The following is a 143,122-nucleotide window of genomic DNA, read 5'->3' on the forward strand; positions in this document are numbered from 1 at the left end:
CTGATTTAAGGGTCAGGCTGAGCAGGAAATCAACATGACGTTGGAACAGAGTAGTATTCAAATATACTGGGTAGACGGGTATGGTGTGTCTGCGTTTGTGTGTCTGTCTCTGTGTGTTTTCCTGTATCCCTCTCCAAAAAAGAGGAGTGAACCGAGAACGACAACAACAAAGCCACTGTCCCAATTCGTTGCCCACATTTCATCTCCGAACAAAGCTGAGCGAATTCACTGTCTTGTTTCTTCGTAATTAATCTACCATATCATTTGAGCGCCACCAAAGTCCAACACAATAACCGATTCATTCCCTGCACTTCAACGATGAAACGCCAGTTTTGTGTGCTCTCGCATGTTTGTGAGTTTGTGGAACCGGGGAATATTCGTATGGGGTTTTTTTTTGCACGTGCGAATGTCAGAAACTGTTTACTGCAACGCTGCCACACAGGGCAGAGTTAGAGGGCGAAGACACGGATAAATGGGTCACATTCTCAACTGCTTCCCTTGTGGTCAATCTCATGGGTTCATTAAGTCCCCACGGTCATTGTTGCGACAGCCCTGTTACTAATTACCACCGCCAACCCGTAAACACCAGCGCAATGGAGGAATGCCAGCACGTCAAAACCACTGAGGCTGCAGAGTCGTGAGCCATGCAAAAAAATCTGTCAGACAGCTTCATGCACAAATCTGAAAACTGATCTCACGAATGCTCTGCAGCAGCACCAAACCGGTCTGCTTTTCAAGAATAAGAGCTGGGTAACATCTCATGCATACTTTTTCATGCAATTCAACTCAAAGGGCCATAATGGAGAATACAGAGCTCTCAATTTGAGTCTGAGATGTTTATGATACTTTCCCGCCCCCTCCTGTCAATCACATAACATGCTGAGTCGATACAATAACTGAATGCCAGCGAAGGCTAAGCCTTGGGTGGGAGAACAGTATGCAAATTTACACAGTCCAGCAGTGCAGCGGGGTTTTTTTTTTGTTTTTTTTAATCTAAACACATAGCTGCACCACAGTCATTTGGAAATAAAGGCAAGGGACAAGAGAAACATCACAGAATATGGGGAGACTAAAAACGATGCAAGCAAACAGTCGGAACTGCACGTCTGCACAAAACACCAAGGCTGCTCGTAACAACACATGTATGCATGTTGATTTTAAAAGACACACACACACACGTTCTCTTTGCCACATAATCAACTTTCACTTTCAGCAGCAGCAGCACTGTTATGTAATTCTAACTTGTGCAGAAGTCCCTGTTAACCCACACAGTTTACAACATGCATGTAACTCAGCGGGTAGGCTATAAACAAATACGTGAACTGGGTGGTGCAGGCGTACGTATATCATACTGTACAAACACACATCCGAAGGCTGCTCAACACAACACAATCCTCCCCTGCTGGCCGCTAAGCAGGCTCATTAGAGCGGCATGTTTGTGCCTTGCAAAACAGCACATGGAAATTGGTCATTGAGGCAACTACGCCACACCTTGTGGCTAAACGTCAACCGATCAAAGTTTCTTCACACGCCCATTTTTTTACACTACTCATGTCCAGGAGGAATGTGCCGAGTTACTTATTTTAATGCGGTGAGGCAATCACGTAAGCCAGCAGAGCTTAAAGGGGCTGGAGTTAAGAAACTAAAGCTCAAGAAAGCTTCATGTCAACACTCCAGACAGCTCCACCTCACCAGGTGTCTGGACAGCAGGAGAGAGGAATGAAATCTTGTTGGTTAGATTGGTTTCAGGTTTTTTTCACTATGTGAAATGTGAATGACTGTGACTGCTAAAATGTATTTGACTGCGATGTTATACACTTAGGTGAAATAGCCAGTGCAAAGGAAACTGGCCTGCGGTCGACACCCATGTGCAGTCGGATTAGTCTTTACAAGAGTTTGACGGTTCTGTTCCGACTAAACAAAAAGAAGAGAGGAAACTCCAACGCAAACAAGAATGCTTTTTCACGCCTGAGGGCAGATTGTCTGTTGAGTGCATTAAGTTTGCACCCAAGACAATTTAAACCCTGTAAAACCTCTCATAAGTGGACTTCTAAAGAACATGCCCTACCCTTTGTGCAGACTGAGCCCATTACCACCCCGCCACTAATGCGGGCCCTCCCTCTTTACATTTCACTGCCAGACAAAACTCAGGCATACTATCCCGAACTATTACACAATGCACACTGTAAAAACTAAAACTGGTTGTAAAATAACATATGAGTTGATAAAACACTTTAACGCAAAAAATATAAAGAAAATATCTTTGTCATATTTGTCAATATGCACGGATGCATGTGTTAATTGAAAACAGAGTGTCGTACTTTCATTGTTATGTTGTTAACACTGAAACCAATTAAAAAAATCAGCTAAAACTTAACATTTTAAAGTAAAACTGAAATGAGTAGACCCACCCTGGAAACAAACGGATATAAACTGAACTGAAAACAAAAATTAAAAACACGATTACAAATGCAAAACTGCAAAAAGTCTGACACACACACTCTCCCCTGCATGCACACTGGCTTTGCTCACTTGCATACACTGACTGCCTGTCTATAAAAAGCCCAGGCAAGTAAAACAGTAATCAGCTCTTGCCAGCAGAGCCAAGCAGACATTATTTTACCACTAGTAGACAAACAGCTTGTCACAGCAAGACGGCATCTGTCATTCTCTTTAACGGGGCCTGTGTCTTGGCATCTTTTGTTACATAAAACCAAAGCTGCTCTGTCAGGAAGACAAAAAGCAGCGCTTTGGATTTTTGGTATTTTTAGGGAAATGATAGCAAAAGCAGCTTGTAAAACCCAAAAGACCGAATAAGTTACAAGTTCTTGCAAAGGAAGAATCCAGAGACGACACTTTAAAGGGGCACAAATATTTGACTGTCAATAACACTGATGCAAGGTTTTCAGGCGAGAGGGCACAAAGAAGAAGACGGGAAGAGTTCTGGAAACTCATAATATCTGTACAACAACATAAGGATATATGTGCAGGTGTTTTAAACTTAGGTTATCTTTCCAAAATAGGCGATTGGCTTCGTCCTTTCCCGAAGAGTGCTGCAGAGATGACGCATTTTGGTAAGCTAACCCAGAAGTTAGCATCACCTTGCTTCCAGCTACAAAAAAGCCAATGGGATGTTATTTTAATTGGAGTTTAGATTATCGCAGAAATTACACTTTTTCCTCAGCGATACAATCTTCAAAAATGACTACCACTTCTGTGATTTTAGAAGTGCAAATGCAATAGACCGAGGTAAAGAGTTAGAATGAGCCAACAAAGGCATTAATCATGGTCGCTTGACTTTGACGGCGCCAACACTCCACTTGTTACCTTATTTCAGGCACCTGACCAGAAACCCATTCAAAAAACCCACCAAATAGAGACAAAGGGACAGGAAGTGCAAACGATGATTTTATTTCAGGGTTCTCTTCAGTGGTTATTGTGACAATTACATTTTCTAGGACTTTTACTTCAGTCTGTCCTTCAAACTTGACTGAACCGTTTTGGAGAGCCGCTTGAAAGGAGATCGATGGAAAGCTAATTACTCAACAACGTCAAGAAATTCAGTGCCAACCATATTGCGCCAGAAAAGGGCAAAAATGTCCACACGATTCCATGTTTCCATCGCTGCTGAGGGATAATTTGACCCGGGGTTGAATGCTGACTGTACCTTATCCTCCAGAAGACAAGAGTAGATACTTTGTCCAGTGCGAAATTAGTAACACCATCCTGTTTCGACACGGATCAGATTCAAGTTGACGGTTTTGGTCTTGTGAGCAGCTTCTGAGGTTTTCGTGTCTCCTCAGGCCTTCGGGTCTGAGATCTCTAAAAATGACCATAGTGGCATTTTTCCCCCCTGAGAGGCATATTCCCCACCACCACCGGTCTTTCAATGTGAGGGTGTTGTCATACAATCAAATGTGAACAGACTCTGAGTGCAGCACAATGATCGGAACTTTGAGAACAACATCTTGTGGTTATGTTTTAAAAAACAGAGCCACTATTTTCATCCCCTTCATTACAACATCCAGCAATTATAGTCTATCACTGAAATACACTTCAAATAAGTGACAGTTTTACAATAAGATCCAGTAAGTGTTGGAATCTGATTAACCAGCCTGCTGTAATTACACACACTCACACTCTTATGGTCACAAGGATGACATAATCTTATATGAGTAAGTAAACTGATTTCTTGCGCACACATAATGAAAATCAATATATAAATGGCTTTGAGGCCTTAAGATTAATCCTAACCACAGAAAATCAATTGCAAAACGTCAATAAATGCTTCCTCTTTCAGATGGAGCATTTCAATTGCCATTAAGAAACGCATTCCCCAGCTTCCATTGTTTTTTTTGTTTAGTTTTTTTTCCGTGAGATATAATTAGAAGAGGTAATCAACACTGATGAGGACGACGCTGTTAAAACAGCTGCTCCCGGGGAGTCGGCGTGGAGCCAGAACTACAGCTGACAGCAAACTCCAGCTATGAATCAGGGCTGATGACAGATTAGGCACAGCGCTGCAACACATCAGGACTCAGCACATTTTTTTTCTGTCGCAGTTACCCTGTTGTTTGCTAGTGAGAGAGCTGGAAATATAGTATAAATCATATGCACAACAATTACAACCACTAAAGCATCACTACAGCGTGAAATGGCGCCAATTAGCATGACAAGTCATCATTAATCAACTTAGACATTTCTGGATGGATTACTTACTTCACTATATTACCAAACAACAATTCAGAGGTAATAAATTAGACGTTTAAATGATCAGACTGATGTTGTTGCCGGCTGTAAAACACTGGATCACATTAATGATTTCCTTCACGGATCAATGGTTTTGATAGTGTCATAATCACCGCTGACTTTGTGTCCACGCCACATCTTGTTAATTACATCATCCTGTATTAGAAGAGAAAGAGTCTCTTATTCAAAGACAATGAGGACGGACAGATGGCCAAAAGGTGTTTCATCATTAATTGGAATGAAATGAAATTTGATGAGGCAGCTTTGTGTGAGTGACCCCGTCGTTTTAAATATGTACGAGCTGTCAAACAGACCTCTAATCTGTCAGCACCGCTGGACTTCAAATCATTTAATGTGTAAATACTAGTGAAAAAAACCCCAGCTGTTTCATGATCATGTGACATAATTTACTCGGGAGGGGATTTCTGGGCACCAAACGATTCCATTTGATTCAAAAGGCTTATTGATACATCCTGGTGTGTCATCATGTTTCATGATTTAGTTTTTTATGACTGCGTGACTGCTAGCTGATACTTTTAAAAACAGAGCACAGTTCTAAAGTCTTATGAATAAAATTAACAGATTCATTTTGTTCCACTGTCTTTGCTTCCACTGAAGCATCCTCGACAAAACCAGAAGAACATATGTTGACATGCACCGATATGAAAACCTTGTTTTGTTTTAGAGATACAGACAAAGACGCTCGAAAATGTGTGTATCAGCATCAGAAATCGATCAAGGCTCTAGAGTCAAGATGGCGGCTGTCTGACATGTATGCCATGACGTCTCCAAGAAATTAATCTCTAAACAGATTTATTGGGCACCCTTAACGTCCCGTGTACAGAAGCTTTGTCCTTGCTGCAGCGGCCCTGGGTTCAAGACCCGGCCTGGGGCCCTTTGCTGTGTGCCCCCCCCGCATCCTGTTTCCTGTCATCACTGAAGCTGTCTTATCAATAAAGCCACACAAAGGCTAAAAAAATAAACTACAGATTTGTTGTTGCTGCTGTCTTATATGACAAGTTTTATGCATTTCTAATTGATGCAACCTGTGGACTGTGGACACGCCTCATTGGACTGGACTCATATTTTTTTAGAAACAGGCTGTTTACGCTGATGCTAGCGAAGTAGCGTAGCATAGAACTTAATCACAACGGCTGCACATGTTAATTTTCATCATCCTGCTCTGAGGAAAATGCAGCCCGCACTTAAGAAATTGCTACAGGCTACATCATGATGATGATATTTTGGTTTTGGATGTCTGATTATTGACTTTTCTGCATCAATACATTGTCTTCCAAGAGATAATTGCAACTCATACAAGAATAGATTTATTTCCTGCTCCGTTAGCACATCCTTATACTGTCCCAGGACTCGTACCCTGAGGTAAGAAATCTCACTGTTGGAAACCTTTCATCGTATAGAAAGAGTTCGGCCCCTTTTCCATGCGTCACACCGTCTGTGGCAGGCCTGCACTTGCTGTGTGTGCATATGGTGTGTTCCCGTCAGCATTTCTGGATTCATTGGCCAAGCGTTCCTCAAAGACTCTGGCTCTTAAAAGTGCAGTTTCACCGCTTCTCCCCGCTCTGATTTAAAGGCCCCCCTCAAGTAGACAAATATATAATTTTACACGTGATTATCTGTACTTACGCCTCCTGACATGACTCCCACGGAGCATGCTGCTCAGTCAGTTAGTCTACAATTATCCCTATTATCATCATTATTATCAAGTCGATCCACTAGAGGTGGGTGGCTCCTTCAGCTACCAAGTTCTAGCCTCGGAAAACCCCTCCCACAAGTAATGTCTCTCCCTCATCTGAGCCTTGAAGAAACACAGGAAAAGCGAGTGGTGTGGTGTGCATGACATGAGGAGGCGGAAGCTGACCAAAGGGATGCCCCCACCGCGTGTCTCATACTATCATATGTCTCCAGACTTAATGGGCCTTTTCTGCTATCAGCACCATCACGGCTCAGCTTCCTGTCAGAGGGAGGCGCGCACAAACACAGCAGTCATTTGGGGCAGCAGTCAGGTCACCGCCTGCTCTGAGCAAGAGAGAGTGACCAAAGAGGAAACTTAGAAAATACAACTTCTATCTGAGTTTGAACGGTTCCACCACGGGGAGCGTCATTCATCAGAAGCGTTTTGGGAAGCAATGCGTCTCGCTATCATTATCGCTCAGTGGCCCACCAACAGCCAGGAGGGGTTAACAGATGTCATTAACCAGAGCCCAGAGGAAATCAGATGCAACTCAATCCGGATTCCCCCATGCCACTTAAGACTCCTGAGCGACAGAGGCCCCCACATCCACAGCTGTCCTCACACCTGTTACCATATGCTCGAAAGTAACCATCATGTCCGACAGCAGAATATTAAGTGTCCCGCTCACCAAAACTGAAAAAAAAACAGTGCCACGCTTCTTTTCCATTCCTCTTTTTTTTTCATGTGCCTATGAAGACACACGCATTTCCTGATTTGAAACTGCCACAAGCAAAAAAAAAAAAAAAAAGGCGAAGTGAAACCAGCAGACTGACACAGTGTCCGCAGTGTGCAGGATTTCCTTCGCACTCCCTCCTGATAGAGAGATGGAGAGAGGAACCACATATAGAATATCTAGGGAGTGGACAAAAGAACATTTAACGCCTGAGTGTCTGACAGTAACGAACACCTCTACATACATGGGATGTTTAAGTCTGTGTGACAGGTTTTCCAGCCTGCCACATGCCGCATTCTTCAGTTTCCATCTGCGAGCTTTGTTCCTCTTTGTCAGCGTGGTTTGTTTGTGTCGAGCTTTTGTTGTCATGATAATTTGGGCCATGTCCCTTCATATCCTATGTTATTTTGCAGTTTGTTTAACCAATGTACCCAAAATTTTAGGTCACATGTTGCGTCATGATAATGGATGGGAGGATAAAAAGATTTTATGGCGGATTTCAATGAAATAAAACACAACTACTGACTATAAGTTGATCGTGGTGAACTCTTATTATCGGGATAACTGAGATAGTCAAGAATATCCTCACATGAAAAGCTGTCTAGCTCACTGACGTTCAGTCCTCTCCTGGATTCCTGATTTATTTTGATTTTCCTCAGCCTGACAACATGGCTAAACACACGGCTCACACATTGTAGCACCCACAAAAAGCAAGTTAAAGGGTGCAATATGTACGATTTTTTGTTGAAAACATTCAAAAATTAACTTCAAATCAAATCAAGTTAGCATGCTAACCAGCTAGCCCCCAGCCCAGCCCTGTCCAAAGCTACTGTGCTAGCCCTGTGAACACCGACACTTCCCCGATGCTTGGAGCTCCCAGTCTGATGTGACTAGCTAACGGTAGCTATGGTTAGCACCAGTTAGCAGTTATTCTGGTGATGTGCTGCCCCACATTTGTTTGACGCCAATTCTTACATATTGCACCTTTACGGTATATTGGATGATGATGTGGTTGACTCCAGTGTTTGTTTGTTATGTATGCAGGATGATCTTATGATTTATGATTACTTATGAAAGATCCTTTGTTGGGTTGTGTTCATGCCTCATCATGATTCTTTAAAATGACAGATGTCATCAGTCCTGATTTGTAGCCTATAGATGTTTGAAGACCAGCTGACCTTTATTGCACATCTTTCCTCATTTCCTGTCAGCGCTCTACAGTCTACTATCATAATAAAGGCAAAAAGGAAACACATCCATGTAGCAATTGTCTAATCTATCGATTCCACCTCAGAGTCTTTTTGTATGAGGTGGTGATATGACTTTGTGTACCTACTATACAGTAAGTGTTGTGCAACATAACATTACATAACATCAAAACATGCCAGCAATCTATCAATATGTTATATTTAATCAAGGTTTTTTAGTCACAATAAAAATGACTTCATATCAAAAAACAACAGACGATTTCCTCACTAAAACTCGCAGCAGTTTGAGAAATCACTGCCAGAGAAAGCAAACGGAGTGTCTCTTGCATCATCACTTGCAGGCTGCTGTGCTGGTGAACACTTTGCAAACACGTATTCCGCGACACCGCGCTTTGCTACATCGCAGCAACTTCAAAAACCAGCCTCTCTGCTGGCTCATGGGTTCAGACTGTGACCCGAGACTCTCCCTCACGTCCCTCAGCAGCTGAGCTCAGCTCTGCACAGCACAGCACAGCAAGAATCCAGGATTTTGGAGTGTGGTGCATTCACAAAAACCTTGACAAAACCAGAAATGCTTTGGAGCGGAGTTTGAAATGATTAGATGATTACCTGCTCAACAAATACAATCGCTGATTTCAGTGTTTCAAGGGTGAAGATTTGATGCATTTCTCTGTTTTTTGTTGTGGCAAATTGTTGTCGGAAAATACATAATATAAGGGCTGCAGCTAACAATTATTGCCTGTGTCATCAATTATTTTCTTGATGAATCGCTTAGTTGTTAAACTTCAGGAATACAGTCAGAAGTATACACACGGATAAGAGTCCATCATCAATGTCTTGTTTTGTCCACAACCAAAAGATATCCAGTTTACTGTCATAGAGTAAGGAACCCGGAAAAGGTTTACATTTTAGAAGCTGGAATCAGTAATCAAGAAATCACTCAAACTCATAACTATCAAAACAGCTGGTGATTATTTTAATAGTTGACCACTCATTGTTTAATCGATGCATCTCTGCTGTATTCTGACATATAATAGACAGAAAACACGTCATCAGGAAAAATAACTAGCAGATCTTTCAATGATGAAGGGAATCCTTAGTTGCAGCCCTGCTTTAAACCTCTCTGCATCAGCTCATTCATTCAAAGTCCTTATATTATAACCCTCAATCTTATATTTTCATCCACGCTACAGTGTTTTGAATGAGCTGCACAAGCGACAATACAGATTTTAGCTTTACAGTGCTTCAAAGAGGCGATCAGAGAAGATCATAAACAACAGTGATTCTGGACCATAAAAAACAAATGTAAGGGTCAAAAAAATTTGCCTCCTCATCATCCACCATCCTGAGTGTGACCGGGCCTGATCTCCTCACCCGCTCTGCCCTTCCGTCCACTTCCAGAGTGAATGAACCCGAGCACAATGCAGCACCATCAGTACAAAATGTCCAGCACAGTGACTCACTTTGACCCGCTGTCCTTGTAGAGCGTCACAAGCCAACGTGCTGCTAATCATAGGAAGTATTTGTTTTAATGAGACTCACTACAGAGGGGGGGCTTTGTGCACAATGGACTTCCATGTACATACTTCCTCCACACCTGGAGAAGGAACCATGACCACATCCCTCTCTCATTTATAGCAAGTCTTATGGGCCGGTCAGAGCTTCACACAGCACAGGAAGCGATCATATTAGACACACTAGATATAGAATCAGCATCCTCATCCTTTCCTTTCAGGAAGTGACACTTCAGAAGACAGATTTTTTTTTTTTCAGCTTGGTGGATTCAAGATTGTTTCTCCACTTCAGAGTGTGAATGACAAAAGAAACCACCTGATTCATGACTGATCACATGGCTTAAAGGGAATTTTGTCCCTGTGAGGAAAAAGTTAAATAAAAGTTCTCTGTTTGCTCTCCTCCGGGCTGTGTTTTTCTCTTCTGTCTGAGTGAACTAACCTGCAGCATTAACATTCACAACATGTGGCTGCCTGCTCCGCTCAGGAATCCCTCCCCTGCTGTCAAGCCAGGGCTCCCTCCTCCACCTACCGAGGCACCAAGAGTTCACGATCACTCCCTCAACTAAACCTGATGCCAAAACAAATCCCCACAGCTTCATGCGGGACGGGTTTTTTTTCCGTCTTCTTCTTCTTTTTTGTTACCTGTTGATTTTCAGAGCGAAAGCCCGTCGGTCCGCGCTGCCCAGAGAGGCCATGTGTTCGGTCTGAAGTCCAGTTCGGCGGCGCTGGCTCCGGTGTGTGTTTCCCTGCGCGCTCTCTCGCCGCCTCGCTGTCACCGACGCACCGCTTCTCGCCCTCGCTACAGCTCGACTGTCATGTCAACACTCATCTTGCTCGTGGCGGCAGCGGCTTGACTGGGTGTAAACTTCCGCATTTGATTTGAGCCATCCCGTGGAGAGCGCGAGAGAGAGACTCAAACACACACATAGACGCACACACACACACTGGAGTCGCGAGGGTGGGAGGGGACGGCGATGGGACACGCTGGATGAGGCACGCGCGCTCCCTCGCTGCCGAGATACATGGTACAAAATAATTAGTTACTGAGGAGAGAGTAGGGAAAGATTCAGGAACGAATGGGAGGTGATATGTTAATGAATCATTACCTATCCATTAGTTAATTATTGTCAGTGAATCACACACTGACCACGTTCTTCATGAGATGTTCTTGACACACAACCAGAGGCATGAGCTGGTGATGACTCATTTACTTACTGTGAAACATAATACTGAGTAGTAGGGATGCATGATATATATCAGACTGATACATTCTCAACCCATCTAATATATCTAATATTTACATTATCGGCAGATGATGAAATTATAGCTGATAAAGAGAACCAGCCATACAAATCAAACTGCCGAAAAACACAGAGAAAAAGAACACCAATGATGCTGTGGTCTTGTTCATAATGTAGAGCTGCTGCAGGTGTTCGCTGCTGTGGGTGTTGTTTTTTCAGAAGTTCAGAAGAAGACAACACCTGTTGTTTTTTTATGAAAATCTTTTTATTGAGAAACAAAGAGTATAAACAATGACTTAACAAAGTTTAATATTTTTCATTTTCGTGTGTAAACACAGAACTTGTCAAAGCCTCTTATTGCAAACTAAATCTTCTCCAAATGCAAAAACAGCATTACACATTTCAGTCACTGTGCCGCAGTAGGTTGAATAAGACAATACAGTTGTAATTTGCAATATGTGTCCATCTTTGCCCTGTACATCTTAGCCTGTTTTACACTCAGGGGTACATAAACTACAGGGTATGAACTTATTTTTAAAATACAAAAAAATGTGAAATTACAATCGGCATCGACCGTGAGAAGCAGGTAATTATCTGTTAAAAATTGTGCATCCCTAGTGAGTAGTTACCAATAAAGACTCATTAGTTACTAATTACTTAACCATTAGTTACTCTTTTTGTGAACTTTCAAGTAAAGTGAGACATCACACTAGTCGCCCTATATAGTCATTATATAGCATCTGGTTGATATTATGTTGAGTCACAGATATTAATGAACTAATCATTACATAATGATTCATTAATATATTGAGGAATTACTTATTAACAATTCATTAACTATCAAGTCATTCCTGATTCATTCCTTACTTGCTGTTCAGTAATGACTCAGTTTTTTGTGTACCTTATTGTAAAGTGTGAGTACTGTACCTGAGAGTGAGACAGAAACCAAGTCCAGTTTCTAATGAGTAAGAAGATAGTAATAGTGATAGTAGGCAGGGACTTGACTCTGGGGACTTCCATAATCACCAACACCCCTCTGATTTCAGCCTCAAGGCCACCGATCATTTTAAAGGAAAAGTTCACCTAAATATGAAAATGCAGTCATTATTTACTAACTCTTGTTTCAATGGAAAGTCGGGTGAAGTTTCAAAGTCCATGAAACATTCTGTTGTTGTTGTTGTTGTTGTTATTTTAAGTTTTAAAACAAGTCACCATGCACTCTAGTTGTTAAGGAGAATACTGTAACTCTGTTTTTCTGTGAGGTACAAGCTTGACATCTCTGTTTCAACATGCTGAGATTAAACAGAGAACCTGCACCACAGGTGTACCTGTGGAGTGTCAGCAGAAGACGTAACAAGGCTGCAAAAAGCATCACACACTACACCTTTGTCACAACAATCATATGTGTCATCACTGAAAGGTGTCACTTGTAAATTCTATAAAATGTGATGCATTGCAAGTGAACGTGTTGTATGCTTTGTATAGTATTTTCGTCTAGAATGTTGGCATCACTTGATGGCTGAACATAAGTTAAAATAGTTCTGAGCAACAGCAGCAGTTTTTCTTCAGCTGTAACATTCATTCATTTATATTTGTCATATATTATGATTATTATCATAACGCTTTGCGCTTCATGGTTTATGTCGCCCTCTTGTGGTTGATGCTTGTCATTACACCAACACTGGCCACCTTCCTCATCAGGCTCAGGCCAGAAGCTTCAATGATGTCACACCACATTCACTGCTGAGGTAGGGACAATAAGATGTGTCAGGTGGTGTCACTGCACAAATTGTTCACTTTTGTGACATTTCTTTACAGCTGCGTTTGACTTTATCCTAGAGATCATCAGACAGCTCCATGGCAACAATCACTAGGACTCGTGACTCCATCAGCGGAGCAGGAGAAAAGGATGCAGTTCCCAGGACAGTGCATGACGTGACAACCCTTCCAGAGTCTCACATCACTCTGCACTGTAAAATCTACTAATCTGATTTAATAAATGTGTTTTTTAAAGATAAACCAAAACTAAACCACTGAGAAGATTTAGTTATTATTATTGTTTATTGTTGAATTGAACTGTTCTTAGGCTGCTGTTACACACAGATAGGCCATCCCTGTTTGCAGGACCAGTAAAGGAGTTCTGATTCTGATACTGAGTCAATCATGATCCCTGGGAGTTGCATGAGGAGGTCAGTGAGGTAATATTCTGACCAGCCATGAGTAAGAAAATTATTCTAATATTTTATCAGATTATGTATGTATTTGGACTGGCGCGTGGTTCTGACACAATTTAAAGGTTGTCCTTTTTCATATATACATAATTTATTAACTATATTGTTATTTACGATTTTCTCCCCTCGGGGTCTGTGAACGGAAGCGGAACCATTAGTCGCCGCTACGGACTCGTCCGGATTCCTTTCAGTGTGGCACGCTGTCAGAACGTAGAGCCACAGCAGCGAAGAGGAGCAAATATCTGATGAAAACTTTGAATATCTGCATCTAGACGTGGAATAGGCGGGTTATTCTGTTTATAATCTCTCTAAATCAAAGTAAGTCGGGTTGTTTTGTTGTCATGGCGCTTGAGCTGCTGATTGAAGGGGATACATGTTAATTATGCTAAATGTTGGCTATGCTCATTCAGTTGGATACACACTTCCACTAACTGCTTTAGACTTTAAAGGTCTGGTATGAAGTCAGTTAATATGTCTTACTTCATGAATATTTGTTGTACCTTTAGGACTGACATGATATAATTGTTTAAATCTGACTAAATAGCTACAGTTAGCAATGTTTAGTTTATAAAACAATAAATATGAGTGCTGTGGTTTTTGTTCAAAGTCAAGTCACACATTCAAAATCTTGTTTCTGTCCTGATTCATCAGATCAGATCCATCTTGTCACTTGTGCTGACCACCACTATTTCTGGTATGGATGACATGGTGATGGAGGAGGAAGATGACTGTCCAGAGTTGGTGCCCATCGACGCCCTGCCTGCTCCTCCTGCAGACCAGATACCTGTCACCATCATCACAGGCTACCTCGGTGAGAGACTGCCTGTGTTACTCAGAGCTTTAAGGAGCTTATAAAGGAGATTATTGTAGTGTAACATACATTTGTAAGTCCATCCTCACCCCCAATAAGTACACAGAGTGCGTTGTTCACTCACAGGAAAAATAAGAAAAGCAACCCTAATGTTCGATTGTGATTCTTATGTTTGTGTCCTCATAGGTGCTGGAAAGACTACGCTCCTGAACTACATTTTAACGGAGCAACACAACAAGAGGATTGCCGTCATACTCAATGAATTTGGAGAAGGTGAAGTAACAAAAGTCCTTTAGCAAATGCATGACGAATTGTAGTTTAAACTCTATTGAATCAGGCCAAACAAAGATGCTCCACACTGTGGATACTCTGAACTTAATGTCAGGATCATGATTGTTGTGGAAGTTCCTCAGCTTTCCACAAGAGAGCAGCAGAGGAACAGCTTTTGCCAAGAACTGAAAGAAGCCCATGCCTGTGTTTTTGCTCTGTATCCAGAGTTTTTAAGGGTACAAACTCTGGTACTGCATATGCAATATGTGTCATATTAGCATTAGATTTAATAATCTTTTCTGGAAGTTTCAGTACTTTATATTCTCATTGAAAGAGGCTGCGTTGGCCAATTTTGCCCTTTATTTGTTGAAATCTGTATTTATTTTGCAAAATATGCAGAAGTTATTGCACCTTTGGTTGAAATAGCTCACTCTCGATCATTTGATCCTTCTCTGATTGACCATCCTCTCTCATCCTCCACCTGCAGGCAGCGCCCTGGAGAAGTCCCTTGCAGTGAGCCATGCAGGAGAGCTGTATGAGGAGTGGCTGGAACTGAGAAACGGCTGCCTCTGCTGCTCTGTCAAGTACGTAAAGTAACAGTAGCCCAGTTTTTTAACTTGTTCAGCTTGTTAACACACGTGGTAATGAAGGTACAAATACAGTTCACTGTAATATGTTTTTATCTTTATTTGAATGAGGTATAAATATGTCTGGTGCTCTCTGGGAATATGAGACAACACATTTTTGCTTCATATTACAGTTTGTAAGATGTGACAAAAAGTTTTATATATGCCATTTGTAATTATTAGTGGCTGTCCCTTCATTTTTCAGGGACAACGGTCTTAAAGCCATCGAGAACCTGATGGAGAAAAAAGGAAAGTTCGACTACATCCTGTTAGAAACCACAGGACTCGCTGACCCAGGTATCTCACACTTTCTATAGTTGAATTAAGATCAGTCATCAGAGAAATCTCTAATCGATCAGTAATTAGATCATCATTTTTTACCACCTCTGGCCTTGGAAGTATTTGGACAGTTATTTGCCTCCTTTGAAACCTCGCTGCTGTGAATGATGCTTAAATTTGCAGATTTCTTTGCAAAGCTGACATCAGAAGTTAAATGCTGTGAACAACTTTTACATTTTGAGGAGCAGACTGTGACAGGAACATCCCCAGGAGCCTATTTCCATCAAAAAATAAAAGAAGAAAATAAACCATGCTGTCCGTTCATCTCTCTCAGCTTTGAATCAGGAAATCAATATTAGGCCATTACAGGGCGAGCGCTGTGACAACTGGGGTGTGTCTCTAAGTGACAGGTGTCAGGAGGTAACGGCATGGGCAGACACACACCACTTGGCCTCGCAGACAGAAGCAACAGAGCGCGCACAGACGGGGGCTGTCCTCACTCCTCTGCCATGTCATTGGCTGAGACAGGCTTTTTATCGACTAGGACAGGTCTGTCATTGGCCGTGGCAGCGCTGTCAGTCATAAAGGCTCCCGAGGGGATTCTCCTCTTCCCCTCGGAGAAGGGGTTGGATGAGTTATGTGAAACATGCCACTCAAAAACAGTGTTTTCATTACGCAGCCATCAAATATTTACAATGCTTTCTTATTCTCGCTTGGCAGTTTGACAAAAGTGCATTATGTGAACAAGCTGTGGCTGGCGCGGCTACACAGGGTCTTGTAATAACCGCGCGCACAGCAAAATCGAAACAAACCAAATGTACCAGCAGGAGATAAACAATTGAAAGCTTCTGATATTGGTTTTATCTGCTCCACAGAGCTCGGCCAGAAAACAATGCATGGAGGGTTTCAGAAAGTAGTGCATTTCTGACTTTAAACACGAAAACTTAGGATCTGGATGTCAGGAATAAAATTAATTAATTTAATGCCGAAACAATTTGTTTATCGACAGACAATCTCCAACAGTTGGTATCATGTATTAATTCTGTGTCTCTTATCAAGTAAAAATGCCCCAAAAAATGCTTTCAGTTATGAAATATAATAATATGGTACTTTTCTCCATTTAATATCATTAATGATGCAGAACAATGATACAAAACAATTATCATTAAGATGATTTTGGGGGGATTTTTGCAGTTTTGTTTTCTTTATTGAATATTGACAGTGAAGAAGCAGACAGGGAATGAGGGAGAAAGAGGGTCTTTTACATAGACTACATGATAAAGAAATCTGCAACTTAAAAATGAAATCAATACTTAAATGCATTACTAATTTCATTTAAATGCTTTTTAGTGATATGAAGTATGGTTTGGTATTGTACTTGAATTCAATAAAACATTGTTTAAAGTGCTCCTTTAACAGATTTTCATTAGATGTGATAGATTTTACATCATCAGACTTGTTTCCTGTATCAATCATCTCAGTTTACACTTGATTAACCGCAGTGATTCCTGTGCAACATGCCAGAGGACAACGTTTTTTTCATTTCTTTTCCTGTTATTTTGAAGGCCTTATGGTAGAGAAATGAAGAATAAGGCCTGTATTTTCTGGCTAAAACTTTGGATCTGTATGTATCTGTGGATTTCAGCCATTTACAGTCTAAAATACCAGTTCATGTCCTCTGGCAGGAGCGGTTGCCTCCATGTTCTGGGTTGACGCAGAGCTCGGCAGCGACATCTATTTAGATGGTAAGATTAGTAATGATGCAAGTACTTAATGCAATGAAAAAACAGTGGCGGGAATACTTGTTATCTGTTTGTCCGTGTGTCAGGAATAATTGAGCCTTCACTGGTCTAACTGCTCTAAAGAAGGAGAAGCTGGATTCAAAGATTAATGAGAGAAGTGTTGTGATTTAAAATGTCTAAATTTGAGGCAGTGACGGCTCAAACTACAGTCCAACTTTGAGGACACACTTTTTCTGACTTGCCCAAATGGCGCCTCTTTTGTTCAGAGAGATGATTTTCTTGTTTGTGTGTCTGTTTTACTGCTTTGTGTGTGTGTGTGTGTGTGTTTACATTAACGGTGTCTCGCTGCTCACACTAAATACCCAGCTGTCTGCTCTGTTGTAACAGGCCAGCAGACCAAAAGTCGGATAACTCAGAGAAAGTGGTTTAGACAAACGGACAAAACTAAACACCAAAAGGCCGCAATCCAGACAAAGACTGTGTACAAGTTGTGGCTTTATTGTTTCACTGACCACTGTTAACTCTGTTCATCCTTTAGGTATCGTCACTGTCATCGACGCCAAGTACGGACTGCAGGTACGTGCTAAGATGATATTCAAGAAACTTCTTCTTTCAGAAAAAAATGTTGTCATGTTTATCAACCAGATAAATCATCAGAAAGCTAGATGACAACATTTTTGAAAGCTGATTGATTATTGGAGACATTTTTCTCCAGTAAAAATTACATTTCATCATGCAGTGGTGGAGGAAGTGTCCTTTACTTGAGTTAAAGTACTAATGCTACACAGTGAAAATACTCTATTACAAGTAAAAGAAAACAATCAAAGTATTCGAAGTAGTCAATACAGAAAAATCCCCTGAGACTGTTTTACTCATATATATTGTAGAATTACTTTTGCATTATTGTTAAAATAGAATGCAACTCTTATCACTATTTAAATTATGGATTAATCTGCTGTTTAAAATCTTGACTCCCAGCACCCAAAGTGTCACTTTCACAAGGTTTGTTTTGTCTAATCATCAGGACAAAAATACAAACACATGAAAATCACAATAACATAACAAAATAATTGTATTTCATAAGATCCTCTTGTGTTTTCCATGTAAAAAACATGCCTAAACGTTTTAGATAAATGTAGTGAAGTTAAAAGTGCAATATATGAATATATCTGAACTTTAGTAGAGTATAAGTAGAAAGTCGCAAGAGAATAAAACATTCATGTAAATGTACTGTACAAAACAAGTGCTTAAAAGTTGTCACTTCATATTAAAACTGTATTATTAGTATTGAAAACGAAAATTGCAGTCTCCCTCCCTTTTGTTGCCGAACTTTAGAGCTTCAGCTGCGTTTGCATCTAAACAATAACTAAACAAAATCCTTTTCGAGACTTCGAATCCAGAATAAGCTGTTAAACTTGTGAGATTGTTCGTAAACCCCCCCAGCAACTCACACATCCTGCCCTCTCCGCGGTATTTAAAAAAGAACAGGACAAGTGACACCTAGATAATGGCCTCTAATATGAAGGTGTCGAGCTCGGCGAGGTGACGCATTTCATAGCCTGGGTGCCGCTCTGTCTTCTCATTGGATGAGGGAGATAATGACAGGACGAAGGGGAGGATAACTGATAGTGAAGGAGTAATTGATATCAGAGATGGGCACCATGTGTAATAGGACTGTCACATCCACTCACCTGCCTTTCGTCTCCTCTGTCCCGCAACGTATCCATCCGTGTGAGGGTTAACTTGAACTCTCGGCCCCTCTCACCGTCTGAAAGGCCTTTTGTCTCTGGCTTACAGAGGTTGTTGGATAAAAAGCGGCGAGTGGCCATTCTATTTATATACTTTTGTCAGTCATTCCTTCAGAATTGGAAGCGCTGGTGATGCACACAGTGACAGATTCATGTCAGATTGACACTCAGGGGTCAGGATCCAGATTAACACCTCCTGCTCCCTCTGTTATTACATATTAAACTGTTCTTTGAAAAGGGGCTGTGTCCCTGGTGCTGCCACACAAGACACAAACAGAATTATTACGAGGATGAGATACAGGCCTTTTCTTTGACTACGTTGTCACATTTTGTGTTAGCTGTTGCAAACATTGCAGATTTTATTATTATTTCCTTTTCCAAAGAATGTGCTTAAAGTTGGAAATCTACAGGGTCAACTTGAGCAATTTTGCACAATATTTTCTGCCTGCATGTGCACGTAATATCAACTGTCTCTGATTTGTGTAGCAACTAACAGAGGAAAAAGAAGAAGGCCTCATCAATGAAGCCTCCAGGTAAGTTTGCTGTGTTTTTGATTTTTTTCTTTTTTGAGAGAGATTCTGAAAGAAGGTTGTCATGAAACGTTTCAACCTTGATACAAAACTAGAGATAAAAGGTTGTTTTTTTTTCTTTAATTTATAACAGGACAGCCATGATATCAGATTTTCACCACATGATTATACTGACTAAACAATTTCGCGATGATGATAAAAAAAAAAATTCTATATACAACTTTGTTTGATTTGTGTTTTGTATTCTTTTGGGGGCAAATAAATGACTCAGAATAGGAGTGCAAGAGGTGATGAAAGAGTCTGTAACCATAACTGTAAAAAAAAAAAAAAAAGGAAAAAGAATAATAGAATCGATTGCTATCAGCTTCTCAATTACCTAATAAAAAGAAACCAAATGATCTTATAAACAAAAGATGTACGAGGTCGAACACCTTCACACAACTTTATTATGTGTATTATTAATAAAATATCAGTATTCCTTTTTTGTTACCATCAGTTATCATGAGTATCGTGATATCAGCACTCCCCTAATTTGTAATAATATTATTATCTGTGCAGCCTTGGATTGAAAATCTGATGTATTTTTGCTCCAGCTTCAGAACTCCCAATACTATTAAATGTTTAACAAATGGAGATGATCTTGTATTAAATACGTGGTATTAATAAAAGTATCTGAGTAGTGAAACTTCTGACAGCCTTATTGGGAAATATGACTGTTTACTTTGGTGCAGAGAGAAACCCTGCCACAGCTTTTACTCTTCTTTTGTTTATGGATTAAAGTGGCTCTCGGTTGTGCTGGAAGTCGGTCATTAATTTATGTCGGCAGATTACTTTTCTAAACTTACATTAGCTAATATTGCTCTCTGTTAGCTGGACAGAGAGAGGCACAGAAGAGGCGCTCGAGAACTTGCATCTTTGGACCGTTGCGAATCATCAGACCTGACTCCAACGCAAAGAAGTGCACAGTCCAGCAGCTTTAACAGAGAGAGACGGGGGAAAGCCTCATTTTCATTTTATTTCATTGATTCGTACATGTGAAATGCAGCAAATTGTTACCCAGATTGAATATGTTGTTACCTTTGGCTGAGCCAGTTTAGCTCCTCTCCGCCTCTATTTCCAGTCTCTGTGCTAAGGTAGGCTAAGTCACTGCTCTTTATTATCCCTGTACAGACATGAGGATGGCGTTGCATCAGCAAGAAAATCAAACTAGCGTGTCCCCTAAAATGCTGAACTGTTCCTTGACGACTGTGCAAACCTCTGTGTATCCGCCTCGCCGGGCCTCCCAACAAGCTGCTGAACACACTCTCTGCCACCCGCCTGTCCGTCTCCCTGGGCGTCTCTCTGTTTGTCTCTTCCAGCAGCTGTGTGTGTTTTTTGTTGTTGTTGAACAAATACACCGATCAAGACGGACCAGTTGCATGACCCTTTGCATTCTTGGTCTTTGTTTGTGTTTTCACCTCCAAGCTAAACAGCGCGCAGCTCCCATTTGAGTTTGGCACGCATCGCCTGCCGCCACCCACAAAAACTCACACACTTACAGAGAGATGTCTGTATTTTATGCAATAAAGATCATAAAGACACAGCACTACTTGTTAGAAGCATAAGTGAGGCTTTTGGTGCAAATCCCTCTCTGATGGTTTCATGCTAAATGTGTCTCTTGCCAGATAAACACGATGTTGCATTTGATGTCTTTTCAGACAGATTGCTGTCGCTGACCTGATCATAATCAATAAGACAGACCTGGTGAACGAGGAGGAACTCACTCAAACCCGAGACGCAGTCAGGTCAGCGCCACACCTTTATTTATTTCTTTTCTATTTTATGATAGGGACAGATTTGATATATAGACAAACTGAATCAGGGGTTACTCCTTATTTGGGCTGCAACTGACAGCTTTTCTATTACTTTTGTTATTGATTAATCTGCCGACTATTTTAACAACTAATTTGTTAAGATACATTTGATTTCACATTATTTACGATGTTGATTTACATTGAAGGAGCTGGAAAGAGCAGATGTTTCACATTTTTGCTTGAGAAATGACTTATTTTCTTTTGATCGACCTATTGATAAATCCACAAATTGTTGCAGCTCTACTCCTTATCATCTCCCTTTTTCTGGTAGTATTCTGCTTTTTAAAACTATAGTCTTATTACTGAGCACATTAAGCGTGTGTGTGTGTGTGTGTGTGTGTGTGTGTGTGTGTGTGTGTGTGGCCCTTCTTTATTCCAGGTTTGGAGGGGAAAGGTCAGCAGGAACAAAGTCCACTTCGTCCATCGTCTAAGTTTTAAGCATCCTTTTTTTTTTCTACATTTCATTTCAGGTCTATCAATGGTCTCGTCAAGATTTTAGAAACCCAGAAGTCAAGGTAAGTTACGTTTGTGTAACAGATGAACTCCACGTGCTGCTTCTGCTCAGATCTTTATATCAAAGATGAAGCCAGGCAGGCGTGACATTGTTCAAGGCAAAACCCCCAACACACACACACACACACGTACACAAACTGCTGCACCCTGAGTAAATACCCATCCCTCAATGGTGTCCAGTTACCCACAAGTCTTTGCTCTTTGACCCGGGGTCTTCAAGCCGACATGGTCTCATATATGTGAATGTGCGTGCGTGCAAAAATGTGTGTTTATTCACCCTCTGTGTTAGCACGTTATTGGACCCAGGTAGCATCTGGCTAACACAGGCAGTGTTTATCAAAGGTTTGGGCGCTCAGAGTTCAGGCCGGGGTGAACAGATGAAAGACGGCGTGTTGCGACGGGGTTAATCGGAAAAACAGCACCACGACTTTTTGTTTAAGCCAGTTCATTCGTTCAGGCTCAATGTTAGTTTAAGCCAACTCGTGACGAAAGCTGAGGTTGCCTGCTTGATTTACGAGCCGCTATGGAGAAGTTGTATTTTAAATTAAACTGTACAAAAAGTTTTTAAAAAATGGAATAATTGTCTTCCACAGGGTCGATCTCTCTGAGGTGCTGGATCTGCATTCCTTTGACAGTAAAGACGGAGTGAAGTGAGTCGCCATTTACATACAAATTTTATTGAATTTTTCTGCATTCATTCAGAAATGAAATACTGTATATAAATAAAATACTGTGTTCTTAACCCTGATGCCAATATTGATACTTGAATCTTTGAATTTAAAAACAATATATCAGCTGATATTTGTCACATAAACACCTTTGAGGATCCCCAAAGTTTGGTCATTACACAGACATTTTACAGGTAAAAAAATAAACTTTGCACAGTTTTCTGGCATTACAAGTTATGGACTTGATATACTGTTACAAATTACAACATATGTCTTTAAGAAAATGTGTGAAAATTACGCTTTTTTGAAGCAATTTTTTGTTGAATTATGTACTTGCATCATCCTTAATGTTCAAACCCAGAGAAGTCTTAATTTTCCTCACCAGTCGCTATAACTTTCAGTGAAACATCAGATGATGCGTCAGAGAGTGAGGGAGGAAGTCAGCAAACGTGACTAAACGCAGCCTGAGTAAAGTTCTAACACATCACCGTGTTGGAGAGTATTTCTACTTGTGTCACGTCAAAATGTTTTTCATTGGCACTGATGATTGTGTCACAGTCGAGACAACAACTCCCATGATCCCGTGCTCCTTCACGACGTCATCGAACTGCGTCTTTTGTTTCTTTGTTTTGACTGAGGGACCCCACGCGGCATGAATTACATACTGTAAATCTAAAGTTTCAATGAAGTATTTGACCAAAATTAATTAATGAATACGTTAAATAAGTGTAGTAAAAGACGTGAATGCCACATTGTTATCATGACTTATTGTCAGGAAACAAACTTTTGTTATTGAGTCAGAGCTGGATGATTGAGGCGGATATATTGTCGAGATTTCTGTTACACAAGGACAAGATGAAATTTGATTTTTTTTTTTTACTGTGCAGGACGTTTCATAGCTGAAAGAAACATGTCAGTACTCTCTGGTGGACACTGATTCAGATTACCTTGAACATAATTTCAGAAACACCGATACTAATGTGTCTGCTGTGATTATTCGCTGCCTCCAGTGTGTAGCAGCGACATTTACAGTGAAAGATTAAGACCTTATTTTAACTCCATTGATGGCCTTTGTTGCTGCTCCGTCTGAACTGTGCACCCAGCGGTCTTTGATACTGTTGCTCACCATGTTCCTCTCTAATTAACAGACTCTTTTATTGAGCGTCCCCCTGTTACACCGCGGGGTGGTCATCACATTGTGTCCCCTGTAGAATGTCATTCCGATGAATAGAGTCAGTGTTCATCCTTTCATGTGAATGAAACGGGCCGCGGTGTTAAAGCTCTCTTACATGCCCTCAGTCAGTGTCTCTGAGACCAGCTGCAGAGGATTAGAGCTGTGTGTGTCCACTGGCTCCCGAGGAGTCCCCCTTGTCCCAACAGATAGCTCCTTTCCCCCTGCCTTTGAGAGTGCGGGGCCCCTCCTCCCCTCGATCCCACGCTGGCTGTTTGAAGCGGCCCCCCGCCGCTCCGCCTGTGTGGTACTAACAGCACGTGAGGCTCAAGCTGCTGGACACAACATTTAGCCTCCTTGTGAGGTCAGGGAGAAGGGGGAGGATGAGGAGGTCTGGCCGTAGTTTGTTTGGGGGTGTTTTGTAGGGTTTAACTGCCATTTCTAAAGTTTTCACAAGTCCATTCAAAGTTGTGTAATTAGGCACTGATACAGCTTGTTATCCTGCGAGACCGAACACAGAGACAAAATCTAAATAGTCCCGTCTCCTCAAGCAGAAAAAGAGAAGGAACTTTTTTTTTTTTTAATCTAGTACATTTTTTGCTCATTTTACCCCACTAGGAAAAAATGTGTTTTTGTATATTTAGACTTTTATTTAATTGAGTTACAGTAATACAACAACATGATAGAAAATACAAAATCAGAACTCATGTCAAACATCATTATCCCAGAAATAACTTAGAGGTTTGTGGCTTTTGAGTCCTACAAATAAAACTAAATCTACTTGAGAAACCTCATCCTGGTCTGGTTGCGTACATGCTGTATGTCTACCATCTCGATAAAAATAAACTATATTTATTTATCTCCTGTGTTTCATGGGTACAGAAGAAGTAAAATTATGCAGCTTCCCACAAGACAAAAAGATAAAAGTGTCATCTGAAAAAAATGGTATTCAGTTATGTAGAAAAATGAGGAAAAACCTGCGGTTAAACAACCCAAACCCTCCCAAACAAACTCCCAAAACATAAAAGTATCATATCCTTAATGATAACTTAAATCAAGATTCTAAAAAACCCTAAAATGTAGCAAGAAAAAGAGGGAACACAGTTTATTCCGCATTACCTAAATTAAAAAGATAATGCTCATATTATGTCAACCTGTTTACTGATTCTGGGTGTTAATGCAGTAGTAGTTAAGGTAATGAACGCAGCTTTTGAGCCTTTTTAAGTGGACATGAGTCTGTTATGTTGAATGAAAACTGAAAAAGTATGATGTTTACTCTCTCCTCTGAAAGTCTTGCAGAGAAGCTCCAGCTCGTGAAATCTACAAGACCACATCTTGACAAGGTATTGTTTCGTGTGCTCCTTTGTAACTGTACTTGAATTTGCTCCTCGCCGATACCGACCCCGCGTGCATCTCTTATGGTTTTCCTTGTTTTGTTTGCTAATTTATTTCAACACATCATTTCCTCCAGGATGAAGGGACGCAGTCTCCTTGGGCTAACATTGTTATGCATTCCCCCAGGCTGTGACACCGAAGTGAAAACTCCCTCCCCGCTTTTGGGTTTTTTGTGTTGAGATCAGCTGAGAAGGCTTTTGATGTTTTCTTGTAACGTTGCAAATAGAGCCCGTCTCGGTCATATACAGCGGCATAAACATTCGGTAAATTTCGGGAGGACTTGGGGACGCTATGTCGGCTAAGCTGAGTCTTGATTTGTTGTTGTGGCTTTTCAGTTGTTTCACAAACTAATTAGCAACTGAGTATCAGATATGAATGGGGGACATCTAGTGTACCGTACTCTAAGAATATGTACAATGTTTTCCCAATATTCAAACATCAATTAAGTCCAGTTGTTCTCATTGAACTCCGGGATTAGTCTCATCCCATTTTCCCCTCATCAGACCAAATGACTCCTCGCAGCAATTAGCCTTCTAGTTTTCAGTTTATACCCGTGGGCTTTTATCACAGGATGAGCAGAGATGAGGGTTGTTTGCGTGGGTAAATAACGGCATTGTTGTCTGTTTTCTCCAGGTTCCCTTTCCCGCATGAAGCTCGGCCGTCCCTCAGACCCTCCCCCTAGCTCCCTCCCACCTCCTTCCCCGTGTTGCTCTTTTCATGTAAATGAGAATGCTGTTTTTCTGTTGTTATACCAAATGACAAGGAAGTGTGTAACCTTAACACTTCAACACAAAACCCCCTCAAATATCTACAAAGTGCCCTTTTAAAGCTGTAAGGAAGGATGGAGAGGAGGGAGAGTGTGTTTGTATGTGTGAGAGAGAGAGAGAAGAAGAGCGAAAGAAGGCGAGTGGTTGGGGGGCAGATGAAGAGGGGCGCCGTTACCGGGTTTCAGGTGCCGAGTGGAGTTGTGGTTTTCGACGCGGTCATTGACAAAGTCATCAGCCGGGGCGTAAAAACACTTCTTTTGTTTAACGTTCATAATGACTCTTCTGGTTTCAGTAAACCCAAAATACGTGTGAGAATGTGTCTGAATAAGTTTCAGTGAACTGTAAAATTAACAGCCTGAAAGTATTCATCTCAAAACATAAACACAGCGATTTAATGTAACTTAAGAAACCGTGAACAGATGCCGTAAGTGGAAAGAGGCCACTTTTTCCTTCCCAAGCTTTTCCAAGTGGTATTATTTGTTAGCACAAGGCTGCCAGCTGCTCCAGTCACGCTGGCAGCCTGGCACCATTTCTACCCTTACTTTTTTTTTTTTTTTTTTCCAGGAGATTTCATTCCTGGTTGCAGACGAAACAACCCAGTGAAAGCAAAGTTTAAAGGGATCCAAACTAAACGCTGATGTTGTCGTTATTCTAGAGCCATTACATCGTGCTGTCAGCAGTTAATATAATCTGAGAGGCATTTTACACAGTACTATATACTTCTACTTCACTGTATTACAGTGAATACAATCTGTACTACATAAAACATATGACCAGGTTATAAAATGTGCCTTGTTATAAACTACCCAACAGTATATAATGTTCTTAAAATGAGATTGAACCTAATGACAACGAAATGCAGCTCACATGTTAATGAATCGGGAATAACATAAGTCAAAGTCAAATCATCTGTGGTCAAATACACAGTGTACAATGAAATTATTCCTCTGACTTAAAGAAGAATATATCAAAATAAGAACAAGATAAAAAGTAAAGTATGCTAAATAATATAGAAATAAGTAACTAGTGATGGAGTATGTTTACATTTTGATATTGCTACTTTTATGTAATGAATTTAAATATATGATAACTTAGTTCATCATTGCATAAAAGCACTTTAATGTGTTTTCTTCACATCTTATTTCAGTAACATTTATCTGTATCCAGTGTTGCAAATGTAAAGACTTAATAATACCTTCAGAAATGTGAAAGACTTCTATACAAATAGAAGTAAAATTATCTGATTCTGAATATCCTGAAGTATCAAAGGTAAGAAGAAAAAGGGTTAAATATGTTGGAAAACACAAAAACCACAGATTGTTTGTATTTATTGATAACACTCCTGTATTCTATTCCCCGTCCTCCTCAGAGTATTTTAACGGTGACGTTTGAGGTGGCCGGAGATCTCCCTGAGGACGCCCTCAATGTTTTCATCCAGGTACGCTCACGCCGCATCATCAGACCCTCCACTTTGTTTTCCTGCGGCCATTACTAATTAGCTCCAGCACAATACAGCCCTTTGTAAAGTAAACACCCATTTTCCACCGTTTCAGGATCTGCTATGGGAAAAGATGTTCGCAAACAAAGAAGGGCATCCCATGACTGTCATCCGCTTAAAGGTACAGTAGAGCACAATAGTCACCCCAGCGGCAGCAGTGATCAATAAGTCCTGCTGTATTATCTGTATTAATCGGTTCCTCAAATGCTCCATTCAGCGCTGGTTAATGTGTCACCCGTGGCTTGTGACTTGTGTGTTGTCAGGGCATAGTGTCTCTCGTAGGTAAAGCCCACCAAGTGATGCTGCAGGGGGTCCACGAGCTGTATGATCTGAATGAGACTCCACAGCTTTGGGAGGAGAACCCACGGATCAACCGCCTGGTCTTTATAGGTGAAGACACACACACGTCTTTCCCACATTACTGTATACACTACGGTGAAGGAGACGATTCATTCAAATACATACAACTGATCCAAACTGTATTGGTATGCGTTGATGTTTGCTGAATAGAGCTAAAACTTCCTATTTACTTATATTCTTTTTAAAGCTTGAAATATGGAAATCACAATCTTTAGGTTTTTGGCACCCACTTTGGGGAGCAATCTATAATCTGATCGTAAACCTTGGAATATTGTACCACTTGAAGGTGTTAAAACTATGGAGAAATCCATTGTGTCCAGGGGGTTTATCTGATTTTCTGATAATTTACTGTTTTAACTCTGTGTTGCTATCAGTCTGGGCCAGGTCTCACTTTTAAAAGTGATTTCAAAGGGACTAACCTGGTTAAATAAAAGGCTAAATTAAAATAAAGTTAGTTAGTTAGTATATGCGTATATAAACTTTTATTGACAAGGTCATGGTAAGTTATGTACATTTCTGACTCAAGCATACATGGAACAAGGCCTTAATCGATGGAAATTATTTTGAAAAACGTACATGTTGTTCGTTCCAAGTATTTTACTCAGTGCATGGCGGAAGAGGAAAAAATGTAAAAACTTGTCAACATGCAAATAGAGAAATGAAACAAACTAATGAGGGGAAACTTTTCCAATAATAAAACACTTGCAAATGAATATTTCCTTTGGCCTCAGTTGAGCTTTTTTTTCAAGGGAGATTCTCTGGAAATCAGCAACTGAATGAAACTAAATTAACACTGAAATAACACTTTTTTATAACTTTGACACTATTATATATAATCTGTTCCAAATTATATTGTTCTTTTTAGCTAAATTCCCTGAAAGTGTTTAGAAATAGCTTGGATTGGATTAGATTAAATTAGATTAGATTAGATTAGATTAGATTAGATTCAACTTTTATTGTCATTGTATACAGTGCAAGCACAGAGACAACGAAATGCAGTCTAACCAGAAAGTGCAAAGGCAGTAAAAAGTGCAAAGTATATACAGTAAAAATAGTGCAGCAAAGACATATTTTACAGTATGTACAGTATATAAATATTACTGGCAGTACGATGGGGGGTACAGTTTGTACAGTATATAACTACTCACAACTCATTCCATATCTTTATCTGTCTATGTGTGGCCTTAGCATCTTCATGTTTGCTTCTCCTGTTTCTCCTCTTCTGCAGGCAGGAACCTGGACAAAGACCTTCTGCAGGAACATTTCATCTCTGCAGTGATGCAAGGAGCGCAGAGAGATTAGACCACAAGCGCTTCTCTCCTCTATTCAGAGATCAACAGTTGATTCCGGAGCAAAAGCTGTAGCTTTGGCCATCCACAGATCTGGGACTGTGTTTCAGGCGTTCACCCATCTCCTACGTGAACGTGAGGTACATCAGAGGATGGCTGAAGTTACATTAGTGATAGGTACAGCAGTTTCTATTTGTGATTATCCAACACTAGCTGCTTTAACAACATGCAGTATCTGTGTCTTACACTGGTCACTTATCTTTCTCACAACCTCTAAAATGTGTGACCACACCAAGATGCGACAGAGGGAGAGAGATTTTCCATCAATGATGATGTATTTCTTATAAAGACAGCTTCGTAAAATCTGTAGTTTTTGAAGGTTGGCATTGTTGGAAGTTGCAAATCCTGTATCAAGTGTGGTACACTGTAAATTATGTAGCTTTGCTTATGTTTCTGGCTTTTAACTTACAGTTTTCCTTTTTAAATTATTCAAAATAAAGTTGTTCTTTTTTCTGAACATCTATGACTGCTCTGGTTTACCTAAACAAAACAAATGTTTTCAACCGTTCCTGAGTACGGCTAGTTGTAGGTGACAACGACAGACTGTTAACATGACAACTGGGTCGGAGTGCCTTTGTGCTGAAGTGGTAAGTTCACTATGATACTCAACAGAGTGTGAAGGTCCTCCAGGAGCATTAACATCTTAGATTTTATTGTTATGAAACACAGAAACAAGCGTTTAACCTCTGCATCCAGTCAGCAGGCCGTGGATGTGAAGTGTGATTGTTTCGACGGTGTGACAACTTGAATGTGGTGCTACAACTAAAATTTCCTTTAAAATGTCAGAATCTGGTTTATTGTCATGGGGAGTTCCACATATTGACAAAAAACAGTTAAGTTTACGAAAAAGTCAAGAAGCATAATGAGAAACCAGATAACTGACAACACAACATTATGAGGACAAAATATATTAAATGATCTGAGCTGCACATCATTAAAGTGGCTCTAACTAAACTGATCCTATGTGTAAACTGTTTCATTATGTGCAGCAGTTTGCATGTTTTAATCACTTTTATTGGCAATATGTGAGCAGATTGTAACATTACATGAAAAGAGAGACCTTCTCCTGTGACTATACGAGTCTGTGGACGATTTGTTGAAGTTGTTGGATTTCTTTGAGAAGGATGTGGATTTTTTACGACCTTCATTTTCTCTTTAAATTGATTTTTTATTTAATCATCTCTTGTGGGCCCACTAAATGCTGATGTTCTGCAGCTGTGTGAGGTGTCGGTGCTCAGTTCAGTTTTTGTGATACCTGACAGGAGCCATTCCATATTCTAGCGGGCTGTTTTGTTCCTTCGGCCTCTGTTGGTGCGGTGGTGTGAGAACCATCTCGCACACACTCACTCAGTCAGGTGAAGAAATAGGTGGAGTTTTCCCAACGTGGTCATTTGCAATGGAGATGGTTTAGCAGCACGGTTTTGTCACATATCCGCTGCTGGACGGGTTTGCTTTGAGGATGGCTCTGCTTATTCATCCCGGTCGTAAAGCCGAGCTGAGCCCCGCAGCCCAGGGCGCACCGTGCAGCTGAGCCGTTTCCTACTCGATTCTGATGCTGATGGCCTCGTTAAGGCGACTATTACCTCTTTTCTCTGCTGGCTGCGGGGAGCCCGACCACGGCCATTTTCATGGTCACACCACCCGCAGGCATCCAGAGGTGGCAACCTAAACGAACCCGCGGGGGATCGAAGGGGGGAAACACTTGATTTGTTATCACGGGCTGGGCGTGGTGTTAAAGATCCCGAGAACACCTCACCCCCCACTGTGCCGCCGTGCGATGTGTCATATCACACGAGAAAAAACATCGAGATTAAACTTTAATCTTCTGCAGATTTATTTTGGTAGTACGCACGCACGTAAGACACGAGACCGTGTCAACACCAGCCTCACACACAGGGACATGTAGGGTTCACTGCACACTAAAGCGTGTGTGTGTTCAGTGCTGCAGGGGATTAAAAAAAAAAAGTGATCAGTAAAAATACCACATTAGTGTTTTTGATCATAAGAGTTCATCGGTGAGCGTCTTACTGCAGAGATATCAGCTTTGGACCACACTTTTCAGTTTATCTTCATTATTTTGAAGATTTTGTTTATTTTATGCAATTCTGCAAAACCGCCTGACAGCGCAAATGAAATGCATGCAATATTTCTAAACTATCAGCAAATTCTAAACCTAAATCTATAAGTCCGGCTGTATTTGCATGAATAGGCCGTGCGCACTTCAGGACTCCCCAAATCCCCCCCACCTGTGTGCTTGCCTTCTCTGGCTCCCCGCGGTGAGGGGCCACTCTGATAGGTCCAGAGGGTTAATGGGACTGGCCTTCAGGGTAGCAGCCTTCCAGCATATAAAGCCCCGGCTTTCATTTCAACAGAACGCAAGGTTTACGAACGATCAGCATTGGATGCGCTTTTACGCATGGGCCTTTGGGTTTTTACGCACGGCGCACCATTAATGTCTCTTTGGCACAGTTGAGTTTTTACGCGTTTTTGAACATCCTGCGTGTGACTATGACTCTCTCCGGTGAATTTGAAGCTTCGCAGCACGCTGCCCTGCCTCTAGACGAGCATGAGATTGACATAGTGGGCGAGGATGAGCCGACACACGGGCGTTTGTATCGAAATGAGTGCTCCTCGGACCACGGCTCCTCGGCAGAATCCGGCGCTGAGTTTGACTCTTCGGAGCCGGACTCCTCGGGGGAAAGTGAGAACAGCTTCTGCACAGACGCGACGCAATCCAGGAAAGTCCAGAGCAGCTCGGTGAAGCCCCCCTACTCCTACATCGCCCTCATCACCATGGCCATCCTGCAGAGCCCCCTGAAGAAGCTGACGCTGAGTGGCATCTGTGACTTCATCAGCAACAAGTTTCCCTACTACAGAGACAAGTTCCCCGCCTGGCAGAACTCCATCAGGCACAACCTCTCCCTCAACGACTGCTTCATTAAGATCCCGAGGGAGCCTGGGAACCCGGGCAAAGGTAACTACTGGTCCCTGGACCCTGCCTCCGAGGACATGTTCGACAACGGCAGCTTCCTCCGGCGGAGGAAGCGCTTCAAGAGAAACCACCCCGAGCTCGCCAAAGAAGGACTTATGTTTTATTCCAACTTGAACTGCTACCGGCCGTACGGGCAACCATACTGCGTCCAGGGCCAGGTGAGCCCCCCGCACGCTGCCCCTATCCGGTACATGCCCCTGCAGGAGGGCATCATGATGCCTCCCTCTTCCTATCACCTCCTGCCACAAACTCTGAGCAGTCACGGGAAGTGCAGTGGGCCTAAAGACTTCAGAGAGCACGCAGAGCCAAAGCCCGGTGCGCAGGCGAAGTGCTCCTTCAGCATTGACAGCATCATGAGCAAACCTTCTCCCGTCACTCCACAGAGCCCAAACCCGCAGCAGAGCCGCCACGGCGCCCTCGGGTACGGCCACCTCATGTCGGGCCCCGCTGCCTGTCTGGTTCCGACGCTCCTGCAGGGACCCAGGACTCCCTTCTGCCCCGCTGCCCTGCTGAGCACCGCTCCGTTAATAAACGAGCACCTGAGACTGTCTTACCCTCACTGAAGAAATTTACAGTGTCAGTAGGTCCGATGCGAAGACACACGCTGGTGTCGCCCGTTTCTTACAGAAATGTTTTAATTGCATGATATTTATGTGCGTTGAAATTCAGAGTTCTGTCTTAAAACAAGAAGAGTGTAAATAAGATGAGTGGAATAATATATATTTGTGGAGGTTTCTGCGGTGGAGACTCGTTGGTTGATGTGTGTTTGTGTTTTGTTTTTTTATTAACGTGCTAAAATAAATGTCTGAACAAATATCTGTGGCCTCTGTGGTTTGAATCTCTTCTTCTTTCTTTTAGAGCAGTTTCATCTTCTGAATGTTCGCCAGATTTTTGAACATCTTTTTCTATAATATCTGCTGAAAATATTCAAGACTCGTTCCTTATCTTGAGATGATGCACCTGCTGTGAAGTTTAAAACGGAAAGTTTCAAAAACAAATCAGAGTTGGAAAGTTTAATGTCTCACCTTTATAATCAAACTTCAGTTAATATAATCCAATATCCTCCTAGTGAAATATGGGCGTAGACTCGCATGTACTGTCATTAAAAACAACAGACTTTAATGTAGAAACAGCAGATGTATAGGATGATACCAACTCTAAACCAAAAGTAATATGATAAACGAGACTCCTTTACTATATAAAAAAAAAAATAAACTTGTGCCTTTTTAAACTTCCTTATCATATTATCATATTAATATCCTTAGCAATTGATTTAACAATTTACAACACAACATTTAAAATAAGAAGACATACAAATATATTTTCTGAAGCAACAAAGTTTTACTTTACATTTTAACACCTACAGCGGCACTTTTTTACTCCCTACACGTTTAAAACAGGCTCCTCACTTTGATTTGAATGCACTTAAGGGGAATCATCGATGATTTACGACGTTTCATCAACACAATCATGTCGATATTTGACGTCCTGAGAGCCAGATTCAACCATCTTTCTGGTGCGTTCACGAACAGCTCGGACAAATTCAACTCATTCTACCTTCAAGTTTGAATTGTATTGATGTGACGCGGCCAATATAAAATGTCCTTCAGAAGAATGCTTTTAACTTTCAGAGTCCACTTCAGAGCCTGTACTTTCACACCTTTACTGCCACCTCTGCTGTTCATTCAGATTATTTCAGGTTCGTTTTGTTGTGGGACTGACAATCACAGGCTTTTCTCGTCGGTGCAGAACACAGTTCAGTTCTGTCTCCTGGCCTCAAGGTCGCACTGTTTACCAGATATTGGAGCGGACCTTGATTCGGACAGATCCCGACGCTTATGTGAGGAACCTTCCTGACTCGGTTGCAAGATAAGAATTTCAGTGGCGCAGATTTAAAAGCTTAAGTTATGACTATGCTGGAAAAAACTGCTGATGAAAAGAAGACTCTGGCAGGGAAGATGGTACCAGTGTAACAGAACCAACTTCAGTGTGACTAAATGAAGTCCTGCTGTCACCCTCCTCTTATAGACCCTCTGAGAGGGACCACAGCCGCTGCTCATGCCTTCATACAGCACAGACACAGGCAGTGTCCGGTTGCAGGCCGGTCCCGACACAATTCCCCTCTGCCATCAGTCAAAGGTCTATTTTTGGCCGGAGGGCTCAGCTGATTGTGGGCCTTGAAGATCCTGGCCCTCCCTGATTTTTTTCTTCCCTTTTTTTCTCCTTAGTAGTAGTCAGTTGTTCGGGCTTATTAGGAAAAAGAGGGAGTTGTCTAGCAGCAGAGGAGAGTTGTGCTGAGTGAGGGATGCAGCTCTCCAGGCTGTCGGTGACATTTTAACTCCAGCTCACTGCAGTCAGCTGATCTGGGCGCGGGGCTGCTCTCCTCCTCCCTCAGCCCCACAAGCCAGACCCGCTCCATCTCTTCAGGGGCCCTGCTCTCACTCTGAGGACCACCACCACCACCACCACCACCAGGAGGAGGAAGAAAAAAACTCCACCTCAACTAACTTTTCTTTGAGCGGCAGTCCTCCGCGTTGGGTCCCGACGAGGAGGATGGAGACGAGCCCCATCCCGGTGGTGACGGTCCAAACCGCCCCCTTCGACGACCAGCGGCCCGGCACCAGCGGGCTGCGGAGGAAGACGGCGGTGTTCGAGGGGAAGAAGAACTACCTGCAGAACTACATCCAGAGCCTGCTGTCCTCCATCGACCTGCGGGACCGGCAGGGCTGCACCATGGTGGTGGGCAGCGACGGCCGCTACTTCAGCAGGGCCGCCACCGAGCTGATAGTGCAGATGGCAGCTGCCAACGGGGTAAGAAGGGGGGGGGGGGGCACCATAATGCTCCACTCAATAAACATCTAGGAGACTTCTTATTTAAGTTAATTGATCTAATATGGTAGGAATTGTTCAGGTTCAAGCAGCAGTTATCAATAGCAGGGATTTTAGATGTTTATCACTGCAGTAGAGACATTTAAACAAACCTGCCAAGAGTTTTACCTCCACAATTTTGGGCTCAAGATGTTAGTATGTCTGTTATATGTCAGGACCCCCCACAAGGGGTCGCAATATGAATCCAAAGGGTCACAAACTGATTACCAGTGGCGAAAAATAATAGTAAAATAAACTTTTGCCACTCAAAATTGTTTGTTTCACAAACATAATTTCAAATTTTTGCTTTATATTTTGTAAAAATAAGTGTAGCTTTAAAATTTGGCCTGTAAAAGTGATTAAAATAAAAGTCTGAGAAGTGCAAGAACAACTCGATAAGGTCTCACACGAAGACCTAAGTGAAGTAATTCTGGAGAAATGTAGTTGAACGTTAAGTCCTAGTCCCAGATTGTCCAAAGCCGGTGTTTTGGCTTAATGGTCCGGGCCATAAGAGAAAAACCCATTTTGGTATTTGAGGATCTGTGCACGAGCCTGGCGTACCCCGCCACTCGCCCCCATGTCAGCTTGGATTTACTTCACGACCCCTCAGAGCACGAGTGTGTTAACAGATGATCGATAGCTGAGGTGGAGGGACAGTCAACGATCATTTATCTTTCTGCAGAAACGTACATATTGTTGCTTTAATAAGTGGCAAGCCAGAAATAAATAAATAAATGGTGTTGAAGCATCGCTGAGCGAGAAACGTGAAGAAGTGACGTATTTACTGTCATCAGAGATTGATCCACTGACTTCTGACAAAACTTGGAACTTTGAGTTTTCTTCTGGCGAAATGTTAAATCAGAATTGTTAAAGTTGAATGACATATTTATATATTGTGTCAGCCATTTGTTAAGCATTGCAATCCTCCTTCAGTTCATGCAGTTCCTCTGTTAAACGTGGATGTTTCATCTTAGGTGAAAGTGCTAATCTGTGACATTAACACAGCCGAACCTGTCACCCATCCAAAGTGTGCCTTTAAGCGTCGGCAGCAGATAAATGAAAAAGAGGACGACGGGGGGTGAGAGAGAGACAGAGAGGAGTGAAAAATCCCCCCCAGCTCATTTTGAAACGCTTGCTCAGAGATCTCTGTGATTGGTTTGGATGGGTTCCAAAGGAAAATCTGAAGGGAATATAATTTGTTTTTGAGATCAGTCTGTTTTTTTATCTGCTGGCCCTGCCAAATGTCTCTTGATGTCGGCCTTATCAGCACTTCCATCCATCCTGCTCTGTTTTCCTGCCTACGTTTACACACACACACACACACACACACACACACACACACACACACACACACACACACACACACACACACACTCTCACTCTTCCACCTCTCCTGGGCCAAACCTCATGCACTGGGGATCCCCTGTCAAATGGCCCTGAACCAAAAGTCAGGATAGTGGCAGCACTTGGACACAAACAATGAATACAATCTGAACACAGAGGGAAGTAACAGCTTGCTTTATACACACACACACACACACACACACACACCGACTTAATGAATTTGTATTCTATGAGATTTCTTTCCTTGTCTGTCTTTTAATGCGACGTCTCCGGATGTTAGGAGGATACACTGACGTCAGGAGAAGAGATTCCTCTCCACTGAGCACACTTCTTATTTAGAATAGCTGATGTGCAGGGGAATTATGGGATGCTGGTGGCATTACCGCTTTAAAAGTAGTGTAGAAATTATAAATAGGGGCTGTGTGGCTCTGTTATTTAGGCTCCCTCTTGGGGCAGATCATTTGCCATTTTTTTAGCCGGCTGTCAATTAGTCACCTGAAGAATGATGAGGTGCTTTGGGCCAGTGCTGCTCTCAGGTCCACTTAGATTAATGGACTCTTGAACTTTTTGAAGTGTTTTTATTTACGATTTTGTGTCACATCGAGCTCAAGAAACACGCCTGATATTACTTGTTTTGCTGAACTTTTACCATAGAGGGTCACTTATTCACACAGCAACGCCTTATTTCATGTCTACACAGCATCAGGAAACATCCAAGGCAGACACAAAAAAAGAATGCAGCCTTGCAGTTTCATCTTATACGAAAGCTTTTATCCTCGATTCGTGCACAACTGACATTGCATCCGTGCTGTGCAGATTGGTCGTCTGGTAATCGGCCACAATGGCCTCCTGTCCACGCCTGCTGTTTCCTGCATCATCAGGAAGATCAAGGCCATAGGCGGGATCATCCTCACAGCCAGTCACAACCCCGGAGGCCCCAGTGGAGACTTTGGGATCAAGTTCAACGTGGCAAATGGAGGTGAGAGTTGAGAAAGATTGGGTTTTTTTCCAGCTGGCTCCTCCTGATGTGAATGTTTTGTCCAGAAGGGAAGTGTTTGAAACCTTCTGCTGACTTAGGGATGTTTTCAATGTGCGTCTTCGTTTATGTGGCAGGCCCGTCTCCGGACACAGTGATGGAGAGGATCCACCAGGTGAGCCGGACGCTCGAGGAGTACGCCATCTGCCCCGATCTCCGCATCGACCTGTCCAGGCTGGGAAGACACGAATTTGACCTGGAGAACAAGTTCAAACCTTTCAGAGGTACAATACTAAGCCACTTACTCATCTGTCACCAGTAAGTGCTCTGCATATTAAAGCAAGACTTGTAAAGTCTAAGTTGTAAATAATTTGAGTTGGGTTTGCACAAATGCAAACTAATCGTCATCGTATTTATGTACTAATTGTCCTCTGTCTGTGTCTCCAGTTGAGATCGTAGACTCAGTTGAGGTGTATCTACAGATGCTGCGAAACATCTTCGACTTCAGTGCCATTAAAAGTCTTCTCACAGGACCAGATCAGCTCAAGATACACATAGATGCCATGAATGGAGGTGAGATGATACATCATCGACCCTAAACAGCACCCTGAGCTGTTCTTTATATGTCATCGGAGAGAAAGCCGGTGTGTTTTTCTGCTTCTATCCTCTCCTGTACACACCTCCTCTCCTCGTGCTGTGTTGCAGTGATGGGCCTGTATGTGCGCCGGATCCTGTGCGATGAGTTGGGAGCTCCGGCTAACTCGGCCGTCAACTGCGTCCCCCTGGAGGACTTCGGAGGCCGACCTCCGGAGCCCAACCTGACCTACGCCACCTCTCTGGTAGATGCCATGAAGGGAGGTGACTTTGGCTTCGGAGCAGCGTTTGATGCGGATGGGGTAAGACGTGTGATGTGTAGAATGAATATTGAAAATTGACGTTTTTCTGTTATGTGACGTGGTTTGTTGATGAAGCGATTTTGTCGAAGGCCTCTCACTCACCACGGCCTGACACAAAACTTTAAAAGCTTTAGTGCTGCATATGTGGCTCCACCACTTGTTGTCTTGCAGTTAATTAATCTGACATAGAATATTGTAGTTTAAGCATTATTTGGTGAAAAATCAAGCGTATTCTGATACATACATACATTCGGAATTTGTTACATGTGGAGGCTGGAAACTCAGGAATTCATTCGTGAGATTCCACCCATAGATACCACAAACAGCCTCATTTATTTTTTATTTGTTTATGTTTGATCGTCGATAGCAGGAAGGAAGAGGAGATGGAGGGATGAATTAGACTGTGTCCACGATGATCCAACAAGCAGCTCACTTTTTCCAAGTTGCCATCCAATAGTCATTTCTACTGTATACACACACACACACACACACACACACACTCACACACACCCTTCGCAAAGTAAATTAGCTTCGCATCAGGAGAATTATGTCACATCTGCTCTGCTTCTCCCACCAGGATTGGTATCTTCACAGTCATTAGTAGCAGCAGTCTCACTGAGCGGACGTTTCTTTTTCTGTAGAAAACATGTGGAAAAATTATATGTGATGCAGCAGGATTTTTTAAATATTTTGTGTGAATTAATGCCAAAATAAATACTTAATAGAAGGTAAGTAGCCTTGTCCTTTATCCTTATCCTTTCGTCTGGCTCACATGAATGACCAAGCAACCACACATGCCATATATCGTTGGAATATTTTGATTTACTTTATGCAAACTACTTATAGAAAAGAAACACATCAGACAAGTGCAATCAGCACACAACCAAACAAAACGGAGAAACATGCGTTTACAAAGTCTTGACAACTCACAGTTGAAGCATCTTCATCTTCCAGTAGTGCATCAAACTTTGACAGACTGTCTCCTCTTGTTGCTGAACATCCAGAAGATCCATTTCAGTAAAATAAAGTCCAGTATTACATGCATAACTAGCGACAAATCGGTCCAAAATGTCTTCCATTATACTCCATAATGCCATTATGTAGAAACGCGCTTGATACTAAGATGGCCACGGACCTCTGACTGTTTGACTGTTCCCTCTCCTCTCTCCTGGGCCACTCACTATGTCAGTGTGTTCATACTTTTATAGATCAGTGCCAGAAGCACTGACAGAGCTTTTGACTGTCATATATAATCTTTCATTATATATGGGGAATGGTAAGGGGTTTAATCTACTAACAAGTTACATGAGCTGACTCATAATGTACTGTATGTTGTACTGTTTTCAGGATCGGTACATGATCCTCGGAGAAAACGGCTTCTTCGTGAGCCCGTCGGACTCAGTGGCCATCATGGCTGCCAACCTCTCAACCATCCCCTACTTCAGACAGCAGGGAGTGAGGGGCTTCGCCAGGAGTATGGCCACAAGCACCGCACTCGACAGGTACGGAACACACTTCTACACATATACAGTACACACTCCGTAGATCTAAGAGAAAGGGTTTTGCCTTCTATGTCACACAAACTCAACCTCTGTCCCACCAACCCCTCCTGCTGCAGCCCAATCTCTGGAGAGGGGCGCCACTCTCAGATGAAGACTCACCCACTATGAATAAGAGTGTGAGGTCACATACGCACAACCCCCACACACAAATTTACTCACCGCCTATAAATATTGTCCGTTATGTAAGACGAGAGGCGAGCAGAGGGCGCTGAGTGAGAGGATGTGATCACAGCTAAAGTCATCCCCATTAACATTGTTCCAGCAGGAGGGATCCCAGCGCTGCGCCCCACTGAGGCTCCGATGGAAACGTGTCATTCAATACAATGAGGGAACCAGAAAAGATCAACTAAAGTTAGTTCGGATTGTGTTTCAACAGGCGATTGTCTTCAGCAAATGAACGGATTCAGTGTTCATGCACTGGTTTTGTACATATGTGATCAGAGTTCATAAAACTGATAAAAAAAATATTAATTTGTCAAAATTAGACAAACCTTTCTCCCATTTGTCTGTCTACAGATGTATCTTTATGTAGGCACTTATATGTGACATGTGTGTGTGCAGGAATGTTTTGCATTATCCAGGTACATTTTGGAGGGGAGCTTGGTCCGTACAGAAGATCAGCTCAGATTATTTGGTAGTGTGATGCATACAGATCCAGCCTCTTTTGACCTGCTCACAAACTCATTGGGGCTGCCCCGATAACAAGCTTGATATCTAGGATTCAAAATCTAGATGATAACAACCAAGTGGGATCATGATAGACACTAAGAGAGACGTACCAGAGCAGGTGACAGTGCTGCCTTTGAGGCTAACGTTAGCCAGCGTATCACCGTTGTGATATTAAAACAGACCGTTAAAATCTCACCTCCGGTTCTCGCTGAAGAATAGACAACCCACGTTGACCGCGTCCCTCTAAACATTTTTCTCATCCACACTTGTCTTTTTTTCCACAATGTGAGTATTTACGTTACTGCAGCAAGTTGTTGCGCCACAGTCTCCATTTTGTTTACATCTGCTTCCCCATGAGATCACTGAGGCGGCACATCACACCCTCTGGCACGATAATCTGAGGATTTTAAGACTCCTGTAGTGCGATCCTGGCGTAAAACCACTATGTGTAGACAGTTTTATAGTATTTTGAATTATTCTGAAATTTTGGTCTTCATCCCTGGCATTATATGAGCAAGGCAGTGTGTGAATGTTCTTGTATTCCCTGTATTGACATTGAACACTGCCAGAAAACATACAATATATCATTAACCAAAATAGTTCCATATGAACAGGACTCTTAGGTCGATGTATATAGAAAAGTGCCTGTCTGTCTCTGTGTCCACATGTGTGAATGGGTGTGTGTGTGTGTGTGTGCGTGCGTGTGTGTGTGTGTGTGTGTGTGTGTGTGTGTGTGTGTGTGTGTGTGTGCATTAGTAGGTGTTAACGCTGGCAGACGTGAAGGAAGTGACCTCACTGACGACCCCGATCTCTCCAGGTTTCACAGTTACAAAGAAAAAGTGATGCTTAGATATATGAAGTGGGACGTTACATCACAGGATTATTAGTCTTCTTTTGTTAGTGCAGGGACTCCCACACACACACACACACACACACACACACTGATAGAAACGCACACATCATTGGGACACTGTTGTGTGCTGTTGCGCTGCTCTTCGCCCCGAGGCCGTGTCTTATGATGTTGAACCGTAATGATAACACTGAGAGAGCTGCTTGAAAGTTTTTACGCACACACACACTGACTGAGCCCTGAGACACAAACGTTCAGTGACCCACTGTAACCCTGAGCTATAGGCCTCTCACACAATCACTCAACCACACACACATATACACAGTTACTGTACATTAAAACGGCCTCCTCTTATTACTTACTACTAAAGATATCCTCCATCTCTCTTTGTCTATTTTCTCAGCGTTTGCCTTTTTTTTTGTATCGGTGATGATAGCTTAAATTTAATTTCCTGGAACTCGCTTGTGCAATCTGATGAGAAGTAGAATTACCTTACAGTATGATGTCTATTACAGATAATACCCAAACTACAGATAATATCGCGCTCTGGGCTTTCTGACAAGCTGAAATAAATTGCATTATAGATGATGTCCTTTTTCTTCCCCCTATTAAACTTAATTTCACCAGCGTACTCTAGGGTATGTGGTTTTATGCAAAGCACACCTCACCTCTGAGCGCTCACTGATCATTTACTGACCACATTCACATAACCTGGTTTTGCAGTTATTTCAAAAAAGGTAATATTAATACTAAGCTGATGACATGACTAATGAAAATGAATATTCCTCTGATTTAAATTTTTACACGCAGGCATACATATCAGTTAAAAAAACTCAGCCTTCATTTACGCAACCATCTTTTTGAAAAGTCCAACATCTCAGATATCTGATTGATAACTGAGTCTTTCCTAATGTTTTAAATTAGGCGTGCGTCTTCTTTTGACTACAAATGTAGGCTTTTCTCTCCCCCGACCTTTCAAACTGTTTGCTGGGCAAGAATGTTTCGAAACCCTGAATAGTATCGGTACATCCCACATGTCTTAATCAGAAAATGCTACTTTTGGAATAAGGCATAAGTCAGAATATTGGGATATTGTCATATTCTGAATGAAGCTGAAAACTAATATGCATATTAGTTTATATGACATGGACACAGGAACTAGGGCTGCGTCTCGACAAGCATCACAAGTGACCACTTGTGATCCGATCTCACCTCCATAGTCTATATGCAAAATACACTCACATCACGATGACAAATGGACAAGATTTAATTTTTTTTTGCACAAAGAGAGGATGACCTCAATTTGCCGAATTAAGAAGGCCCAAATAATGAAGAATTCATTATACACATCCTTTCAGAAAGTTTATAAAGTCCATCCTAACTCAACAACTCACAAAACTCACAAAAAATGTTATAATGGATTCTGGTGAATTTCTCTCCTTCCTCATCTTCTTGCTGATTTTGACTGTAGATGATGTCGGTGTTCAAATTCCCCATCTGCTGTAGTGCAAAACACTTTCACAAATTGTTGTCAAGATCTATAAGATATAAGTGTTCCTGACCATTAAAATGAATACAGATACATGAATGTCGCACACCATGACATAGACTGACCCCTCAGCGACTGACCGACTTCATGTAAACGTAGTCACGGACATGGCTGCAGGGCCGGGTCACTTTGTTCAACGCTCAGCTTCATAACGGCCACTTCAGTTCCTAACGTAGCACCGCTCCTCTGTGGACAAGTTACGTACATATCTGCATGTCTCTGGCAATCTCCGGGAAGTGTTGGAGCACTCGGCAGCGTGGTGTTGGACCCTGGAGCCGGCCCAAGTGGAGACCTTTTTAGGAGAGCGAGTGGTCCGTGTGTGTGTGTGAGTGTGTGTGTGACTGTACACCGAGTGTTTAGACTGAGCGACCCTCCCTGCCGCGTGTTTATGCGTAGTCAAGCAAACTGTGTTATAAAAGCCTTGATAAATGTGACGGTGTGTGTATACTGTGTGTGCATGTGTGCGTCCGGAGGGAATACGAGGGGGAAAAAAAAAAAAAAAACAACAGAGATGAAGAGAATGTTTTTGTGTTTGGATGAGCAGATGTTCTGTTGTGCAGGACGGACAGGAGGAGTTACAGGTGTTACATATTTTAATTCTTTATTCTTTTACCCTCACTGAGTTGTGTGCCTGCGTGTCTCAAATCAATGTTGTAGGGAGGGAGGGAAGGAGGGGTGGGAGGAAGAGAAGGAGGGAGGGAGACTTTGGTAAAGGAAACATCTGCCTCTCCTTTAACCGTTCCAAGGATGGGAGGATGTAGGGAGAACGAGGGGCTGAGTTGCTGCTGTGCCTGTTACCAGGATAAAGTCCAAGTTCTTGTACTGAATTGTTGATTAGCGCCGCGGAGCAGAGGGGGTCAAACGTTTAATGTTGTGCTGTGGCGGCAGAACTGTTGTGCCGGTTACTAGGATGACCGAGGCAATCAGAGGGACTGTATTGTGTCTCTCACAGCCGCCAGTGCTTGAGCCCTTTTAATAGATGATGTGCTACTACTACACACGGGGTGAAGGGATTTTTATGGATTCATTTCTCATCCTATTTGAGCATTGTGGTATTTGTGTCATGTTTGTCATGATGTTTGTTTCCAAGAGAGGAAAAATAAAAATAAACCATTAAACTACAAGCACAATGGACGTCGGGGGAGGTTTCAAGTCAGAAAAGAGGGTCAGTCTGGACTGGTTTGGCATGCAGGAGGCATCATGCTTGTACACAGCAGCAGTTGCCAACACTTTTTGTGTAATGTAACCCCACAGCCAATTGACGTTGTTTTTTTTCTCATCTTTATTCAGGTTTGGTCACTGTTTTCACCTTTCATTAATTAGTCATTTTTCACACTTCCACGGTGGCAGTAGCCATGGCCAGAGGCATTTGCTGTGTCTCAATTCAGGGTCTGCATCCTTCGGAGGAGCATTTGAAGGCCAATTACGTCACAACGCTACTTGAAGGCTGTCCCAATTTGAGCGCTCCTCCAAATGTGCCCCACAGATGTGGCCTTCTTTTCCCATTTTTTGGAGGATGCACTGCTAATATCCTTCATGGCCTCACATATGCTAATATTCTTTGCACGCCCGAAAAAGAAGAAAGAATGAGAGAAAATGGCGACATTGCTTGGCACTTTCGCATGCCTGGGTGGCAGAAATCGTGATGTAAGGGTAAAACATCTGGTGATGAAACCAAGAAATGCTCCAAAGGCTAGACCGTCCCATTTAACTCGCCTTCAAAGACCACAAAGGCCGGGTCCTTCGAAGGATGCAGACCCTGAATTGAGACACAGCAATGATGTTTTCAGGTAATGTGTCCATCCATTCATCCATCCCATTCTCGGTACCGTGAACAAAAAACCTGACATTTAAACTGAGTACTCAGCTACTCGAGTACACATGCCCATCTGTAATATAGTTTTTATACTTTCTATTTTCTTGGTCTGGAGTCAACACTACTGTGCCTGATCCCTACGCTGCCATACCAGACCAGTTTTGGCTGGACTTGTGTTCCCATGTAGAGTTATCGAGGTTTAGCTTTTGTAATGGTGGAAAAAAAAATGACAAAAATGCCTCGAAAAGCTGCTAAGAAACATTGCGAAATGCTGTCATCGGGCTCAAATCTTGTATTGCGTGCCAATATTTTGCTAGGAAGCGAGACACAGGACGTGGCCAAGTCAAACACTGGCATGACACGCACACTTTTCCCCCTGATATAATTTTATAAGACGGTAAATATGTTTTTTGACACAGCTTTGGAATAGGCTTTGAACTGCTGTCAGAAAAGGTATTTTGATACCGATTCAACAAAAAAAAAAAAAGTATGTAACAGCTCTGACCATTTACAGGAATTCATCTCAGCTTTGATCCAGTATTTTCAGCATTGGACACTATGCCAACCTCTTCAAGGTATTAAACTTCCGTGTTGTCCACCGAGGGGTCAAGAAGAACTCACATTTCAAACCAGAGTAAAGCCCCAACATGCTGTGCTTTTTGTCTAAATGCCAGTCCAAAGCTTTTAAGACCAGGCTGAGCTCTTTTCAGAAGGGGAGGCGAGGAAAGAGCACACTGGATGCTATGTTTGGGTAAAATATCAAGCCAAGGCCAATAGCTGGCAATATTTCACTCCCCTAGATGTAGAGGTGCCTCATCCTTCACAGTATCCACTGATGCAAGACGGAGACATACAAAGATACAGTGTGAAACAAAAGGATATGTTGCTTGATACGTGTGTTTTCATTCAGTCAGTTTAATGTGTGTGTGTGTGTCTGTTTGTATGCAAGTGTGTAATCCTGAGACCAAAATGTGTGAGGATGATGGAAGGAAGCTGAGTAACATAGCCGAGCCTGATTATGAAATTGCGGAGTGAAATGACGGAGCTCTTCCATGTCTGTCCAGTTTCACTTAATTTGACAGACCGGACAAAGAGTCATTTTTTTCAAAAGTATTCTTTTTAGTTGTTACTCTTTATTTTTGTGCATATAAATCAGATAAAACAAAAAAGAAAATGTGCAATAACATAATGCACAGTTAGGACAAAAACAGGTCCCGAGGGCTTGAAAAAGGAACCACCCAACACTTAAATTACAGCTGTATATTTCCCACAAATATTACAAAACTAATATTTAATATCATATTTACCCATCTAATATTTTTAATATATCTAAAAGAAGCCACTTCACCAGGATAAGTTAACCTTCTCTGCAAACCACAGATTTGTCCAAGTTGCCATTTGTAGCGAACGTGCCATATCACCTTTGCATTACATGCTTCTGTCACAACCCCGAAAGAAAGTTTGTGTCCCAAAGAAGTCTGACATAGTTACAGAAGTCAAGAGGTCCAAAATAGAAGAATTTTATTTCAACAGACAAACGTAACTAACCCCACAGCCTCCCCAGCTAACATCAAACCGATGGGCCGGCAAAAAAAAGAACAAAAAGAAGAGAAGCCACCTCAGTCCAACCCTTACAGGGCCGTCGAAACCGGGCTCTTCCCTCAACCCTAACCAAACATTCCCCCAACTAAACCCTACAACAGAAATAGTGCCACAAAACTGAACCACCAGATCCACCTGAAAAGGTAAAAGAACAAACAATCAAAGCTACATGTGGTGCTGTTGCTGTTTTCAGGCCAGGAACAGAAAAGAGATCAGGCTCCCCTCCCCCTCTTTATTGACTCCTCAATCAGCCTAAGCAGGCTCACCTGGAGAGAGGGAGAAAACAACAGACTGTGAGTCAGTGACATTAGAGCATCCCATGATCAGAGAGGGGGAGCATGTAACAGCTTATTAGCCACCTTTAGAATCGTGGACATGGGGCACATGGAGGTGGTGTTATTACGGGCCAACAAGGTGATTTCGGACCGTCTCCATCCGTGACTGTACCGACCAAATCCGTCATTTTAAGCCCAATCACAAAGTTAAAACATCACAAAATGGTTTTCATGTATAAACCTAACCAGAGCCAAAGCACAGAGTTTCTTACAAGGCGGAAATAGAAAATTTAACCTAAGCAAATATAAAGCTGCAACATAAAGAAGCATTCAATTTTAACTTATCTGTGGTTTTGCAGAATCGTACTTAGCTAATGTTGATCCTGGCAATAAGAAGAAGACGAAGAAGAAGAAGAATACCGAAACTCAACATAAAGTATTAATAAAAAAAAACTTCACATGTTGACTGGGGAGTGGAGTGCCAAACAAACCCCTGAATATTATCACTTTGCAAATCATATTCAGAATGAATATATTTGGCATTTTTATCATTTCAAAAAGACAATGAGGATATTTCTCAACTGCACACATATACAGTGTTGTTTTTTATGTAAATCCAACGATCAAACGAGCGACCAAAATCTGATCTGGCACTCTCCAGCTTCCATTCAGTCAGTCCTTGTCTCAAAAGCTTTAGTTCCAAAACTAAAATATATTTAAAAAGTCGATACTGCTGTTGAATTCTTTTTGCCTTAAACCTGAACTGTACATGATGAAGGCACTTGACCACATGTGCCCTCTTTACACAAATTCTGCCTGTTACTAGTGTGAGAAAACAGACGTTGATACGCTGCCTTACAGCGGAGAGGTCACACCTACACACGGGGGGATTACGGCTCTAAATAGAAACCTTCCAAGTTCATTCCTCGTGGCTCCACTACACACTCATCTGCCAATTTCTTTTTATTATTTATTTTCTGCTTTGGCAACGCCTGTGGAGAGAGAGAGAGAGAGAGGCCGCATCCACTGAGCCTGGCTGGTCTGAGACAGTGTGCTGTATCTGCTGAAATATGCATGTGTTAGTATCCGTGGATAGTGTTGATTGTGAACCAGATTTCTGAATGTGTTCGAGGAATGTCATGTCATCAGCGTAGAGAAAGCCACGCACAGTTTGTTTGTTGTTTGTTTGCTCGGAGTTTTTTATTCTTATTTTTATTTCCCCCTGGGTTTCAGTTCAGTTCAAGCTCAGCTGGTGCAATTACCGGACTTGAGAAAACACGATCCTCGCTATTCTCACACTGTTCGGTCCCCACATATTTGCAACATTGTTTGAAACTGAGCCCTGCTAGGGTCAGTTTCAGTGCTTATGTTGGCCGCGGACGTGCCGTTTGAAACGTCAAAGGCTCGTCAGAGGGCCGGAGTTTCTGTTTTCTTTGTGGAATGCCAGGCTTTCCGCTCCAGCTCTCGCTTCCCCGGGGGGGAATAAAGTTGGTTACTCTTATTTGGTAATTTATCCCATCCTCGTGTAAACAACTACACTGGGCACAGTGGAGTTTATTTATGTGCGTGATGATTGTGTGGATGTGAACCACCACTTAAACAGTCCCGAAGCCCACCCACGTCCGCATATATCACACTGTGGATCCCTGCAGCATCCCACTGCAAGACCATTCGAGCTTGACAGTTTCACATGTTTGTTTCTTCAGGAGCAACAACTGTTTTGTTGCCTTGAATATTTTGTCCATCAGCCGAGCAGAGTCCTGGGAATGTGTTTACATCTTGCGGCGGTTATTGAGGAGGTGTGGATGATGTGGTTGAGCAGTGATCCTCGGGGGAATGGGAAGGACACTGGGCAGTTGTCTTGTGTTGTAAACTAAATATCTCTGCATGCAGGCTTGGGATGGCAAGACAGAACAATATTGTTATATTTTGTCACCACAAACATGGCCGGGGATGTCCCGACTTCTCCTCAAAAATATCCGGTTCTTGTCATCACAAACATTTCCCCCGGCCAGTCCTTAAAAATATCCAGTGGTGTCGCACTTACAAATGTCGAAACGTACAGTCGCTGTGGTCAGTGGCTTGGCAGTAACTCCGCTACCACTCCCTCCACCTCCAGATGTGAACATCCATAAACATGTAATGTAATATTACACATTTTGGGGAAATGTCAACACGGTACCCAGCCTATGAAACAAATGTGAATGTATCAGTGGTTTGCAGAAATGTTAACCACCAAAATGTTATCCTGGTGATTGGACAGGTCAGAGATATAATTCATGTGCAAAGATACAAAATATGGTATTATTCCCATGGCAGTAAACAGCTGCAAACATTCAGAGTTATTTTGGCCCTCTGACTGATTAAGTTTACATATACACTCTCCTTTAAGCTTTGATTTGGTCTCCACCATGCAGTTATGGAAAAAAAATGTCTCTTTATAGCTGCCACATGTTGCGATATGTTCACCAGCTAATCGCTAACTTTGTTCATACAGTCTTTGGTGCTGGACAGGAAGTGTACAGAGGGTTCATCAGCTGCCTACTACTGCTGGAAATGATGCTCTGAGAGCCCTGAGAGTGAACCCAAACAGTTGCAGGACGTAAAACCAAACAATGAGCTGAAAGTTGATGAAATTTTGCTTACAGTTGGGTGAAAATCTCTGGGGGTTCAAGCAATCATTTGATCCAGTGTTTTTAATGAAAGTACAGATTATTGAGCTTTTTACATTGCTGGCTTGGGGTGGCTGTAGCTCAGCGGGTAGAGCAGGTCGACTAGTGATCGGAAGGTCACTGGTTCAAATCCCAGCTCCGGGCAGGGCTGAGCTGCATGTCGAAGTGTCCTTGAGCGAGATACTCAACCCCTGCGATGAACTGGCGACTTATCCAGGGAGTACCCTGCCCTCGCCCTGAGACAAGGCTGGGATTGGCTCCAGAAGCAACACCCCGCAACCCCATGGAAAGGGATAAGCGGTTCGGACAATGACATGACATTGCTGGCTCTAAAAAACTTTCATATATATACATTTTTACACCTCCATGTGTTTATTGAATCTGACAGCTTCCAGAAGCAAAAACGAGGACATGACCTTAGTGTCCTTAATGCTGGTCCACGAGGCTTTGACACCATGCCAGCGGCTGACTCATATGTTATCGCTGAATGTAAATCGTTATGCTTATGATAACCTGTTACAGGCAGAAAACTCCCTCTGAGTTGATGCAAGAGGAACAGGGACCAGCTAAAAGAGAAGTTGGGACTGTGATTATTTAAACTACAGCTCTGTTTGTGGTTCAACATTACTTTATTTTCATGCTTTACTCTCCTTTTTGTTTTAAAAAAAAAACACTCTGTAATTCCATCACATTCAGCCTCCAGCTACTTTTCTGTAAATTTGCACTGAAAAGTTTAATCAGGCTTCCACTTTTGCTCTTTTTTCCCTCTAGTCTGTTTCTTTGCACTCCCTCTCCTCCCACACATTGTACTGTCAGCACCTTTATCCCTCCCCGGGACCTCAACATAACACATATATTCACCGACAGTAGTGTACATACACACACATGCATACCCTCCTCTCCTCGTCTCCCTGTGCGAGTACATGGCTGAGGTTCAAAGCAAACATCAGCACAGAGGTTAACCTGCTTTGTTCTCGCTGCCTTTGCCTTATTAAGTTATTGGATGAGCTGCCGGCAGATTGCGCCTGTCGTACCGCGTTTGGTTTGCTTTATTTCAAAGGTCAGAGGGTTTTCTTTTCTTTTTTTTTTTTTATCAGACCTAGGAAATGCTGGCATCGGATATTAAGCGAGAGGTTTTGTGTTCATGAGTGTAAAGTAATCGCTCTGTTTTTGTGTCTGTCTTTCTCTGAATATGTTCGTAGGGTAGCCAAAGCCATGAAACTGGCGCTGTATGAGACTCCGACAGGCTGGAGGTACTTTGGGAACCTGATGGATTCCGGGCGTTGTTCCCTCTGTGGGGAGGAGAGCTTTGGAACAGGTACAGTCTATTGTGTTACAGCACACTCACTCAAAACTCCAAACATTTGTGGCTGCTGAATGTCACTTATTACAGATGAACACAGAAACAAGGCAGGTGCGAAAGAGAAGGTCACAAATTTGAATCCCTGGACCGACTCGGAAAATGTGAGTGGGTGTGAGAAATCCCCTCCCCTCAGCGGCAACTGTTGTTGAGGTGCTCGCAAACAAGGCCACCGCTAGAAGAAGGCGCTGACCAGCTGCTGTTAACTGTGAAAATGCACCAGGGAGCCGCTCAAATGCTCAACCAACGAGTCTGTCCTGTCAGACTGCCCTCACATTTGAAGGGACATTTCAGTTTATTACAAATTTGACCATATTTTTGGAAGCTCGGTGACCACTGATGTTGGTTACGATAACACTCACCAAAGTAGTTTCAGACGAATAGGAACATGTTAATGTCACTGCAAGGAAGTCCGATGTGGCAAGAAACTCAAGCGACAGGTTGTGAGCAGGTGTTCACATGGCTGAGTTTGTAGGTTTCTTCAAAGCTTTCAGTTTTTGGTTGATTCTGGCGCCCCCTGTGTACATACTGATACTAGCACCGATGCCTCCTGTTGCAAAGATCATGATCGACATTATTTTTGATACTATTATCTTATTTAAACACAGCGGTTTGCAGGATTATGATTGTGAGGAAATGTTTCTTCTTGTCTCTTCTTTCCTCAGATTGTGAAATATTACTGTAAGTAGTTTTAATTTTAGGATTTATCCAACCGGATGAGTCAGAATCTGAATAAGAATAACTATAAAAACTATATAGAAATAGAGAATTGTCTCACTGATCGTCTCATTGCTTGAGTCAGTCATACAGAGGTATCAGTAGTAAAGGATAACCTCACCAATTTAAACGTTAAAGTGTGTTTACAGGTCTTGGGGAGTGTTACTGTATATGTGAAAAAGTAGTATAAAGACTGACAGTGAGGTCAGTTGCTGTGTTGAATTATGGGTAATGTAGGCACCGGGTTCCGAGATGCGGCCCACTGGCCTTTTGCACTCCTATAAAACTGTTGGAGTCATTATGGACGATTCAGACACCAATGATAAAGATCAACACAGTAAAACCGGAGATGTCACTGTCTTTATTCCACACATTCTTTCCTTCTTTCTCAAAACCTGGTGCCTACGTTACCCACAATCCACTGAGTGTCATCACTGCAGGCAATCGATCAGGTTACATGCAGCTTCCTCTGGAGCCACAGAAGGCTTTAACTACTTTTTTTCAGTTGTAATCCCCAAGACGAAACACATACATACACTCAAAATTATTTTATATACTCTTTTGATTGAGACTGTTTTGTTACTAGTTACTCCATGTAGTACATTTAAGGTACTGTAAGACATTGAAATATGATCCTGAAAGCCCAGTTTGAAGAGTTGATTCACGAGTTGGAACGCTTACTGCATGTCAAAATACTGCACAGCGGCTTGAATGACGGGATTTTTACTACACTGGAAAGTCGTTAAGGTGGAAACAGTTTTGTCTTTGAGGAATGTGGCCAACAAAGTGCATTGCATTGCAGGAACAGTTGAGCCAGATTCAAGTTTTTTCTTGAAGACTCGGTGATAATTTACATCAGAAGCTCCACAATCTGTACAACATGTGACGCCCTCTGTCCTTATGAGCCCTTTAACCAGGAAGTCTTCCTATGAACTATGATGGATCTTTACAACAATTTGGTTATGTTAAAACTATTGTAATGTCAGTAACTACTTCCATTTTATTTCCAATATAAGCTTGATACATATAAGGTTTGTTTGAAACCTGTATTATTGTTTGAAGACTTGTGTTTCTTGCCCCGCTCGACTTCTAAATGAGTTTGCCAGATCTCACTAATTAAGATGCCCCGAGCAATGTTATCATTGCTAATAGAAAAAGTGACTCAAACTTACAAAAATAACATCCAAGTGTTTATGAAATCACCATTTCCATTTAAAGTTGAAACATTTTGCTTCAGTTTTCCCCCCCGGTCGCTTCTCTTCCACACGCTCGGCAGCTCGTTCCAGGTCTGGACTTGTGAGCAGAGCATCCTGACTGCCTGTAAGCTGCAGTCAGAGACGCGTAATGGATGTGAGGGCTGTGACCCTGACTGCATGTGTAAATAATCCTCATTCTTCTGCTATAAAAGGAGACAGGGGCTCCCTGAATCACTGCAACATGCAGACAGGGCCTCCAGTGGCGATGTTTTCTATGCATGCAAACGCACACGATCAGAACACATAAACAACCTGCATGAACAAATAATGCCTCCCTTTCTTCATTTGCCTCATCTCTTCATCTTTTGACAGCTCTGTCTCAATTCAATCTTAGTTTTATCTTGCTCTTTTTCTTTTGTTCTCCCCCTTTGTTGCAGTCTTTATTTTAATTGGAGACGATAGCCAGCTTTGAAAAACATGAAACACAGGAAACAGTGTTTGGAAAAAGGTCGACGTGAGGGGGGAAGAAAATGTTAGCAGGCGCGAGCAGAGGAGCGGAGGGAGTTCGGAGAGTTCCAAATGTGAGAAGTATTGACGAGGAGGAGAGAAATGGAAGGAGCGGGAGACTCAGAGAGCACAGAGGACTATGGGAGCTCACTCGTTGTCTACCCATGTAAGGCCAAAAGCTCAGACAGAGCCCTCAGCAGTAAATCACCAGGGCTGTGCGCCACTCCTGCTCTTAATACACTTACTTAGACAAACACAGCATGAACTATCGCAAGTGTTCATTTTGCCCTTTTCTGTCCAAACTTAAAGTGAGCACGTTATATTAAAGAAAAGTATTTTCTGCTTATTATCATGTGTAAAATGTGTATTTATGAGGCCATAACAGGTTAGGGTGGAAGAGATGAGCTCAAGTGAGACGCTGTGATTAGATCTCGGAGGTCTGATTACGCTTTGCTGGTTTAATAATTAGATTTGTGCGTTCTGCTAGGTGACCCCTCCGTCTCATTACATGTCAGAGAGCGAGACAGATGAAGACAGACGGACAGTGAGACAGGGATTAAATAATAACAACTGCCAGTTTCCTAACAGCTGTATGCAGCCAGAGCCACACACGGAGCTCGTGGAAGTTAATGTCTTGTTTCCAGTGTTTGCGTATTGCTATAAAATAGACATAATGACCCCATCATGGTTCTCTCATAAAAATAAATGTACGTGTAACTCGGAGTAGCCGAGTCCACTTTCTGCCCAAAGCTCCGCCGTGGAAACATTACGAACACGATCAATCTTGTTAAAATGTCAACCCCCCCTTAACAGATACCTTTGCCGTGCAGCTGTTTTCGAGAACAGACTGATCGCTCCCAAGCGAAGGAGTCCAATCATGTGTGTAAACTGCTCCGCTTGTTTGTGCGTATGTGTGTGTTGTTCCAGGGCGGGGAGCAGAAGACATTCGCTGTGTGGGGATGTTTGGTGTGTCTCCAACCCTGAGTACACTCCCTGACCTTCTGTTAGGCACAGCAGAGTCAAATACTGAACTTAATTGAACTGTATCTATTATTCATTTTTGGTAGAAGTTGTGTATACATACATCATTATGGGAACAAACAAAGCCTATTACTGGAGTCCTGCAGAAACTTTGTTGTTTCTTTCCCATTTATTGGAAAAACTACAAATACATTATTAGTTATCTTTCCATAAGTTACCTGGTTAGATTGAATATATACCATTTCTCCTTTGTCTTTGTTAAGAACAGAGCTTGAGCAGGGAAATGGTTAGCTTAGCGTAGCATAACGGCTGGAAACGGGGAAACAGTTTGCTAAATGTTTCTTTATGTTGCAAGTTGTTTAGGCTGAATATTCCTATTTCTCTCATGTAATAATGCTGTATTTATGCCCTGGTTAGGTTTAGGCACAAAAACCGCTTGGTAAGAATCATGTGTTGGCTTTGAAACATCTGACTGTTTGACACCACAAAAACAGCTGGAAATGTCGCTGGTCCCATCGAAAATATCCAGTGGTGTGACTCAAACTACAGTTGACAGGTTTTGATGGAAATAAAAACACTGGTCGCGCTGAATGGAACTGCAGTCGAGCCAAGTCAGCACATGTGGATGAAGAACATCTAACAGTAGAGTGACTCTGTGGTTATACGTTCTCTCTCATCACTACAGATCAGTTCTACGACGTCCGCTGAGATTGTGCGAGTTGAACTTGTGTTTTTCTTTCTCCTCCAGGATCAGACCACATTCGTGAGAAAGATGGCCTGTGGTCCGTGTTGGTGTGGCTGTCCATCATGGCCGCCAGGAAACAGGGCGTGGAGCAGATCGCCAGGGAACACTGGGCCAAGTTCGGACGGAACTACTTCTGCAGGTAAAAGGCCTGAATAACCTCTGGAGCTGTGCGTTCACGACGGGTTTGCCTGTTTTTGCGCTCATTTATCTCTATATTGGTTTATTCTTGTTTCAGTCATGGAGCCATTTTTCCTCCACTGGATCACTGTATCTTGAATTTATTTAAATCCACATGCCCCGGGACTGACATCACGATTCTCTTTTCCCAAAAGTCTCGATCCCTTGTGTTGCTACCGAAGCCAAATTTGTCTCCCAGGCCTTCACCTTCGTCCATCTCCCCTTCAGTCATCCTCGCTGGTTGTCACTTGTTCTTATTTTAACCTCTCCCCCGTGAGAGGCGCAGATAGTTGCTGCAGTCAATGTTCCCACTGACAGTTGCTGCAGCTTTTCATGTTCCCACAGAGAGGTTTCCTAATAGGATGCAGATTTCCCACAAACATGGAAGATGGAGAGGACTTACAGCACAGGGCCAAAGACCAGAACCCAAAAAAAGTTTTGAAGACATAAACATCTGTCATCGTTTTGAGGAAATTCAACCAATCATCCTGACAAACCTCTTGTTTCGCAGTGTAGGACCATTTTAATATCCTAAACTGGCTCAGGTTTTTTGCCACAAAGCAATACATTCCAATGTAGGTTTATCTCAGCCGTGGTCTCTGTACCTTCCTGTGTGTGTGAGTATGGATGGATGTGTACGTTTCTTACTCAGCAGTTATGTGTTTGTGTGTTGGTGCCTCACAGGTTTGACTACGAAGGCCTGGACCCGCGCGCAGCCTTCTACCTGATGAGGGATCTGGAGGCGGTTATCTCAGACAAAGCCTTCACCAGCCAGAAGTTCGCCGTAGGGGACCACATATACAGCGTGGAGAGGACCGACAACTTTGAGTACATCGACCCCGTGGATGGAACGGTGGCTCGAAACCAGGTAAGTCTTGTACAGAAATGTACTTTCATGTATAAGTATGAACTCAGCAGGATTGGCCCTAAAGAAATGAGACCTGACATACCTCTTTCAAAGCTATCAGTTAGTTATACACTACAGATGTAGTGGTTAACGAGACGGGCATTCGCTTGTCCAAGCTCATTTGTTATGTGGTGTGGAACGGGCTTATTGCTGCCCCTTGTGGCTGCAGGGGGAATAAACATCCACTGTAACTACAGCTCACACGAGCCAACAAGTATCCTTATTTGTGTTTGTGATCATCTCGATTAACTTGCAGCGGGTCAGGCAAGGTCCTCTGGTTTTCATGAGGTCGCTTCAGCCCCACATACACACAAACTCACACCAACACTTTCTACACGTGCACTCGCTCATCTGCCTCCGGTGAGCAGGACCACCCACCGAGCATCAACGTTGTCTCCTTCAAGAGGTTCCATGTTTGGCCATGACATGTCTATCCTCCATCTTAGCACCGTAAACATATGCAGACGCACATGTTACATGCAGCGCACATATCTGGACACACCCACACACACACACACACACACACACACACACACACACACACACACACACACACTCAGATAACTCCCTCGGTCAGTATACCCTCCCTGTCCTCTGCCTCCCTCACTCCTTTACCTCCCCCTCAATCTCTGTGAAGTTTACCCAGCTGACTCCCTCTGTTCTGCCCAGAAATGTGTGTAAACTCGTCCCTGGCGTCGACGCTTCTCTGCCTCTGCCCCGCCTAACACCACACAAACACACACACACACACAATCACACACACACTGCATTTTTGTGTAAACTTTGTGTCAGTCCAGTTGTCCACGTGTGAACACATGCGTATCCTACCACGTGTTCGCACTTGTGTGTTCGCCCCGCCAAGGTTGTGCCCGCGACTTGTCCGTCAGCCCTCACCCGTACACACCTTAAGGTCTCGCCGTCCCGCCGTGAGTTACTCCGCCGTGTTGCCATGGTTACAGCAGCTCCCCAAGCTAGTTATTCAGTCACCCCAGAATGTGATTTAACCTCACTGGCAAATCCTCAGCATCCCGGTCCCCCCCGCCCCCCAGTGTGTGTTATTACAGCACACATTCCTCCCAGGACAGAATTATATCAGCTGTCGTCTCACTTGCGGTCTCTCCACTGCAAGTGTGTTTGAAGGGGGGAAAAGTTGGCACGTAAACACACACACACATACACACACACATACACACAAACACACACACACAAGACAGAGTATGGGGGATTTGCGCAGCAGCGGCATGTCAGCCCTTTGTAGTCGACTACTGAATTCATCCTGCGTTGTCTGCATATCTCAGACAGTGGATAGACGAAAAGATAGATCGGCCAATAGATAATCGCGATCGAGGCTACATACCTACAGTCCACAGCTTACACAAGTTAAATGTCCTGTATGTTTTTTTTTGCTAGGTGTCATGTTGACATACACATAAATAGAAAATATAGATTTAATTTAAATGGTAGCTTTCATGGTTACAAACATGACTAAGAAGAAGAATCAGAGGCTAAGTGGGATCTGCTAAGCTAGCTGCCCTTAGCGAGAGTTAAGCCATGTTTTTTTTTTCACTATCATGACTGAATAACTGCAGCTTCACTTAGTTATGCGGGATAACCAACTGAACTTAAAATAGATATTTCTTATTTAGAGACTACAGCAGCTTATGGAAAATCAAAAAGTAACTTAAATGTAGCGTAAGCTTTGGTTCAGGTTAGCGTTATGCAACCATGGAACAAGTGAAACAAGTGGAACCCATAGAGAGTGCGTGCAAGCTACTTTCGTTAGCCAAGCTGGCTAACTTCTGGTTTAGCTAGAGACTTTATAATGGGGATAAAATGACTTAATCAGGCAGCTTTTCTAGACTTTCCCAACGTTAAAGGACCACATTGATACAATTATGACAGCGAAGCAAGTCATTTTGCAGGAACTGCTACACAAAATATATCCACAGCTTTACAGGCGCGACTTTTACATTATAAGCTTATGGGAAGAAGTATATTTTTGGCCCCAGAGCATCATGTGAGCTCCTCCTGGGGGCTTCATATTGCAATGTTAGCTAGTTTTTTCCCTTAGTGTGAAAGTGCAGTATCAAAGCCAGGTTTCAGTTAGCCTATTGAGACGAGGCTTTTTACTCAATTTTTGTATTTTGCTACAAGTTTTAAGTGTGTTTCAAAGAAATTATACAAATATGCCATCCTAACTTTTATTGAGGAAAACAGTTAAGTCAGGTGTCGGCCTCATTCAGTTCAGACCGAAAACATCTTTGTGTTTCGCCTTGGTGTCACTCGGTAGATAGACAGTGACAGACAGATGCACCGTGGCTGGTATGCGCCCCACTTAAGGCCCGTAAGCTTTGCAGCCGACACTTGTTTTTTAACAGGCATTAGTCAGCCTCCTGATAACTGCTACTCTATTGTTAGAGATGAGCCGACACACTCGCAAAAAGACAGACGGACAGACAGAGAGGCGGACGGACATCTCTTATTATCGCTGTCTCTCCTCACCCGGAGACCCTCACCCTTTGACGCGTTGTGCTTCAGAGCCAAAGTCAGATTAGGAGGAAGGCGAGTGGACCAGAGTGACTTTGGTTATATTAGCACAGTCCATAAACGATGGTCCCAGTTTAACAGCTATTGGTCTGAGATGGGAGTTACTGGGCAGAGAACCCACTTGACTTTTTTACTCCTATGATAGTGATTTTGACAGCACTGCTTTGGATAATTACAGTAGAGTCAGTTGAGGTGATCACATGACATTTTTTTGTGAAAACCAGTGGGACTTTTTTTTTTCATATTCGTGCTCCTCTGTTTCTTTTCAAAACATATTGCTGTCTTCCCCCCTGAGCTTGACTTTTGCTCTAATGGGATAAGGGAAGAGGCGCTGTGGAATTTGGGAAAGATAAGAGTCATCACGCAGACATTAGTCAAAGAGTCTTATCTTCCTTACGTCAGCCAGCGAGAGTTGTAGTCGGCTACCCCGATGCACCAATATCCTGTTATTCCCGAACTTGCTGAGGTTAAGTTCAAAGAGTTTAAAGTCGAGGCTGTCAGGAGGGCTTTAAAAATGTGGTGTTTTTGGCTGTGGCTCTGGTTTAAAATTGTTTCCCAGAGTCAGAATCTCAAGGAGCTGTGGAAGTGCAAACCCTTCGAGCTACTGGACAAAATGGTCATCAAAAGTGTCATCCTCTTGGTTTATTCAGGTTCATAAAACTTCTTGGAGTATTACCTAAGTAATGGAGTAGTTAGGACCTTGTATAAGAGGACATATGGAGGATGTAAGCATGTAGTACACTGTAAAAGAATCCCAGCTTAACAAGGCATCAGCCAAACACACATTGATGGTGACACCTAGTGGAGGTTTGCAGTTACTGCACATTTCTGCAGATTCTTGTCTTTACTGTCTCCATAACCTTTCCTGTTTTATACCGCCCGGTACTGCCAATTTGCATGATTGGAAAAATAATGAATAATTGAGCTCTGTCTTTAAATTATAGGAGCAGATAAACTTTTTACAGCTAATAATCTGACCCTAAAAGATTCAATATTAAATGATGAAGCCCATCATGAGGTTTTTATGTTGTATGTAGAACTGAGTTGTAAATGTAATTTAGTATGCAGAGTGCTAATAAGATTATTCTAGCTGAAAATGTTCATTCCAACTTTTAGTCATTTTGATAATTCATCAGGCAGATGTGTGAAACTTTAGCTGGTTAAAGGCGGTAGAGGAGTTTTTCTTCATTGCAGATTATTATGAATATAATGTGTTTTTTAGGCTCTTTGTGACTAATTATCACATTTTTAAGAGGCTTTGTTTGTCTTTTGCAGTGGACATTTGTCAAAGAGAAAAAGTAAAATGTGTTTCAAGTTTATTTCATTAAAGTGCTTCACAAAAACAGACTTATGTATCTTCTTGAAGGCAAAAACACACGTACGCATCTGTATGGTGAGTCTTGAGGTGCATCAACAGACTCAGCCTGTCGAATGGCTTCTTTTGGGAAATAAAAACAAAGAACAAGCAGTCAAATTGATAATGAAAGCTTGGTTTGTCTGTCTTTAGGGTTTAAGGATCGTCTTCAACGATGCGGCCCGCCTGGTGTTTCGTATGAGCGGGAGCGGTGGAGGGATGGGCGCTACCATCCGGATTTATGCGGAGAGCTTCGAGAGAGACCCCGAGAGACACAGCAGAGAGACACAGGTAGAGAGGGAGCGTGGTGGTGTGCCTGTGTGCATATTATGTGTGTGTGTGTGTGTCACATGGGGTTCTGTAATTTTTACAGTGTTATGACCTGAAATATTGTTCGCTCATCCAAAGTGAACCTGATACGCAGCATTCAGCCAGTTTAGTCCCCAGATAAAAAACAGATGTTAAATCTTTATTGACTCAAAATAGATGACAGCAGCAGTAAGGATGTGACAGCGCTGTCTCCTCAGACTCGGTGGAATACATAGATTTAGATATAGTGATTCAGATTGTGGTTTGCATTAGACTGAAAAACAAGGAGCAGCCTCTACTGTGATGGTGAGCGGTAGATGTGATCTATGACCATGCGATAATGATGTGTAATGCAGCTTCATGTGGCTCTACTGAAATGGACTGACCTGTAGACTTTGGAGTGATTAGCAGCAGAAGCTTCTCATGTTGTTTTGGATGTTGGAATAGAGTACTTTAGCCACAGCCAGGGGCTGTAAAGCTGCAGTCATTATGGCTAGATAAGCCTCATTTGGGTTTGGCAACCTGACCATATGACTTCACCAAACAGTGTCTTCAGCTTGCAAGGTCAAAGAAGTGCTGACATGAGCATCAATAATTGGATGTGCGCATAACCAGTCAGTATGAGCCATGATATAAATGTATCCAGGTGCAAGAATCTAAACTTAATTGAACTAATTTATTATCTAAGTAATGAATGAATACCAAAGTGGTATTCTAAATCAAAATATTAGACCCCCAAAGTATCAAAATCTTAATTCTCAGCGTTTCTTTTGTACCTTGCTGTTGTTTTTCCTTCCTGTACACACAGTAGCATAACATGAAAACACCTGAGTCACCTTTAAAACATCAGCACCACCATGTCACGAAGTAACTCAGCATTTCCACATAGATCATTTCCTCATCATGAATCAGTCAGTAACAAGGAGCATGTCTTTTCAGGACTTAGTTGGCTTTAGTGAAACAAGGTAATCAGCTCTGGAATCGGCTCTCAGTTTACCTGCGTAGTGTTTTTAACTCGCACAGTATCTACCACATCTGCTCTGCCATGCACAACAAAACAAAGACGAGGTCAAGGTCTGCTCTAGAATGTGCTGATTAACAGCTGTAATTCAGTGTGAGACCGTCAGTGTTAAGGTGTCATTGGTGAGTAATTATTAAGCCGTGCTTTGGGTGCTTATAGTAGAAAAGAATGCATTTTTAAATATAATGTTGGAGTTTTTGCAAACACCTTTCACTAGAAAAGACATACATTGAATTAAATGTAAAGATGGACAAAGGTGCAAAATAATACAAACAACACGCAGAAGCAATTCAAAATAAAATGCACAGAGCAATAGAGACAATCCCAACAAGACAGCTAACCTCAACCAACTTCTTCCAAACTAACCGTCCATCCAGTCACAGATGAATGATTAACGCCACAACCTCAACTGATATGAGCTCACAGTGACGCTGCAGGTTTACAGGGTCACTAACTGTAAAGATTTATGAAATGTTATGTCCTACGAGAGGTTTGCTGTCTCAGCCTCCAAGGTACAACGTGTTGGGAGAATTGAATTAAGGGGCTGCGTATGACTGGAGTAACCGCTACCTGCTGCTAACTGTAGCTGCCATTAGCTAGCTTGCGCAGTAGGCACGCAGCTAGTGAGAGCTTAGTTTACATGCTTTTCTACAGGTAGATCAGTCAACAAGTCGTAAATTTAAAGTTCAAATAGTTTGTCCCTAAATTTGGCCTGTAAAGAAGGATACGCCCGTATACGTCAATGTACCTGACAACTTCTGACATCTCATTTAGCTACCTGTTAGCAGCTGCCATTTTTAAAGAGATGTGACTTAGCATTGACTTTAAGACGAGGGGGCTTTCTGGACATTCGGACTCATTGCTACACCACTCTATAGCCGCAAGAAGTACAAAGTTGGATTATAAGACAGGATGGGCCAAGGCTAGCTGGTTAGCATGCTAAAGTCTCATCCTGTTGATAGATTTTGTTACTTTTCGAATGATTTAGAAAAAAATTATGACATGTTGCACCTCTAAAGTAAAATACAGAAACCCCACCTTTGCTGTTGTACTCAAAAGCACCTTAAAAATACAAGTTTTCCCTCCTGCATGACTCCAAACATTTGCACTAATTTTTGAGTTTTCAGTGCTGAAAATGCTCCGTGATGCGTTCCTTGCTGCAGGTGGTGCTGGGCCCTCTCATCGCCATCGCTCTGAAGATCTCCAACATCCACGAGAGGACGGGGCGCCGCGGCCCCAACGTCATCACATGAGCAACCCGGGAAACGACATGCAGGCACACACATGCATCTACCTGCTCACATCGAGAAAAATACCTTTTTTCCTGTGCTTTTCTTTTTTCTTTTGTGTCTGTAGCCTCATTCCCATTTTTTTTTCCATTTGTCTCTAAATGACGACTAAACTGTGGGTGCTTTATTTCTTTAAAAAAGGAAAATGAATGTTGCACTCTGTTCTCGGAATTGTTTATCGACCACTGTTATCTGTCGGCTTTGGAAAACTTCAAATATTCAGCGTCTAAACCAGGAAGGCTATTTAATTATAACTATTGTAAACAGCAAAAACATGAATGTGCAGACCGACTGTTAATGTTTGTGCCTTGCTTTTATCCAGAAGCTTCGACTAAAGGAGCCTCAAGAGTCTTTTTTTTTTAATTCACCTGTGCCTGTTTTTGTGTAACAGTGCAGTCACTCCTCATATTGCTTGTACCTGCTCTCTTATATACGTCACAGTGTTTTTTCATTTCCAGCCGTTTCATGCAGAAGTAATCCAGCTCTTGTCTAAATGTAAAAATAAAACAGGCATCGCGTCGCAACCAATATATCAGTGAACTGAATTTCAATTAGTGTTCGTGCATATCTTGACTCCTGTTTACCCAAGAAATGTAAAATAACTGAATAGCAAGTCACAGGTAATGAGAAAGGAAATAAATATACTTTAGAGTTGTTATCTGATTGGGCTTTTCCTTTTGATTTGTCAGTTTAGGCCTTTTGGTGTACAACCACATTTGAATATATTATTTCATTTTCTTTTCTTTTTTTTTTTTTTTTAATCCAAATAAAGTTTTTTCTGTGTGTAGTGCTTGCCTTCTTTAATTGAATCGGACAGGTCTAATGGGGACAAATAAAAAAATACATCAGCGAGAGATATGTTGCCCTTAGGCATTTTTGGGGGGATTTTAATTAAACAGAATTCCTCCTAATTAAGAGCACCATGTTGTGCTGATGTTATATATCACGCGGTGATTGAACGTCCTCGAGGAGAAAAAAAAAAAAAAAAAGAAGAGGCTTTTGTTCGCCGAGCGCAGCACCTGCCTTTGAACCGAGCGCGAAAAATATGTGTCGGAGCTGTTGTGTTGAGATAAGAAATGAAGAGGGTTGATCTTTATACGGCCTGAATGAGACACGCGGAGCAGGAACTCGTAAACATGCTGATTGCCGTCATTATGAGTTGAGGATATGCCAGTGGATATCCGGGAGGATGTGTTCACTCAGTCAGCCAGACATTACCTGTCAGCTTCTACAGGTTATTGCCCCCCATCCAACTGTTTTATAATGTCAGGGGTTATTTCTGAGGGTTGGATGACGATCAATGCAGTTTATCACCTTTTGAGTGCGACGCTGAGAAGACGGTTTTTAGGGGGTTTTTTTTTTTTTTTGGCTGCAGTTGTTCATGTGTCAGGGAGAAGTATCTTATAGGTGGGGGCGTGATTAGATGAATACATTTCACGGTATCCACCCTGTCAAGGACAAGCTGCAGAAGTTGCAGAACATTGTTGCCCCAGCGGTGTCTTTATCGTGGTGAACTTTTCAACTGAACTGAGAGTGCTTGGGAGAGCGCTCATAATGTATTAAAACAGTTTGTTAGGACATGTCATGATGCCGTACACAGCGAGCATGACTGTGCAAACGCAGACTGTCAGGACTTGGAGGCTCACAGGTCAGAGACATTACCAGCCTTAGTAAGGACCATTGACTCCTGGAACAAAAATATTAATGCCACACTTCTGTTTTTGCGCCCGATATTTCACAAGTTGAAATCATTTTTTAAGCATTTCTCCTTTGCCAAGATCCACCTGACACGTTTTAACATATGTGATTATGATTAAGGTCAATCCAAAGTTTTATCGTGAAGAAAAGACATTTAGAAGGCACTGAACTATGGATTTCACATGACTGTGGCCACAGATATGCATCATTCGGATCAGCTGTCTGGGTTTGGGTGGCCTCAGAGTATCTTACAGGTGAAGCAGCTGCACGTGGAGGTCCTGGGGGTGATTGCAAGGCCGGTTACTGCCTCAAAACAACATCAGGGATGGCTTGTTTTTGTGAAATAAACATTCAGCTCACACCCAACAGGTCTGCTGAACATTCCTGCAGCCAGACACACACTCTCTCAGAACTTCACCTCATTTTAAAGTGGCCTTTTATTGCAACCAGCCACAGGCACACCTGTGCACTAATCATGTTCTTCAGCACCTTGATATGCCACACCTGTCATGTGGATGGATCATCTTGGCAAAGGCGAGAGGCAGCACTAATATGGATTGTTAAGACATTTAAGAGAAATAAGCCTCTATGTGCATAGAAAAAGTCAACAGTCTAGAATTTATGGTTATTTTTAGCATGTTTGTACGAAGTATTTTGTAAAGATGGATGGATCTGTGGACCCTGTTCAAGTCTAAGAGGGAACATTTGTTGCTTCCCTCTTTCATCTCAATTTAACTTCAGATTATTAGATTTTATGTAACGAAGTTTCATTATTGTTGCAGCATGATCGAGAGATCTTATTGTCATGAATATGGTCATTCAGTAGTTTGGAAAATACAATTTTGAGAGTTGGTTCAACCTGCTTTGAAGTCATATCAGGCTGTCTGGCGAGACAGCCTGACTCAATTATGAAAAGCACGGCCCTAAAATGTCTCAAAGAGTGCAGAAAAGACATCTTCATGATTTGTGGAGTAAAACAAGTCTGCTGATGGTTGGCTCTGTATTGAGGAATAAACCTTTTGAACAAAGGCACTACAGTACAGCCACACGATATCCTTTATTCCATGACACAAATCACACCAGGATGAAGGCAACATCAGTTCCTCCTATAAAAAACAGTTGTATTATTCCAGTAAACGTACAGTGAGCGTCTGGATAACAGGTTATAAGTGTGTTGTTTGTCAGTTCATCCATGGATTCGACTGGATGAATGCTGTCCTCCAGTTTTATTTTCATCTTTACCTTGCCGCTCATCCGTGCTTTCAACGTGAAACAGTTCTCCTCAACAGGCTGTGCCGCTTTAAAGACCCTCTGGACTGAAACAGGCCTGTCAACATCGGGTCAGCACAGACATCAGACACCTCCAAGGTCAATTCATTTGGTAGCTGAGCAATCCAGTCACATTTGGAGGCATCTCCCATTCTTCTGGAGCTTTCTCTTTCTCTGAGCGATCTCCACCCAATCCATTTCCTCTCGGCCAGTTAGACAAAAAAAAAAAAAAAGACCTCTGCGTCCACCTACACCTGGCGCTCCACCTGACTGTACCGAGGAGGCTGCTCCCAGCTCCACGTGCAGTCTGGAGCCTCCGAGCTGTCCTGGCTGTACAGAGGAGGAGCGAGGCTCATCACCACGTCCACCTCGTCGACCACGACCGCAAACTCAGGGGCCGAATCAGGACACATCTGACCGCCTTGGGACTCCTCGTACGATGGAGGGTAGGAGTTCTGTCTGCAGAGGAGAAGACAAATAAAACATAAAGGACACTAGTTCAGTTGATGGTGTTCATTTTACCAGGATAATGTTCACTGATTAACAGATAAAATGACTGTAAATGACCCAGAGTCAACCTAGAATTGGATTCAATCGATGGGCAGATTTTTCCACCTTTTTTATCATTTCTCGTCAGTGGTCACAGGCGGTCTTACCTTTCGATAGTGTAGACCTGGATGTGCTGTTCATGTCCTCCTCGGTGGTACATCTTGCTCCTCATGCTGTGGCAGATGGTCCAGAAGACTCCTACAATCACAGCAAAGAAGCCGGACACGATCATGATGTAGGCCGGGATGAGCCTCCAGGTGTACCCGTTCTCCGTCTGCAGGGACACCAGGTAGGCCCCGCCGCAGGTGAGCACAAATCCCACCGCGGGCACGACCATGTGGGCCATGGACCACAGCTGCTTCTTCACGTTCATGGTCATTCTCACTCACTTGTTGCGTCTTTATCTGATTCTCCAGTTGCTTTTTTCCCTTCTTTCTCTGTCCCTCTGATGGAGAGAAGAGCCTTCCCAAGTCGTGATGACACTGGAATCAGGCAGGATTAAAGGAGTCCTGTGGTTTGATCTCTTTAAGTACCTGTTCCTGTGACAATTTTTACTCTTGCCTAAACATAAATAAATCCTCTTACCAGGTTTGAGGGCGAACAAACGCTGCAGCAGTTGAAGGTGTGTGTGAGTCTGTGAAAATGTCTTTGCCTCCTCAGACATAAGAGGAGGTGGCTGGGATGTTCCCACCCTCCTGGTTGTATATTAATACAAGTTAATTAATCTGGTCAGGAGGAAGAAAGAGGGCGTGGAGTGAGACAAAAGCACAGTCCTGGAGAACCCAGTGGTGTGAGCGCAACATATTGTTTGGTTTGTCTGACAGTGGGCTTGATTGTTTTATTCTAAATGAATTACTTTTTACTGTATAAGTTCAGCAGATGTTGTTTTTACCTTCAGTAGAGGTGGTACAGTAGTTGTACTTGGAGTAGAATTAATATAAACATACCCAAAAGTCCTGATTGAGTAAAAGTAAAGATATCATGCTAAAATATTTATTTAGTAAAAGTAAAAGTCACCCTGATTAAAAGTCTGATAGTATTTGATATTAATTGTGCATACATGTTATACACCTGTATGTATATATTTCATGCTGTGTATCAACTGATAATCAGCCTGGCTGAATTCTGTTCTGATAATCAACATTTTTCTAATGATCATTCAATTTGATTCAATTTATTGTATTTATTCAAATTATCTTTTTATTTCAACCTCAACCTGGTGAAAAGGTCTAAATCACCACTATTTTACAGTTTAACAGCTGCAAAGTCTGAATTCACTGGACGGACTCCGTCTGCCTCTCAAGAAATGAGAGCTTCCTGATAAGCGATGGCTTCATGTCTACATAAGGAAATACATTTGATTATCTGACGGATGCGTCTCAGGCATCACAAACAGCTACACGGGTGCCAGTAACCCTGCAGCGTGGCACAGACCGTGCTGATAAAATGTTTCAGTGTGTTGCTCAACATTTTTTTTCTTTGACACAGCACCGTGCAGAAGTCACGAGGTAACTCCCCCATAAAACTGTTTTCATGGCGCTGGAAACTGGTTCAGATGAAGACAGCATGACTGAGCACAAATAGCAAACACAATTTGAGTTTAATCAGTTTTAAATGTTATCAGCTTTGTCAGTCCATGTATTTTACTTTTTTCAGAAAATGAATTCAGAGCATCAGCTTCGCAGAATGCTCATACTTGGCTGCATAACATTTAATTTTTGTGGAATTCTGCACAAATATCTTTCTTTTTCAAGCTTTTCCTTGTTCGTCTTCTCATTCTCAAAAATGAGATTCAGGAAATCCGGTGAATGATATCCTTAAATTCTCTGTGTGTTCTTCAGCCTTGATGCTTGTAACAAACTGCAGTGTTTTAACTTCTTTACAGTGAAACTATGACTTGATAAAAGCTGAATGATGAACTATGTCGTAAACCAGGTTAGGTTCTCAAAACACCAATCCTTGCTGAGGTCAGTGAAGGTTTTTGAATACTTTTACATGCACAGGAATCAGATGCTCTATGCTGAATGTGGAGAGAAAAAACAAACAGCTTAACTGTGCAACACTTTTGTTCAGTTGCTTAATGAATTGCTTAAATTTGAGTTTTGCACAGAAAAATCTAGGAAGGTGTGTTGCTTTCTCTTCTGACCGACAGCCTCTACTTGCAACTTCCTCTTTCCCTGATCAGAGGCATCATCATCATCAGCCACTGTTTGATAAAGCCATTTGTTATGAATGGCACAGCATTCATGGATGTTGCAACAGTATGAATGAACCCTGTCCACGCCGGAACGCTTTATTGCTCGTGGGGATTTCACTGTCTGTGTCATTATAACAGATCCACCGTTTTATTTGTATGCGGTTGTGTGTTTTGGGGCCCGTGTCGGACTTGAGCTGTCGTCGGTCTGGTGTGCACCTGTTTGGCAAACTGCTGAAAAGTGTGGGGGGTGAAGAGGAGAAATAAAGGCGTCACACTGTGGCGGCTAGAAGATAACAGAGACTGTCAGTTGACTTTAGTCGAAACAACACTTGAATGACGAAGAGACACATGGTATGTTCTCACTGAGAGGATCCAGGAGGAACTAACAAAAAACCCCAAACTATTCGACCATTTACAGGCTTGCAGAGGCGCCTCGTTCTCATACTTGGCAGCTTCTCCACTGTAAGGCCGCTCTGTCATGTTTTATCTACCGTGCGAGGCGTCCAGCAGGGCACTTTAGCTGCGCTCAGATATGAGATTCAGATATCCACCGACAGGTAAAAGTCATACATGCACGCTGACCTTTATAGCTGATGTGATCTGACGGTAGTTTATCATATAAAAGTGACTCACAATTTCTTCATGTGTTCTGTAGCAGGGTAGACAAGCGCAATAAGTACCCCAGATTTGCACGTATTTGAAAGAATCAACTTATATTTTCATTCCACCACTGCAGGTGAGTTTTCACTTGATAACTGATACATACAGTGTTCCGTCTGCTGCAGGTGCAGTGTGTATACCCTTAAATGTAGCTTGCTCTTGCACACACACACACACACACACACACACACACACACACACACACACACACACACACACACACACACAAACGCCCTCTCTTAGACCTCATTATTGAGTGATAATTATAGACAGAGCGAGACAGAGGGCCATTAGTTGTGAGGGACGGAGTGAAGGGCCGGTTATTAATCAGCTGGACTCTGATGAGGACCTGCCATCCCCTCCGTCATTAATACACATCAGGGTCGGACTGCACACTCAGCAGTACACAAGTTCACCACATGTGAAGACGCACACCGAGCAGGCGGATGTCAGCTGTTAGACTGTGTTATTGTGATCATTTGCAGCGGCAGTACCACGACAGGTCCGGTGGGGGTGATGTTGCATCAGTTTCTTTCCATCGGCGCCCGCAGCCTCTGAGCGGGAGCCCCTGCAGCAGCACAGCTCAGTGAAAAAACAAAACAAAAAAAAAAACAATCTGACACTAGAAAGATTTTCAAGATGCCTAACTTAAAACAATCACTCCTCCTCTACCACAGCCGGTCCAGTGGGTTCATCATGTGGGGCAGAAGTGTCTCTCAGACACACATGTAACTCTAATGGGATCCATTTGGAGGTGGTGGTGGAGGTGGTGGTGGGGGGGTGGAGGAGCCTCCAGCCTGCCTGGTTTCGATAACCGTGATGCTCTGGTTCACTTGGGATTTTGTGGTCGAGATTTTTCCCCATTTTGTCACAGATTATAAATCTCCCCTCAGCTCCAACATCTTTATGCGGTAAAATCAGTCACTTACGCGCCAGATGTGGTGTTATTTTTATTATTTTGGGGGATGATATTGAAGATAAAAGCGATATATTAAATGTGAGCTATGTGTGTTGAGATGGAAAGTGATCTTAAAAGCCGGTCATAAAAGGAGAGAAAGGAAGAAGGAGGGAGGTAAAAGTTAAGTAGCCAAGAAGGAGGGGAGGGAAGGTTTTTTTAAAAAAAACTTTTTAAACTTTTTCGTTCTCTTGTCGTTTTTGGTCTCAAAGTGGCTCTTTCCATGTCCGTCTGCTGGTGTTTCATGTGCCCTTGCCTGTAGTGTTCCTCCACTGCTCTTCCCTGTGGTAGCTGTATAAACCCTCGCAGTTGTCTGGACTAGCCGAGGCAGGAGGGGATCAATGAGGAGATCGATAGGGTCCCTGGGAGTCCTAATAGCCCTGTTACTGCTCCCTGACTCCCTGCCTGGCTGCCTGATATAGCAGCACACTAGGGGTGGGGAGGCAGTGTGTGTCCATCTGTATGTGTGTGTGTGTGTGTGTGTGTGTGTGTGTGTGTGTGTGTGTGTGCGTGTCGTCCAAATCCCGTCTACAACCCCCCGCTGAGTCTGTGCTTACACTTCGGTCATGATACAGCACAACAAGTTCAGTAATTGCGGCCATTGAAGGAGTTGATGGCTGAGGATGTGTTCACTTTCAGGTGGTGCAGAAAGAAAGAGAGTCCTGCAAAACAACAACGATTCACGAGCGTCTCTGAGAGGAAGATTCGATAACACAACAAACATTTGCACTGAGGTGCCTCTACTTTACTTAAAGGGGCACCACGCTTGTTTTACAAGCCCGGCATCCACGGTGAATTCACTTTTTTGTTTTTGCCGTTTACCTGCAACTCGAGCAGACCACCGATACATTTGTTTGTGTCATATGAATCACATTGACATATCCAATATCACGTTCACATTAATGACCTAACCATCAAATCAGGAGATGGTGGCAGTGAGGTGACAGGGCAGGCTGTGATCACTTAAATGTCATAAATTTGGAGAGGTACAGGAGAATTGGTGATGAAAAATGGGAGTCTCGTGGGAAAATCTGAAAGGTTGGCAGGTATGACCTTTTCCTCACACTAACCAAGTGGGTTTTTGTGCCTAAACCTAACCAGACTATACGCACAGTGTTGAGGCATCATAAAATTGAAAAACTTAAAGAAAAATAAAGATGAAAGAAATACTGTGGCTGTAAAATGTAGATTATAGACTATATTTTAAAAACGCTGGCGTTGGATGTAAAAAAAAAAAGAAAATGTTGTCACTGTTCAAACTGCGAAAACAGTTGTAGCCTATAAAGTCTTCTGTGGCTCTGAAGGGACCTTAATGTCTGAAGTCTGAGAAAATACACCACGGAGTGTGAAAGAAGTGGGTGTTTACAAGTCAGGGAGGGTCTAATGAAAGATGGCATGCCGTTGCATTATGGGTTACAGGCTCCGGTGTTTATGGAGGATTATGTAACGGATTAAGTCGCTGAATGTCTCGGCCACTGCTGCGTTAATTGGGATCATTTTTTACCTTTTTTTCTGTGCACGTTTGTGTCTGGGGTTTACGTCCGTGGGCTGCGTGTGTGTTCTTTACTGTCTGGAGTGGTGATATTATTTTTGTACATGTTGTTGTTTACTGCACACTATTAATAACAAGCTTATTGTAATGAAATGCTACATATATAAAATTGGAGTACACTGCTCAGTATTTCAAATAATCTACTTTCTACAGGAAATATTATCACATTAAAACAAAATCCAGAATATAGGAACATATATATTGTTTTAGCTGTCGATTCTCAGTATGTGTATGCCCTGGAGGCTTCATGTTCCCACATCACCGTGACTGGCTTCTAAACCATTTGTGATGTCACAATTCATGCTGGTAGGCCCCGCCTCTTAAAGCCAAGAGAAACTTTCCATTTCCGGCAGTAAACATGAGAACGGCCTTCTGGTGTGAAACATTCAACTGTAGGAACAAAAAGGAAAACACATTTTTCTCTTTAAGTCAAGGGCTTGAATACAACCGACACCGCTGGCTGATGACACACTTCCATCACACTGATGCCCTCAGCTCCACCTGGTGTGCGTTTGCCTCCACTGAGGGGTTGATGAGAGCAAAGAAGCTCGACGTATGTCTGATATTACAGGATAGAGCTTGTGCGAAAACTTCTCCACAAAACTTCCCTGAGAAACGTCTGATTTGTAGCTGAGATGATGAAGTCGACCGCATCGCTTGTGTCATCCAGCTCTTGCCTGATACCCCCCTCTGAGCCTGCATTGATATTTACACCACGATACAGTGCAGGTTCTCTCAGTGTGCCCACTCGAAAATGAGTTGTGAAGAAGTACAATATATCAGGACTGCCAAAGCCTGCCGCTATCCGAACACCCCGCTGATTTCCCAGATTATCAGGCTTCACACTGGCTCCTCAGTTGTGGTAATAAACATGTGTAACGGAGGTTTGTTGTTGGTGAGAAAAGGAGCAACAACAAAGTGAGTCCAACTTAGGTGATTTTTTTTTTTTTTGCAGTCTGAATTTTAGGATGTTATTTGTGAAACCAATTAGATCAGAAACCGGGAACAGTGAGGGTTTAGTTTTGGAAAGCAGATGTCTTTGCAGTCGGGTCATCGCTGGGTTTCCCTCAAACATCCAAAACAGATGGGTAAGCATGAAGTGGAGCCAGCGGGGAAGAATTTTACAAAATGTGGGTCTCGCACTCAAATACTTTAGCACATTTACAGTTGAGATGCGGTTACAAGGAACAAAACCTCGACGTGTTTCCACCCCAGCACCACGGGGACGGTGTTATCGTTTCCAATCATGTGGGCATCAGTTAGTCTAATTCAACGTAGAGAATACGTACGGCGTGGATCTTAAAGGCATGCCCTCGGCCTCATCAGACAATATGCCTCTGCAGCTCATTTTGGCTCCCCACAAATGCGCCTGTGATCCCAGCCATACACCACATACATCACATAGTGTGGATGTGAGGACGTAAAGTTCAAAGATCCGCAGTGGAGTCATGTTGAAGGCAGATGTTGCGCTATATATCAAGAGTTCCCCGCATTACGTTCCTCCTGGGTAAGATGATAAGATGATAAGGCCAGGGCCGTCCTGCATGGGCCGGGGGGGAGAGGTAATAATCGCAGCGTATAATTCAGGGTAATGAAGGCTCCGCCACTAGATCAGCCATAAAGAATGATAGGGGAGGCAGACGGGGAGCCGCTCACGCGTTTGACCTCCACTGGCATCCCTCCACCTCCTATAAATTTGCGCTGTGGTCTGACTCTAGGCGAAGGGGAAGACGGGGAGGAGGGAGACGGGAAGGAAGGAAGGAGATGGACAGATGTGGAAAAGGAGGAGATGAGAGACAGAGTTAAAGAAGCGTGTGATTTAGAGGTCAAATCACAGATCTTCGGAGAGATAAAACTGCACTTCTTGTGCTCTTCTCGGAGATCCCTGGACCCAGAGCGGTGCCTCCGTAACGCGTGAGAGGGGAGAACAGATGCAGAGAAGAAGCCTCTTTGTTTGATTTCCCTGAGATTGCGGCGCTGTGAGGCTCCTGTCAGCTGTGAGCGACGTATGAAAACATCACTAAAATAAACGGTGGCATCGATTACCATCAAAAGAGGAAATGTTGTGCCATCGCTCTCGCAAACCCTCTATGCCATTTAAGCGTTTCCCTCCCTTCGCCACTCTCCCTTTCCCGTTCATCGGTATGCAGGCGGTGTGGCGGTGTACTGTGGGCAGACCGGGCCGCGTTTGCTCTCCTCTACATGTCTGCTAAATGACAGTAATTATTTTCCTGGGCTGCAGGCGACTCATGCATGTTTTATTTCCACCTCCACCTCCCCCATCTGCCTGCATGGCGATGCATGGCACACACATTGGTGAGATGAAAGAAAAAAAAAAAGAATACAGCAAAGCATTTTATTTCCCTCCATACCTTTCCTATGGGTCCCCTCTGGCTTCTCCAGCCTCGGTTCCTTTACTGAGGGGCCCCGGTCTTTTATGGTACCAGAGGGGTTTTTTGCAGGGACTGACAGATGCTGTTAGGCCGGTCTCATGGTGGTCTAGACGCAGATAAAGGTACCTAATGGTGGTTTGGTTACGCCGGCTGCAGTTGTGAGCATTTTGCCACAAAATGGCCACCGTGTTTCACTTCAGCTCCAGGTGTCACTCGGCGTTGGGGGTGGGCACCCATCAGGGCGGTTTCCCTTCGTTTCAAACCCAACCTACAGCAACTCCTCCGCTCGGACAGAACGGTCAAGCGCAAACTAAAACTAAAGACACCGACCCCCGTCAGAACTCCAGGTTGCCTGATGAATGCATCCTATTAAATCTAGAGAAGGTTGTGTCTTTTTTTTCAACCCCCCCCCTTCATGGCACCATGTTGTGTGTCACGCCGTCCTGTGACATGCAGCTCGTTTGGTGCGACTCAGGGGATCTCTAATACCCCTGCAGCTTTCATAATGAACATGTGGCTTCACTCTCTTGGGCACAATTTAGCGTAATTCATAAGCAGAGGACGGGGCATTAGCCAGATGGTGCTGTGGGTGGCATCCTTTCTCTGGCCATCCATTAGAACTGAGTCGGTGACAAAATTCCAGTGTGTGGAGACAGACAAGGTATCTGCTTTCAACATCCATTCAATTGTTTATGTGTGTGTGTGTGTGTGTGTGTGTGTGTGTGAGAGAGAGAGGGTGAGGGTGAGTGGTGAGGGTGTTAAAAGTGGGTAACTGTGATCTGTGTGGTAAAGGTTTTCTCAGGGGACATGAGTAAAGTTAGAGAAGTTAAAGAAAAACAAAAAAACCCCAACACAAATAACATGTAGATGCGATGAACATTTTTTGAAATGTACGTGCCGTGGCCGAGTTAAGGAAAAACTGAAAATGATTCAGCATGCCTTAGGGACTCGAGAGTTGGGAGTTTGATGAAAACAATTTATACCAGATTTATTGAGGATTGAAATGATCTCAACACATTCCACTTAAATCAACTTAATTTGGGATCTTTTCATGTTATATTCATTGGGCCATGTACATCCAAAGCTGGTTATTAATGGTTGTTTGGAGGACACTTTAATACTCATGACAAGCAAACACTGAGGATGGGTCTGAGATTAGTTTAATAATTTCACAATGATATAAGTTGCATTTATCAGTATTTTCATAAGAAATGGGACAAATTAGTGTTTGTAATGTGAAGGGGTTGCTTGTAATGGTGAACCAGTAGATAATTATCCCCCGACTGCAAAGGGAAAGTAGGAGGGGCAGTATAAAGAGCGACAAGTCTGCATAGAGAAGAGGTCGGGAATGGATGGTTGGATTAGACAAGCACAGGAGGCCACTGGTTGCGTCCAGAGTGAAACCAGAAGTCAGTTGTGAGTTATTTCAATATTAGGTAACGTACGTACTGTATGTGTAACCCAAACCAAGATGTTTTCCTAGACCTAACCAAACTCCGAGTGTACAATTAAGGTCCAGCAGGCCTTCGACGGTCACGGTGTTTTGAAAATGGTGACCTGGTGTTGTGGGAGACACTGGCAATCGAAATATTCAGTGGTTGTGGTTTGAGGATGTGGTGGTATTGAAGTAGCGGAGCATTGTGGAGGGGCTGGGGTGTATAGTTTGACCATGTCCTGCATGTAGGATGGGTCTGAGCCATTCACATCCTGCTAGGCAACTACCAATGAATTGGAATTGAATTGGATTGGAGTGCTGTAGAGTGGATGGACAGAGCTAGTGATGGGCAAGGTGCAGCCAGATGATTCTCACAGACAAGAACTACAGGGAGCAGAAGGATAGTGAAGGTAGTTGCGGCCCAAAAACACAACTGCGGTAAAAGAATTACCACTCTCAACACAGGTTTGGACGCTGGAAAGCAACAAGTTCACCTGGTGTCCAAAAGTGGTTGCAGTGATTTCTTTGACACACTTCCAACCAAGGGGAAAATATCTGTGGAGAGTCAAGGTGACTTTCACTTACCTGGAAATCTTTTTGCTAAAGGACCCACAATTGTTTCTTTATGACTATAAACTATGATGTTTTACATCCAGGTATCCTTTCTTTCTTTCTTTCTTTCTTTCTTTCTGGTTTTCACAGGGCAGAGACAGTAACATGTTTGTGTTTGTCTTTGTAGACTTGACACTAAACAACTTGCGAATAGAAATGGCATCAAAAAGCGATGGGCTGATGAATAAAAAATCAAACGTTTATGTGAGCCGAAGATTTTTGAAGGCACCAATTATTTCAGTCTGCTCATGACTTGAGCGTGGTACCTACAAACACACACACACACACACACACACACACACACACACACACAAACATAGGAATGAACAGGAACACATATCAGTAACAGACTCAAACGTGTGTGTACACTCTCTCACACACACACACACACACACACACACACACACACACACACACATACATTCTGATCAGCAACTCAGCCTTGCGTGGCTCTCACTTCGTCAGTGGAGGTGTCAGGGTCCCCATGGCAACTGTATAATGGGGCAGGCCTAATTCAATCCCAGGGGCGAATGGTGGGTCTGGCGGAGCCGCAGAGGGAGAATTGGTCTGGGTCTGAAACCTACTCAAGTCAGAGCCGATGTGCTGGAGCCGCCGCATGCTCAGTCACCGAAGAGAAAACATTCTGTCTCCGCTCAAACCCAACTTTTCGCATCCACTCTTAATCTCTTCTCTTGGCATAAGTCCTCTCCTCTCTCTTCCTCCTTTTGACTTCGCCGTCTCTGATTATGCTCCCCCTCGAACCTCGCTCTCATTCATTCACCCACTTTTTTCAGTAACTATTTTCTCTCTTCATGACTGCACTTCCTTGCCTCTCTTTCTTCCTCCTCACTCCCCCCTTCCATCTCTCGCACTTTGGTCTCCATTCGATCAATACCTCATACACTCTCCCGTCTCTCTCTCTCTCCCTCCTCTCCCTCGCTCTCTCTCTCTGACATTCAGACTCAGGAACCTGATAGGATTTCATTAGTACCTCTGGATCTTGTTGTATTATTGTTATCCCTCCCTGAAGAAGACAGGGATTAGCGCTGGGGCTGGAGACAACTTAAAGTAATAAGCCCGGCGCCAACAGTCCACAATCGCACATACACAGATACGGCATACACACACACGCGCGCGCACACACACACACATACACCCACAAAAGGTGAGCGGGGAAGAGGAGATCCACATGCAAACAGGAGGAGGCAGCCAGCACACTATTCCCGTATTGTCATTACCGTACCAAACCAATCACACAGCTTCATACATGCAGCCCAGTGAGAGCGGGGCTCGCAGCTTGTTAGGGAGGGAACGGGGGGAGAATGATGCGTAACTCCTGTCACTGGTTCTGCATATAGAAAGGCCTGGGACTGGCCTGGGGCTATCAGTGTTTGCAGATGGGGGAGGGGAGGAAGGAAGTGGGTAGATTTGCATCCCTTTGACTCTATATCTCTAAGCACCAGAGGAAGAGGAAGAGGAAGAGGAAGAGCGAGAGGAGAGGCTGTGTGAAAAACACCAGAAATTATACTGCGAAAAAACTGTCGGTTGGTTGGTAGCTGTTGCTGATTGGTGCCGTCGAGCTCCACTCATGCAAGCATTTAATCCAATCTGATTTACATATTGTAGTGTTCGCCACAGTTGCACTTGACATAAAGTGTTTTCCACCGATACAAGCCCGGCCACACTCACGAGAGGAGGGCGAGAGAGAGAGAGAGAGAGAGAGAGAGAGAAGATGTAGAGCCGAGGCTGCACTGTTCACACAACCATGCACAGGCTCAGAGATTGGCCATTACATTGACTTGAATAGATTTCTTGTGTGCATGAATAGCCCAGTGAGAAGAAGAAGAAGAAGGAAAAAAAAAAAAAAGACTGTGTTTCCTCTCCATGGGTTCATATTGATATTCATAGTGGCTCTCCACACCGAGAGCACAAATGTCACTGAAAACGGCCTTGATATATGCTCTCATTCTCCCCTCTTCCTGTCGCTCCATCCCTCTTTCTCTCTGTCTCTCTTCCCCCTTCTTTGTTCCCGTTCGCCGGACGCTCGGTGCCTGCTGCTGCCGGAAAGGGGGGGGGGGCGGACTGGATGATGGAGCGAGTGGGGGACATCACGCTGTTACTCATTTAGGCTTTTAATCAACCGGCGATGGAATGTTAAAGCTATCTCTTCCCATGAAGCCTGCTAACCTTGACTATGGTGTTGTTTATTCCTGCAGTGCGGCCCCAGAGCCTGCGCGCGCTGCACACACTATTAAATGTCACATCACCTGGAATTTGGAAGCCCTGTTCGGTTCTGAGGGCTGTTCTGCGAGCACAAAGGAACGCAGGGATGGCGCAAAGTCATTTTCAGCCCAGATTTCACATCTACGGTGTCTGTTTCAGAGACAGTAACATTTCTGTCGGTCCTGCACTATGGATGGTTGAATTTAAAAGCGCTACAGGCGATGCGCCGTGTTACATGTGTGTTTTACGTCTATGAAACATATTACAAGAGGGAAAGGGGAGTCAAGTGGGTTTTTCCTCCATTTCTCAGCATCCATTGTGACATTATAAACACTGGCTGACAGATTTAGAATCTTTGGACAGGCATCCGGCACAGTGTTGGCAATAACAATGAGAGATGAAGTGAAAGTATTTTTGGGTGGGAGCAGTCTGGTCGCAGGTGTGTAAATCTCTGTGTATTTGTTAATTGTCCTTGGAAACCAGATGACAGCACTCTTGGCTCAGGTTTGTCGCTCACTCGGGCTAGGAAGTAGGCACAATATGGAGGTATAACCCGATGGCAGAGCAAAGGTTGGCAGTGCACATTCCTGCAACCATCAGTATGTTGAAACTTTATGTGTCCTTAGGATTAATTATACACTTTATGTTGTGAAAAACACTGCACTTATAGTCTGGTTAGGTGTGGGCAGTGTTGCAGTCAAGACCACCTAAACCAAGACCAAGTCATGACCAAGACCAGAGTGCATCGAGACAGAGACAATGCCAAGACTTTGAGGGGTTGAGAGCAAGATCAGTCAGGAGTGCTACAATCACAAGGTTTCCAAACTAACACCATATAAAAAAAAAAAAAGATAATGTTTTGGCTTACTGGATTCTGCTGCAGCGTCTCATCAGATATATCCACAAACATGGCTAGAAAATATCCAGAGGTCTCATTAAAAACATGGATCCATAAATAAGCTTTGTCTTTCCTCCTGCTGTTTGTCACACCATAAACCACGCAACCAGCAGTTGTTGATTGGTTCGACACCTATGTGTTCAACCACATGCGCATTGATGGAAGCCTGGCAAGATGCAATCAGGAGCAGATGTGATCTTGCGAATCCAGCTGCCTCGGAAGGTAAGGATGACATTTTTTTACCTTACGTTGAGATGCTGACATTCACACCAGAAGATCTTGAAATCTGAGCACTAACAACAGCCTATCTGGTCGAAGTCGTATTTGAAACGGAATAAAGAACCTTATCATGCGGGAGGCATGAGTGCAATTCAGCTAAAATGATATGCATAAAACAAACACCAGATGAGGCCCTGCAGAGTAGCTGCATATTTCATGGAAGAGCTTCCCCGATCTGGTGGTAGTTCAAATGACATTTGGCTGACTTGTTATACATAGCTCAATATCTTCCAATAGCTTACAATGATTACCGATATTGGAACCAATAAAACATTTGTGGGCCAGAAATTGTGAAAGAATAAAATTAAATGATGTGTGTAACTTTGTTCTAACATTTTATGTCCCTCCAAGGCTCGTTCCGCTCTGCCTGAAAACGGCGAGAATGTCAAAAGAGGCAAAAAAGATGGCACCACAGTGTGTGCTCAGGGTGTAAGTTATGGCCGTAACTTTCTCACTCTGTCAGGCGCTTTAACCGTCTGTCCTGGAGGACACATTAACTCAGTATCCTTAAATAAAGTCCTTTAAATAAAGCTGGGGGAGTTAAATAATGAGAAAGCTGCTCCCACTGTCCTTTCTGCTTTTAAATGAACCTCTGCCTTTCTTATTAATGTCCCCTTATCGCTCATCACGGCCACTGACCCACCGCTGTAACCCCTTTCCACTCAACCACATGAGAAGCTCCGGCAAGTGGTCGCCGCAGAAGTAATTGAGGGCAATTTTCAAATTAAAATTTAAACCCCTCGTCCATCTTCATGCGGTGGGAGGGAGCGGAGGAGAGGGGTTTCGGGGCTGATGACTTGATCAGCTTTTGCGAGCTGGGCAGGTACTCAGGCTGGGCGAGGTGGGATGATGAACGAGGGGCATTAATCTCTGTGACAGAGAGAGAGGAGTTAGCAGCGGTGATAGCAGCGCTAACGGCTTTAATTAGCATTTAATCAGACGCCTCGGGGCCGATGGAGGGGGAGAGAGGAGATCAAACTCCAACGGCCTTCTGTAAGAAGCAGAGGAAAGGAAGACAGTCCCCGCGGTAGCCGGGCTGATGCTGCAGGCTGTGTTGAAGAACACATGCCTATGATCCTTTTTTTTGTACTGCCGTAATGATAGCAAGCTCGATGCACCACAAAGGCCCTGAACCTTTCGCAGAAAGCTGTGGTGTTAAAGGAACATAGACGGCAGATACACGAAATGTTCAGGCTGTTCCTGGATAGTTCAACTCCACGGTTACTGGAAAGATCACTGGAAGGGTTGATTAAGGAATATTCAAAGAGGGAGTTCTATGCAGAGTTTAACCAAATCTTGAGAAAGAACACAATGCTAATTAATGTGTGTTGCAACTACTTATCACTGATATGTGATTATTAGCAGTTGGTTTGTCAAGATAGAAGATTTTCCAATCGGATGCCAGTAAAAAATCGTAGAAAATGATGCAAGATATAAGGTGTGCGGTAAACATACAGTATTTATAGTTTTTTAGAAACACACAAACTAGGTGTGACTCACAAACACCATTCTGATATAGCCATTGATATGTGGGCTCTAAAAGCATACTGGTGATGGTGACGTTGTCATCGATGTGCTGGAGAACCAGACTCAAGGAGCATTTGCTGTAGCTGAGGAAAAACCAACACTCAGCTTGAATTTTCTGTTGCATGCAATGTGCCACTTATAAAAGCTGATGGAGAGTGGAAGCTGTTGAATCAGGTCATTTTCGGTAAATGATTTGACGTTACTCTGACTCACTTTTTCTTTTTTCTTTTTACACAATACCAACCTACACAAGACCCACAGATGCCTACTGTAAGTTCAGAAAGATAAACTGCTGGCATCACCCACTTTCAAGTCAAAATAATAATAATAATAATAATAATAAAGAACAACTCTATAGATTTAACAGTGTAAGGATTGGTAGCTGTTGTAAGGGACGGTTTAGCAGCTCCTCTGGTTGAACATAAGACACTACACTTTTATTTTTTCTACATTTTTGCTTTTGCAGCATTCGCCCACCACTATAATCTATGTCTTACGCAGCACATTCAAAACTCAGAACCACTTTGCTTTCACTTTGACTTTAAGAATACGCTCCCTATAGGTGAAACTATAAAGAATAATAGATCTATAGTTCTACACGAAAATGTCAAGGCCTTGATGTGTTGTGAAGCCTTGGCGCAGTGAGGGTGTGTGTGTGTGTGTGTGTGTGTGATGGTGAATGCTCCAGATAGGAGTTTTGATGGTGACGGTGAGGAAGAGGGCTTTTGGCATGAAAGGGGGCCAGTGTGTGATCATGATGTCATTAGGAGTATACAGTGAGACAGACTGGAGGAGGCTGCTGTACCGCGCTACACCCAAGGGACGTCATTACCAACTGGAACTGAGCAGGGACCTGAGCACAGGTCAGACACACAGGAAGTGGTCTCGCATACACACACACACAGGAACAAGTGTACACTTACTTGCCTGGATATACACACACACACACACACACACAATTTCTCACAGGCATGCATCCATCACATAACGAATGGACAGCTCTGTCTGGCCTCTGACAGCAGACGGGCGCTTTTGTTGCTAAACCTGACGAATTCCTCAATATCTAAGTGGACACCTCTATGGACAAATGCGCCTCATTAATGAGCGCGCACAGATGGACAACACACACACACAAACACGGAGGTGCGGACTGAGAGCTCGTGCTGTGCTAAGTTGCGGTGTGTATACCGGTGTAGCCGTCTGCGCTTCATTACTGTTCACACACAGACAGTTGCAGTGTTTTTGTGTCAATGTTTAATGAGGGGCTGGGAGTCTGGGGACCTTACTGCTGTCAGGAGCTCCTGTAGTCTGGAGCTACCACCTGTTCCCATTCGCTCCCTAAAGGCCTTAACACACACACACACACACACACACACACACACGCACGAAGACAGACACAGAGGCATGCAAACAAGAAGGAACACACACAAAAAAAACATGTCTATACAAACACACACACACACCTGACAAACTACATACACTGATTTAGTCATCCTGTGGCACCACTGTCAGTGTTCGATGCATGTAAACAGGTTATTGTGGTTGGCTGAGCCTGGCTGCCTGACAGAAGCTACAAAGACCATGGGAATATCAATTGATACATTTCATATTCCTCGTCAGCTCGCCCGAGACGACAGCGTGAAAGCTGCTGCCAGCGAGAGTGATCCCTCCCTGCCTTTTTTTCCTGACACCGCCGTTTGATGGAGATCTGAACCGTCCTGACTGATCGGCGCTCACTGATACGCCGTCCAATGACATGAGCGTCTCCCAAGCTCGCAGACAGCGTCCCAAACACGATCCGCGACAGAGACGGAGGCGTGTTTCCTGTGTCGGGCCGAGAAGGAAAAAAAAGAAAAAAAAACCCCAAACTGACAGAAAAAGCAGAGGACGTGGATATACATTTCAAAAAACTAACTTTTATTAAAACAAAAAAACAAAAAAACAAAAAAATCAATTATTGACTCATTAACAAGATTATAAAACAGTGATTTAGTTACATAAATAAATTGATATCGGTGTATCAAATCTTAATTTCATAAGCATGTATACATGGGTCATTGTAATAAATAAAATGGGAGAGCAGAAGATTCCTACACAAACAAAAAGAAAACAAAAGAAATAAAAACAAAACAGCTAGAAAGACTCAGAGGAAATTGTTTCTGAAGAGAACAAGAGACACTGGACAACGTATTTTTTTTCACCAAACACACGTGAGGAATTGCTTTGTTAAAGCATGAGTTACACAGCCATTCACTTACTAATTAAGGACACTAAAGCTGGGACCAAGGTGGGTTGTCTCTCACCTCTTAGAACGCGTTTGGTTGTTAGATAGATCTCCTGTTTGGTTACTTTAAAGCGTTAAGACAAGGCAAGAGAAAAGGCTGCTTTTATCTTTAATAAAACGAACACAAGATAGAAAAAGGATGCACGGAGAGAACGGAAAAAAGTCGGACATGTAAAAAAAGAAAAAGGCAAGTGATGATAGGACAGCTGAACATTGCGGAGGAGACACTGGAAGTTCTGTGGCGAATAAAAGGGAGCCTCATTTTTTAATCTCAATGTGAGTCTTGATGAGTTGCACAATTATGAAAGTTACCGTGACAAAAGTTACGTTACTGCAAAAAAAAACAAAAAACAAAATGAGGCAGACTTCAGCCAAAAGATGTCCTTAAATGCATGTAAGGCTGGACACAAAATACATGATTTTTTTAAACCAGATTTGTCCCCAATTAGCTCCGGTATAAAGCACATTATAGTTATTTTTCCCCGCAGGATCCTACGAGGGAACTAGGCTAGTGCAACAGCTGACATGCATAATTAAGTACTTTAAGAAATCCTGTATTGTGTTTTTTTCAAACATTTATTGACCAGTTGCCTGAAGTAGTCTGCCTCCATCCCCCTCTTATGCTGTAGTCAGCAGGAATGAAGAAAAAAAAAAAAAAAAAAAAAAATTCCCATCACAATTGACCCATTTTCTGACCCGATCCAGCGTCTCGAGAATGAACACATTGACGGCCTTGTGCGTCCAGAAAAAAAAAAAAAAAGCCATCGACAAAGGTCAGTCTAGTCCTTCTGATATGTTCTGTTTTCAACAAAAAGGAAGAAGAAGAAAAAAAAAACTCTGAAGACAAAAGAGAGAAGGAGAGCAAAGAGAAGAAAGAGCAAACTACAGCGGCTTCAAGTATTTCACATTACATAGAATACTCTGTATAAATTAGTTAACATATACTTTCAGATCCTCCATATTCAGACATATACTATGGCATATATACAGAGTACAATAAATGCTCGCTCATGTCGTGTGTTGTGTTTTTGTATTTTTTTTTCTCTTCCTGTCGTCAGTCGTTCATTTGTTCCGCCTTTTCTTTCTTTTTTTTGTTCCTGTGTTTGTGAAATCCCTGAGAACGTTCTGGTTGACAATTACTGAAGGTTCCACACAATGAACTATAACAGTAGAAAGTCTAATTTCTATGATTCACATGCACAGAGGGAAATGACACTGGCCTAGTCTGAAAAATACCGTACAATGGTGGCTGTAGAGATGAGAAGGGGGGGTGACTGACATACTGACTGCACCTTCCGAAAGTGTGTGTTCGGGGGCCAATTTCAGGTGTGTGTGTGTGTGCGTGTGTGAGTACCGATGCCAGGGCAGTGACGTACAGCAGAGCCGAGCGCAGAAACACCTCAGCAGGAATCTGACTCCACATCTCCTCATAAACCTTGGTCTCGCTGTTTAATTAACACTGGCGGCTAACGTAGATGATAAAATATCACGATAGCCAAGTTGAAAAAAAAAAAAAAAGGAAGAAAAAAAAATGGGAGCAGGTTCAATACCGTTATCATGAGGTAGTCGTCTCCCTCCGGGTATCTACTTCAACTAGAAAAAAAAAAAAAGCTCAACAGTTATTTAGTTCAAAATCACAGCTGTACTACATTACATTAATGAAACAATAATACTCATTATCTTTGTCTAATGTGCCATCACCGGAGCGCCTGCACACTGTCCTCTTGTCTACGAACAGGTACTTATTACGGAGGTGGGGGGAGATTACAACGATAACAACAACACGAGTTTAGCTAAGAGCATTGTTGTGTGTAATGACGCTAATGCCTGGGACCCAGAGAAAACTAATGGCTGCTCAAGTGCTGCTGCTGCTGCTGCTGCTACTGCTGTGTCTAAAAGAAATGCTGATGGCGGCTTTCTGTCAGTGCTAACCCAAGCTGTGCCGAGCCGAGCTAAGCTGTGCAGTGCTGCCCAGCGCCCGCCGGTGAGGGCCTGGGCAGAGGGAGGTGCTCTGTGTGGTTTTAAAGCCTTAGTTTCTCTTTGAGGATGCCGAGACGTTGTTTTTTTTTTTTTTTTCTTTCTTTTTTTTTTTCTTTCTTCTTGTTGTGTTTCTGTTTTTACACGAGCGCTATTGTAGAAGGGGCTTCAGCCACTTGACAACATGTAACCCAATATACACTGAAAAAGGGAAAAAAAAAAAAAGATGCTTTTAAATCATAAGAATAAAAACGGGAACCAAAAAAAACAACAACAAAAAAGCCATTTCACTTTTTCATTTTTCCTCTCGCACACATGTAGAGAAATACGCACATTCACAACATGACAAATTTCCTCTCTTCTGAAAAATAAAAACACTTCTGTACACGTAGTAGTAATAATATTATAATTAATAATAATAGTAATAATGTTTATAACAATAACAACAGCAAGAACAATAATACCGCGTGTGGCTCTGTTGATTTTTTTGTCATCTTTTCCTTTCTCTTTTTGCTTCATTCTACAAGTCACATCCCTCTTTTTACTTGTCTATTTTATAAGTCCAAAAGAAGTTCAAAAGGCAGACTCAAGTTAATAGAAAAGTACTAGCGCGGGAGGGGAGCCTTTGGCGCCCCCTGGCCTCGCCCTCAGCCGAACCTCTCCCTCACCAGCATCATTAGTTTCTTTTTGCCCTTGTAGATTTGTTTCAGGTTGTCTATGAACTGGGTGAACTGAATGTGTCCGTCGTGCGCCATCATGAAAGTCTCCCGGGCCTTCCCCAGGAACTCGATGAACTCGCTGTAGTGCCGCGGGCTGATGTGTGTGAGCCGCGAGTGCGTGGTGTTGATGTAGGCCCCGATGGTTGCGTCCAGCAGCTGCCTGAGCGGCGCCTTGTCCAGGGACATCAGCTTCCCAGAGTTCCTACGGCTGTGCAGTGCCGACACCATACCCGGCGTGGTCAGCGTGCACCTCCGCAAAATGTCAGAGAGCACCGTGGCGCACTTCACGCTCTTCACCACCAGGGGGATGACGGCGGCGAGCTCGTTTTTCCCCAGCGAGTGGCTGAGCGCGCAGGCCCACAGCACGTCGTTGATGGCCGGGTGCGTGTCCTGGTTGTAACTGAGGTTCAGGTGAGCCATGGCCGACGTCGCCAGCTTATACGCCCTCAGCGGGTAACCGCGGTGTTCCATGTAGCGCGCTATAGTGAACAGCTGCGTGTAGCTCATTCCTGTCGCCGCTGCGTCCAGTACAATCTGGTAGGCTGTCTCGAAGGCAATGTGGTCCTTTTCACAGAGTGTGAGAGCGGAGAGGGCGCAGTTCTGGGGGTCCTTCATGGCACACTGCAGGGCGAGGGTGCGGGCGGATGAAGCCAGGTTCTCCTGCTGATGGCAGTCCAGGTGGAGGCGTACGATAGTGCTGTTCGACATGACAGTGGTGGCCACGATACTTGTGGCTTCCGTGGGGGTGAAGAGGGTGAACCAGCTCTGCATGATGCTGTCCAGGGCGTACACGCCTGGAAGACAGAACGACGGGGAGCAGTTAGAAGATAAAGTGATTGGATCCGGGTCATCTCGACACGACAGAAGCAAATTCAGAGGACCGGGTGCACTTACCCACTTCGGTGGCACATGTGACTAACCAGCGGACCATCTCTCTCCTCCTCCAGTTTAACGTGGACAGAGTTATTCTCATCACCTGAGGGAGATGGGAAAGAAAAGGTGAGGGGATGTCATGTGTCAGCTTTAGAGGAAATACATGATTGTTTAAAGGTGTAGGATTTAGTGGCATCTACAGTGTAAGTGTAACAGTGTAACTTGGCATGATTCCCCTAAATCCTACACAGTGGACCTTTCATAAAAACTGCACAAAGACATTTAAATGCATCTACCGTATTTGTTGACTACCTCAACAGTAATGTCGAAGGAATGTACTGGCAAAGATCAAAGATACTCTAACCATCTTTTTGTTTCACCTCACATTTGTATTTCATAACTGGCAGAGGGACACGGCTGCTGTCAGGATGACCACAAAACAGGTACTTGAATAATGAAATGTATGGGGACATTGCAAAGAATGTCGTCGGTCCAAGGTCGGCTTGGTTTGCGACGGCGGAGCGGGCCTTTTCAGAAATGTTGAAGGCGAAAGAATGAATCAGCTGAACAATGCTTCCAATCATATGTCTTTACAATCAGCCTCTACAGTAAATGGAAAATTTTGCATTACAGTATCTGAATTGTGATACTAATAAGTAAATTAATGATAATCACATCAACGTTTTTGAGGCAAAATAAACTTGCAGAAAGCTAACTGATACAGTTGGATCTGTGACAGTATGACATGTATCTCATGGTCTTCCAAAATAAAAGTTATAGGCCACAAGTTCTTCCACAGATCTAACAGATACATGGTTTACTATATATTTCATCTTCCAGAAGTTTAAGATTTCACTGCAGAAAAATGATCATACGTATATCTAGTAACGGATATATCAGCAGGATAAGTTTTAAGAATTTAGAGAAGCTTAACGGTCAAATAAAAATTGTGGCTGTACAGTGGCTTGATATGAGTAGAACAATCACATCACAACATTTTTAACAAAGTAACATTATGGTTATGTGTCTCCCAGCCACAGTTGTGATTCCTTTCGTCTGATCCACACGCACAAAACGTTTACAACCTGTCCTGTCAACCTTCTTAAAGACGAGGACAATAAACACGCAGCGGTGTCGGTTTGACAAACGGCGTGGGCGTGTTTGCGCACCTGCAGTCCCAGCTCCAGAGAGACTTTGAGAAGTGTGATGTCAGGCAGGCTGTCCATCAGCGTGGCGATCTTGAACGCATCTTGTGCCAGTTTGAAGATGTGAGACGAGGAGTGAATGTTTTTCTGGATGGACTCCAGGACCGTCTCGAGCCTCCGACTGTCACCTGGAAGGAGGATTGGGACACAGGGACGCTTTAGAACCAAGGTAGAGATCAGTGCTCCGCTTACTAGTGTATGTGTGTGAGAGTCTGTTCAGCAGTAATGAGGTTATCGACTTGTCGCACACATCTCCTCATTTTTATTGATATGGACGTGACCTCAGACATTACCCAGCGAAAAGTGGCAATAACTGGACTGCAGTTAATTGCCAGTTAGTTGATGAACGACTGCACTCTTGTGCCAAATGTTTAATATTTGTTAAAGTGCAGTTTCTTGTAACGCGACCTCAGAGTCCATTTCATTTATTGTTCTGGTTGTGCGATTTTATTTCACTTATTTATTTTCTTCACATTACACAGTAACAGAGACTGATTAGGATTAAGAATGAACGATTGCTCTTAAAAAGGGTTTACTTGCATTGTTGTGCTTTTATTATAATTGTATCACTGGAATCATGCAGTTGATCACAATTATCACCAGAACTGCAACAATAAATTGATTAACCTCGACTTAAAAAGCTTGTACCGACAAGTGTTTGGATAATGTCTAATCAAAAGGTTTTAATGTTGCTCTTTACATATTTAATTTTTCTCTCTGTGTTTTATATTTACTGTTTATTGTTGTTGAGCTCCCTGATTTTATTGCGTTTCATTTCGCTGTTGTTATTGTTTGGTATTGAATTAAAGATGGTTAATATTAATAGTCCAAACATTATGCTAATCAGTTCATCAGCGTTAATATTTTTTTTAAAGGAAAAACAAAATAAAGAGTCTCTGATTTCAGTTTCTTCATGTGAATGTTTTCCTGTTTTTTTTCTTTGCCAGCAAACTGAATATCTTGGGTTGTGGACAGAAAAAGATATTTGAGGACGTCAACTTGAGATTTTGTGAAACATCAATTCACATCTTGTTTTTTTACCTTTTTGAACTTGTGATTCATGTGATTCTGTTGTATGAAAACCACATTTTTTGCCAGGTTATCTGTAATTTGAAAGTAAACAACACCAGAATTCCTGAAGATCATTGGACTTTAATAAGTTTCTGGATAGAAAACAGAGGATTTGCCACCTTTGTAATGAGTATCATATCTTGTTTGACTTGGAGTACCTGCCTTTATGTATTATGTAAACCATAAAATTAATTTTGTTATTACAATAAGACTAAGCCAAAAGTTATTTATAGTCTAAGAGCTTTGTATTTCAGCCGCGCCGTGTGCTCCTGTTTCGTCATTATTGCATGTTCTGTTTGTGCTCCATATCATGTGATCATGATAGCGATCATCCCGAGCCTCATAAATAAATAACATGAAAATGAAAATAACTGTAATCTCTCGTTCTGTTTATTACAGTGACAATATGTGATCCAAATAAGTAGTAAGGACTGTTGTCCGTGTGCTTTGTGAATATATCTGCACCTTTGGCAGCAGTGAGCATCGTGGAGGCCAGCTCACACTGCTGAGACTCTATGTGGCTCAGGGTGAACCAGCGCGGGTAGCGGTTGGGCACCACCGACACGATGTGGTGGGGTCGAGACAGGTCGCCGGACGAGGCCGTCGACTCCAAAACCGGCAACCTGATGGAGACACAGACACAGAAATATGTGGATTTAAGCAACGCTATCGTGCGGCGTGATTTAAAATTGACTTAAATTTTTAAAACACTTCAACTAATGATCTATGTTTTTAAAGGGGTTTTGGGGGGGATAAGGCAGGCAGAGCAGTGGAGCGAAAGATAATGAGAGAAAAACCAAACGTCCAGGGATCATCAGAATCACAGCGAAATCACTTCTGTCTTCACACAGTAACAAGCACACACACACACACACACACACACACACACACACACACACACACACACACACACACACACACAGACAGACAGACAGGAAAAAGTCTTCATTATGATGGTCTGAAAGTGACTTCAAAATGAGAATGACTTTAGTGATCACAGGGGGATTACAGTTAGCCTATCCCTGCAATTTACATCCAACCTAGTATTTAATCACCTAGAAACCAAGGTATAATTAGTATTTTCTTCACTCTAATTGGTCATAATGAAGTTGGAGCCGCGCAACACCTGCTAGCGGATGAAGGAGCTGCGCTACTTTTTCCTCTCTCTCATTATAATAACACTGACAGGGCCAAGTCGTCTCCGGCACCACCACCACCACCACCACCGGCACCACCGCCATTACCACTGTGGCCGGCTCATCTCCTATTCTGCTTCACTTCTTCTTTCCCTCTGCTCCCACCTCAGTTTCAAAGGTCTTCTTTTCCTTCAGAAGGCAGCGCAACCTGGCCTTCTCTCAGCCAATCACAAAGCTAATTGAGTCCACGGGGAAATTAAGGAATTCACCTTCCAGCCCCGTAAGGCTGGACACACATCAAACAAATACCGACACACATGAATGAAAGGAGTCAGCACGCGCACTCAAAACCCACCCACACACACACACACACACACGCTCAGATAGTCACACACACACACCTGCCCTTTTGAAAACATCAAAGCGGCCCAGTAAAAGCAATGTGATGCTAAATGCCAGTTTCAATTTCAGAGCAAAGTGCATGTGATACTGTTGCCACCTGAGTGAAGGCATGCACCAAAAAAAACCAAAAAAAACCATCCTCTTTCCTCGTTCGTTTTTATTTTGATTTTATTTTGACGAAGAGGACACAAGCGGGGCCCTCGTCTCTCGGAAAGAGAGGAGGTGACAAAAACCCAGAGTGTGATACACCGACACTTGGTGTAAAACGGAGAAGTTCGGAAGAAGCCCTAGCAACAGCCGGGTTCACTCCACACACACACACACACACACACACACACACACACACACACACACACACACACACACACATCTAAAGAGCTGCAAAAAGCTTCCACCACACTAGGCCCTTCTGGAAGATTCCTGGGGTGTAGCAAAGCACAAAAAAAAAAAAAAAAGTGAGCCCTGGGTAAAGATGGAGGCCTCATCAACATTCCTGTCTTTGTTTGGTTTTCACCAGAGAGCCAGAGGCCTCCATTGGATAGAAGCTTGAGAGGCCTGGCCTGCTGAAAAATAACCTCCTCCAAAACGATGGGAGGAAAATCCATACTGGGCTATTGTTCAATGGGAGACAAAAAAAAGAGAAAAATCCTAATGGAGTGCTCTGAAGCATTCAATCTGAGGACGAGTATGAAGCATTTCCTGTGACGGGGTGCGTTCTCGTCGAGCCCCTTGTAAACCATCGCAAAAACAGAGCACGCCGATGATAAACACGATCATCTCCTTTTCGTGGCAAGCACTACACCAACTCTCAACTCGATGTCAAAGTGCGCTTAAAATACCAAATTAAACTCGTATTTCTTTTACAGCGCCGTCGCAGCTGAAAATAAACGTGCATCATCAGTGAAATACAGTATAAAAACACTAACGGAGTGAGCTGGAAGAGGCCATCAATCCCCGTTTGAGGCGGTGGGTGGGTGGGGGGGCGGCTTGGGTGTCAAACGGGTCCTGTGGCACTGTAGCACCCTGTCACGTCTGAACGGGGACACAGCAATACTTGTCGCCACAGAAATATCCAAGGCCGACCGGTGTGGAGGGAGAGTCACAGCCAAATTCACATGTACGGAGATGCAAAAGAGGCGAAGGCAAAAAGACGTTGATAGAAAGCAGCCCAGTCGGGTTTTACCTAAATCCTGAGGCCCTGCAGGGTTTCTGGTCAGCATCACCATGACTACTGACCTCTCTACCTCACACTCCTTTTCCCCCTGCGACTGTAAACACCCTTCTACTTTCATAATCCATCAGCCTCATCTATCAAGTGGGCGTCACATCCGCTGGATGACCTCCACTCTATACACAAACTCAAAAGTTGGAAGTCCTTAATAACGCCTGAGAGGAGGGATCAGGTCAAACGTGACCCGCAGAGTGACCCCTGAATTTTAAGTCCTCGCCTCTAAAGTGCCTCAGATGCTTGAACTGACTTCTGCTTTGGGTGAAGCACTGTTTCCCACAACATTGTGTCTTCTCGGTCAGGTGAACTCCCAACGATCACTCTCTAAGACATCTAGTATAATTTCAGCTTGACTTCTGCATCTCTTCACATCTTTTAAAAACGTGTGGATGAAGTTTTAAGAGCTCCAAAGGTTGACGGACTTTCTCAGACTCAGAGGAACATGTGATCTTTCAGCTGAGTGAAAACATGAACACACACGTTGAGCTATATACACATTCCTTTTTTTCTCTTCTGCAGAATTCAGAGAACACGTTAAGAATGGAGCTTGTTCGCTGTCAAACAGTTTCGTTTCGCTTCAGGAACCAAAAATACTTGGTTAGGGTCGAGGTCCCGTGTGGAGCTGAGTAATTTCAACCCATACCAGATTTTCTTTTTCTTTTCCCCTCCGTGCAACTAATTAGGTAGAGTTTACATGTTCTGGCCCGAGAGGACAGCCGCTGCCGCCACAGTTCTGTCTGCTCTCTGGTGTTTATGTTGTGTACAAAAAATGAGACGCTGATGCTCAAATGCTAATAACTGGAGAAGAAGTCATAATAATACATGAATGACTGACATTATGTCATCAGGCTCATCATCAGGTCATCAGACGGCATTTAAATATAGCTGATGCTAAACTACTCACTGAATGAAATCATGGTACTTCATTTATCTTAATCGTTGTGTCGCCAGCAGCTCTCCTGTCTGTGTGCATGTTTCGGTTTTATTTTGTAATGATATGTGTAATGCAGTAAGTCATTATATTGTGTGTCTTTTTTGTGTTACATGTTAAAATGTGAGCTGGTATTAGGCACCGTCACAAGCTCGTTGCAGACCCGTGGAAGAACAGCTGCTGATGCCAACAATCCAGAACACGGGTGATTTGTCCTCTAACTTCGCGCTACGTTTTGCCAAGACTTCATTCTATACATTAGTACGACATTTCAGAAGGAAATTAGTAATTAGTACACAACAGTTATTTGACAGCTGTGGTTAGTTGTCAGAGTAGGGATCTACACATGAAGCATAAAGTCACCAGCAATTAGCTTCACCTCAACCAACTACAACACTAAAATGCAGCTACATGTTATGCATTATCAATGATGCAAAAAACATAATTATATATCACTCTCAGGGGAAATTATGAGTAGTTCAAGAAAATGTTGTTGTCAAAATATATCTGCTTTAACAATTTATAATGCAGGACTAGTATTTTTAGCAGTGTGGCTACTTCTACTGTGGCTAACAACCAGATTCTCCTCCACATTTCATGTATGTGATATGTGTTTCTCGTCAGCACAGTCCACATCTCTAACAGACTGGCACAACCCATTTCATAACCGTCTGTAAAACTGTTTCCATTCATATTTTTCCAGGTTGTTTTTTCTGCAGCAGATGCCAAGACACATTCTTCTTGTAATTGCATGCCTGGCTAATGACACAGATTCCGGTCCTGATGATAAAATGATGAAAATGTTTACACTGGGGTGTCGGACGGTGCAGAGTTTTGCCAAACTGCGCCTCGTGTCATTGGTTTATCATTGTCTCAGTTTAGCCTCAAACCGCAGACACACAGCGTTGTATAAATATATATATATATATATTCAGAGATTATGGATTATGCAGGGGGGATCAAAAGGTGGTGGATTACAGCGAGGATCTGCATTCATTAGCATTGGAAGACGCCTATCTCATATGGAAATCTCATATGATAACAGACGGCTGGGATTTGTCTCTTTGGCTTTCCAAAGAGTTGCGATAAGAAAGTCTCTGGAGAGGTTTCTTCTTCTTCTTCTTCGTCATCTGTGGCTGCAGTCAGGATTCTGGGCAGCCTGTGAACCAGTAGGCAGCTCCACTGTTTTTGTGTTGGCCGCTCACACCAAGCCATTGCGCGGCATATGCTGCTCTCGCGCGCTTTAATTAAACTCGTGCGCGACGTATAAACACACACACACACACACACACACACACACACACAAACACATGCGCAGGCATTAAAACGCTCCGCTTGCTGCGACGTCGGCTGGTTATGCATTTGTGCACGGAGGCAGTCTGACTTTTCTCGCACCGAATTAAAGCATGGTTTGAGAGCAACTGCGAGGGAGGAGACAAATAAGGAAAGTGAAGGGGAAGAGTGAAAAAGTGTGTGTGTGTGTGTGTGTGTGTGTGTGTGTGTGTGTGTGTGTAAATGAGCGAGGGAGCTAGACTTTCTCTCTCTCCTTGTATCAATGATAGCGTTATAATGGGTCCATTAAAATAGCCCTGGTTCCTTTACCACCTCCTCTATATTTAACTGTCCGCCGTCCCGTGGGAGCAGGGAGGTATATGCTATCATATTACACTACGCTACATTACACACATTCATTATGTGCTGAGTAGACACCTCTGGCTCCCAGGAGCACCCATAAGTGGCCATATTATTCTAAATCGCCGGTTTCACACCACAGCAGCAAGGATGGAGGAGGCGAGGGGAGGAAATGGGGAAGGTGGCGAGGATGGAGGAGGGTGTGTGGCTGACTCAGGGATGACAGGTTCGGGACGTGGGGTTTTCGAGGTTGGGGGGGGCGAGCTGCCTGGCGGCTGGGATGTGCAGCCGCAACACCGCATGGCCGCTGGCTGAGGAAGAAGACCGTGTTGTTTTTTTTGGTTTTGTGAGCTCGTCATTTCACTTCCTGACGCCTCCTGACTGGTTAACTGGAGGGAAAAGTGTGAACGCTCGTTGCGCTTTTGTTTCCGTTTGTCCGACTGCGACACACCACAACACAACTCAAATCGCTCACTAATCATCAGCCAGCTCTTTCGCAGCGACGGCCTCAGAGAAGCCTCGCTTTGTTGAAAAACACAACAAACATCTTCCCCACGCTGCCCTCTCCCTGTTGGCCCTGCATGTCTGTGTGTGTGTGTGTGCGTGTGCGTGTGTGTGTGTGTGTGTGTTTGAGAGTGTGTGCCTCCTCCTCATTACAGCCACACTAATTACACTCTCATTAATGTAATTAATATTCACTGATCCCGCTCCCACTAGTCACAACATCAAAACACAGCAGCGCAGACTGATTAACACACATACACATGTACACATTGTCCACAGATGAATACACACAGGAGCTTAATATAGAGAGATCACATGGACAGACGCACAGTCAGACCCCGAATAACCACAGACAAAACGCTCTGTATCTTCACCTTCCTTGTGTCTCTGACAACAATCTCCCTCGCACCAGAAAACTGGCTGTCTTGTAATGTTTTTACCAGTTTCGGAGGTTTGGAAACTGGGCAAATTTGACTGCTTGAGCTCGACTGAAACATGCAAAACAAGCAATGCAAAGTCTTTTTACAGTCAGATGAGTCTGGATAAGACTACTATAAAGTTTCAGTCTCCACTTTAAAAAAAATAAAATAAAAACATCTTGCGAGTGGCCACCCTCTATTTAGGAGTTTTCCATTGCAATCTTTTAAAAGCCTCCATTAGCCCAAACTTTCTAATCCAAGGATCTGCGTTTGATTCTACAAATGAAAATCAATAAAATTTGATTTACAGGGTTTTGACATGATTACAGGCACGCACACACACACACGCACACACACGCACGCACACAGTCAGAGACCTACCGCATGGCTCTCAGTGCAATTTTGTACGCCAGTTCAGCGTCGTGAGGTAGGAGAGAGGTAAAGAGATAGCGGGCGAAGGTGTGCATGGGGACACTCTCTCTGTGGACAATCTCTCCGAGGCCGGAGTATGGACCAGCTGCACGGAAAAAAAACACACACACACAAAAAAAAAAAGGAGGTTGTTTTCAGTGAGGGAACAACGGAGAAATTCATAAAGCAATGATCTGTCTCACTGGGTCAATGAGTGTAATGGCACGGCATTGAAATAGACGACAAACGCACATTTTTATTGTGTTGTATGTTGAGTCGTGCGTTTTCTGCAGCGCACTGTGGAGTGACTTATCCTCCTACCCAGGAAGAGACAAAGCCACGCGGCATAAAAAACAAAAAAAACAAAAAAAAAACTGTGACGTCAGCAGCCATATGGTCGTGTGTGCAGACTTGGCCTCGCGCTCTCTCCCTTCCCTGCCCCCCATCCCTTCCTGCACTTCCCCTCGTCTCTGGTGGGTTATTTTAAACCCCAACAGGCTCCTAAGCCACAGACCACATCACACAGTGGCGCGGCAGCAGCCTCTTGGGGGCCCGCTGAGGCCTCGGAGCCTGGTGCTCTATTAGTAACGGAGCCAGAGGTGGGTGGTCGCGCCGGGGGCCGAGGCAGGGCTGGGGTTTGGGTGGGGACTGACTAGGCATCCTCCTCCTCCTCCTCCTCCTCTTTCTGCCTTTCCCATAACCAAACCTCATTCTGCTCCAGCCCCAGTCCTGTAAATGTACACACTGTTGTGTGTGCACGCATGTGTGTGCTGATACAATACCCCTGGTGTTACTGTGTAAAGAGCTCATTTTGGTCTGGCCCAGGGCAGCTCAGCCTCTATTTGCACCACAAAATGAAAGGATAATAAATACTGAGGCAGAGTCCAATGTGTTTTTTCCTGTTTTAGCAAGAATGTGTAGGATCTTGGTGTGTGGGAGGGAGAGAGAAGAAAGAGAGGAAGAGTTTTCTATACGTGTGGAGACTGTGGCGACTGTAAGATATAGTGAAATTAAAGGGACAATGAGGGTGAAATGTTATCAGTTAACTCGCTCACCCTCTAGCAGAAAGACTGCCTGTTTACGGAAGATTTTGACCAGGGAGTCGTCCAGTTCCACTTCCTGCAGCTTGGCCAATAGCTGCTCTTCGTTGCGACACACCTTCTCTTGAGCGTACAGCCCGTCGGGCATCACCCGCTGCTGGCCTAAGCCGATGAGGGCCGTCTCCACCGCCAGCGCCACGTACGATTCACCGTCTCCTAACAGTCGCTGCACAGGCATCCGCTGGAGCTCGGCTCGGCTTACGACGCTGGAGCAGTCTGCTGAGGAGAGGGAGGAGGAGAGGAAAAAAAAGAGGGTGAGTCGAGGAGAAAGGGAGCTTGGCATAAAGTGGCAGTCAATGTCTGCGTTATCCTCTGAGGTTTTCGGACACTAGATGAGCCTGTCTCCTATGGAAAACCGCTGCGTCAGTCACACAGTAGAGGTCTGAACCCGGCGACCATCCAAAATAAAGATCAGCGCCTCAGGAGCATTCCTCGGCTCACTTCTCTACCTCAGAGGAGAGGGCTATTTCTGTGAGCAGAGGAGGCGATGAGGGACAAGAGCGATCGCGGAGCGTAGGAGAGGAGAATTGGAAAAGCATGAGAGGAGGCATGATAAGATAAGACAAAGAGACTGGAGGTGAAAACTCCGCTTGAAACGACATTTTCGAACATCTGCAATCTAGTGAAATGTGAAAGAAATCAAAACTATATCCTATAATGTGGCTACAAAGACAAAGAATTTGAGCAGTATAGCAGTATATACCATGCACTTTGTCATCCCTCAGTAAAAAAATCCAACACTGAAAAATCAAAATTTCATGTTTGTATTCTTCATAATTACAGCCCTGTTTGTATAATTCCATAATTACAGTATTGTTTTTTAAGTGGTAGCTATGTTACCCATGTAAACGGTATGTTATTATACAGAATAAGCACATATATATCATATGTTAATCATATAGTACAAGCATATGGCAGGCACAAAACACTCAGAATGACCTTTTTGGACTTCATGTGTTTCCATAGAAGCGCAGCTACATTTAAGTGTATATCTGTGAATTTGTTTGATTTGGGTTGCCGGTTTCTGTCAGTCAGCAGCACCTGAGAGGTCTAAGCAGGTGTTGGAGCCCTCCTCCCCCACTCGTCCCGACTCTGTCAGGGTGCTGAACAGGGTGCCGATGGGATCCAGGGGGTGTCCCACCCAACCCTCCATGTTGGTTATGGAGGTATGGCCTTTATGGAGCAACTCTGAGACAAAGCAGAGCCGACAGAGACAGTTAACGAAGGCACAATGTCAAAACCATGTATGTATCTCACCAATTTATTCAATCAAATGAAGTAATAAGAAGTGAATGAAAAATGAAATTAACTTTTAGAGAATTTTCTCCTCTTTGTCCGTGCTTTTATTTTCCCTTAACATTAAAAAAGTATTCTTGTATGGGGCGGCTGCAGGATGGTGGTGTTTGTATCATGAGAGAATTTGCTTGTTTATATTCTGACGATAAACTAAAGCTTGAAATAAAAAGAAGAAAAAAGAAAAACGCGCCTCACCTTTCTTATGTCGGCGGAAGTGCTCCAGTTGCCTCTGCTGTTGCCGTCGTAACGTGTTCACCACGGCGATGGCCAGTCGGAGGGCCTCTCTCGGGTAACCGTGCGAGCGCAGAGCGTCCACCCTGGCACAGGCCGTCGGGACGTGTTCTGAGAAAAAGACAAAGAAAAACACACTCTTAGCCCAACTGAGACACATCAGCTGACACACACACACACACACACACACACACCACGAGCATGCACACTCACCGTGCCACAGTGGCCAGCCGCGTGCGTCAAAGAGGGAGCCCTCCTGGTTGTCATGGTAACAGTAGTTGGCATAGAGGTCACTGGCGATAATGTGCTGGAGGTGTCGGTCCTGCCAGTGCAGGTCGCAGGCCTCGATGGCCCGTGTGAACACAGTCCTGTGGGGGCGCATCTCTGCAGGGGGAGGAGGAGGAGGAGGAAGAGGAGGAGGAGGAGGTGTGAGAGGATTTAACATCACCTTCATGTGGTGAGAAGGAGTCAAGATTATTTATACAGCACATTTCATACAACTCAGGGCTCAGTGTGCTTCAAGACAAAAAGTACAAATTAGACAAAGATCATACAAGACAAAAACAATCAAAACATTCACACATGAATTTGTCTTATTATTAAAAAGTGAGGAGCAATGATAATAACACAGATGATAAAATAAGGGTTTTACATGTTACCCACACTCTTTAAACCTTACTAAACACTGTGATATGGTTAAAAGAAGGCACAGCTGTAGTAGACCTTCAGGACCACACTGACTGAAGGCACCATAAGCTGATTTAAAGTGTATTCCAGGTGTAGTGAGGAGACCTTTGCGTGACAATCTACAATGAGGGATCTGCCCAGTGTGTATTCAGTGAGCCTGACAATGACGCAGGCAGGGGCTCAGCTATTCATAGATTTGAAAAAACAAAACAAATAAAACAATAAGACAATCAATTGTTTTGCTTTAGAAAGCTGGTATGGCCAACATGCACAGTGTGGCTGGTTTGCTCTTTCTGTTTTAAATGCCCCTTGCATTTTGCTGTCTATTAATAACCTAACATGTTAATTTTTGCCACATTAGCATAATTGCTATAAACAAACATCAACCATCACCTACACAACTTGTGAGATTGGCAGCCTGTACTAGCTTCTACCCTGCAGAAAAAAATCTGCTGTAGAGCGACTGTTTTCAGCTAAAGTGCACAAAAGCTTCAAGATTGAGTGGACTACTTGGGGAGAATCACTTCCAACAAGATGATTGTTTTTTGGGGGGGTTTTTTGAGCAGATTTAGTGAAGCGAAACAAAGACGAAAAACAAGCGGGCGGATGCTTCGGACCAGAACAGTGATCCGTGTGCGTTAGGTAGAAAGATGCATTACTGTAATGCGACATACATTATTACAAGTAAACACATTATTGACTGATACACAAAACTTGTCAATCGCTGACCTTGGTTGCCATGGGCACCCTGAGGAAGTGAGTGGGTGAGGTTGGGCAGCTCGTTGCCGTGGTTACCGTCCTCCCAGGGGCAGACGTCCACGCTGGTCCATCTGCGCAGCTGGCGCAGCCACGATGACTTCTGCTCTGGTTTGCAGTGGGGGTTCAGTACGATGCACATCCACAGAGCACCTGGACACACACACACACACACACACACACACACTTCAGTCAGCTGCCCTACTTCCCAATGTGTGACGATGACGTAAGCGCTGAGTCACACAGGCAGGTACACAGCGGGGTTTAAAATATCCTAAATACAGTTATCATGCAGGACTGAGAGCTGGAGGCCATTTTTCAAAGACGTGCAGCATTCATAACATTGCTTCTTCTGTTCTTTCAGTGCATGTTTTGTATGCTGCCGCCATCTTGCACTGGAATACAAAACTCTGTGAAAACACAGAACTTAACTAGTCCCGAGGCAACGCTGACTGCACACACATCATTTTGGAGTAAATTGGAACAAACAGAATATGAAAAGTGGCTACGTCTCCAGGGACGCGAGCACATTCAGGGATTTTTTTTTACTCTCAAGACTGCTGGAGATATATAGACTCCACTGTGGGTGCGCGTGGGTGTGCGTGCGATCGCGCCGTACGTATGCATGTGTGCAAAGGCAGGGAGAGTTTGGGAGAAGGACGAAGACAAGGACGGAGACAGAACATGAAGAGAGAAAAAGAACACAAAAGGTGCAGAACAGAGGGGGAGCGCGGGAGAAAAAAAAAGGGGGGGAAATGAAATGGGAGCGGAGATGATTTGGACGAGGAGACATGGGTGAGGACAAGTGAATGAGGCATGGCTTTGTGTCTGGAGGAGAGGAGTAGCTGCGCCTCAAAGAGGAGAAAGACAAAAGAGAGGGAGAGAAAGAGAGAGGGAGAGTTTGTGAGGGAGAGAGAGAGAGAGAGAGAGCGAGAGAGAGAGGGAGCAGCGCCGAGAGGCAGCATTCACCACACATCAGGGGGAGTGATAAGGACTTGGGAAGAAGGGTTTTTGAAGTGTGGACTTCAAAGAGACCGTGCACGCACACTTCCAAAAATACGTGGGATTGAAACAGATGAGATCACTGCGCTGTCCCTCGCAAAGTGCAGAACAAGACCAAAGGGAGAAAAAGGGAACATCATCATCAACAGCGGCAGCAGCGGATCAGCGGAGACATTAGAGGGAAAAACAACAAGGACGGGAGACGACACGACTGCTGTCCTGGTGACGGGCTTGTTGGTTTTTGTGTGCGTCTGTGAGGAAGTGTTTTGCTGTAGGTACAGTACACCTGTCAAAGGAGCTACACATCGTATCAAACCAAATCGACTGCAATGGCGGGCAGCACTCTGTCACATCAACTAAATATGTAATGTGAAGCGCTTGAGAACGTTGCGGAGGTCGTAATATTTGGGGTTTTGTGCCGCATTAAACGGCTTGTAATCCACAAAGACACTCTCTCGCTGAAGCTGCCAAACTCGCATTCACAGCGAGAGGGAGAGACTGGGCTGTCAGTGATGAGCATGTGTGTGTGTGTGTGTGTGTGAGAGAGTGTGTGTGTGGCCTGTCATGGACAACAAAGGACAAATAAACACACAGGAAAAAAAAAAAAAAGATATTGCGTGTGCCTTTGTGTCAATGTCTGGGTTCGATCGACCACCTCGCTAAATCTGTCTGTGCCTGCGCATACTGGGTGTGAGAGGTGTGTGTAGGACAGTCAAGTGTGTGTGTGTGTGTGTGTGTGTGTGTGTGTGTGGTGTGTTTTTCCTCCTCACCTAGCTCGTCCCAGAGCTGTCTGTACTTGTCGGTCATGGTGGTGCCCTGCTGTCTCCACAGAGCCAGCCGAGGGTCGGCCATGAACTGTTCTGTGATCAGTGTTAACATCCTCGCTCCGTTGGAGTCACGCATCTTCAGCATCTCCCTCACCTACAGGAGGAGGAGAAGGAGGAGGAGGAGGGGAGGAGGAGACGGGGGGGATGGTTACGCACACGCCCGCACACGCGTGGAGTTTATACAAACAGAATTTGCAGAGGACGAACACACACGACGACACAACAAACAGTCCTCAGACTCGCGTAACTGCACTGGACTGGACGCACAAAATAAAAGACCGATACACAAGAGAAATTCATGTATGAAGGGAGTTTTTACGCGTTTTGTACATCCTCATCTGCTTCTGTGTCTTTTAAGATTGGTTTCAGATATTTGCACAGCTTAATAAAAAGAACTTTTCAGGCATTTTCAAGGACCCTGAAATAAAAAACTCACAGCCTTAATCAACACATCTAAATGTTGACTATAAAGTTTGTTTCTTTTTAATAAAGTTTTCCTTTATGCCTAAAGAAATCAATGCATATTGTCATTTTGTTTAAGTTTCTACTGGCTGCTCCTTGCATGTTTTGATCATGATTATTTCGCTGATTCTGACGTCAGGAGGCAACAAACAAATATGAAAACGATACTGTTTCATTTTAAATATGAATAGATTTTTGGTTAATGCGAGTTATTTATTGTGCAGATGGGACGCCAGATCGCGTTGAAATTCAAGCGTTTCTCAGCAGATTTGTCATCTTGTAAAAAACAAATCAGTTAAACTTTCAGGACCATGTAGGAACCCTGTTTGCATGTTCTACTGTTTTATATTTATCAATGCATTCATCATAAATAAAAGGTATTTTTTGAAAAGACTGCTTCAGTTATATCTTTTTCCTTTATATTGTGCGCACTGTGTCGATCTGAGTGAGGAGCTGCTGCATTCAGTTGTCCTAACCAGGTGAAATAAAGTTCAACTGAATTGAAAGTAGAAAAAACACATCACTAAAAATAAACCCTGGTCATGTGAACGCACAGCTCCATACACACGTCGGACAGCAATTTTTTTTTAACATGACATGCTTCAAAAAAGGACAGGCCCACATTTTCCCTTGCTGGGTTTATATACTGTATATTTTACAAATCACAGGGTCAGTGATCCAGACTGGGCAGTGGTCTAACATTTAACTTTTACCTGTGCTACAAACTGTTGAGAGATTGAGAGAAAGCAAACTCAACTATCAATATCAACTCAAACCTGTCCTGTCCTTGCCCGCTCTCTGATTGTTTGCTTGGAGCACTCACTACGGTCGAGTACCATTCAACCCGTTTCGTGCTGCCCAGCTGAAACCTTAAGCAATATTCTTCAAGGTCACAACACGTATCCATTCTCTTAAAACACAAAAAGAGGGCTGCATTGTGCTTTAAGGCTAAATTTGTTCAGTATTTACTTCTTTTGGGAATACAAATGTTGCCAGCGTTTGGATGTGGGTATTTAAAAAGATTTAACAAATACAAAGAATACAAAATGTGTGTGAGAAAGTGCTTAGAAATGCGTGCCGCGTTTAAATACCTCCATCTCTTCGTCTCAGGTGAATTAACAACAGCTGCGTTTTTTTTTCTCCTTATTCTCTCTTCACTTTTCTTCTACTCGCAAGGGGGACTCGTTTTGTGTAAAAACTACGTTGGTCAGCACCTTCTAGCAACAGGAAACGCAGCCTCTCTTGGATGCATGCATGGGGGGGGATATGAAATCCAGGTAAACGCTGCTTTAAACTGATCTCCTACTTTGAAAGGAGTCTCTGTACTTTTTAAGAGAAAAGTCTCTCTACAAGGACAAGCATAACAATTCAAAGATTAACAGATGCGTGCACACAAAATGCACCCAAACCAGGCGTGGTGTTTGTTTAATAAAACACATGGGATCACTTCTGCGAAAGTGCTCACACAGTACGTGTGCGTTTGCCCTCCGAGGGCGGCTGTATGTATACGCGACTCTCAACGTAGGTGTGCGAGTGGACGGGCATATATGTGGCTGTCTGTGTGTGTGTGTGTGTGTGTGCTGAAAAAAGGACATAACAGGCATTAAAGAGCACGAAGCCGAGAGACGCCGGGGCAGGGTGGATGATAATGGCCTTCGCTCGCTGTCTTTGCATAGCACACAACACATTAACGCTAGCCTGGCTCTGCCGCTGTAATACAAGGCTACGGGGAGGACCTCACATGTAATCGTTTCATCACGGACACGGTGCAGTATGTAGCTTTTTCATCTTTCTCCACCTCTTCCCCTCTCTTCATTGTACATTTCCTTTGTGCAATCAGCTCCAGCTAAAAGGAGGCGCAGCTTTTAATATATGTAAGTTGCTTCGTCTTGGAGTACTTTGAACGCAGATGGCTCTTTTTTTTTTTTTCCAGAGAGAGGGAGAATCAGAGCGAGGCTGCATGTGCCGCAGATGGACGAGAGAGCATGGTATGTGTAGTATGCGTGCTGTTATGTTCTGTATGTTGACGAGCACATGCCGCTCTCGCCTCCTAACCTTGCTGAAGAGCAGGTTGAGCTGCTTGCCCGAGCCGTGGTATCCTCCCTGGGACAGGAAGAGCTTGACTTGCTCCTGGACCTGCTCCTCGTCCAGATGCCAGCAGTTCTCGTCGTCCACGCTGGCTCCTGCTGTGGGGTCCGGGGCCCCTAACACACACAAGCATACAGACACATGCAGCTATGTTATATGTGTATCAGGCCACTGTAATTCCATGAATTCATTGTCTTTTCCTTTTGTAGAATGATTTGAATGATACAGGCTCCTACACAGGGTATCCTACAGATGCTTAAATGGTTTTCAAGTTCACTCTGCACTTACGTGATTCAAAGATGGAGAATAACTAAGTCCAGGCTAACCTTGACTCTACAAAAACTACACAATTTAAACAATTTAAACCTTTTTTTTTAAGATCACCTAAGATTATCCTAAGAGCAGCAACATGACTTATTCTCAGAGAACTGAAGTCCTTTTTCTGCACCCATTAGGACATTTATTTGTGTCCTCTGATGCTTATTAATACACAAACATGAGCATATACACTGGTACTGTTTGGGGGCAACATAACAAACGAAAAAGTAGAACCAAAACTATTATATGATTAGCTTGTTTGTAAGAGAGAAACCTAATGGCCATTTTTTTACCCATTTTTTAGGAATTGTTCTCCAGCTTCTCAATCCCAAGATTTGCTTAACTGTTTTGTCCAGCATGACAGTGAACTAAATATCATTGGGTTTTGGACTGGACGAAGCAAGCAACATGAAAAAAAAAAACATAAACAAGTCAGCTTGGGCTACGTGACGACCATATTTCACTATTTGTGACGCTTTATGAGATCATTAGAGCATGAGTTGCAAGCTAACTACCGCACACAATCTAATTTGCAAAAAAAAACCCCACGTTAGTTTGCCTGATGAAGGTCTAGTGCCGAGAAGTCACATGTGTGTTTGCTTGCAACTCATGCAAAGTCTATTCATCCCTCTCCTCAGCAACTGGCTCATGAAATGAGACATCTGAAAAGTACTTTATTAGAATTATTAGAGAAAATTACAAAATAATGAGAGCATAATAGAAAAAAAATGTTTTTGGGTTGCAGCACCGATACAGTGTTTCTTCTGAAACTGCAAACTAGAACAGTCACTATGTGCAGCAACATGCTACATTTACAAACGGTGATAGCCGTAATAAGTGGTGAAAATTTTAGAAACAAACAGTATAAAATTCTCGGTTGTTTTATCTGAACACTTATCATGAAATACAGGCTGAAATCACTGTTTAATTTCATTTCTAACATGTATGAAGCATACTCTCATGTAGGCTACCTGCTTTCACTGATACCGTATTCAGTTATTTTAAACTGTGTGGTGGTGTGTTTGGTGAAAGCAGCCAAAAGCAAAATTAAAAAAAAAACGATCCACTAAAAAGCACAACTGTAAGCAATGTCCCCTGTAAACATTTAATTTAATAACTGACCAGTTTTACTGCTGCTTCAACAATAGACGAACACATTGATTTTGCAATCCTGCATCATGATGACAGTACAGCGGGCCCTGCTCTTTAAACTGCGAGGATGAGGACCAATTTCTGTAAAGAAGAGTAAAAGTAAATCCATGCGAGCACGCGCCTGAAAACTGATGCTCGGTTGCATTAGCTGCATGGGATCAATTCAGTTAGACGCTTTAATCCAAATCAGGTGTTTTAGTTTTATAGAATTATTGATGGAAGGGCAACAAATCAATACGCTTCTTCATCACAGCACTCGACAAGAAGACCTCCCTCGTTCTCTGAGTTGCTTGTTTATGTTTTGTCCTCGGTTCCCATTAGTTTCCATCTCTCATTTCACTCTTTTCATCCATTTTTTTTCTTCAAAATTCAACCTCTGTCCCACACTTCAACACATTTGCCTTTTCATGCTGTTCCCTGTTGTATCTGGTTCCACGCTCTCTGTTGTTTGCCCTTCAGTTCCTCCCTCTTTTATTAAGGTAAGGAGCGAGTACAGTATCGATAACAAGAGATATGCACCTTTCTGTAAGTCCCTGCTAACCTCTCTGTCTCTGTCTCTGTATCGTTCTCTCCCTCTCAGCGGTAAATAACGGGTCTATAGTGTTGATTAGAGGCGCGCAGTCTCTCCTTTACTGTCTGGATCTCACTAATGAGTAACATCGATCCTGCCACGCTTTACCTTCATCACACAGTCAATACACGCATGCATGCATGCCCAGGCAGGTACACACACAAACACAAGCACATGATCACCTGGTCAGAAACACACACACACACACACACACACACACACACACACACCCACACATGTTTTTACTACATCAGGGGGTCCAATGACTGGCTGCAGCCTCACATGCACTCTCACACACACACACACACACACAAGTTTCCTCACCATGGACCTGGTTGATCTCCGAGTTTTGCGACAGAATCTCATCGGCCAGTTTCTGTGCGGTAGGCAACACTTCGGTGTGGTGGACTGAAATCAGATACTGGACGAACTTCTGCAGCTGGTCTCTGCTCATCTGAAACAGGGTTTCCGAGATGGGCAGGTGCAGTTTGACCTGCTCCGGCTTCCGTACTCTGTAAAGCGACAGCGCCACTACATGGGCGCAGTAGAAGATGTCTTTGTTGCCGCAGGTGCATGTTACCGCTGTGATCTTGCAGCGGTCGAAGCTGACACTGACGCTGCAGACGAGCTCCGGGGACGAGGGCGTGGCGGGGTCCGTCACTGTGCCACTGAGATGGAAACCTGGAAAGGTAAGAGAGGGGAAAAAAAATAGTTTTTTAAGATAAACATTTTAAAAATTATTTTACAAGGTATGCAAAGATATCTTTGTTTCCATCATTATTTTAGATCTTAAACAATTAGTCTACAGATAATTCAGCACATTACCAGAGTAACTGCTAACTCTTTACACATCCATTACTAGCTATGGTTAGCTTGTTATCTCAGTTAGCCATGCAGCTAGATGGAACTGGGGGAGCATTGGTGTTTACACTGCTAGCACAGGAGCTTTCAACTGCTTAAAAAAAATGTTTTCAGGCTCAAGGCCAGCTGGTTAGCATGCTAACTTCAGCAGTTGCTAACTATTCACTGTTGCTAACAGTAAATAGCGTCAAAACTGTTATTTCTTCACATTCTGTTGATAATTCTTACATATTGCACCTACAATCATAGAATCATTTAGCAAACAGAAATGCCAGAACTTCACTGGTTCAAGCTTCTCAGAAATAAACCCTGCATGTAACTTTTTCCGACATTTTTCAGATCGATACATGAACTGATATATCAAGAAACCAATCCCCAAGCTAAGCTATGATGAAAATAACTGTTGGTTGGAGGCCTTAATGACTGAATTCCTTTGTTTTACTCATCTTGTAATAAACCAATGCAGCTATTTTTAGTTAAGTTTCACCCGAGCAACTTTGATTGTTTGGATAGGGAGTTTAACCAATTGTGATCAAGTAGGACCGAGATTAGTTCCGGCATCTATCATCTCTGATCACAATCAACAACTGGACAACATATTTAAGATGCCCTTTAGTAAATGACATGATTGAGTTTTATCTCTTTAAGAAAGGAGGAACTCCAGACGGAGTTTGAACAATTATACGAAACAGACTCAGTTGGCCACAGTCACCTGCCAAAGGCCCCATGTTCTCCTATCACGAGAGAATGATCAGGACCAGCTGTTATGACTCTGAGCAAGAGTCAATGAGCCTGACAGAAAATCTAGATGCAGGAACTCGGATTGAAGAGGAATTGAGAAAAAGAGTAGGAGGAAGTGAGCACTGAACAGCGGCTGTTACGGCATGAATTATACAGCCTCGCGCTTGAATATAATGTTTGATCTTATCCTGACTGCGCTATCCGGAGGCGCGGCTAGTCATTATGCGAGGATGAATATGAATGAGCAGGGCGGGGTCCCCGGCAGTGGCCTAAAACACACACTGATGAGCATATGAAAGAGGCGCACATGTACGCACACAAGGCGCCGCAGCGTGAGGTCATGCATTTATTAATAATGGGAGTGGTTAGCAGAGACAGAGAGTAGCTTATGAATGCATTGATGTGCTCAGGAGAGATCTCTGAAATGCGTGCGGACCAGTCAAAGACATACATCTCTTAAATATGTTTATCAAAGGGCTGAGCACTCGCATCGCTGTGATATCAAGCATGTATTAACGCGGATATCAAAGCATTTTCTGGGCCTCCATGTTAGGTAGGGAGGGAGGTGCGGGGGGTTGAATATTTCATAGGGTACAGAGGGGTGATGGGTACACAAGCAAGCTGAAGAGAGGTCAAAGTAGCTCTCCGTCCTCCTTGAGGGTTAAGAATGCAGGTGAATGACAAGGAGAAGAAAGAGGGAAGCAAACAGGGTCACAACCCTTGCCTATGGAGTAAGCTACGCCCCCAGGATGGATATAAAAAGAAACCATGCTGCATATATTTCTCCTATGCAGTTTAAAACAGCATATGCACGAGCTCTTTTGAGGCCTAATATACCCCCAAAGCCTCCATTAATAAAGATGTGGCGAACCTGGTGAACTGTGAGAGCATCAAAACAGAAATAGCAATGTTTTGTTATTGTATTGTAGAACCAAGAAGTGTTGGCTGCAAATGTCTAACAGTGCAGAACTGCAGAACATCGCCATGGAGATATGCTTTTTTTTTTCCATTCGGAAAGCCAGCTGGCAGAGGAAGTGCATGTTCGTTAACAATATCCACAGAAGAGGGGTGTGGATCGAATATGGCAGCCGCTCGCATCTGCAGCGATCAAAGCCTATACGTCTACAGCTGCGAGAGAGAGAGGGAGAGATGTACTGAGTCACTCTTAAACGAAACAAAAAGGTTTACATGCCGCAGCTGGTTGTCGAGAAAAAAAAGGAGAGCTCACTTATTTAGCTGTGTAACAACATGCAAATGAGCAATGGCTTTTAATACTCGCTGATACGTTTCTCGTGTGTGTGTGTGTGTGTGTGTGTCTGTGTGACACGAGCTTATGTTTCAAGAGTGGCCCCTGGTCCAGAGAGGGGAGAGAAAAAGAGAACATCAAAAACATGTGGGGCTGAGAGAGCTCAAAGAAAAATCAACCTCCGATACAAACACACACTCTTTTACGTGCACACACACACACACACACACACACACACACACACACACACACACACATATCAGAACATCGTAAAAAGCAGCAAATGTTTTCTTTTTTCCCACAGGGAAGATTAACAGGGATACTTTTTTAAAATTCAAAACACATGGAGTATGAAAAACTAAATGGCGATAAAAGACTTGTCCTTGTTTGAAAAAAAAAAAAAAACCTCTGTTGTGTTTCCTTTTGCTTTAATGGACACTCTCACTCTCTCGCCTTCCAAGCCCTTTTCATGCGTCCCTCCCTCCGTCCACATTCCCACAGCTCTTTCGCTCTCGCTCTCTGACAGATGGGTAGGTAATGAGTTTCGCCTTTCCCCGTCCAATCGTCTGGGCACCAAAAACTGCCCCCCACGCCAAAAATGCCCTTTTAATTTAGCCAAGCACTGAGTACAGGGATATTACTGTTTAGGTACACACACACACACACACACACCTCCCATGACTCCTGGTTGGGTGGGTATGAAACCTTCAATGTCTCATGTGCTAGCTATTAAAGAGCCTGGTTTCCCCCTCACCCAGTCCACCCAGCTCCCCTCCCCTAGTGGTGCTCAGGGCTCTTTTCTGTGCATGTTCAAGAGGCCAGGGTTGGCTTTCAAAGTAACCATGGCGGCCATTTTTAGAACAAGGCCTCTGTGAGGTTGCCCTAGAAACCCCTTCTGACCGCCCTGGTGAAATCACACTTGGCCTGGAGAGCTGTGGAAGGCAGCACGAAACAGTGTGTGAAAGAGCGAGCGAGAATTAGTGTATGTATATATATGTTCAGATCCCACAAAAGGCCTTGCAGACCACCCACACTCTTTGGGGGGACCCACATCAAAGCATTCCCCCAAATAGCCCTTCGCTCCATCTTTCCCCTTCTGGTTTTTAAGTTGTGTAAGTGCCGATAAGCCAGCGTGGACCATCTCTTGACCAGCTCGGACCACTTCTGTCCATTCAGACAACAAGTGGGCCTCTGAAATACCGGACTCCTGCTCTTATTTCAGCAAGGAGAGGCACAGGGTAAGACCAGCAGCTCCTTCAACATACATCTGCTGTGACGGAAGAATACCGCCTTTATACGCTCCCTATAAAACAGGATTTAGCTTCCCACATGAAGGCAGGCCGGCCGGCATCGAGGCCGGGGCCTCAAAGGTTTGCTTGCCTAAGCACAAAAGTGCTCAATGTTCCAAAATCACTGGGGCAAATTAGATTGAGCAACATACATATATTTCCGCAATCAAATTAAGATTCCAAGTCAACGGAGAAAATTCGGGCCCAGCAGTGGGAAGGTCATTACGTTTATTGGCTGAATTGGTTCATGAGTGACTGTCACCTAAATCTAATATGGCACCATGCAGCTCAGACAGCGCACATTGAATTTGTGTGTGGGTTCGTGTGTGTGTGTGTGTGCACGCGCGTGCGAGAGAGAGAGGGAGAGATTCTGAATACATGATTGATTTCAGCACGAGAACAGGGATGAAACAAATGGGCGAGCGTGAAAGCAAGTCAACAAAAGCAAAGAGGGGAAGGCAGAAAAGATATATTTAAGGCCCATTCGCCTGCGCCGATTCACTTTGGGCCTCACACATTAATCAAATTACCTCATAAGCTGACGGCAAACAAAGAGCAACACCTAAATCCGACTAGAGCTGACCCAGAGGGGACCACCTGTGGTAGCATTAACACAAGATTCTTCTCTGTGTAGACCAAAGATAGCCTCCCCGAGACCTCGCCGAGAAAAGGCTACTGGACTGGAATCCAATCCGTTTGGTCAGATTGTACCGAGAGGCCCTGCTGAAAGGAGATCTGAACCACAACTGAAGGAAAAGCAAGGCCCTGCAGCAGGTCGAGGCAGGGTCGGGGGAACTGTTGGGTGACCCCCGCCTCCAGCGCTGCTACCCCTTGTCCCACCCACAGCTAAAGGAGCATTTCCTTCATAGCGGCTCCTTGAACTCGCCCAATTAATAAGGCTGCAAAGATAAATACAAGGCCTTTCAGCGTCTTAGAGGGGTAGGTCTGTGTGAGCAACAATGAGACCATGCGTGTGTGGTCCTATAAGGAAGCACCCATACAGAGACTATAAACAGAGATCAATGCTATTCTGCAGGAGACCTTGCTCCAGGCGTGTGTGTGAATGTGTGTGTGTGTGTGTGTGTCCTAAGTGTGGGACGGGCTAGAATAACACAGCTGAGCTCCAGGGGCGGCCATATTTATGCCTTAAACCCCTCTGGTAGACCAAAAAGCCCCTTTTTTTTTCTCCCCCGGTGTGTTTTCATCCACACAAATGTGCACGTGCACAGTCTCACAGTCTATCCAGCGCCTATCCCGACAGACACAAATGAGCATATATTAATGTTTTGAGATATTCTATGAATTTCAATGCTTCTTACTTCCACTCGAAGATTGTGACAGCAAAATCTGCATGCTAATCACAAGAATGGGAGGGAAAGAATATCGGTGTGTGTGTGTGTGTGTGTCTGTGTGTGTGAGTGCAGTGACGGCTGTCTGGGTGATTGGAGTTGTCATCAGCTGGCGGTTGAAATGACAGTCGACTACTGGGCTGCTGCCACTTTGTTGCCATGCGGTACATCAGGAATGACTTGCAATTTTCTAACTATCACTTTCAAAATGGATTCTAATTCTACTGGATTGGGGCTGTCAGGCGGAGCTGGTGTTACCGCTCTGCTGACTGATCCCAACGGTTGGCGTTCAGAGGGCTGACCAGTACTGGAAGACAGTGAAGCTTCTGTTCAGGGGGACGTGATCGACACGAGACAAAAAGGATAAAGTGATGTGAAAATGGGTTCTGTTAGTAATAGATGGAGCACCCAGAATGCACAAGCTGAAATTCGGGGGGGGGGTCTTCTTCTGTCAAAGGAAGAGTTTTGGGAAATCAAGTTTTTCATTCTTGCCGACAGTTAGATGAGAGGATTGAAACAATGTCTGGAGCCAGAGGCTGGTTAGCTTAGCTTAGCACACAGACTGAGGAGCACCAATAAAAGTGCAAGCACTCCTCTCATGCAACTTTCAAGATGAACGATACAATCTTCTTTTAAAATCAGATAACAATATTTTTCAACATGGCTACAGACCTCAGGGTCAAAGCTACGGGTCACTGTAATAAGATGATAGCACAGCCACTGCACTTTGAACAAAGAATGTAAAACAAAAAGTTTTCAGCAAATTACTTTCAAAATTACTAGTTACTATTAATATATCATGTCACAATATTACTGTTTTTTAAATGAATGGCCTTGGACATTGGATCAAAATCTAGTATATTATGAGGTAGGAATACTTTTTTTTTTTTTATTTTAAAATGTGCCTTGTCATATGAAACACAATAGACCTAAACCTTCCATAATGTAGCCTGTAATGTCATGACAAGACAAAAAAATATATTTTTTATGTGATACTGTAAATTTCATATTTAAATTGTGAAATTTTCATGCATAAGCGAATTTAGCCAGTGACTTGTGAAAATGTTCAATTCACAATTGACAATATTTAATGTTAACATGTTCAAATTTTTGTTTACTTCAATTTTAGTTCACATGTGAAAAAGCTTTCATCACGTTTGTATGGGCATCTTTTTGATTGTATTAATTAATTCAATTTTCTAACAAAGCAGACTATGTCAGTGCTAACTATTAAAAGACTTTAGTGTAAAATGACTGTAGGTGTAATTTAATAATGACACTTGTGAGGTATTGGGTGAACTGTCCCATTAGCTGCTATTCGAAACAAATTTCTGTCACTGGAGAAGTCTGTAGCCTGCTAATTCCGTCTCTTGGCTGTACATTAACTATACATTATCCCAATCCATGTGCAAGGTTCATTAGTGTGAATGAAATTACAGCTGGCTGGAAAGCTGGAAATGAATGTGTGTAATTAGCAGAGGTCCGTCCCAGTAGAGCCACGCAAGCTATAGACGGAGGTAATGGGATCCATTGGAAAGTCATTGTCTGCTTCTTCAGGGTTTGAGTATCTTTCTAATGACAAACCTATACAGTCGAGACATTATAGCGTCCTTTTGCCTGTGAAGGAGGGGAGTCTGGGTCAGTCGAGAAACCGCACAGGAAAGGAATAAACTAAGAATATGGCAATGCATTTCACTGGTTTTTCGAGTGTGTGTTTGCGAGGCAGAGGCTGTGTTTCGTGAGACCTTACGCATAATTTGCTCGCAGAAAGTATGCCAAAATGACATTTGCTGTGCCTGTCAGAATTGACTACAGATGCGTTTTTCCTCTTGCTTAATTTGAACTTTGCCCTAGAAATCCTTTTGTGATTAATCTTTCTTGATAAAGCTGCACTCAAAAAACACGTCTTGGCTTCAAAGCCCGAACACACACATACACACACACACAAAAATAAAGGACAAAAAGAAAAACAGAACAAAAGTGAAAAGAGAAATGGTTCCGCAAAGCACATCACACGAACGAGAAGCCACTCCTGTGGAAAGGCAACATGGCTGAAAGTGAGGGGAATTAATTTGCATATGAAAATAGCTGGCCACTCACAGCACTGGACTGGAAACTGTGCACATGTGTGAGTATGTGTGCGTTTTTTAAAGTCCACTTGCCCATGCCAGGAAATAACCTTACACTCTTTACCCTTCCCATTTCGTTTGGAAAGTCACCCGACACACTCTAGCGCACACACACACACACACACAACCCCACCCTTTGACACACACTCATGATGCCTTCATGCATGCACGCATACTGGCTTCAGTGACTCCCTGCAGTCAACCTCCTTCTGCTCACAAACAGCCCCACCTCTTTCCTTTTTCTCTCTCCAATAACTGACTCCTCCCCCGTCCCTCCCTCCCATGACACACACACACGCACACACGCACACACAGAATTTTGCCTAGCCCTAAGCTGACCCGTTGTGTGTGTACTGACGTCACACACTAGACAAGGGGAGGCATCATTCCAGACAGACACACACACACGTGCACACACACACACACACACACACACACACATACACACAGGCCCCAGCCGAGGGGGAAGCTGCATTCCAGCACAGGCACACAGACACACAAACACACATCACCACGCCTGGCGGTGGGAAGCATGGGGAGCGCTCAGCTGTAGCGGGGAGGTGGGGAAGAGGGCCAGGGGAGGCGGAGGGAGGGAGGTGGAGGGGTAGTTTTCAGAGGAGGGAGGAGGGAGCGATGGCTCTGAGCCAGTGTTCCTCTGAGCTCAGCACTTCCCCTTTCAGCTCCAGCCAGCCGCCAGTTTGCGTAACGCAGCCCATGCAGCCCTGCCGGCTCGTGCTTAACCCCTTCCTTCCTGGAGTCACTGAGGTCACACCCGCTGTTCTCTGCCACATCCTGGCATAAACCCTCCCCCTGCCCTACAATCCTCCCCCCCGCCCTCAACATCCCCCGGCTCAGGCTGTCCCATTATAGCACGGAGCACACTGGCCCAAGACTCATACTTCCACATTATCACCTGACACGGATGGAAGCAGATACACACACACACGTGCACAAAACACACACAAACACCACGGAGAGATGATGCACTCACCAGGAAATAGGTTAACCTTTTACATGCCAAGTTCCTACAGTATATCGTTGCCTTACCTATAAATCCAAGTGAACATAAGACTGCGTAAAGGTCTAAATACGTAGGCAGTCTAGCCTCAGACCGAAATGGATTTACAGCATCGTCTCTCTTTGAAGACAAAAGCACTGCACTACAAATACACACCCATTAATTAGCAATTACCAAGCAATTACCATTGCCACAGAAAAAACTAACCACCTTGTGACGGATTTGTTTTTATTATGAAATCGCAAAGAACAAAGCACGTGTAATGAGGCGAGTAAGGTATGTGTGTCTATTCAGCTGTGCGTCCATTGACCTTCCAGCAGCTTATGTAGGCCAAAGTGTCCACTCTACCCACAGAGATGTGAGGCCTCGTACATCAGACGTGGCGCCCCCCCGCCCCCCAAAAAAACCCCGATGAAAAGTGTCACAGCTCACACTAACCACTGCAGACACAGTCCGCCGCGGAGGGATGGGCAGAGCAGAGGGGGTGGGCGAGTGGACGAGGGAGGAGGGGGAGGTACTCTCACATTTAATATCACTTGACACGCGTCATCCAGCATCTCTCAAGCAGCCGCTGAGCCTGTGTCAGAGCCAAGGCTTTACTGTGGAAGCTGCGCATGCGTACGCAGGGCGCACCTTATTCGCGCACACACACACACACACACACAAAACAAAGGCAACCTGAAGACAAACATCTCAGCCACCTGGCGCCGTGATCGACGGGCTGCTGCAGAGAACGGGAATAACCAGGATGAAGACAAGTGAGGGAAGAAGGAAGAGAGGGGGAGGGGGGGTGGTTGGGGGGCAAGAGAAAGGTTGAATATGTCTCTGCTGAATCGTGGTGGTCGATTCTCTTGCCTGCGGGCTATTCCTGTAAATATTGACGTTGATGTTAGGACCACTCTCTTAAGGATAAGCTATAAAGCAAGGGGGTTAGATTTACTCCGTGCAAACTATAAGCATCTGAAATCACACGCTACGCTTGCCCTTCTCGGAGTGCGTTCAGGGGGAACGGCGAGAGACTTTCAGGGTAAAGAACTGTGACCGCACGAGGGGTCTCGGCTCTCCCGGTGGGTCCACAGCACACTCCTCTCCCTTCTCTTGATGGTTTAGGTTTCCGCTCTCAGAGCTAAAAGCAGGCAGCTGACATCAAAACCTTCAGAGAGACCCCCATTTCCCAGAAACAGCTCTTGTTTCATGTAAATAGCTGCCTTTCGTGGCTACATTGAGATAAATTGCACCCTGCTGGACAAGAGGGAGACAATGTTCACCCTGGAGCCTCTTTTGTTGACATCTGTGCGCGTTGCCATGGCGACACGTGTCCGCCCGGTGAGAGCGTGTACGTGTGTGTGTGTGTGTGTGTGTGTGTGTTTGCATTCATGGGTTGTATTTGTGGCCTTGCATACGTGTCGGCAAACACAGGCGAGGACGCCGGGGGGAGGCGGGCAGGTCCGCACACATTGAAATGAAAAACACAAATACCCCTCTCATTCTTTCCCTCAAAACGCACAGGAGCGCCGCCGCACAAAAGCTTGCCGAGGAAACAACACCGGAGCGTGACCAAAACTCTGAATCAGGTTAGCCTTGCTTCCAACTACCACATCCTCGTGGGAGGCTGCAGGCGCAGAAGTTTATTACTAATCGTCCTCACGTTAAAAAAAGGGCAAAACTAATCCAACTATGACAACACATTTTCCAGAGGCCCTCCAGAGTATTACATGTGTCCGGTCAGCTGGGAATTAATCTGCTGGAGGAAACGCCATGATGCCTGAATTCATTTCAATACAAGTGGGTTAAAGATGCCAGTCGTCCTGTGGGACCGCCGTTTGCTCCACGGACTGCAGTCTCCATCCATCTAACTTTGGGCAGGAATTACTGGGATTGTCTGAGCACTTGCAGCACCTCGCCAACGTTTGATCAAATTTGCTCAAATTAGAATTTTTCATAGACGACGGAGGAATAATCATATCTGTGCGCAATTACGCCGATTATGTCTCCTCGGAGACTTTGTGAAGTGAAGGACTATGTCACCTCTGAGACCACGGGAAACAAAGGCCAACTGCTTTGTTTATATTCCACCACGTGTCTGTACTTTGAGATCCTCATTATGTTCATTTGGGATGCCAATGTGCTGCAGGAGGACAGGGGGGTTCATCTGGGGATTAAGGCGGGTGTGGAGGGAGGGGGGAGCAACGACTGAGGGGGTACACACCCAGCACCATGGCAACCGTAAAAGAGGTTGAGAGTGCATATTAATCATAAAGAATATGTGTGCATGTGTGTGTACGAGAGAGAATCCCCTCCTGTGGGCAAGTCAGCATTCACCCATGAAGTAGGTCAGTGAAATTTGCCCAAATTAGGTCAGTGGCAGTTAATGGGTGCCATCCCGGACAAGAGAGAGAATAAAGAGGAAAAAGAGAGCGACAGAGGGTCCATAAGGTTAGGAGAGCAGAACCAAGCTGCTTACTACATCTTAGCTTTAACACTTAGTTAATTATGGTTGCGCTGGTCCATGCAAAACACACACACACAGACACACACACACACATACACACACGTTCCAAACACACCAAAAAAGCCTCAGAGAGAGGAACCAAAGCTTCCCCCTCCAAAAGCGGAGAAAGTTCTTTACAACTTCAAGCCATCACTTTTTTCTCCACTCAAAACTTCCCTAGTATCAGAATCGCTGTGCATCAAAAAGCCTGTTTTGACTGAAAATGCTTTTGATAAGCAGTCCGATTCGGTTACGGCGATTAGGTCTGATTATTTAGCAACCCTCCTCCTCCCTTCAACCCTCCCTCCCTCCCTCCCTCCCCCCAGCTGTTTGGATGGTAGCTCCTTTGTCATCCGCTTCTGTTTCAACTAGCTTCTTCCCTCCCCATTTTTTTTTTGAAGAACCCACATCGGGAAGAGAGGTTGTTGTGCGTCGTTGCCAATAAACGGCGGAACACAGGAACCTTTGAAGTCCGTGGTACGATGTGATTCGCTTTCATCGTCCCGCATCTGTCAGTCAGCGCGAGAGAAAAAAAATGTGACTCCAGAAAGGGAAAACTTTTTTTTTTGCTGCTTTTTTCCTCCCCAATTTCCTCTTTTGCACATACACATGCACACGCAACCAAAACAAAACAACGACAAAAAAAAAAAAAAAAGACAACAAAGGGAGCCAGAACCACAAAGGCTGTATTGGGCATTAGACAGACAGGGAGTGGGCTGAATAATAATCTGCGCGGAGTTTTTGCGAGGTGTTCCAGAAGATTCTGATGTCGCTTCAACTGGTGCAGACTGACTGCTTCTTTCTGCCTGGGCTTCCTTGGCCCACTTCCACACAAAGGGAGATGCGTGTGTGTGTGTGCTTGCGTCCCACCATAGCTGTGGGGTGCTCTCTGAACTTTATTCTGTCAGCCCTCTGTCGCTCATCTCACTGCAGTTGGGTGTCAGAGAGGAGGAAGAGCATTGACAGGTGTCTTCTGTGGGCAACGTCTGTTCGGAGGAGTGATGGCGGAACCTGGGCCTGCACCTAATCACACAAGCCTGCAGCCTTGCTCTGACAGCCACAGAGGTTGGGGATGAGGGGGCAGGGGATGAGGGGTGGGGAATGGTGGGGGGGGGGACAAAGGCTTCTTTCCCTGGGCAGCGATCAAACTCGAGCCCCTGGCTTGCCTGGAGATGTGACAAGGCCCACTTCCCCTTTGGTTCCTTTTTCCCCATCCTCGCCCCGCTGCCAATCATGTGTCAGATGCTTCACGCTCTTGCACGATGCACCGAGCGTATGTGTTTGCGCTCAGGCTGAGCCTGTCGACACAAGTTAAAGAGACGTACAGAAACGGGAGCGGAGGAGACAAAGGGACGCACGTGGATGCAAAAGAGCTTTGCGGGGAAGCGTTGAGCCAGAAAACGAACAAATGTACAAGCTAAACGTGGCTCGGAGTGAAGCGAGCCACAATGAGTTACAGTGACTAACGTTACTAGCCAGAGAGAGAAAGATGCCTGGCGAGGGAGGCTGGGTATAGGAGCCAGAGAACTGAACTGCAGCCAACCTGGATGAGGCCTCAGTCCAGATAAGTTGGGACAGTACCAGGGGCCCAGCTACAGCCCGTCAGAGCTGGGAGAAGGAGGAGGTGGAGAAGGAGAAGGGGGGCAAGTGAATTAGCAAGAAATACAGAGTGAAAAAAACAGAAAAAAAGAAAGAGAGAGGGCAGAACAGAGAGAGAAAGAGAGAGAGAGAGAGAGAGAGAGAGAGAGAGAGAGGGGTTTTGAGGCTTTTCAGCTCCGAAGTGGGATGGGGAGGGGGGGGGGCGGTTGGAGGGAACTGCTGAGAGTCAGGCAGAGCTGGAGCCGAGGCTCAGAGGCAGGGCCAGGGCTGAGCTGGGGCTGCTGAGAGAGGAGCCAGGGCTGTAGGCCAGAGGAAGGAGGGAGGGAGGGAGGGAGAGAGAGAGAGCGGGGCTGAGAATAGGAGGAGGAGGCAGTGGCAGAGCTGAGGCCGGGGCCGGGGCCAGAGCCAGAGCCAGGGGCCCCAGCTTTAGATTTAGTCAGCTGTTCCCCTGGCCAGCAGCTGGAAGGGAGAGGAAGGGAGGGGAGGTAGCAGGGGAAAGACAGCACAGAGACTTAAGGGGGAGAATTTTTTTAGCGAAGAGACGGAAAAGTGAGAGGAGATGGAGAGGAGTAAAGAAAGGAAAAAAATAGCTCAGCGATAGAGAAGGGAGAGAACGAGGAGAGCAGGGGGAGAGGGTGGTGTTGGAGGTTTGGAAAGAGGACAGTGGAAAAGCCATTAGATTCCTATGAGAGCGAAAACAGCGCTGAGAGCAGACAGACTGACAGAAGGTGGTTAAGGCTCACTGGCTTCGCAACCTCTCTTCCCTTCCTCCCTCTCTGGTCCTCCTGCTCTCCCCATTCCTCTCTTCCCTCCCTCCCTCCATCCTCCTCCTTCTCCTCCTCTCCTTCCGTCACTGGTGCACTATTCTCTGGCTACCTCCGTCTCAACCAGTTGTGCTTCGGCAACAGCCCCACTATTCATTACGCACGACCTGCAGGCATGACCCTTAACACACACCGAGATCCCAAACAGGTGCCCCCACACACACACACACACACACACACACACACACACACACACACACACACCACAGCAGCAGCAGCAAAGGGATCACACATGACCGGACCGGGGGGGGAGATACACAGCGAGTGTGGACAGAAGGGCTGAAGTGAGAAGAGAGGGCTCTCTGTGGCCACCTGAGAAGTACTGCAGGAGGAACAACAAGGAAAGAGGGATGGAGAGAAGAGAAAACATCGAGAGGAGGAGGAGAAAAAAACACGATATAATTAAAGCAGAATGCGTACACGCTTTGTTTCCATAAAAGTGGCGAAATGAGATTTGGAGTAGGGGAGTGAGGGGCGAGGGTTTGCCACGGGGCAAGCAGCCACTGCTAGCAAAGCACTTTATGGCCTATTATATTCCATTCAGATGGACCAGGCGTCTGGGATAAAAGCATTTAGTCTGTGCGTTAGTGAGTGACTCAGCACTCGGAGCCTTCACAGGTGGACCCCCTCATAACTACACAATGCATATCAATGAAGTGGCTTTGCACTGTGGATATGGATCACTCACTCCCACACCTATGCCTCTGTTTTTTTTTTTCTTCCCCTCCACCTACGCCACCTTTTTCCTCCTCGACCTCTCGCACCTCCTCGCGGAGACACTCTCTGTTGTTTACTCTCTTTTCAGCCGGATTGAAGTAATTCCACTGGCTCTTTTTATATAAAAGGCTTTATCGTGAGTAGTAGTGTCCAATTGGGCTGGCAATAAAGGAGAATGGATGGGAGCAGTGTGCTCCAAAAATACAGAAAAAAATAAAAGCTTGACAAATGAAACCGGTCGAACATTTCTTGCATCACATATTTTACTCTGCCTTTTCCCTAAAAAATGTGTGTCTGTGTCTGTGTGTGTGTGTGTGTGTGCGTGTGTGTGTGTGTGTGTGTGTGTGTGTTGGGGGGGGGGGGCATATCTGTGCACGGCCGGAGCACCCACACACCTCTCCTCCTCCCTTTCCCTCTCATTTAGTGTTGAGATGGAAGACAGCCCCCTTCCCCTCTTTTCCCTCTATTGCTTTCTCTCCATCACTCTCTTGTCTCCCTTCACCCATCTGCCCTCTCCGTTCTACCTCTACTATCCCCCTTCTCCCTTCCCCTTGGTGGTGGTTAATGGCACAGGGATCCAGCGTGGAATATAGATCAGTGTGAGATGGATGAGGCACCAGGAGCTCCGGCCAGTCCCGTAGGTCCCAGACCAAAGATTAACTAAATATTAGCTGACAGGAAGAGAGAGAGAGAGAGAGAGAGAGAGAGAGAGAGAGAGAGAGAGAGAGAGAGAGAGAGAGAGAGAGGCAGGGACACAGCTGCAGCTGCTGGTGCCACTGCCGGCAGAACAAACGACAGAGATTGTTTTTAACCCCCTTTGCTCTTGGGAGAGACGCATGCGATAAACACATGAGAGATGCAAAAAATACACACAGCCGGGGTATACATGCTGCCACGCACGCGTACGCACATGCTATCAGAGGCACCCTGGGAGAAGGAGTCCACTAATCACATTCTCTCCTCCCCCCCCAACCCACTCTCTGCCCTGCCAAGGCGCATGGCGAGGGGGGAAAAAGAGGAATAAATCTTTATTAGGCGATGTGTCCCTGCTTTATCGATCGCTTCGCTCCTTCCCTTGCCTCCTCCCTCCCCACCCCCACTACCCCTCGCTTTCTCTCCCCTCCTTTTGTTATTTTAGGCGTGTGTCTGCCATCCAGTCCAATTGAGTCAGGCTGTACATCAGAGAGGACCATTACCCATGTCTCCCTGGGCTGGGCTGGCTGTCACTGGCTGCAAGGGGGGGGGGGGTGCAGGAGGTGAGGTGATGTAGCCACCCAGGAGGGACAGCTAGCCAGCTAACAGCTAGCCAGACAGACAGGCGGCCAGATAGTAGGTTTTGGGCAAGAATGCAGACAGACAGGACGGGAGACAGTCGACGACACCGGGTGACAACAATGGTAGATTCAGATTTTACCCCGGCTCAAGTCCTGCACGGTGCCACGAGCATGGCATGGCAGACGCGACCTTATCTGCGGTGCTAAATTCTAACTAGCTTCTGACGAAAAAAAAAAAAAAGGGTCACACCTTTTTTCTGACAAATGTTTTACAGCAAAGAATTGACGGCACATTACTGAGCGACAACAATGCTCTGTTAAAAACAAAGGGCTAGGTATGTTTCAAATGTTTCATCAGTAATTCTGATAACCCGGTAATACTTTTTTCAGGGCCTTCGAAATAAAAGCACGATTTAGTAAAAAATAAAAAATATATATACATCCTATTTATCAAAACCGAAGAAGCCAATCAATTTCGTCTAAACAAAAGCAGCCGGACAAAGACCTTGTCTGGGTAAAACAGCCAATGTTTTTTGGGGTCCTTTATTTGGCTTTAATACGTAGGACGGCTTAGAGAGATGACAAGAAGTCAGATGAGAGAGAACGAGTGTTGTGACACCCCGGGAGCTCAGCTGGTAGAGCGTCATCCCTCCTCTATCTCAACCCTTTTCCTGTAAAATCTCCCAACCAGTGAAGTCGTGAAATGGCTGAAATAAAAAAAAATACTCAAAAAGAGGGGGCATTCAGCAAAGGCCCACTGAAAAGAGGAACGCAGCCTCTGTACATGAACCACGGGCTTTACCGAATAAGCTGTCTATTAAATCAGGAACTATCTCATCAAAGAAGAAGTAAACGAGATTATGACTTGGACAACAGCTTCTTCAGAACATCACTGAAATGACAAATATATCCGAAGTAATAAAACCTGATGAACTTTTGAAGGGCATGGCGGGTTGATCCCTGAAAAAAAGGTTACAGGACTGTCCTCGAGGCCTGGAAAATATCAGGGTGAGGATCATTTAAAAAACTTCAGAGAAGGACACCACAGTGAATAAGTCAAGTCCTGTTCCTCTCCTAATTCCAGGCGGAGGTAAATAGAGAGCTTCTAAATGTAGAAACAGTGATAGCCTCTGAGGTCTGGATGCAAGACTGCTAGCACTGAGCAAAGAGAACAGGAGCTAGCTAGCCGGCTAGCCTTCCTTTGGGAGTTTCGACACAGGAAACACTATGGAAACATGCTGTATCTAGATAGGGGCAGTGTAAATAAGATATGAGTTTCTATTGCCTGGCTTGGGAAATGAAAATGGTAAATTGAGATGGGGAGAAAGAGAGACCACGAGAGCTTATGAACACAGGGAAGGAATGCACAGAAAAAGGGAGGAGGATGGGCACAGGTATGGAGAGATTAGGGGTAGAGGAGCCAGAAAATAAGACGAGGGGAAGATGAAGGGCAGGAATGAGATAAGAAAAAAACCCAAGCAAGCAAGGAAATGAACATGAAAGAAAAAAAAAAGAATGAACTCCTTCAAGACAAAACTATTTCGAAGGGCAAACTAAATTCCATACTCAGTTGAAAGCCTTCCTTTCCTTCCCCCCTTGAATCTCGCTCATTCTTTTTCTTGTCTGTCTCTAATGCCTGGAGAGCCTTTCGAGCTCTATTCAGCTCCGCCACAGAGCAGTGAATGCATGTCTCACATGCCACACAGCCACGACATCGTTGGACCAGGCACAGCCAGAGGCACCTCTCACTCTCAGGGCCTCCTCCTCCTCCGCATAGCTCACACAGCACTTGAGCCTGCCGGGCAAGGAGAGAGAAGGGGGTAAGCTCCCTCCTTCTCTCTATCTGGCTCGGATTCCCGATTGTTCCACAAAAGGACAAAAAAAAAGAAAACCGGGCAGTCTCAAAATCTCTCTCAGCCGGGCATCTCTCATGTGAGAAATTGCTTATTGGAACATGCAAAGGAAGCGTTCAATCAAGCAGGCAGTCTTTTCCTTTGGTGAGGTGCTGTTTATTGGAAAACAATAACGTTAGCATCGGCCCGTCTTTCAAGCAGAGCAGTCGGCCACAGGAGGAACAATCCGACCAGATTGACCTTTGACTTTAGTAAATCCCTCGGGGTCAAGTGAGGAGGTCAACACTGGGCCAGCTCAATTCTGGGGGAGGGACGAGTCGATGAGTGAACACCTCTGTCTGTGTGTGTGTGTGTGTGTGCACATTCGGGGTCAGCGGCAGGTAAACCCTCATCCTCCGCTGTTGTTTATTCTAAGGCGCCGAGTCGCTGGCACCGCGAGGCAAGTGTGTGTCTCAAAAGCGATGTGTGCGGGCGAGTGTGTGTCTGTGTGTGTGTGCGTGCAAGAGTGGAAACGGGATAGGGCGAGAATGATGACAGACGGGAATGTCATCCACCCTCTTATCATTTACATGCCTCACCTTTATTCAGGCTGACACACCACAGCCATAAACACGCTCGCCGAGCCTAGTCCTACACGCACATGCACGTCCTCCACACAGAGGAGGACGGGCCCCTGCAAACGAGCTATGTGGTAAGTATTTGCCGGGGAAACATTTTAGCCGAGGAGGCAACACTCCAGTTTCAACCCAGCGGTCATTGACAAAAACATCAGGAGTCAACGTTAGACACAACACAGAAAACATCTCTGTGGCCTCTTTTCAGCAAGCAGTCGCGTCCCGGAAAGTTAAGTTTCATGTAGACGATGCATTGCAGGCCAAAGTCGAGATGGTCTTTGCTCTGTCCTTAATTTTTGTCTGGGATGGATCACAACATTGCCCTTTATCTGGCACAAGAGCTGGTAACTTTCTCAGTAACAAAATATACAGTGATTATGTGCTCACACACACACACACACACACACACACACACACACACACACACACACACACACACACACAAAAACACAGTCACACACACAAACACAGTCACACACACATACTCAAATCGTTTGTAGCCTTTGGGCTGATCCAAAGCTGTTTGGCTTCTGGGGAGAAACAGCTGTTGACCAAACTGCACAGAGAGGCTCTGTCCTTTGGCAACAGTGAAAGCATGTGTACTCTTTAGCATGTATTCTCATACTTATGGAGTAAATATGCACGCATGGTGTACATACATTGAACCCTCCACCGCAGCGAGCAGAGTCTTGGACTGCTTTGTGCTTATTTCAGCAGCCCATTGGTGCAAAGAGGAATTCATTAAAAAGAAAAAAAAAAGTGAAAGGGAGCATCAGATAGGAGAACGCTGAGTGCTGCATTCCCCTGTTGTTATTATTGCCAAATCGAAGAGAGAAGGGCGGCTGGTAATAAAAGTCATTAAATGAAATAGAAAAAACGGCTTTTAATAGGGCCTTGTCGTTGTGGATTTAGTAGCCTTTCTATCGCCTGCTCCCTCTGCTCCGCTCACTGTGCTCACGGTGAAGAGAGGGGCAGGAGCTCTGTGGAAGGAGCTCTGGATTCCTAGACAGAGTCAGCCAGCCGAGGAGCTGTGCTGACGCACACCCAGCAGCCACAGTCTGGGACAGGAGACAAGTCAAACTGGAACGGGGACTGGGGCAGACGTTAGACAGCTCACGCTGGAACTTTATTACTTTAGCTGGTTTATTTTAACAGAGACGATGCAGGCTGATCCTGTACATTGAGTGTCTCTGAAAATAAGCCAATATTAGCGTGCAGGGGTAATTTTGAAATGTGGTCTTTGGGTAACTTGGTAATAGGCCTGAGAGTGTGGTGGACGCACGGTGGCTAGGGCTGGAACAGGGAACGGTGATTTAAGAGGGGCAGAGAGGAAACGGCTATGTCTGGGACCGGGAATGGGACTGGGAGGGAGAGGCTGGCTCCAGTCAGGTGGAAGGACTGGTAATAAGGCAGACCAGGCTAACTTGAGATGGCAGAGGGGCGGTCTAATGGTACAGTCCTACAGGAGAACGTTATGGCTGGGTGCAGAAGCTGGAACATGGCTGACCAGAGGAAGTTATGGTCTGTGGTGGGAGTGATCTATCTAGAGACACATCTGGGTCTGGGAATGGTGCAAGTTAGATTTTGGAGTTGGGGATGTGAGAATCGTGGACCTTTTGGAAACTTCTGCTGCTCTGGGAACGTGACAAAGCTAGCTGAAGGACCAGCGGTCATTCATCACTCTATGAACAACAGCACTGTCAAGGTTTGCTTTATGGGTTCAATCCTGAAGAGGGCCACCCAGACTGAGACTGGCTCTGGCAGACTGTCTGCAAGTGATCGAAGGCGGAAATTGAGCTCATGCTGAAACTCATTACGAGGAGACTGAAAGTAATTATCGCGTAAACACAATTCAGATTTACAGCTCACGTGGAAGATATTCTCCCTAACGAACGATCAACAAACACCTCATTACCTGGGCGATTTGTAAATCCGGCCGCCGATCGCGAGGCCAAACTGAAAAGCGTCACAAACAGAGACGGGGCTAGCATACTTCCACTACGCGACATCTGAAACACATCCCATCTACTTTTTTCCACTCAAGGAACATAATGGGACAACGGCCTGGAATCTGCTCCTCTCGGCCTCTCGGAGAGACACAGTCAGAAAAAGAGGGAGCAAAAAAGAGATAGAGAGACAGAGAGAGAGAGAAAGAGAGAGAGCACTTTCCCCAAAGACTCAATGTCTCATGGATGCGGTTGCTGCCCCTCTCTCTCTTTCTCTCTTTCTCTCTCTCTCTCTCTCCCCCTTGGACGGCCATTTGTTTACACTAGCTCTGGGCTCAGCCATGTTTCCATGACGATACAAGCCCAGGGACAGTCGGTCACATGGCCGGGGGTAGACCTGAGGCACCGGATCCAGGATCGCTGCTCCCCAAGCGGTCTCACCTTCGAGAGAGTCGGGGGGAAAAAAGCAGCGAGGCCGGCTTTAATGTTTACTTTGATCCTCAGAAAGAGCCTCTCCGTGAAAACATGAAACATTCTTCAATAGTCCTGAGTCATATGTGTCTGCGTCTCTTTAAGCCCTGAGTCACAAGTTGAGTCTCCCTTTACACCCCTGGTTTCACGCAGAAAGAGACGGCATGCTCAGAAGCGTTCCGTCTTCGGTGGCGGGCATGTGGGCTCATTCTCGACGGGCGTTGTGAAAATATATATATATATATATAAATAAAGGAACTCTCTAACCTAACAGGAAAATAAAACCAGATCCACCCACATGAAAAGAAACGGCCCACACACACAAACAAAAAAGAACAAGCCCCTCAAACCACCACCACCAAAAAAAAAAAAATAAACCAGCCCACCCCAGCTCGGCCTGATAAGCGTCTCGCAGACAACACACTCATGCAAGATTCACGTTTGGCATCTTAAATTCTGCACCTCCATGGACAAAATGCTTGAAATGTCGATGCGGGTCCTCGAGAAGGCCTTTTGTGAAGCCCTGTGAATTCTTAGTTCAGAAAAAAAGTGCAGGACACACAAAAAAAATAATGTGCGTGTGTTCTTGCACAAACACGCTCGGCGTTACTCCACCTTCGTAAGAGGTACACATTTCTCCTTGGCATTCGGCTTACGGCTTTGTCGCACAAACAATAACCTGCTAGTGTGCGCAAACACTCTTTGTTGTTTTTTTTGTTTTTTTTATCAGCCTCTTTGTTTTGTGGGTGTTGTCTGTGTCTGTGTGCCGTACTGTTGTAAATTACGTCTGATATTGCCACGATACTGACTGAATGCTAAGCACACATGTGATTTAAAGTCAACAGGAAGAGACAGGTGGATTTACGGCTCCTCCGCTCACACACCTAAAGCGTGCCTTTTAGGAGCTTAACGTAGAGTCTGTCTCGTGATTTTCCACCATCTGCGTTACGAGAAAGAGAAAAAAAAGTGTACTGGGTTTTTAAAAAACCAAAAAAAAAACAGGGGGAACCTCCAACCCGGTTGTTTTTTCAACGTTTCGTTGACATCATGATAAAAAAAAAAGAGGTTGGGATAGTGAGAGAGAGAGAGAGAGAGTAGATGACGCAGAAACCTAATTAAGATTCTCCAGAGCGTGAACAAATTAACCTGAGTTATGAGCATGCAGAAGCGCAAGACAGACAGACACACACACACACACACACACACATACACACGCCAATTCGTCTCCGAAATAGGTGGAGCAGAGGAGGATGACATTCACACTCAAACAGGCGTGACTGCCATGGACATTCAGTGATATTTTAGGCGGGGGAGAGCGAAAAAATTATTATAGGCTATCTGGTCCGACAACACCACCATGGAAAATACACCAAAATAGGCTACGGGATATGCATATCTACTTTCATTCCGCCTGAATTTAAAAACAGCCCCTCCGCGACGTGTCCGGCTCATCACTCTGATTTGGGGCAGCTGCATGATAAAATGACATGCAGCTTCTATGTGAACAATTTGCCTAACAAGGAGAGCTGGATAAATAGGCTGTAGCATGTAGCTTACGCTAATGACATTGCAGGGAGCGACATATGCCGGGCATCAGTATGTCACTCCATGGGGACATGGGGTTTACGGTAACAGGATAGTAAGAGTGAGGTGGTGTGTGTGTGTGTGTGGAGGTGGTGGTGGCGTTGGTGGGGGTTATGTTGTTTTTATACCTCCTGGCACAAAGCCCTGGAGGCAGACAGGGAGGGGTGGGAGTTAGAAATACAGGGGTCAAAGGGAGGAGGAGGAGGAGGAGGAGGAGGAGGAGGAGGAGGAGGAGGACAGTGCATGACAGAAATGAATGAGAGGAGAAGAGGGTGAACTTGACCCAGACTGGAGGACTAAAACAGGAAGGAGGGTAATGAAGTGCAAACATGCTTTGTCATGCCATGTTAGAGCCATAGGATTAGAATTCTATAATTAGAGGACGGGGCTCCATAATACTAGCCTTCCTTTCAGCGTGATGAGCTGCCGAGTCTAAATTACACAAGGGGGGCCGCAGAACAGATGCTGTGATCAGAACAGGCAGCTCTGGAAGTTTTTTTTTCTTCCTACGCCCGGTAAAAAGCGATGCTCAGTCGCCTGCACTGCGCGGTCCGATCAAGAAGCTCGAGCAAAACGGGAAACTTTGTTAGAGATCCGCTGATGTTCCTGTGATCAGCTCGCGACAACGTCATTTCCCTGACAGACAGTGGTTGCCACGGGACCGTTCGCCCCCAAGCGAACATGCATATTTCATTCCATTCATATGAGGGTTTTTTGATGTATTATTACACACAGGAACCCTTCCCGAGCAGGTTGAGGGGTTAGGTATGTGTTCCACTAGATGGTCAGCGGCTGACAAATTCATCACTAATCCGACAGAAAGAAAAAGGGTGCGAGCGAGGGCCTGGAGCTGGGCTGCTGTAGCACCGCTGTAACAGGAGGAGCAGTGGACTGCTAGATAACACTTGCATTCATATATGAATATTTATCTGGAAGGCTGGCATTGGAACAGATGAGCTCGCATGGGAGAGAGAACAACCCATCCATCTCACTCTCGCCCCTTCTCTGCGCTTCATTCTTTACTTTCATACATCCCCTTCTCTGGCAATCACCATTTCAATGCCTCTTTTCCTCTTTTGCATTTCCACCCACTTTTTCCCTCAAGGCTTCCCCTTCTCTTTTTCTTGATATCACCCGATCTATTGCTCTTCCCCTTAAACGCCATCCCCCCTATCCATTCTCTCTCTCTCTCTCTCCGCAGCACTGATGTATGGAGAGAGATGGAGCAAAAAAAAAAAAAAAAAGGAAGAAAAAAAAAGCGTGTGATTAATGTCTTTGAGAAAAAGATAAATAATCACAGGAGACTGGGGGCTGGTAGTTGGCCTTAGGGGAGTAAATATGGAGAGTTTTATAGCTGCTCACTTGGGAGAGAGAGGGGAGGCGGAGGAGGAGGAGACAGGGGGGGGAATACAGCGACAGCAGATCCATTCAAGTATATTAGCTTTCCCCCCCGTACACAATAACCTCCGCATCTATTCTATCGCTCTACTGTCTTTCATCATCACCACTGAATCCCATCCCACTGACAGCGCACACATAAGGAAGCCACACAAAGCCGCGCACGCTTGTGTGCATGTACAAACACACCCTCACAGCCACCCTGCACTTCTTCCTTTTTTTTTTCTCTTTTTTTTTATCCAGGCCAGACCCACTGTATGTGTTTGATGGGCCAATACATGTGGTGTGTGATGTGGCTGACAGCCCCCCTCCCATGCTGCCCTGCTTTTAAGCCCTCATCCTCCAGTGGCTGCCTGTCCCCTGGAGTAGATTGCATCTTTTATTTATCATTTTCCCCTTCCTTCGCTTTATCTACCCCAGCTCAGAGGAGGAGAAGAAGAAGAAGAAAAATTCTGGGGCGAAAATTGCAATCAGCATAACATGCCCTCCTCCTGCTGTGTACTCGCCTGTCATCCTCCACTCTCTATGAGCATGCAGGATGAGACTGACAGCCCGTGTAGACGAGGACACACACATGCACACACAGATGCACGCACAACCCCCCTCTGTGTTTATCAACCCCCCCACAGACACACACACACATACACACACACACACACACACACACACACTCTCTGTTCCCCCTCTCTGTCTTTCACAAGCGTTGGCCAAAGAAGAAGAAGAAGAAGATGACCCCGTTGCCCTCTTTGTCACTCCTTCTCACTATTTTCCGCACACATCTCCTCAGTGACGCCTCGCACTGCCCTGTGCCGAGCGCCGAGGCTTCCTAAAGCCCCGAAAAGAGTGAGCGCATAAATGAGTCTAATGCTGGGGAATCTGGTAAACAGGGCCAGAGAGGGAGGGGAGAGCTGCCTGCCTGTCTGCCTGCTCCATGGCTACTATTGTGCACTGCACATTCTCTGAGCCCACAAGAGCTGAAGCCATCTCCACACAGATTCTTTGGAGGGATAGTAAGCCAAGAAGTGAGCGAGGGAGAGGGAGAGGGAGCAAAGGGGGGGTGGGAGGAGGAGAGATGGAGAGGGTGAGGGAGGAAGGGATGGAGGGAGGGAGGAAGAAGATCATGCATAAAATCTTGTTTGCAGAATGCATTAAGATTCAGATGAACTGGGGGGGTTAATGGGATTAGAATCCTGAACCGTTTCCAAGGGTGGGGAGTCGGATTGACAGCTGAGTCTATTGCACTGACGATTGCAGTGAAATATTGTTGTACTGGCAAAGGCAGCCAGCCAGGCAAGGCAAGGCAAAGCAAGGCAGGCAGGCAGGCAGGGGGTTGCTGAGCCTACAGCACCTCTGTTTACTCCGAGCATTACCACTAATAATGCAGCAGAGAGGAGGGAGAGAGAGAGAGAAGGAAATAAAAAAGCATTTCTGCTTTTTTTCTTTCTTTCTTTTTTTTTTTACCAGCTGCATACAGGCCTGGGCTTTAACTGAATATTGGAGAGGCAGCCAGCAAAAGCTTCAGTCTAGTCTCACAAAGGTGTTTGGCAAACAAAATAGAAGCACTGTGGCTTTAAATCGCCGTCCCCTCCCACCCTTTCTAAATATCGTCTATTTAGCCAGCGGTGAAAAGATATAGGGGGCTTTTGTCTAGCGTAACCATTGGTGGGGGCATGGAGAGCTGGAAAGACATAAAAATAGGAACAAAGTGCTAAGCTTTCCAATTGGGATGGCTCTGGGCGATTCAATGCGCGCAGCTCGGTGTGGGCATAAAAAACAAGGAGAAGTGGGGCTACTATTACGGGGCTTATCTGAAAATAGGCTATTCTCACACAGCTATAGGGGCAGACTGGTGTGGAAATACCCTGCATTGTTTATAATACACACGGCTATGGGAGGCACACAACGCAAGCCCTTTAAAAGAAAAAAAAAAAAAAGAAAGTCTGGCACGGTTCCATAGGAAAAAGGGCAGACGCTGCGAGTTAGGTGTTTTGTTTATTATACGCCGTTTTTTCCCCCTGCGTTATTGTAACGTTTATAGTCCACTCACCGACTTGCAATACGTTGTCCACCCAGCCACCCTCCAGCAGAGTGACACCCCGTAGGAAAGGCAGCTGGGTCTCGTCATTATTGTCCCCGCTAGTTCCACTTTCCTCTCCTCCGGCGTTGAAAGAGGAGTACATACAGATCTCCTTCTCGCTCCTCGGGAACGACCAGTATACGATCCTCCGCTGGACGGGCTCCGGGATCCTCTCGAAGCGCTCCTCCACCCGCTGAAACGGCCACTTCTCCGCGACTCTGCGCGCCGCGATGTCGAGCAACGACTCGGGGTTGTGCGTTTTTCCATTCCCCGACCCTCCCGGAGCGGACCCCGCGCCGCCACACAGGACTCCTCCAGCCCGCTGCCCCTGCCTGCACGCCGGGTTGTAGCCGGGCCTGCAGCAGAGCCGCTTGGCTGGGGGCTGCTGGACTCGCTCGGCCATGATCGCACCGCTTCCAACCTGAAGCGCAGTTCCTCTCCGATCATATAAACGGGATAAGGAAGAGAAAAGGGCAATCTCGCACCGATTGTTTGCCGTACATGGAGAGACTGCCCTTATTTGGAAAGGTGGGCGGCGCTTGCGAGTTCCGTGAAGTCCTTTGTGTTGTCAAAGTAACCAGGAGGGGCGGGATCCTGGAGCGCAGCCAGCGCACGAGTGGCGCTATAAAAGGAACTGGAGGCGGAATTCCCGAACGTCGGCAAATCCTTTGTGAAGCCGTGCGGGAGCGCGAGGGCGGAGCCCCGGCGGCCGACGGCCTTTGAAGTTTCCTTCTTATTTGAGTTTAAAGGCGGGGACTTAATCCAGGGGCGGTCCCGCAGTTTCCCACAGGGGTAAAAGGGGGCAAGAACACTGACTCTTTTCCTTTGGAGCCTGTGCTACCACCCCGGGCTCCGGCTTCTTCTTCAATAACAACGTGATGGTTGTTTTTTCGATTCTTTAGAGACAGAGGGGGCGTGGGAGGGGAATGTAAAGATACGGAGCTGGACATGCTCGTCCTCTGTAGTCACTAATCAGTCACTTCAAGTCAGCTGTTTGGCATGGGCTTACTTGTGCTGGGGGCCCCATATAGACATTTAATCACAAACACACTTTGAAAGAGAAGCGTTCTCCCTCCCAATTCAATTCAGAGTGGCTTCACTGGAATGGGAAACAGACGGTTACATTTCCAACACAACGCTTGAATTAAACTGAAATAACAAAAAATGTATAGAAACAGAAATATTATAACTTTTGTGGAAAGCTACAGGATAGTTATATAGCCCACAACACACAGACACACAAAGAAGATCTTAACGTTTAAACAGTTGCGTTTCAGCAGCTGCTACACACATTTTACAGCAGGATGAAAAACACTTGTAGAGTAGTTGTTGATGAAGGTCCTCAGTCATCCAGGTCATGGTAACTCTGAAGTGCCGTATCGTAGGCAACAGGACTTGTTTCAGTTTCTTGGAGACATTTCACCTCTCATCCTCGAGGCTTCTGCACCTTTACCCGGAGGAGGGTTAGTTAGTCAGTCCAGCTGCTTACAATACAGCACTTAGAAACGTGTAGGCTTGGCATCTGCTATAGCTTGGGGAGAAGTTTCCATAAGTCTGAGAAAAATAACTCTGATGATGTCATCAGGGTCATCTTGTATAGAGAGGCAAAGTGGAGGCAAGTCCAGATGCCTCCGACATAGCATTTAAAATTTTAAGCCTGTGTTAACGACAGAAATTATTTTAGGTATTTAACCAAAAATCCATTGAAAAATACCTGTTGACTTTGAGATGAGGGATCAGCAGTGCAAAATATTAACTGATGTCAAGACTGTAGCACTCATTGAGATATGGATGGGGGAATTATAGTGACACACCACTCTGAAAATATAACACTGGTGATGACATCAGAGTTAGCTTGAGTGCCAAAGTCACACCCCTTACAGTGAACCTCATGGGACCATATCAGAAAAAGAAATGTACATTAGTCAATAGGAGGATTCAGTTTTGATTCCATTTGCATACTGCCATGAATCACACACAATGTTTGTCAATCTCGCACATATTCCTTACCAGCACCAACATGGCCGCCAACTTGGCACACAAAAAGTCCCAACAAAGGTGAAAGTCATGATACATATGGCCATTTTGAAAACTGTAGTTATATGGAAGGAGAGTTTGTCAGTTCCGTGAGCTAGCTTATATATGGGACCAGTTCCAGGGGGTTTAAATTATAGTGAATTTTGGTGAGCGTTAAAATGAGATATCACTTACAGTACGCGACTGTTGGGTGGGCAGCCTTTATAACCAAGTATTTTCACATTCTTATCTTTCATACATTTGCATCAAACTGCAACTTTCTCAAGATGAAAAGTAATCTTTAAAATTCTAACACCACACATATAATTCATGGCACAAGCAAACAGGATCAACACATTATTTGGCGGTTGCCATTCACTACCATGCATGTTTTTTTTTTCTGAGGTAAGGCCTGGTGGTCCACCGGAGGAGGCGTGACTTTGCCTCTCAATTGGCACAATAAAATTTTAAACGGAGCGCCTGTTACAAACCAGGGATGTGGAGTTTGAAATGCATTTACCACCCATAAAGGCCCTTCAGTGCCATAAAGTTGCCTTATGTGAAGTCTAGGATCCAGTGTTTTTGATGCTTTACCCATACTGGTGGCTTTAGATTGAGATGTTTGGGACTCTGCTCCATTGATTCTGACCATCAGTCTTTAAGTGTTTTTAGTCTCTATCAACTGTACACTAAATTTCTATAATACTCCTTGTAACAACTCTGGGTCTACTCGTGTTTGCTACTCTTTTACTCCTTGCTGTAGTGAGTCTATCAAAAGCAAAATCAAAGGATGTTGAAAATTCCTCAAGGTCTGGCCAGACGAGCGGTTTTTCTTGTAACCATTATGACACACACCACTAGTGGAGCTGGTTAACTATAAATTGTGGTGCAGTCATTTTATGGTCCTCCTCCCTGTCTGTTGATAATGTTAGTTCCATAGCTGCATCCTGAAAAGGGGGCCTACTTCTGTAGGAGTCAAATAGTCATCAGGGGTTTAGGGTGCGGCTTCATTGCCCACCCCCTGGGCTCTCCCTGCCTGGGTAGACATGTAGCAGAAGCAAATAATTATACGCACGTAACAAAAAAGCCACCAGATCGTGGATATTTTTCTAAATTGTCTATAAAACCCAGCCAAAACTATGCTGGTAAACCAGAATGTGTGTTTGCAATGTGCATGTCTGCATGTGTTCCCAGCTGCCCCTCTCCTTCCTCTGTGAGTAGGTCTAAAAGGCTGGCCTTTGAACTGCTCTGAAAGTGATCCATGCCGTATGGACAGAGCAGATGTGGTCTAACCTGATTTGGTTTCAATACTTCCCCACAGGAAGTTCACAAAGCCAGCAGGTCCTCCTTTGTTATGTTAGTCATCTTTTCTCAGAAGGCCAGTGGGGCCTTTTGCGTTTCCACAGGTTTTTTGCCTCATTGTTAGCTTCATTCCTAGCAGTTGCATACATGATCAGAAGTTTTAGCTATGCCATCTGATTCTGTATCCAATCACAGGCTGGCCTATAGTGTGTGTGTTTTTACATTTTATCTTACTACATAGCAGACATGATTTTACAGCATATTCAGGGAATACATATTCATATTTTTCCTATTTAAACAGACAAAAGAGTATAGTCTCAAAATAAATCATGTTATGCCACACACAAATGTTTCTAAGATGTGCTAAAGAATAGGATTAAAATTAATTTGTTTAAAAAAGTGTCATATTGCCTTTCTGAATTGATTGCATTTTGTATGCTTCTGCTTGTCTTTTATGGTTTCCTACATTTTCTGGACGTTCTTAAAAACCTCAGCACTGTTCCTTTTGACAAATTTGTCTGGTGATATTAATGAACGTGATGCTTCATAAAAGCCATTAATTATCTTAACAGATTTTTTTTTTACTGCCACTGTACATTTACACAAATTGTTGGCTCAAATGTTACCGCAAAAGCACTGTTTTATCAGCTGCTTATTTCAAGTTTGTGTTCCCAGGAGAGAGAACATGAAAAAATGGACAACCATAGTCAGTAAAAATGTAATAGTCGCTCCGGAGTCACAAAAAACAGAACTTTATTTAGATTTCAGTGCTTTGTAGTTTGACAGGCGAGGCTAAAAGACTACACTTCCCATGTTTGAGGATACACGTCATGTCCAATCACGAGCAGGCAGTAAGTAGTAGGGTCCACACCACTTCCTGTTACAGGGAGGAGCTGGTACTTGTTATCGTGTATATAAATCTCAGCACTTTGGTAAGTTTATTAGTGCATTTTTACCACCTCTTACTGTTATGGAACTATGCACTTGTTGTCTCATCGCTTGTACACTCATATTTGTCGCGCTGTTTAGCCGACAGTTAGTACCCTGGCTACTTAAAATTAGGCCGTTATGGATGGGCGGGTTAGCTGGCGTTGCTAACGTCAGTAAAAATATAATTCCCCCATCCATATATCTGAAATACATATCTTATCCTTGTGGCGGACCATGTAAATTTGTTTCCGGAGCTTGTCTGTATGATGCTGTAGCCAGAGTAAACGGTTCATAACGGGTTTTCACCGAATGCGGCTAACATATGCTAGTTAGCTATTACTCGGGTTGATGCTAGTTAGCCGGTGGTCATTAGCGGTTTTATGAGGGGCCGTTTCAGACAGCAATAACTTACATTAAATGGCTCGTTAAAAAGCATATTCATGACTCGATCTTTAATGACAGCGAGGCCAGTGGGTTACATTGTGATAACGATGGGTTATGGAGTGAAAACCTCGAGCAAAATGCTATCTATGCTTGCTGTGTTAAATTAGTAGTCAGGTCACTTGGTGTGTACCTGTTGGCTATCTTTACGGTCAGTTAATATGTGACTATAATCACTGGACTTGTGACCGTATATCTAGATATTTATTGCGTTTCATCTGGCATTGAAATGGTGGTTGAGACAACATTGTGACACATTGAGCAAAATAGTTAGAGTCAGGTGAGTTTTCACGTAGACTTCTGAAATGCTCAAATTACAGCTCACAATGACTTCATGAATGGCTGAAAATGTGCTCTTGAAAGTTATTTGAGTTAGATGTCTAGCTCTTGAATGAGTGAGAAGAACTTCAGCACTGGACACCCTATTACCCAAATGACAGAACAACTACTAGACTTATTTCACTGCCTATTTTTCAACACCCTCTGACTCTCACCATGTAGCCCAGATTTACTGAAAACAAAAAACCCTGCAGAATATATTTTTAGATTGGACAATTTATAGCAATTTGTCAACTGTCAGAGATTTTGCTGTTTTCAAATACAGCAAAAATAACCCCAATCCTATAAAGCTGCCATATGTTGTAATATATAGCTAATAATGCTTTGTTTAGTATATCTAGGGGTAAATTAGGCCATTGAGGACGATGTTGCAGATATATTATTGGGTCATATTAACCTCCATAGGAATTGAGGGAAGTGAAGGAGCGAGTGTAATGAAAGGCAACAATGTGCCTCACTATGAGAAAGTACCTCATTGAGTCCTCGAGGATTTTCCTACCATGACGAGACTTATGTGCAACACCCAAGTGTTGATTTTCTATCATCTGCTCTAGCTATTCCAACTTTTGTGCTCATCATACTATGTAATTAATAGTGGTCCAAAAGGATTTGAACTCAAACACATACACAAAATTATCTGGCAAGGAGGTTAAAATCCTTGCAGAATATGGGCACCTAACTCTTCGACAAGCGAAAACTTGCTAATTATCCAGAAAGGTTATGTATATGTTTCAAGGCTAAGACTAATCAATATGTGGAAAACAACCTCACTTACCTTTATCAACTTGCTGCTTTGTGCGGCAACGTGAGAAGGCACTTCGTTGGGTGTGCAGGGCTTTCCAGACCAATTTTACCATTAATTTTGTAAGTTTTTTTTTTTTTTTTTAGCTTTTTCAGTGTTTATTATTAATGATATTATAGTATTTGTACATAGATATGATAAAAATAATAGTGTAAAATGCTTTGAAAATTCTCTGTGAAGGACACCAAAATTGCTGCGAGTACCCAAGCCTTCTACAAACCTTGTGAAAACACTGGTATTTGCCAGTTATCCAGAAAGGGTGTGTGTGTGTGTATATAATTCAAGTTTAGAACTAATCAATATGCTGAAGAACCTCATGTACCTTGGTTAACTTGTTTCTTCAACCAGTGGTCCCACACACACATGTATTGTATAATATACGGTATAAAAGAGCAACCTGCATCAACAGGTGTACCAGAATATGTGTTATATGACAATATTATTGACAGGTAGGTTATGAAATTTCCTGCACTGTGAAAGTAGAAATATATATCCTTAGCACCTCCACACCCACTCCTAATATCATTATTGTTAGAGGGGATCTTGGTTATTGTTATCATGTTCTGTTTTTTCATATCACACTGTTCTGGATGTTCACTGATCCCTCTCCTGGTGTCCTTTCTCAGGTTTGACTGAGCTTCATCGTTGCTGAACAGGATGATTGACGTTCGGGCATGGGCAGAGTATGTGGTGGAGTGGGCTGCCAAAGACCCCTACGGTTTCCTCACCACTGTCATACTGGCTCTCACACCTCTCTTCATTGCCAGTGCACTGCTGTCCTGGAAACTAGCCAAGATGATCGAGGCACGTGACAGGGAACAGAAGAAAAAGCAGAAACGGCAGGAGAACATAGCCAAGGCCAAGAGGACCAAGAAAGACTGAGCCTGTGAGGGTAGAACGAGGGCATAAGAAAAGAGGAGCAACCACCAAGCTCGCAGCCCTCCTTATTCCAAATAATGACACGGTGCCCTTCCTCGTCCCAGCCTTACTGTCAGCACAGGGCTACAGCGCCTCATGTCCGGGGTTGGATGAGGGACACTGGCCCCACAGGCGTTAACAGTGCTGAGACGGACAGTACTGCCTGGAGGAAGCTCGTCCCAGTGGGACTTTGGTCAGCAAGAGCACAGTGGTCATCTGTATAATGTTTTTATACAGAGATCCGCTGATAATATTGCGCAGCTGTTGCAACACCTTGCATTCCATTGTTAGCATCCATGTTCTGCTGAATTGACAATGTAATGAGCATACTGGAACTTTTTCCGAGTCACTTTCAAAAATATCCCAAATACTACTTTCTAATCAATAAAGTTTTCATGGTTGATAAGAAAAAACTAATTTCCTCTGTGTGGATTTAATATAAGACTGGAAGAAATACAGCAAGTGCTTTTAATACAGTCAATGTAAAAAGTATTCATCCCCTGTGACACTGAAATAGTGAGCTTGTAATTAGGCTTCACTGCACTGACTCTAATGTCAAAGAGAAAAATGATAAGGGTGTGACAAGTGAAGTTAGGTTAAATACTACTGCATTCGCACGGCTAGTTATTCAGTTTGTTAAAAGAACAGAGTACAGTGTGAAGACAAAGGAACATCCCAACAAACCAGAGGAAGGATGAAAGAAAAAATCTAAGGTGCTGAATATCCCTCACTGTACAGGAAGGTCAAACAGAAAAAAACTCTTTACAACTGTAAAAGACCAGCATGCTGCCAAAGGCGCCATTAAATATTGACTTGAAGGGAGTGAACCAGGGTTGTTTTGACCAGGTTTTATTGCGATGCAGGCAATTATTTTGTGTTTTATTTAATGCATGTTCATCTGTTTGCAAAGATTTATGTTCAGTTTGGTAGTCGTTTTATGTTTATTAGTACTAAAAACTAATTACACTCACTGTAACTCAGTGTGAAATAATAAAACATTCAGAAGTCCTGTGGGATCATGAATACTTTTTATATAGGTACAGTGATTTTTAAGCACTTGTGAACTTGTAAAGCAGCTGGAACGTTTGAAATAGACATATACTGATCTTTTCCCCTTTTTTCTTTCACTTAAAGTTTTATTAATACCTGGGTTCAGCATACTTTCATCTCTTTGAAAATCACAGAGCAGGGATACAGTGTTCTAGCTGCAGTATCTCAGTTCATGCTGCTCTTTTAGCAGTGATCTAACCCTGCTGAACATTCTGCAGCAACTCTGTGACCAACAATGCACTCTGACCTCAAGTGAAAGAACTTCTTACTGGGAATCAATACGCTCCAGCGTTATTCATTCATTTGACCATTCTTCATTTGATTTCGTAGCACATACCACCTCCATCAAAAACAGAAACATTCAGTCACTGTCTAATGCAGCTGCATTCATGGCACCATCCTGGCTGATTTCAGAATTTCATGATTAATCCTGCTTTCCCACATGCGCCCTCCACAAATCAAGCTAATCATCACTGAGGGACATTGAACATTACTGCAGTAGTTTCTGGAGCTCTGTTCTGTCGATCATCTTGAATATGACAACATTTAGTCTATCAAATTTAACTAATTAAAATAGCAATAGTAACAATTTATTTGAAAATTCTTGAATTATCACTTCAGCATTACACAGTATTTATAGACTTATGGAAGTGCAAACCATTCTTAGTTTATGAGCAGACCTTTCAGCTACACTGACTCATTGTGGTCTCTTATGGTCAGCTTCCAGAGGACTGATGGGTTATTGTCTTGTGTATATAATACACGGTGGGACTGGAAAAATAGAACCCCTTGTATAATGTAATACTGTCCAATAAAACAGCCTTGAACCAAATACTTCCCTCAGTTGCTGACTTGGATTGCATTAAGCTGAAAGGTTCTGCTAACATGGAATTCAGAGTTTCAACTAAAAGTGAATATCAGTTTCACACTGGTCATATTTATTGCAGGGCTTTCCTAAAAGATAGTATCACATTATATAGCAGTCTGAGTGTGTGTGAATGTCTGTCTATTTCTTGGGGTTGGGTATCCAGGAGCCAGGCTCAAACGTGTTTCCAGCGGTGGAGGGTTCCTCGCTGAGCTCCTGTTTGCCGAAGCTGGTGCTGGAGGCGTGGCCCTTGGTCAAAGTCCTTGCAGGAGTGGCCACCAGGCCTTCCTTGTACTCCTTGGCCTGTAGGGCCAGGTCTCTTTCCTCCACCTCGTTGGCCTTTAGTTTGATCTGCTCCCTGTAAGACTCATTCTTCAGCAACTCCTATAAAAATACACAGGCAGACATATGTTTCTATTCAGGGCTTCTGCAGCGCTCACAAAATTAAATTGAAGACCTTTTTAATACCACATAGAATGTTATTATATTTTAATGGTCGTACCAGTCAGAGAAAAATGGAAAACCAGTAGGAACAATGTGGCATGGAATTATTCATTAAGTATCTGAATTTATCGACATTCATATCACCTTTTCGTCAGTACTTCCAAGCTATATATATATATATATATATATATATATATATATATATATATATATATATATATATATATATATATATATATATATATATATATATATATATATATATATATATATATATATATATATATATATATATATATATGTAACAAGAATTCCTAGTAGCATAATGAATGAATTAACACGATGTGCACCCAGATAAGAGGAAGGAGACTGATGGTTGGATAAACCAACCAACAATTAACGTTTTTGCAAAAATCGTCACAGTTTTTGCTACAAGTTTATGGGCATTGACAGAAAGCACACAAAGGGGCTCTGTGGAGCTCGGCTGTGCTGAAAGCAGGTAGTTGGCGTTAGGTGACCCCGTTTCTAAAATAACGTTAGCTACTATTACATGTTACTGCCTGAAACTAAGAAATGCTGTGTTTTCATTACTTTACCACAAACTGAACACTGGCGCTAGACTGGGCTTCATTTTTTTAGTGACCGGCATAGTTGAGGGTGAGACGAGGGGTGTTCAGTTGGTTGCAGTTTAAAACCTCACAGCCAAATGCCACAAAATCCTACACATTGGGCCTTTAAGGGACCCCTTCCACAGTATAAACAGTACGAAGAATTCACTTAATTTAACGTCATTCGCCCTGCCTTCGGTTCTGAGGTGTTGGAAACGTTGAGGTGGCAGTTTCCTAAAGATCTGAGAAAATTGAGTATGACTACAAGATTACTTACTGGAACCTCCAAACGTTCCCTGCAAAGCTGAACCAGTAATAATTCCTCCTCTTTAATCAATAGCCTCTGTTTTGTCTTGGAGCAAAGCGCAAAAAAAAGCCAACTGCGCACGAGTCAAAAGCGGAGGAGACATGAAGTTGCACTGGGCAGCTTCCAGGAACAAATGTGTTTATCTGTCGAGTATGAAGAAGGGCATTTACTAGAAAAAGAAAGAGCGTGTTCAGGTAACCAATACTGGTGCAATAAACCCTGGTTAAAAATGTGGTGCTTGGAACGGGTTGTTAAACTAACATGGCAGGAGGCATTTGCAGTATAAACAGCCCTTCCAACTCATGGAAACAATTAGAAGCTGAACGAAGTCCACCAGCGGAATAGTTACCCACTTGAGCCACAGCTAGTGAGTCCAGCGATGTTAGCCTCTCCCCTAGCATGGGAAACCAAAAAGGGAAGAGAGGACTGGGCATAATGCTGTTGTGTGCTGGCAGAACTGAAGGACTGGAAAAGAGAGGGGAGAGCTGTGGCCAAAAAGCCCCGCTTTGAGGAGGGAGGGGGGGACAAACATACTGAGCTGCTTTTCCAGCCTGTTAATGACAGGATTTAATCCAATCAATTTATGTCGGCTTGGACCGGGAAGAGAGGGAGCGTGACAAGGGGTAGGGTAATGTGCTGGGAGTGAAGCCTTGGCCACATCAACACTGTCCAGCTGTCGATGGCAGCTATTGGGCAGACGCAAGGCAGAAAATTGGAAGAGAATGTTCTGGCAATGGAGGCAGGGGATGGCATTGGCCACTGGCAGGCAGAGAGGACAGAGAGATAGAAAGAGTGCCTGGTTATTGGCCTTCCAAGGGATTTCCTATAGACCCACATTTCGTCAGCCAAATAATTTCCAGCATTCTCACATTTAAAGAGCAATAAACCCAGTGAGAGGTACACGAGGGGAAAAACTGCACTCCTTCACCATTCCCATCTCGGAGACTGCCAGAAATATATAAAAAAAACCCCCCACAAAAAAAGCCGAGATGCAGGCTTTTTGCTCGGAAAAAAAAGAAAGTAAACTAGGACATGGTGTCAGTGAGCCCCTTGTTCGGAGGCTGTCTTTGCTCTCTCCGTCTCGCCATCAATGCACTTCAGCTGCTGTTTATTTTAACACCTGTCCCCCAAAGTTCCTGGATTCAGTTCGAAAACTGTAAGATAAAAACAAATCAAAGCCTTTTTTCCCTTCTCCATCTTTGCTTCTTTGCCTCCCTTGTAACCAGCCCCCCAGAGTCCAACCATCAGCACAGCAGGGAGGCGAGAGAGAGAGAGGGAGGGAGGGAGGGGAGGGGAGGTAGACGTACCTCGACGGAGGGGGGCTCCTTCCGTCTGCCTCGGATCCATGCTGGAGGAGTAGGAGAGAGGAGGTGAAAAAAAAAAAGAGGAGAGTGAGAACACCCACACAAACATACGCTGCACTAACAAAACCTGCAGTCATATTTAAAAGGGCTGCAGCTTCGGTATGGCACCGCTGAGTTTCAGGGCACTACAGCAGCTCGGTGCAACTACTGAGTAACCGCACTTGGTTGGGAAGAATGTATCCGGGGGTTTTTCAGCTGGTTTTGTTTCATTTCACCCAGCGAACTACAGGGAAACATGCAGCATTGGTAACACATCCAACACACGATGAAGTCAAAAACACCGATAGCGCTTTAGTCTAAGCAGAGCAGGGCCACTGAGTGCTGGGTCTCAGAAGAGGAAGTGTGGATGTGCTCTGATCTCTCGGATTTAAAAGTACACACTCTGTCATTCTCCATCAGTACCTCTGTCCTTCTTTCTCCTCCTGAGTAGAACTGTGTCTGTCTGTCATCTCTCTTCTTCTTTTTTTCTCTCTTTAAGGAGCTCTATTTTGGCTGAGCTGGCTGCACAGCAGAGCAGGTTAAAGGGAGCCAGGAAGAAGAGAGAGCGAGAGGGGAGAGATTTTTCTAACTCTTCCTCTAGCTAGCGCAGGGAT

The 143,122-nt window shown here is 44.0% G+C and overlaps 8 protein-coding genes and 3 long non-coding RNA genes across 14 annotated transcripts in view; 5 read left to right on the forward strand and 6 right to left on the reverse strand.

Annotated features, from left to right (window-relative positions):
• The window catches only part of dock8 (dedicator of cytokinesis 8), a 61,198-nt gene extending 50,367 nt beyond the window's left edge, over positions 1–10,831 (reverse strand). Inside the window, exon 1 of the mRNA XM_037098269.1 lies at positions 10,543–10,831. Coding sequence (XP_036954164.1) covers positions 10,543–10,595 — 53 coding nt within the window. The 5' untranslated portion in view covers positions 10,596–10,831. The remainder of the gene's footprint in view (positions 1–10,542) is intronic.
• A 2,687-nt stretch (positions 10,832–13,518) lies between these two features.
• On the forward strand, positions 13,519–29,411 carry cbwd (COBW domain containing). 2 transcript variants are annotated; one of them, XM_037097600.1, is made up of 16 exons: positions 13,519–13,655; positions 14,024–14,183; positions 14,370–14,456; positions 14,941–15,037; positions 15,285–15,376; positions 17,044–17,103; positions 17,639–17,676; positions 19,335–19,381; positions 21,076–21,162; positions 21,702–21,746; positions 22,338–22,394; positions 24,875–24,926; positions 27,115–27,183; positions 27,299–27,364; positions 27,507–27,633; positions 28,832–29,411. In XM_037097600.1, the coding sequence occupies exons 2-16, from the start codon at positions 14,069–14,071 to the stop codon at positions 28,903–28,905; spliced, it is 1,113 nt and encodes a 370-aa protein (XP_036953495.1). In that variant the 5' UTR covers positions 13,519–13,655; positions 14,024–14,068; the 3' UTR covers positions 28,906–29,411. The 2 variants fall into 2 exon arrangements, with proteins under 2 accessions (XP_036953495.1, XP_036953494.1); XM_037097599.1 differs by having other exon boundaries at positions 13,531–13,690.
• Positions 29,412–31,040: 1,629 nt separating this feature from the next.
• On the forward strand, positions 31,041–32,758 carry foxd5 (forkhead box D5). Its single transcript, XM_037097601.1, has one exon. It carries the CDS (start codon positions 31,461–31,463, stop codon positions 32,505–32,507), a length of 1,047 nt encoding a protein of 348 aa, XP_036953496.1. The 5' UTR covers positions 31,041–31,460; the 3' UTR covers positions 32,508–32,758.
• Positions 32,759–33,298: 540 nt separating this feature from the next.
• pgm5 (phosphoglucomutase 5) lies at positions 33,299–62,923 on the forward strand. Its single transcript, XM_037097598.1, has 11 exons — positions 33,299–34,755; positions 36,973–37,135; positions 37,270–37,416; positions 37,580–37,705; positions 37,838–38,028; positions 39,376–39,530; positions 50,226–50,341; positions 54,533–54,668; positions 55,391–55,574; positions 59,668–59,805; positions 62,008–62,923. The coding sequence occupies exons 1-11, from the start codon at positions 34,498–34,500 to the stop codon at positions 62,095–62,097; spliced, it is 1,704 nt and encodes a 567-aa protein (XP_036953493.1). The 5' UTR covers positions 33,299–34,497; the 3' UTR covers positions 62,098–62,923.
• LOC119019213 lies at positions 45,287–46,602 on the reverse strand. Its single transcript, XR_005074955.1, has 2 exons — positions 46,436–46,602; positions 45,287–46,342 (listed from the first exon to the last, which is right to left on the reverse strand). It is a non-coding gene; the product is annotated as an uncharacterized LOC119019213 (long non-coding RNA).
• A 562-nt stretch (positions 62,924–63,485) lies between the features above and the next one.
• LOC119019881 lies at positions 63,486–64,230 on the reverse strand. Its single transcript, XR_005075179.1, has 2 exons — positions 64,084–64,230; positions 63,486–63,820 (listed from the first exon to the last, which is right to left on the reverse strand). It is a non-coding gene; the product is annotated as an uncharacterized LOC119019881 (long non-coding RNA).
• Positions 64,231–64,817: 587 nt separating this feature from the next.
• On the reverse strand, positions 64,818–66,426 carry LOC119019583 (transmembrane protein 252-like). The gene is made up of 2 exons (XM_037098325.1): positions 65,757–66,426; positions 64,818–65,559 (listed from the first exon to the last, which is right to left on the reverse strand). Exons 1-2 carry the CDS (start codon positions 66,026–66,028, stop codon positions 65,349–65,351), a joined length of 483 nt encoding a protein of 160 aa, XP_036954220.1. The 5' UTR covers positions 66,029–66,426; the 3' UTR covers positions 64,818–65,348.
• Positions 66,427–80,952: 14,526 nt separating this feature from the next.
• Positions 80,953–83,424, forward strand: LOC119019969. The gene is made up of 2 exons (XR_005075201.1): positions 80,953–81,243; positions 82,001–83,424. It is a non-coding gene; the product is annotated as an uncharacterized LOC119019969 (long non-coding RNA).
• A 1,498-nt stretch (positions 83,425–84,922) lies between these two features.
• On the reverse strand, positions 84,923–131,546 carry LOC119019964 (zinc finger SWIM domain-containing protein 6-like). 3 transcript variants are annotated; one of them, XM_037098973.1, is made up of 15 exons: positions 131,114–131,546; positions 105,987–106,343; positions 103,589–103,737; positions 101,015–101,165; positions 99,216–99,395; positions 98,013–98,183; positions 97,764–97,910; positions 97,314–97,460; positions 96,228–96,491; positions 95,143–95,278; positions 88,975–89,132; positions 87,403–87,566; positions 86,619–86,760; positions 86,255–86,336; positions 85,785–86,154 (listed from the first exon to the last, which is right to left on the reverse strand). In XM_037098973.1, the coding sequence occupies exons 1-15, from the start codon at positions 131,544–131,546 to the stop codon at positions 85,929–85,931; spliced, it is 2,907 nt and encodes a 968-aa protein (XP_036954868.1). In that variant the 3' UTR covers positions 85,785–85,928. The 3 variants fall into 3 exon arrangements, with proteins under 3 accessions (XP_036954866.1, XP_036954867.1, XP_036954868.1); XM_037098971.1 differs by lacking the exon at positions 86,619–86,760 and having other exon boundaries at positions 84,923–86,154; XM_037098972.1 differs by lacking the exon at positions 86,619–86,760 and having other exon boundaries at positions 85,289–86,154; positions 96,228–96,488.
• A 3,709-nt stretch (positions 131,547–135,255) lies between these two features.
• Positions 135,256–138,308, forward strand: smim15 (small integral membrane protein 15). The gene is made up of 2 exons (XM_037098979.1): positions 135,256–135,393; positions 137,600–138,308. Exon 2 carries the CDS (start codon positions 137,631–137,633, stop codon positions 137,853–137,855), a length of 225 nt encoding a protein of 74 aa, XP_036954874.1. The 5' UTR covers positions 135,256–135,393; positions 137,600–137,630; the 3' UTR covers positions 137,856–138,308.
• Positions 138,309–138,907: 599 nt separating this feature from the next.
• Positions 138,908–143,122, reverse strand: part of ndufaf2 (NADH:ubiquinone oxidoreductase complex assembly factor 2) — a 16,764-nt gene continuing 12,549 nt past the window's right edge. Inside the window, exons 3-4 of the mRNA XM_037098978.1 lie at positions 142,473–142,513; positions 138,908–140,190 (exon numbers count right to left, since the gene is read on the reverse strand). Coding sequence (XP_036954873.1) covers positions 139,948–140,190; positions 142,473–142,513 — 284 coding nt within the window. The 3' untranslated portion in view covers positions 138,908–139,947. The remainder of the gene's footprint in view (positions 140,191–142,472; positions 142,514–143,122) is intronic.

Source organism: Acanthopagrus latus, chromosome 5 (genome assembly GCF_904848185.1).
Source record: "Acanthopagrus latus isolate v.2019 chromosome 5, fAcaLat1.1, whole genome shotgun sequence".
Classification (NCBI taxonomy): Eukaryota; Metazoa; Chordata; class Actinopteri; order Spariformes; family Sparidae; genus Acanthopagrus; species Acanthopagrus latus.

Excerpts from the sequence above, each read along its gene's own strand:
- cbwd (XM_037097600.1), top strand. The coding sequence starts at position 14,069 with ATGGATGACATGGTGATGGAGGAGGAAGATGACTGTCCAGAGTTGGTG. Across the intron at positions 14,457-14,940 it reads ACTCAATGAATTTGGAGAAG|GCAGCGCCCTGGAGAAGTCC; the intron begins GTGAAGTAACAA and ends CTCCACCTGCAG. Across the intron at positions 21,747-22,337 it reads TTAGAAACCCAGAAGTCAAG|GGTCGATCTCTCTGAGGTGC; the intron begins GTAAGTTACGTT and ends TGTCTTCCACAG.
- foxd5 (XM_037097601.1), top strand. The coding sequence starts at position 31,461 with ATGACTCTCTCCGGTGAATTTGAAGCTTCGCAGCACGCTGCCCTGCCT.
- pgm5 (XM_037097598.1), top strand. The coding sequence starts at position 34,498 with ATGGAGACGAGCCCCATCCCGGTGGTGACGGTCCAAACCGCCCCCTTC. Across the intron at positions 34,756-36,972 it reads AGATGGCAGCTGCCAACGGG|ATTGGTCGTCTGGTAATCGG; the intron begins GTAAGAAGGGGG and ends CGTGCTGTGCAG. Across the intron at positions 39,531-50,225 it reads ACAAGCACCGCACTCGACAG|GGTAGCCAAAGCCATGAAAC; the intron begins GTACGGAACACA and ends ATATGTTCGTAG.
- LOC119019583 (XM_037098325.1), bottom strand. The coding sequence starts at position 66,028 with ATGACCATGAACGTGAAGAAGCAGCTGTGGTCCATGGCCCACATGGTC. Across the intron at positions 65,560-65,756 it reads CAGGTCTACACTATCGAAAG|ACAGAACTCCTACCCTCCAT; the intron begins GTAAGACCGCCT and ends TCTCCTCTGCAG.
- LOC119019964 (XM_037098971.1), bottom strand. The coding sequence starts at position 131,546 with ATGGCCGAGCGAGTCCAGCAGCCCCCAGCCAAGCGGCTCTGCTGCAGG. Across the intron at positions 103,738-105,986 it reads GGAGATCAACCAGGTCCATG|GGGCCCCGGACCCCACAGCA; the intron begins GTGAGGAAACTT and ends TGTGTGTGTTAG. Across the intron at positions 87,567-88,974 it reads GATGCTCACTGCTGCCAAAG|GTGACAGTCGGAGGCTCGAG; the intron begins GTGCAGATATAT and ends TCCTCCTTCCAG.
- smim15 (XM_037098979.1), top strand. The coding sequence starts at position 137,631 with ATGATTGACGTTCGGGCATGGGCAGAGTATGTGGTGGAGTGGGCTGCC.